This window comes from Diadema antillarum, unplaced genomic scaffold (assembly GCF_040938485.1).
Source record: "Diadema antillarum isolate AM-2024a unplaced genomic scaffold, OU_Dant_1.0 seq00000263_RagTag, whole genome shotgun sequence".
Classification (NCBI taxonomy): Eukaryota; Metazoa; Echinodermata; class Echinoidea; order Diadematoida; family Diadematidae; genus Diadema; species Diadema antillarum.
In genome coordinates, this window is record NW_027271301.1 from 954,041 (window position 1) to 1,098,219 (window position 144,179).

At 38.3% G+C, this 144,179-nt stretch overlaps 2 protein-coding genes across 2 annotated transcripts; one reads left to right on the forward strand and one right to left on the reverse strand.

The window, feature by feature from the left end:
• The first annotated feature begins 29,809 nt into the window (after positions 1-29,809).
• On the forward strand, positions 29,810-83,134 carry LOC139729774 (uncharacterized). The gene is made up of 8 exons (XM_071640708.1): positions 29,810-29,938; positions 33,757-33,795; positions 35,101-35,225; positions 74,385-74,460; positions 75,912-76,045; positions 76,557-76,655; positions 77,640-78,187; positions 79,878-83,134. The coding sequence occupies exons 1-8, from the start codon at positions 29,908-29,910 to the stop codon at positions 80,659-80,661; spliced, it is 1,836 nt and encodes a 611-aa protein (XP_071496809.1). The 5' UTR covers positions 29,810-29,907; the 3' UTR covers positions 80,662-83,134.
• Positions 83,135-98,877: 15,743 nt separating this feature from the next.
• Positions 98,878-123,306, reverse strand: LOC139729766 (uncharacterized protein KIAA0513-like). Its single transcript, XM_071640700.1, has 9 exons — positions 122,661-123,306; positions 118,396-118,444; positions 117,825-117,943; positions 115,095-115,171; positions 113,652-113,735; positions 109,719-109,788; positions 108,923-109,003; positions 106,563-106,738; positions 98,878-105,176 (listed from the first exon to the last, which is right to left on the reverse strand). The coding sequence occupies exons 1-9, from the start codon at positions 122,780-122,782 to the stop codon at positions 105,016-105,018; spliced, it is 939 nt and encodes a 312-aa protein (XP_071496801.1). The 5' UTR covers positions 122,783-123,306; the 3' UTR covers positions 98,878-105,015.
• Between the last annotated feature and the right edge of the window lie 20,873 nt (positions 123,307-144,179).

A 144,179-nucleotide genomic window follows, 5' to 3' on the forward strand; every position in this document is an offset into this window, starting at 1 on the left:
TAAAAGAGGACCTAAGAGGGAGCCCTGTGGAACACCACAACAAATCGCGTTTATATCAGATTCATGATTATTTACGGAAACAAATTGAGTTCGACCGGTAAGATAACTTCTGAACCACTCCAAGGCCTTTCCACGAATACCATAATGGTTTAGTTTATACAAAAGAATTTCGTGATCTATTGTGTCAAAGGCCTTGGAGTAGTCCAGAAACAGACCGACTGTATGCGATTTTGTGTCTATAGCTCTTACAACTTTCTCAGCCAGTAGTAATATAGCATGGGTGGTTGCATGTTTTTTCCGGAACCCGAATTGATTATCAGCTAAAATATCACATTCGTTTACAAATTTGATTAAACGATTATAAATCACCTTCTCAAGTAATTTAGAAAAGGATGACAGAAGCGATATCGGTCGATAATTTCCTAACTCATCGTCTCTGCCTCTTATAGATTGGAATAACTTTAGCAATTTTCATTTTAATGGGCACAATACCAGTTAATAAAGATAAATTCAAAATGTGAACTAATGGTGATAGTATTTCGTTTACAATACATTTCATGAGGTGATTAGAAATCCCATCATGACCTGTACTCTTCTTGGGGCTAAAAGAATTGACAATACCTGACCTCTGTTTCAAGTACTGGGAGAAAAAATAAAGACTGTGGATTGGAATTTAATAAGTAAGAATGAAAGGGTCTGTGTACAGATGAAATATTGGGCCAGATTCGGACCAATATTAAAAAAAAAAAAGGGGGGGGGGGGTTGAATGCTTCCGCAATTTCCGCATCATCTGTTAAATTCTTCCCATCACAAAGGATATTATCAATAATACCCTTATTTACACGTTTATGAATAACACTATTTATTACATGCCAGGTAGATTTTGCATCTGACTTGTGCTGTTCAAACAAAGAACAAAAATAATCTTTTTTTTGCTTTATGCAACAGGGACGTAAGAGTATTCCGATATTTAATGTACTTTGATTTATTCAAAGCTGTATAAAATTACGCGATTTATATCTGTAAAATAAAGTATTTTTTTCTGTTTATGGATCTAAGTAAAGCTTTTGTTATCCAGGGTGAGCGCGGAACTATTTTGTAGTTTCCTCTTTGATTTCTCAAAGGGAAATGCAAGTGATATAAAAGTACCAAAATATTCATAAATCTGTCGTACGCGTCATTCGGATCAGTGGAGTTTAAAACCTCATTCCAATCAATTTCAGATAAAGTTTGTTTAAACAGCTTGATATTATGATCGGAGAACACTCGTGATTGCGATAAATTTTTACACACCTTTTGTTTATGCGATTCAGGTATAGTAAAAATGGAAGAAACTATAACGGGAAAATGATCTGATATGTCCGTAACAGCGATACATTGATCATCATAATCATGGCTGTTTAAAAATATGTTATCGATCAGTGTTGCGGAGGCTCCAAATAATCTTGTAGGTTTGGTGATACAAGGAGTGAAAGAGGATGGTACCATAGTATCAAGAAAATCACGTGTTTGTGGCTTACCATAATCAAGTAAGTCTAAGTTAAAATCTCCCATTATGTACACGTGTTTGTTGCGGAGATAGGGCGAATCTAAAATAATTTCTAAGGTTGAGATGAAGTCAGAATAATTACAGTTTGGGGGCTTGTAAATTTCTCCTATCAATACTTTTTTACCACCTGGCATACTTATGCCAATGAAAATACTTTCAATTGAATCAGACATATAATTTAGCTGGGTTATCATTTCAAATTTCAAATTATTCTTCACATAAAATGCCACACCTCCACCTCGTTTACAAACTCTGTTATTTGTTACCAGTGTGTATCCATCTAATTGTACAAGGGAAGTGAAATTTTCAGTCATCCAAGTTTCATATAATCCCAAAACTGAAAGTTTTACATTCAAAGTGTCAAGAAATAATTGTAACTGGTCAAAATTTTTAATCCAGCTCCTTATATTATAATGCAAAACTGAGAAAGTATACTCCCCTCTGAAAGACTTAAGCTGTGCTACGTGTTGCGGTAGAATATAACAAGATGTTGTTAGTTTCGGATGGAATGAAGCGTCATGGCCATCATGAATGAGGTCAAGATTAGGCATATTATCATTAAGAGTTGGATACACTACCTAACATTTTTAACAGACACACATGGGTAAGGTAATAAGGTGGTAATAATGTGGAGCTATAGACCATACTAATCTTTGCAACTGATTTGACAAACTGAATTGATCAGTGTTTAGTAGTAGCCATGCTAAAGAATCATGGGCGTACATACTACAGCAGGATTCGAACCTACGACCTCCTGATGTCCGGACAGGCGTCATCTCCACTAGACCACCGAGCTTCCGCCCGACAGCAAGTGTTAGTTCTAATCCTTATAGCATGTAGCGGGTACTGCGTAATTATCCAAACTCATGAAATGCTTGTTGTCACATACTTGTTACTTCTGTTCGTAGTGTATATGTTGTATGTGTGTGTGTATGTGCGTGTGTGTGTGTGTTTTGTGTATGTGTATTATATATGTGTATTAGATTGAAAATTGGGGGTCAAGTAGGCACATTGTCTTATTTAGATTCTAAGAAAATAGTCATATGATTATTTTAGCAGACAACTTCAGGAAGATTACAATCTAAAAATACGAGATGGGTGTAATCAATATATAGGGAAGAAATTATGGAAAGAATTATTTTTGCGGAGAATAAGACGTACAATAATTTGTCGTAAGTACAGGGAATTTCAATATAAGTTACTACACGGTGCCTTATACAGTAAAGAGCACCTCTATAGAGTTGGATTTGTATCCGATGATTATGTTCTTTGTGTAAAAAAAAATGGAGGAGGAGACGTATTCACATATATTTCTGTTTTACGTCGATGTAGGGCAATTTGTCAATCAGTTGCAAAGTTCAAAAAACTTGGCATGAAATTATAGATTAGATTCGAGGGAAATAGATATCAGTGACTGGAATTTAATTCTTATGTGGATTCAAGGAAACTCAAAAGAAAAATGTGTAGTTCCATTACTTTTATTTTGAAATATATCATACATTTTTCCAGATTAAAGGAGCACTTCCTGAAATTTTAATGATGATTATAGACTATATAGATCAGGAAAAGGAATTAGCGACTAAAACTTGTAAAATAGGGTTAAATAAATGGAAATGTGAAGAGTTGAATATTTAGGGAATATAAGTGTAGTATTGTGATTTTATTGAACTTATTTTTAATTATTCTATTCGGCAGTCTGTAGGATGTAAGTGGTGGGTCTTTGTTGTTGGCTGTATGCTTTTTTTTTCTTTTTACTTTCCTACACACCCATAACTAATGCTTCTCTGACAGTATCAGCACTGTAACTTTATGATTTATTGAGTGAGTGAGAATGTGAGTGGGTTCACCGGACATGGGGTGGGGGGGGGGGGGGGGGAGGAAGATGCCTTGTTAACTTCTGTTTGATGTGTTTACCTTTTCTTTATCCCTTCTAATATACAAAATTCTTTCTTTTTCATTTCGTAATATTGACAATGTGGAATTTATGTTGTCACAATGAAATTTGTATTATTTTGCAATCAACTAATTTGTATATTATTGTTTATATGAAAAAGAAAGGAAAATAAAAGATTGACAAAAACAAAAAGTATGTGTGCGATTGTGTGTTTTTATGTGTGTGTTTGTGTAATTGAGTTTTTGCGAACTGATAGCTCAATTGCCCCAAGTAGAAACCCAAATGTACAATGTTTGCACATGACCGTTTATGATCTTTACATTAAAGAGATTTTAATTTCATTTAGGTTGAAACCTGTTTCGTTTCTCCCAGTGTATATCTACTTCCTCCTATAAGCCACCTGACAACCTGACCTTTTCCTTTATCAATGAGCCTACGAATTTGAGTTTTACAGAGTGAGCAACTAATGGATATTCAAAATAACTAACATAATACTGCACAGATATTATCCAAGTTCTTGCTCTTGCATAAAACGACTTTCTGTTAGCAAAGCAACTGTTGTTGTTTTTTTGTGTGTGTATGTTTATGTGTGTGACTTTTCAGTCAATTTTTTTATCTATTTTAATATGATCAGCAAAGTAACACCGCGAAAACGGAAAAAGAAAAAAACATGTAATACCTTCTGCACTGTGCTATCATTTCGCTTTAACATACCATTGCATTTTACCATTGCATTTAATTTTCTGCAGACGAGTGTTGGTTTCCATCAAAATCTACTCACACGACGATTAACAGTGGATATTCCGGCAAGTTGGTGATACCAACCTGTACAATGTCCTCAAGACTAACACCTTCATCTGCTGAGTAAATCCATGTGGAAATAGAGAGACGAAAAAGGCGATATCAAAAGCGAGGAATGGGTAATTTAGATGGGTGATTATAGTCAAGAGTTATTATCGTTTTGGTAACAAAACTGATAGTGTGAATTCAACATCCACAGCCTCATTTCATTTTCCTTTATGCATGTAGACACCATCTGACCTGCGGTGAGATGCTGTATGTACAGAATCCGCTGATCGAAATTGGAACCAAAGGAAGATTATATATATATATAATGTCATGAATTTTACTCATCGGTGTGGTTACTGTCCATTCATACACACCGCACATTTATGTATATTTAATGTGACCCGTCGCCACCTTTCCCTGATAAACTATATCCACTATATCATAATTTGAGTTTGAATGGGAGAGAGGGATAGAGCCTGGCGTCAAAATGCTGTCTCAAGGACGAGTGTACAGTCATCACACACCAGCACAAAGAGAGGACAGGGGAGAGTGATTCATTGCGGTTTTCTGACGCCGCGCCCCGGCACCGGTCGGGCAACCGACGGCGATATTTTCAAACGGAGCCGCGGCAACATGATGGTACGGAAGAAGTCAAGGACAGCATGCGCGTTAAGAAAGAGAGTCATTTCAATTAACGGAGCCCCCTTATTTCTCACTTCGTCTCCTCTCTCCGTCGTTCTCCCCTTTCTCCTCTTTCTTATGCCATATCTACATATTAACGCTTCGCTAGCTTTCAAAGTTTCCGGCTATCTCAAGGCAGATTCACATTCTCTACTTTCTGGTTTTGTTTTCATTTTTGTTTCTGTTTTTCAATTGAACATGGTGGATTCTTTTTTTAATTTCACATTTTTTTTCCATATTTCCCTATGAAATGAATAACCTTGCAAGACAAATACTAAGGAACATACATCTCACGCATCTTTTTTTCTTAGCATCTAAAACGTAAGACAAACGATATAAGCCCTACATGTATTTATGTGTCTGCCTATCTGATTATCCCATGTTAACTTTGTAGTCCACTGTTAAAGGGGATGGCTAGTAACTGATCAGTGGGAATGCTGGGGGATGATTGTTCCAATCCTTGTGGGATTCATTTCAGAGAACATTATATATCTATTGTTGTGTGAAAATTATTTGCTTCAGAATGGTCTCATATTCAAGTAATGTGCCAGGTTAGCATGCCTGTACAGTGACGGGGCGATCGTTCCGACACTGGAAACATTGAACTGCACATTACTTGAATATGAGACCATTCTGAAGTAAATAATTTTCACACAACAATAGATATAAAATGTACTCTGAAATGAATCCCACAAGGATTAGAACAATCATCCCCAGCATTCCCACTGATTCCCACTGATCAGTTACTAGCCATCCCCTTTAAACATGAATATGTTATGCGCAAAGCCGCCACGATTAAGTATATTTCGCTCTCATGCTCCAGTTAAAGTTTTTTTTTTTTAATTCTATTTTCCCTGTTTTGTTTTTTTCCAAATCCACTCTTTTGCACAATTGCTATGGCCAGCCGTCCCTCCCCTAAGCCATGTCGAGTAAAGTTTCGTAACGCAGCTAATCCGCTCTAAACCCTATCTTCTGATTAATGAACGTGGAATTGAGGTCGATTGGGGGTCAAGTCATTGTTCATTCAAAAGAGGCTTCATGATATGAAATTTGCTTGGGAGCCAGCTGCTAGGCAAGTAGAGATATCCCACTGGGATTACGTGAAACCACAATAAGGAACAAGTCGGGTTGGACGTTCATATCTACCGCTGACGAGCAATGCCCTGTGACGGGGGGGGGGGGGTAGACAGAGGGAAAAGAGGAGAGGAGGAAAGGGGATGATGGGATGGAGAAAAGGAAAGTGAATACCGGGAAGTTAGGGGAAGAGTGAAGAGAAGTTAGGGAATAGGAATGGGAAGAGAAAAGAGGAATGAAAAGGCGGAAAGAGGAAGAAAAAAAAGAGAGGGAAAGGGGAACAGGGAGAAGAAAAATGTGGCTGCTTATAATATATTAGATCAGTTCATCAGTCGAAATTCCACCATTACGAAAGGATGAGTATAATCTTTAAACAACCCTGGGTCTATTGTAGCATGTTTAAAGTAGCGTGTCTATTTTTCTCACTCTGTCCTCATATTATCTTTTCGTGTAAGTTAAATTTTTTCCAAAAAAAAAACTATTTTTTTTCAATAACCGATTTTTTTTTTCAAGCCCATGAATTTCTTTATTCTGACCTGGGGGAATACATTCTGATCTGGGGGAATACATATTCTTCCCACTTGCAAAAGTTGATGGTTTTACAAAAGAAGGCTATACGTATCTGCACTGGTTCTACATATCAAGCGCCCACATCTGAATTATTCAAATCATTGAAAACTCTGAAGTTAATAGATGTAAATAAGATGCAAATTGCCTCGTTGATGCAACGTTATCATTCACAAACTCTCCCTCCGTATTTTATGAATATGTTCATGATTAATGCTGATGTCCACACTCATTATACTAGATCATGTTACCAGTTTCACCGATGGTCTTTCTCAAATGATAAGTCCAAATATTCATTACGGTATACTGGACCTGTATTGTGGAATGATTTGAACGTGAACCATGTTTTTAATGTACAATTTAATAATACTTTTAAGAAACAGTATAAAAAGTTTCTTTTGAGTTTATACTGAAGTTCCATGTAAAAGTATCGGTTTTAGATTTTGGGTGATGTCCTTATGTATCTTGACCATGTCAATTTGTTTGTTTGTTTCTGTATTGTTTGCTTGTTTGTTTTCTCAGTTCAAATCTGTTTCTATACATTGTTAGGTATGCACAGTCTTACAAGCCATTTAAAGGCTTTCTCATGTGCATTCCATTTTTCATCATTACAGTTGTGTACTTTGTGCTGATTTGTATAGCATATGAATGTAACAATACCTTGTGTTAACGTTATTTTGATTTGTATGTCATTTTGTGACTTTTGTGATTTTATCCTTGTGGAATGATGGAAATAAATGAAATGAAATGAAATGAAATGAAATGACCTCATGACTGACTTTCAATGAAAAGGCATAGACATTTTCTTCCAAGATTCGTGTAATTTCCTTTTCTCTATCTCCGTTCTTTATCTGCATCTATCATAAATTCGTATGTCACTCTGTACTATACTATTCATGTTAATGCAAACTCGCTACATTTTTAATACTTTTTTATTTTTAAATATGCGCCCCCGGCATGTTTAAAATGATAAGATTGTCATTTGGTGTCGGCCGAAGGAGAAGGGGGCTACCGAAACCCCCAAAACGATGATTTGGGTCCCACTGAGCTTCCACTCCAAAACTAATTTCAGCTACATCACTAGAACTCTCGGTGAAGCGGTTTTCCTTTTTGTCATCACTAGAGGGCATCCTCGACGGAGAGATCGAATGAAGCGCCTCGGCTGAAATAAACGTGAAAAGATGACTTGCTGCTCATCTTTATATGCTGGGTTTACACCATGTTTCCGGCGGCCACGGCAGTGACGTTTCAGGTCACCGTGGACAAAACGGGATGGACGTGAGACAACGCGGTGGGACTGGAAATGCAAACGTGACAGGACGTGATTGCCGTGGATGCCGTGTCAGATTTTTAAACTGTCAAAAAATTTGCCACGGCAGTCCCGGTGCTACTGAGAAACCTTGTATGCTGTAATATAACGGGGTGAACACAACAAGACACAACAGTATGTTATAGGCCGTAACAAAACTTGGTCCGCGACGAAAAATATTGATAGTCTAGCCTGACCAGACGCAAGGTGAAGAGGGTCTGATACGTTCAACGGGGGCGAGGACTAGACCAAACAAGACTATAGAATACGAACTACGTTTCGGACAAACGTGACTGCCGTGGTTGCCTGGAATATGGTGTAAACGCAGCATACAGGAGGGAAATGAACCATAAGTGGTATACATCCACATCTATCACTACCGCAACAGGCTGTGTGAGGGATTACAGGGATCTTAGTGTGTAATTTTCTTTATTTAATAGATAGAGCCTTTTCATAGTTTTCTTCCCTTCATTTCTTGATTGTGCTGTATACGTGTATATATTAAGTGCAAACTTTGAGCAAAGAAAAATGATAGGTTTCTGTCAGGATTCGAACTCGAGACCTCCGGATTACTAGACCGGTGCTCTACCGACTGAGCTAAAGCTTATACATGTATATACAAATGTATGTATATACCAGTAGTGTATATAGTGTACATTTCAACTCTTGCACTTTTCCGAAACAATGCTGCACACCGTTTTCTCCTTCCTTTCTCATATCTCATGTATGTATATATATATATATATATATATATATATATATATATATATATATATAGAGAGAGAGAGAGAGAGAGAGAGAGAGAGAGAGAGAGGGGAGATGTATTGGAACAAGTTCACGCGGTTGACTGCAGGTTCATCCGTATTTATTGCAACTTTGAGTTTCATGCAACCTCCATGAGGCGCAATCATCAGGCAATTCATGGAGGTTACATGAAACTCAGAGTTGCAATGAATACGGATGAACCTGCAGTCAACCGTGTGAACTTGTTCCAATACTTCTGTCTAAAGCTCTTCCTTTTAGGATATCGAGCACTCTTCATAGTAGGATAGAATCACCAAGTGTATATGTCTTTCTCACGTTACTCATATTGTATAATTCTAACATAAACCGTTCCTATAGCTGCAGATACCTAAAAGAACTTTCTGGAAAAGGATTAATGTATTGTTCATCCTGTCTTCAATTATTCATGATGAAGCTGTATAAATGTCTTGCTGCAAACGTTACAATTCAATGTTGAGTGTGCAATGACGTGTGAATGAACAAGAAGCATCCCCTCTCCCATCATTCCACCCCCATTGTCCATCCCCAATCAGCAAGTACCCATTTGCAGCCTTCCAAGAGCCTAGGCACACTTCTTTTAATATCATTGCCCTTCGCCAGCTCCGGCCAGCGAGATGAAAGCAAGCCGCTGCGATCTGGAACACGGTTTGCACGAAATCTAAACAATTACTCCGATTAGTTCCGTGGCGGCTGCAGAGAGTAAAGCGAGTGGCCAAACCCTATTAACAATTTAACTCGCTCTAGATTTGCCGCGCTATACGTGACTGGCATCTGTATTCTAAGAGGTGCCAGTATAGATCCTTTCATTTCTTTGAAATCTCCTCTTGACGATACACTCTTTCAAACTGTTTTTTTTTCTCTCTCACGCGGCAGGGTAATATACTTTCCAAAGGATTTACTCGCTTACACTGAGACAGAAATTAATGAATAAAGGATAAAAAATACATAACAACTTCGGCAAAAAAGAGAGGAAAACTAAGGGGCAGTCTCTATTACTGTGGTCTCATAATCGGCGCAGACATTACAAGAACACCTTTTCTAATCGAGTCGCTCCATCACAGCGCAGTGCTTAAATGATGAATTCGTATAAATTCAGAGGAGAAAGGAGGAAAGTGCTGGTTGTAATCAGAGTGGGACATATTGGTTGTAAGGTTGTAAGAGCGGCTGAGTGTCAATGACAAAGAAGGAAGCGACTGCCAACAATTGCCCGCATAGCTGCCACATCCCTACTCAGCTATCTACGACTCAAACCAAACGCGTTTGATCTTCGTCAATAATACATCTGAGCGTGGTCATTTTGCGAGATCCTAGCGCTCATTGGATATATTTTTTTTTCCTACCGAAGCTTGTGAGAGGTTTTTTTTTTTTCTTTTTGTGTGCAGGCGGCAACATCAAAGCCACCGTATACGCTCTATGATATCATAGGCTGGAGCTGCAGATGATGCAAATTAGCAGAGATGGTGAACGATGGACAGAAATGGACTGCCAGGAAAACTAGAATTCAGCAAGGACAGTCACAGAAAAATCGACAAACCGACAGGAACGAGGGAAAAAGGAGATCACATATACATATACGTATACATACATACATACATACAGACAGACAGACAGACAGACACACATACATAGACACAAACTCTGCCCAAAAAACGAGACAGGCATCTGTGACTCAAAGAGCCGCAGAGTAACTTTAAAATATCATATACTATATAAAGATTAGATCCCTCAAAATAAATAGGTTATGAAATCAAAGTTTTATATACATGTCTCTCTTATAACGGCGTTCTCTTAATCAGATATGCCATCATAAGAAAGCTGTCTTTAAAATGACACTTCACTTGCTATGTTTTGATGTTTTTGGAATGTGTAAAACAGTCGAGTATGGAAACAGATCAAAAGTGAAATTTCGGAACAATTCTGCTATTGATAATGTACTGTTTCGATGAAAAAAAGGCCACTGCAAGAAACAATGATGAAATATGAGCACTTTCAAAAACTCACATTTCCTAAACATCAAATGATTGTTGGCTTTGCTCAACCTTTGTTTGATTCAATCTGCAGATACTACTGCTGTTTTTAATGAATGTATGAAGCCTGAAATTTAATAATTTTACTAAGCAATTTGTTTTTAAGCACATACTTTCTCTGATAGAAAATAAATGACAAAGAAATGGGGATTATACTGTTCGACGAAATACATCTGCTTCTTTTGTGAAACCTTTCACATTTTTGTTACTTCTCCTTTATATATATATATATATATATACATGTATATATGTATATACATAGGTAGCCTATACTGCTATTGTTACTACTACTACTATTACTACTACTAATACTACTACTAATAATACTACTACTAATAATGATAATAATGATAATAATAATGATAATGATAAAAAATAAAGCACATATATAATGCGCCGTATCTATCATTACTGATACTCTCGGCGAGCCTGTAAGATTCAATCATGATTATGTATGATATGTATATAATTTTATTATTATATATATATATATATACATAGTGAGTGTGAAAGGTGTGTTTTCAGTTGTTAAACCCCTGGGCCGTCGCATCTTAGTAGTGTGTAGGTGAGAGAAAGGATGAGACGACGGACGTATAGCTTGAATCCTCACAGTTTGATTTTTATTCTCAAGCTTTCGGGCCCTGCCCCTTATCAAGAGATGTGATGTACAATTCACATTTGGGCTGGTTGCAAGCCGGAAATTAGTTGGCAACCAGTTGCGGGAAACATTTAGTGATGATGGGTAGGCGTGCTGAAGTTAGGTGTGTATGTGTTTATGTGCTTAGATAGCAGCTCAGTAAGGTGCATGTATATATATATATATATATATATATATATATATATATATATATATATATAATAATAATAATACATACAATTTCTATAGCGCCGTTCTCCACTTTGATTAAATGCTCAAGGCGCTTTACAATTGTACATCAAAGCAAACAGACTGAAGATACAAGTACATCACCGTAATAGAAGAAGATGAAGAAGCAGAAAAAAAAAAGACATGAAAATCTGTCTTCAAAAGACACTGGTCTTCAAAATGCACTGCTAAACAAATAAGATTTTAAATTACTCCTGAAAGATGTTATAGAGCTTGAGTCTTTCAGCTCACGATATATATATATATATATATATATATATATATATATGTACATATGTGTACATATAATATGTACATGTACATAATATGTGCATATATGTTATGTACATATATGTGCATATACATATATATGTATATGTATTATATATATGTTTATAATATATATATATATATGTATATGTATACTAACGTGTATATGTAATATGTATGTAGAGAGAGAGGGGGGAAAGAGAGATAAACGTATGTGTGTTTTAATTACCATAATCATATGGGGGTCATCCCACAAGACCGACACCAACGAGTCATACAGCCCGCGAGTTCGACATTGAAAACAGGTCCGTGAGTCCTACAGCTTACGAGTCCTACAATCCATGAGTTCTACACTAGGCAAATAAAGCCTATGAGTTCGACACTAGGTAAAAAACGGCCTACGAGTTTGACAGATGTAACACGGGGCTTAGTGTCGGTCTCGTGGGCCTTGTTAGCTTAGTGTCGAACTCATGGGCTGTATGACTCGTGGGCTGTATAATTCGTGGGTGTCGGTCTCGTGACGAGCACCCATGATATGTAGCCCTCGTTGATATTTTCATTAAATGCCTTGTTAAACGACAGAAAAATGCTGTATCGTCGAACCGATGACGATATTACTCTTTGAATTCAATAATTTGGTCAGTAAACAGTGGTAAATGAGCAAATCACGCAACAAATAAAGATTACTGATTAGCCTGTGCAAGAATACACATGACATAGATACACTAAAAAAGGTCATGACAGATACCGCAGTTTGGCCATTCACATTTCCCAATATTTATTTTCCTCACTTTTTGAATTGAAAAACTTCCAAATATTCAACCCAAAGTGTGCTCAAGATCGTCGTATTTAACTTCGTAGAATGCAAGTGCTCCCCCGTGTAGGAGGGGAGATAAGACTGGCGTCTCACTGTCTCGAAATTGACCCAAGATGGCCATACGAGTAGGGAATTTTCAATTTCCCGCGAAGTTAGTCCCGAACTTGTTTCACAGCCGATCAATAGCCAAAGCAAGTACGATCTTTTCTGAGCAGCCTGATAAACTCCGCCTGCAGCAGTCATACGACGGCTTTAAGATGCCCTCGCAAATAACCAGATGTTAGTACGATCAGAGCCAAATCTGCATATTCCCTTTATCGTGTGTCATTCTTTGCTCAACTTCGGGACAGCGTGACGCCCGCAATTAAAAAAAAAAAAGATTAAAAAATCCTGCGTGCGGCCATGATTTCATATAAGTACTTGTCGGATTCGAATGCTTGTTCCAAATGCGAAACAAGAATTTATTACGAAATCATGGCCGCACTCAAGATTCTGTTTCTCCTTTCAAAATAATTTCCTCATTTTCCTTCACTGTGTTCTTTTTTTTTCTCTCTTTCTATTTGATAAGAGAGGTTACTTGTGTTTGTTTGTCCATCTGTTTGTTTGTTTGTTTGTTTGTTTGCTTGTTTGTCTGTATAGGTCTGTATGTGTTGTGCACTTTATATATCTATATATATCTAGCAACTTGCTTTCTTTATGTTCTTAGTCTTTTTGTCCACGAGGAGACTGCAAAATACAAGCTTAGCTTTTCAGCATGTCTCCTCCATTTCCTGCAACTTTAATCTTAATTCAATTTCATTTGCTTTTGAGATGCGTAGTATTGTTAACTTCACGTATTTTTCTTTGTTACTACATTGTATTGATATTATGTTATTTTGTGTATGAAAATGTTTTGCATTGTTGGAAATGAAATAAACGAAATGAATGAACGATTTTTTCCCTCTTAAAGATTTTTGAAGTATGAGAAGCTGGAGTCGGAGAGTGGCTGTAACCATGGAAACTGGTTCCACGCCCATTTCATTTGGTTCACCAGGTCCATCCTACCAGTTCCTCAACTACACTGTGCTTGGCTTTAGGTCTTAGAAATGTACATTACACCCTAATCTACTTTCCTTCCGGAACGAGAGATATATAAACAAGTTATTCATTCATGAACGTTACCAAGCTGAAGCTATCATACCTCCACGTATCATTTCATAAATCGGCTGGCATCAGACATGTTGCCATGGCGGTATATACTCTGTTTATTGTTATTTGTGTCTCATTATGATGTGATGTGATTTTTTCCTCTTTTTCGGGGCCTAAGACTTAGTAATACGAGCTATGCTTTTGATTAAGGCTCGTGCACCCATAGTTGCTACGACTATACTACCATTTGGGGCAAGTGATGTTATCATAGTGTTACTATTTCGATTATTTTTGTACATAAAAATGGACAAAATGTTATTGTATAGTAATTATTGTAATAATCCTTGTAAGTCGTTTATGTTTGTTTCACACTTTTGTGAACAGGCGTCACACTCTCCTGAAGGTGAACAAAGATGGACACACGATAAAGGGAATTTTCAAATTCGGCTCTGATCGTGTAAACATAGATGACAATCAAATCAAATCAGGTGAAAATCAAATGAATTTGAAGTATAGATTTATAATGAAAAGTTTAGTGAAGCATTTTCATGCAAGGAATGTTAACGAAAGCTTAGGATTGATCAGAGAGAATCATTGTGTTCTTGTGTGTTTTCTGATGAGTAAGCTTGATAATTAATTTTCTTTTAAAACAAATGAGAAAAACAAGGAGCTTCAATCATAAGTAGGTTAAATTATTGATACTACTGCAAAACCGTGAAACACCTCCAGTCGGTCATTATTTCTTTTGCCTCTTTGCGTCTTTGCCTCAAAATATGCTCGAGTAAAATACACATTTTTTTTTCTCGGTTTTCCCGCTCTAAATTAACATTATCATCGAATCCCTCTCATCCGTTCTTCAGGGTGTAATATTTCACCGGCTTCTCCGCCACGTCACAGCCATATCGGGTTGCGGTGCCCATCAGAAAAGGCGCGATCATTTCCCGCGGTTTCCTTTTACCATATCGCACTCTTGGGGAGGGCTGCGATCAAAATTTCAACGCCAGAAAAAATAATATTTGGCAAATTTGGAGCGCTTCAAGCCCTCATGCAACACCTCGGCATGCTCGCCAATAACGGTGTGCTATCACATTCCAGCCCGTATACGCGTAGAATTGACCGGGCGAGATTGAAATTAAGGTTTATTACAGCGTCATAAAAAGGACGATCGTTTTTTAGACTTGCCGCACACGAGGACTACAGCGTGCCCAAGATAACACAGGCGAGGAATTATGGAGTTATTGTGCGTCACAACAATAAAATATGCAGAGATGCCAAAGAGAGATTTGTATTATTTATAATACCATTCGGCTCTATGACCTGAAGAAATAGAATTCCCCTAAGTGATTTTCTTCCTTTTCTTTTTGATGTTAATATTAATGTTGACATGAGATACTTCTTTGTGGCGTCGTCTTGTCGCGTGGTATTTCTTTAATGTTTTTAGTAATAAAAAGTAATTAAAGTGTTTGACAGGTAATACAAGATCGAGTGCGCTCAAATTGTTATGTCGTAGTTTGTGTGCCAGTGTGTTTAAGTTGAGCTGTTAAGCTGGTTTAAATACATATCGAAAATGGGGGAATTTTCTGCCACACGCGGTATTTTTCTAAAAACACTCTGTAGTTTGTTTTATGCGGCTGGTGTTGAGTTGCTAAAGGGTATCCGACAGTCTCCTTCAACCAACGACCCTCGAATTTACTTTCAGAAACTTTATATTTCTGACGCATCGTCTTACCGTGGGGCTATAGATTACATTCCAATTTAACAGTTCATCCTGTTCATTCCAGCTAAGTTGTAAGCACGCCATTCTTTAAGCAATGTGACAACACTATCCCGAGAATATTCTGTTCATCCGATAAGAAAGTCCAGAATCTAGACTATAGGTTCTCGAAGTAGCCTAACCACGTTTGTTTTTTGTTTGTTTGTTGTTTGTTTAATTCATATAATTAAGTGAGTTTACTTTTACTATACTTTCACTTTTAAGGAGACCTGCAGTGAGTTCTGAGTGCTCGATTGTGCTGGTTTACGTCGGAAGGAGATCTTCTGCTCAGCTCACGTCACTGCTACTGCATATAATGTTGTTGTTTTTTTAGATTACACAACTTTTACACTTCACTTTCAAATTTGATGATTTTGTTTCCTTTATCGGTTTTTCTTATTTTGCTCTCTGTCAAAGTAACCGTGAACATAGTGTGAAATTAGCACTGTAACGTGAAGTGGTTTGATTTGTCTCTGACGCCACATTGACGAAGTTTGTACGTGTATATACATATTATGCTCGTGATAGAATGGAATGTTGTTTGGAATTTCAAAAAAAAAAAGTAGAGAACAGGTACATGATTAGGAATCTAGTTCGGTCTTACCGCAACCCTCGGTCTGGATCGAATGCTTACGATGATTCATCCCATGGCCGATGTGATAGGTCATAAAACAGAATGAGATAGTGCCTTCATTCCATGGCCTATATGTGATAGGTCATGAAAAAGAATGAGATAATGCCTTGGAAATAAAAGGTGTGGCATGCCAAGCAGAAAACATACTGGTGGGACTGCACAAGTCTTACCCCATTACGAAAAACTCATAACTGAGAAACATAGTATATGATTTGAGGAGTGTGCATTATTAATGTGTTATTCTTGCCGGATTTCTCTTAGTAACGATCTTTTATGAGGTTATTCTGCCATCATAATCTCTTTCCTTATCCCCCCCCCCCCTCTCTCTCTCTCTCTCTCTCCCTCTCTATCTATCTATCTCTTATTTCTTTTCCTTCACACCCTTCGTATGAAATATACGAATTACAGGTGCAAGAGTAATTTGAATCTCAAAGACACGTGCCGCCAAGGCGAAACACCACTTTGCTGGGCATCCCCCGCCAGCATGACAAACTTGCTGGAGGGCTAAATACGACTCGCCGCCGGAACTGCCGGGGATCGAGAGCTACGGTTACGCCGTCCCTGAGCATCATCAGAGGATGGAGAAATGTGGTCACGTGCATACATTTATTGGCGACAATATTGAGGGCGGTCTTGCTTCAGGATTAATGGTTGAGACTATGTAACGAGAACATTCTTATTTCTACTCCCCCCCCCCCCCCCCCCCACTATGTATCTTGCTCAAAGTGAGATGCGTCATATATGTACTTCGCTTGATTTTTAAAGAAAACTGCATTGGTACTTTATTTTTGAAATAGATTGTTATTGTAATCCTAATAGACCGAGCTGCACAAATAAAAACAGAGGTTCACTACAATGTATTCCGTAATTCCATGCTAAAAATCGTTTAAAAATTTACGAAACATCGTAATGACGAACTGTAACCGAAATGAAAAGGGGGAAGGGATGTAACCCCAAGTCCAATGTCCTCGAAGCAGTATACTTCGAGGACCTATATGCAATGTACATATATACATTTGTCTTTATTTTACTTTACATCTGTCTTCTCGGCCAAGTGAATATCTTAATGCGCGCCATATCATTCCGTAATAGTAAGATGTTTCCGTGTTATACTATATGTGATCGACAAATTAATGACGCTGCATGAAACATGCACATTATGTTCAAAGTATGAGGAAAGGTGCATTCCAATGTCTTTTGTTAATCATATTAATACTTTATCAGTGATTGACAGATGATGTTGTCCACAGAATCTTGGTTTGGAAGAGAAAAATCATTGTAACATATATGGCACATTATATTTATATATATTCATTTGGCCAAACATTTTGAATAATGCTTATTGCATTAAAAACAAAGACTAGACATCATGCATTCGTATTGCAGAGGTTGTTTGATTTACAAAACCGGATGATACCAGCGTAAGTTTGCTCTACTCAGATAAAATCTGCAAATTGTGATCCCCTCGCACCATATAATTTCACGACCATTCCATGAAGGTGCAGTCATGAAACTTTGATGATTTATTTGGTAAAAGTAATTGGAGAAGCAGGGAGGAAGAGACCATAAGAAGGAAAAGTGCCTTAAAGGAATATTCTGATAAATCATATAAGAGATATTGCGCGGTGGTTGTATACCAGTATAGAATTAGTGAAGATTTATCACGAGTTCGCTCCGTAAGAACGTGTCATAATATTATTATGTACTACAGCCATAATTCTTTTCTTGCAACACTGTTTGTTTTTTTCTCGGCCAGCTTTACGTTCTTTTGTGTAAGCATAATAAGATGTATGCATTTGCTATATCTGTGAATGTGTGCATGTTTTTGTTTCAGTATTTTGATAGACTATCATTAATACAAGTCGACTGTTAATGGAGGGAGGGGGGAGGGGGAGGGGGAAGATAAATGACAAATGATCAATGGAAATTACTCATTGTATTTTGTTCAGTTCGTTTGTGCTTTTCTTGTATGTTGTGTGTGCGTGTAGGTTTTTTTTTTTTTTGCTGTTAGTATTGATGTATTAATAAAATAATTGAATGGGATTAAATTTGACTTAATACACATGCATATTATGTAATATATTGCATAAATGAATAATTATATAGGCCCTATATACATCTGCGTGATGTGTGTGTGTGTGTGTGTGTGTGTGTGTGTGCGGGTGTATGCATTCAAAATTATTTACTTTATTCGCATGCATCATTCATAAAGATCCACGCATATGCTGACTCTAATATGGCACTGCACAGCATTTTACTAAGAATATCCTCTCAGATTTTGCAGGACCGAAACGTTGTAAATATTTCAGTAACTCCGTAGCTTCATGCATTTTCCTGGGCCTTTTTGATTTCTTTTTTTCTCTCTTCTCTCTCTTTCCAGAGCAAACTGATGTGCATTAAACATTCAACAGAAAGTCTTTTCGCTTCGCACAGCTACAATAAGGAGCTGGAAGACTGTGTTGGCAAGTACACTGGACATTATCTTCGCTTGGCAGGTTGAAAGGGATTTGGGCAGGTGGGCCTAGATTTGCTGGACCAGACTGATGCCACAGCGAAAAGTCGTTGCAGGCCAACCAGTTCAACCAAATATGTTGCCTATGCTTATGTTAATTGAAAACACGTTGTACTGGTATATGCCATGAAATCAAATTATTTGAAATCTGATCTCATTACAGCATTGTATACAAGCACACACACACACACACACACACACACACACACACACACACACATATATATATATATATATATATATATATATACATATATTATAACAAATAATGGCTAGGATGTTGCAGGAGCTTAATATGATAATTATATATATGTATACACATATACATAAAATTATAGGATTCTATGTGCAAGTTAAGGTGTTTATGCGTTTCGTAGTTATTAGCATATCTCAATCATCATAAACTTAGTTTTGTATTCACTAAACATAATGGGTTCAATGAAAATCTTCTATTAAGTTTGATATCAGATCCATATAACGATAGCACACCATGGAGGTTGTCAATGACAGAAATAATGCAGACCTATGCAAGGCTACCATTACTTAATGAATGGCGACACTTTTTTTGTGAGAGGCCTGCTATATGCACCTTTGGGCCATTGCCTCTCGGTGATTAAACTTTCAGACTCCCCAACGGGCAAACGCCTGGTCCCTCAGCGACGATTATACAGCGCGGTTCAAGCATCAATCACGAGAGTTTAACTGTGCCTTCCGCCCCTTTCTCAGGGGCCAATGACCTGTCTGCTCTTATAAGAGCACCCATCACACCCGTTGTCGTGATATAAATGTAATTTGTTATGCCAACGAGGGATCCTTAGGCTAATTGGCCATCAGCTTACTATTGATAGCGACTTACTGTTACAGGCCCCTATTCCAACAAATATAGGCTGATACGTCCTGAAACGTAAACTGAATGTTCACGATACGTAAAGTGCACACACGATACCAAAACGGTGTGGTGGGGATAAGAGGTTGCCATGAGCATGAGTGAAGCCTTTCATGACGTTGTATGTGAAGAAAATTTGAATCTACCAAAGATAATCATGTTACAATAATGTCGATTCCACGAAGACGCTTAATGAACATCATGAACCTTTTCCTTATTTTTTTTTTTTTTGGGGGGGAGGGGAAGGAATGATGTTCTGTATTTCTTAATCAAGATATGGATTGTTTTTGTTTGTTCTTGGACAATCAATTAATTTAGCTTATTTTGTTTGTTTCCCTTCATATCAATTACTTAAATGAAGTATTCTGATAAAAATTATTTGCTCTTAATGATATTATCTTGTAATCTTGGACCATTAAGCCCGTTTAAGTTCATTCATTTCCGACTGATGATTTCAGCTTTAGTCCTTATCTTTAATCTACAACATGACCCACATTTACTCAGGATTTCCCTGGATTGGAATATTTCCCACTCTGCATGAATATCATTCTCACTGTTATATTCTGTATCTGGGATCAATCAGTAAGCTACCCTCCGAACACGTCTTTGTATGTCGAATATATTTTTAGGAAAAATTTTGGAACCACATCAGGTTCAGTCAAATTATGTGCAAGTTCTGTCTTGCTATTCTCGACTAAATGATATTGACAATACGTGGAAGTTCAATTGTTTGTATCTGTGTTTATATGTTTATTCCTTCAATTAGAAATGAGCAATAAGGTAGAAATCATCAGACACTATACATCGCCAAGAGGCCGTTATCAAAGTCAAGCAAATAGCTTGTCGATAATGGTATCCTCCACATGTATACTTTAAGATACGATGAAATTTATCCGTAGGCCTATACGTATATTAAGTGCTACTTTTTTATTTCATTTCTATTAAATGATTTCATTTGCACGAAACGAAGAAATAAAACAAACAAGTCTGCTAGAGTTCTAAACTTGTTCAAAGTCCCGCTGTCTGGTGTCAGCCATGGTATGGTTTATTTGCATGGAAAAACAAAAGTCTGTCCAACTTGATATGAACAGCTGTGGCTTCAGAGCCTAAACATTAGCTTAGAAATTGTCGTACCCGTAATCTTTACCCTCATCTAGGCCTATACATCATCATAAACAGCGTCATCGTCCCATCGTGTTCATCTTTGCTATCAGTGTCACGTCATCATCACAGCAACATCAGTAACACACTGCCGTCATCGCATTCTCATCGTCGTCATCATCACAATGTAAACGTCCTCGTAACATCGTTATCACAATATATCATCGTCATTATTACGTCATCAGTGTCACATCAATCATGACAGATAAGCGCGTCATAAGAATCATCGTTATGATTACAATCATAATCATTTACATCATTTTCACGTCATCATTTCCACTTCAATGATTGTCATCGTAGTTTATTCATAATTGCCTATACCACCCAAAACGGTTTGGTGCATGCAGTCGCAGCTGTGAAACATGTTTTGTGTGTCATTATTTTCAAACTGTATAGAGACATCCTAGTTTAACCGGTTGGCCCCTGTGTCTCCCTCCTCCGGGCTCAGTAGGACCTGGGAGTATAGGACCACGTGTGTCAATCTCTCACCGCGAAGGAAAGTTGGTTCGATGGTTGTCAGCCACAATCAAAAGACACGGCCCAAAATGAAGTCAAAGAGAGAAAGAGAAAGAAAGGGATAGAAAGAGAGAAAGAGAAAGAGAGGGAGAGGGAGAGGGGGAGCGGAAAGAGAAGTACGGTGTATTCACTTTGTATCACTATTGTTTCTTTTCAATTCTAAGTCAGAGACAGATTTTTAACTAATTGCACGCATAGCATGCTTGGCGGTATTCAATATTCACTGCACAGCGGTGCAAATCCATCAACCCAATTAATTCTGGATACAGCTTAGAGAATGACCTACATTTTAATCTCAAGCGTGAGTACTACTGAGATTGGAAATTACGTGATGTGTACACTTAATAACATTTCTCTCAATCTGTGTATCATTATAATTATGTTGTCGTCAAGTCAAAGCAAACATACTATGATTATGCCGAGAGATGACTCCTTTTGACTGCACTGTACACGCACGCATTTATACACTCGCATTATTGATCATGTTGTTATACTTGAGTATGCAAAATAAGATTAAATGCGGTCCATATAATATTAACAATCTACATTTCATTTTCAAAGGTGTAGGACCACATTGAAACCACGGTCATATCAAACATAACATCATATATTATTTGGTACATTGAGTTAGATTTTCTACATTTTAGACGCATTATTGTAATACACATCTAGCCCCATTCACTCAGACTGGGATACAGAAACTAAACTGAACGGTCGTTATAATCTTCACATTACAACACTATAATGTAAACTCCTCAACATTTTCTCGACCCATCCACTGTCTTGTCATAGACGTTGTCGTCCTTAATAGTCTCCGATTGCAGAATATTATTGTATTATTGCTGGACTAAATTTTTAGTGGTAGTTAATGGAAAGTGTTAAACATAATAGAAACAAACAATAGTGCACAAAGACACTTTCCCTATATTGTATGAATTGCTGGATCTTACACATTTTCGTTGTGGGTTTTGTCAAATCGCCACTAGCCTGAAAGGATTTGTATATGAAATTAAATATTCATGATATCGTTTGTATACAATATTATCCATTCATGCCAGCTGTTCACATTCGCTCTTATCACAAGTTAGTGATAAGCTTTTCTCTTTGAAACTGGCACACACAAACACAAAGCACACACACACACACACACACACACACACACACGTACACACGCGCGTGCAGTATAATAAGGTATTATAAAATCGGCTTTAGAATCTCTGCAATCTTTGGTCAATAATTGTCATGCATTGATTTTTACTGATCCACACTGAGCCATGCGTCCAGTTAAATCCGAATGCATGGCTCAATCTTGTATAGTGTAGTAGGTGTACCGGACGCATGATGGGGAAAATGGTTGTATTTCATGAATTTATGGGTCTATTTCATAGCACAATTTTGATGATGCACAGGTCTATTTCGTGGATCAGTGAGAATTGGATCCAATTCTCACCTATCCACTCTGTCCTGTTCATTTTGTATACTATAACCACTCCCGCTGGCAGTCTCTCCCTCTATACATATATATATTTCCTCTCTTCTCTTCTCACTTGCTTTTTCATATTTTTGGGTATATTTTCCCTAATTTGCTTAAGGCCCATAAATTTTGTTTTCCCGAGGCCGCCTGAGCAGCTGCTTGTGATGGCGGTCTCTTGTGTATTTCAAATGTCATATCCCAGAGATGAATGACATGATTACATGAAAATGGTATTCATATTATTATTTGTCATGACATTGATTTCGCTTTACATTTTCTTCAGACTATATTGCATGCCTTGTATAATTATGTATCCAAATTATGTTACATTATTCAAGTAGGGACCAAACGAACCTTATGCTTAACTTTGATTTGCAGGATGCGGAAATAAATAATAAACCACATCAAATCAAATTACATTGTTCGAAGAGAGTTTTTATCTATCTATTAATCGTAAAAAGCTGGCGGATATGCTACCTTCATTACAGCTTACACTAAACTTGTGTGTCTGTTGACGGTACGAGGGAAAAAAAAGCATAAGAACGAAAACGTAAACGCGCCAGCTTGCCCGTGCGGGGCAATTATCGAGCCCTAAAGCGCGTCGTCACAATATTGTCAGTACCAGCATGTTTCACTGTACGTGCCAGCTCCCTCTGCCTTTATGTCGGCTAAGTATGTCGGTCAATGGAGTCTCCTTCTGGCGGCGGTCTCTCCTCAGATCTTCCCCTTGCCGACGGCGGGGACCGAAACGATCCCTTGAAGCACCCGCGAGAAGGGAGAAAACTCGTTGTTCATAACCTCTTTCCTCTTATCGCCCCCATTCTGTTTGTTTTGTGTGTATTTTTTCCCGCATGCACGTATCTCTTCCTCATCGTCCGCCACCGAGTGTCTAGTCAGTCTATACACGGACGAGTCCTTGGTTGTATCGGAAGTGAAGTGCATGGCGAGCAGTGTTATCAGATGATGATCTCAGTAACCGAGACGATGGTGTTGAAATTGGGTAATTTCCTGAAAGCCATTTCCCTTAAAATCCAGCCCTGTCGCTTAGCAACTGTTTATTAACGACAACAACAACAACAACAATCTGTCCGCTTGTGTGTATAACAATGTGTTTGTGTGAGACTTGGTATTATAAAAAGTGTCTTGTACAATCTTCCCTACTGCGTCATCCGAGCTACCGAGGACTTCTTCTTAATCAGCAGATTCACTTTCAAAAGAGAATCTTTTAGTCATATTTAAAGATGACTCGGGAGCAATTTCATTTCAGCAGAGAACAGCAATAAATAAAAGAAAGAACAAACAGAAGCAAACAAGACAAGACATAATGACGACATCACGTATGATACCAGCTGTATGAAACGATCTTCTAAAGTTCATAGAGGGCACACGAATGCCTTGTTCCTGTCATTACTATACGGTCATACGATTCTTGTGCCGTAACTGAGAGACCCCGATGTCTTGGGACACATTAATCGGCAGACGTCCACGTTTTCATGCGACACCAATCCCCTACTGCCCTTTTATACGAAGAACATTTTCCGCCCCGTTCATCAACGGCCGTGATATACCGTCCCTTCAGAGTCCGCGCGAAATGTCGGCCAGATTGCCTCGCGTAGCTTGATAATCTCTTGTCCAAGTGTCATGGGCTGTATATGAGCGCTTTATCCAGCAATCTAAAGGGTGAAATCACCAGATAATTGCCGCCAAGGGCCTTTTTGGCGCTTTCTCGACTCTGACACGTCACGACCTATTTAGAATGGGGGAAATCAAGACAAAGCTCAGGCATGGTGGCATTGAAGAAAAAAGGCATTGCCATGTAATACTTATTCAGCCTTAAAACTTTGTTTGGACACTTATTGTAGAAACTGTAATATCAATCTAGACAGATAATGTATAATAAGTTTGGTTTGAAACTCTGTATCGTGTTTTGATTTATTAATTGCCACTAACTTTCATCTAGCAGTTAACCAATGTATACACACAGCACTTATGACACAGGATCATCTGTATTTGTCTTGCTTTATGTTCTGTGGAAGGAAAATGGAGTGAATATAAATGGAAATAAATCTGTTCACATTGCACTAATGTCTGTGCATGAAAAAAAAAAAAAAGAAATGTTTTCACCATGACAGTCGCCTCTGAATATTGTTTTCAGGTTTATGACCGAAGGCAATACAAGTAAAGCCGGAAAGATCAATCATAGATAAGCCATTATGAGAGATTCATATACTTAAGAGGTGTTTTTAGTAAATATGTCGCCCTCACGGTATATTAGCAAAGGCGGAGGTGGCTGGGGGAGGGGGATTTCCCCGGGGATTCCGTCTCCTCCCCTTTTGAGGCCGTTTGAGGCGACCTCAGCTACCGTTAAAAAAAAAGTAAGCATTATGGCCACCCAAGAGACAGTGTCTTCCTTGGAACATAGAAATTAAACATACACAGACATAAGAAAGTTACGTCGCTGTCAGGTAAGATGAAACTTTCTGATTCAAAGACCGTTAGTATCTACAGAAGATGTGAAATCATCAAGACCATAAAGCATTAGTGGTAACTCATGACCTCAGCCACAATAATTGATATGATATTATCTTTCCCAGTTTTTATTTACTCGAAAGACTTTTTCTCATTACTGGTGATAAATGCCAGCACAGACTGCTATGAAACAAGTGTAAAACAAATAAAGCACTGTGGTATAGTTAACGAGGCTCTTGAAACTTGACAGGGAGATCTAGGATTCAAATCTCGTCACGAACTAACATCTCTATGGAGAATGTTTCAGCCCATATGTTCCCATATAAACTCACGTGTTTGAAACTGAATGGATTTCCAGACAATGCTGTGGTAATGATGGCCTAAGCATCCTCGAAAAAAAGGATCAGTGTCTTCAAGAGGTAACCCTTGAAGACAGGATTTGTAAAATGTTAATGTGTAATAGTAGTACTGTACAGCATAGTGTACGCATCTTTAAATAGTTATGATAAGATCATGTTCTTACTGTCGTCATCATGATAACATCGTTCTTGCTGTGTGTTTTATGTCTCTAATATCGCAACTATGATTCATTATCAGCTATATACTGCAATATTTCATGACACTTATGGGTACCATCGTTACCTCACGCAGGATTTACTCAGTTTTGAAGACTATAAAACACATTGAGGTGACATGATTGACGGTTTCATGTGCATTGATGATTGAGGTTAAGCTTTCCAAAAGATTTCTATTTTATTTCAACAAAGATGACACTCTTGCTTACTTACATATCTAAAATGCAATTCCACACAGTGTGCGAGTTGATTGATAAATACGTAATATGTAATGTCATGATATTCCTTTCTGTCTTTCTTCACAAATAAACAAAATCTGAATGCAGATACCAACATCATGCCAACAAGTGAAGTCAGAAAAATACGGATCATATTTTGACGAAAATAGTTTTTCTTTGAATTCTAACTCTTATTAATCAATAAATGAGCTTTTCAGACAATATCATACTGCTTTTTTTGTTCCTCTGAAGTACGCTACATTGAATACCACCAGTACAGCTATTTTCAATTGACTTTGAGTTTTGAACTGAAGTCATGATGTCACTCAAGAAATAAAATGCGTAAAGGCCATAAAATGTCACGTTTAACTCCCCTCTCAAAGACTATATGACTCTTATACCAGAAATTTTGAGTGCACGAATCTTTTGCGAATTTCGCGAGGAGCCACAATTCGCGAAAGTAAAAATAAATGCAGTCGAAAATGTTTGTCTACAAAAATAGATGCAGTACAAAGTATAATCGTGTTATTTTTTTTCATGGTCGACCATTCGCGAAGGTTTCATGTAGCAAATGTGATTGATTTTACAGTATAGGCACTGAAGACTCGCTTTAGCGAGAGGTCATATCGCTGCTGCCAACGGACTGGAACCCGGAACCTCATTAATGAGACTCCGAAGACGTATCCACTAAGCCATAGCAGCTTTAATTAGGCCATTGTTATATTTGGGACACAATCATGTATATACCTCTGGACACGTAAACTTATGAGATATACAAAACATTATCTAGATTGGACATGAGGAGAAATAGCACTTCCAAACATCGTGTCTGTTGCCAGCGTTATCTGTAAAGTATTTTCAAAGCCCCTTTGCGTTACCCCGAGTCATCAGAAATTCTTTCCTGTCACGTATAGGTAGAAATATTTTATGATTATTTTCCGTCAATGAGATCCATATGGCGAAAGCAAGCTCTTAAAATATATGAGCGCATACAATATTAAGAGCTAAGTGATCTATGCATTTGTATTCTCCGACCTCGAATATATGTGTTATTATCTGTGTTCAAAACAAGGTGAGAAAGGGGGTTGGTGACCGCAAGGCGAGACATCAGGCCACCCCAAATTATGCAAAACAGAGCGGTCTTTCACTGTTAATTGGATCCGGTGTCTTTGACACCGGCATGTGTGTCGCTTCTGTATAAAAACCCCTAATTTTTCCGTAGAAATTTCTTGCATCTTACCTAAAATATATATACATAACACACCTATTAATGTTTTCATGCATCCATTTCATTTCGTTTATTTTTCATATCGAAATAATTAAATAAATACAAAGTAAGAAACAACATTTGCACATGTAGATTTAAAGGTATATCAAGTTAAGACAATGAAGTATACAAGAAAATATACACGAAATAAACGTCAATATATAACCAGAATAATACATACATTCATATACATAATACAAATAGTGCATACCAACATTTAATGTTTATATTCGTGGAATCGAGTCGAATAAGTAGCACTGAATCATATTGAATAATGACTGTATGGAAGGAGTAATCCATATCACGTCCTCTCAATAAAATAAGGGGAAATTTTTACTTCTCTTGATTTGTAGAGCACACACAAACACACACACGCACACACAAACATTATTCAGACACATCTATCACAAACCCTGAAAGCCAACAACGCAATATGAACCCCCCCCCCAAAAAAAAAAAGAAGGGGGGGGGGTGTCATGTGACGAGGGGGAAAAAAAAACCCGAAAAACAAACGTGCAATTCAACGCGTCATTCTCATTGTTACAGAATTATATTCTATCAAAATTAAAACTACAAGATAGGTTAGCAGTTGATAACTGAACTTGAAAGAAATTTGATCGGTTGTGTTCGGTGTTTCAACACTACCGGATAGGATTTTTTTTTTTAATTCATGTGTGCCTGTTGATGGGCCTGGAATATATATGCGTGTGCGTGTGTGTGTTTGTGTGCACGTGTATGTAATATACAATTTGTGTACATAAAACGAATTGCATGCAGTTACCACAAGGACAAATGGAAAGCGTTTATTTGATTGGTTGAAGGCCTAAGATGGAAATTACAAAGGATCTCTTGCTATCGACATTGATTACTAAAAAGAAACGACAAAGCATGACAAGCATTTTTCGTGAAGGTAGAAAATGTTCTTTTTATATCATTTCATTGGTATTTTGGTATACAACCCGATCGTTTGCAAGTCAATCCTTTCCTGATTGGATATTTCTTTCTTTTACCCTCTCTGTCCAGGCATAACTATCATGATGACAAATAAAAAAGTGATTAACAGCATTAAACAAAACGTTGCATTCCGCCATACTAAGCACTGACTTGTCTAGCCCTTAGATCACTTTTCTCTAAAAAAGTAAGCGGGCAACAACAAACATGTTTCCTGTCGTCGTCACATTTTACATCAGTATGCATTTACACTTTCAATTCGTTTACTCAATGTCGTCTGCCCACCTTAGTCATTCAGCCGACACTCGATCGGTACGGCATAACTGCGTACAATGTTATGTAGCCCTATATAGTGTACGTTTTGAATCTTCCCTATAGCGGGAAAGAGGATGCCAAAGCATGCATGTATATTGAAAATAGCAAACTGCTTCACAACGCATCATTAATTCAGTCTTACAAACAAGCACACAAACAAAGAGACCGGAGGAAAATAAGAAGATTGATAGAAAATATATAGGGGAAGAGGAAAATTGAAGGCGTAGAAGACTCGCGGCGGTCAGTGTTTGCAAGATGAGCATAACGAATGTAGGAGGACTAACCCAAATCGTTTACCAAAGACATTGCGCTATTTGAAACGTTTGAGAGCTATGCATGACCAATACAAGAGTAGGGATAAATTAGTGTGTAACTCGCTATATACATGTTTTGTTTTGTTTTTTGTGTTATTGCTTTGGTCCATAATAACCATAACCCGCTATATACATGCCTTTTTTTTTTCTTTGCTTTGGTCCATGATAAACAGATAAAAAGATAATGAATGAACTGATTTGAGTGGTTTCTTTTTTTAATTGGGTTAACAAAATACAGGCAACTTTCCCATTGATAACGAATAGGAGCACTAGGCCTAGCGGAACCGATAGTGTTATATTTTATTCACCTATTCAATATGAAATGATTAAAAAAAAAAAATGCATTATAATCATTAGACACTGAATAATGGGCCGCATCCTCTGCGATATAAATAATAGTGTAAAAGACTGATTTTCCATAGTAAACTTTTCTGTGATATGCCCGATCGTACGGCAACATATCATTTTGCTCATGTAATCTAATACCATGTGATGTAATCTTATTATGTGATTTGTTTTGTAATATTCATGTCATCTTGATGCATCAAGATACAACGATAATACACTACTTTGCGATAAAGAAATCACTGCTTTCCATCAAAACGCATTCCCCCCAACCCCCCCCCCCCCAAAAAAAAAAAAAAAATAAAAAAAAAAAAAATAAATAAATAAAAGAAAAGAAAAGAAAAAAGTTCCACAACATTGCTCATCTCAGATAATAGTAGGGCGCCCGCTTATAAAACTGGGGTGTGTAGAGCGAAGACCGTGGAGCGACACAAAGTTGATCAGCGCCAACAATCGGCGTGAGAGCAGTGGCTGCGTATGCACCACATCCCTTGCTTGAATTGCCGCACGATCAAATCACGATCGAGAACCACACATCTAGATAGCACAGGTGCCTCTCAGCGGCAGTTTGCTCGGACGTACACAGCTAGCTGGAGGAAGAAAACCATACAAATTGCGGCGTCGTTTTCCTACAACAGCCAGAAACACGCAGTTAAATGCAACACTGGTCGCAAAGCACCGTAGCTTGGGAGGAAAGTTTCTGAGGAGAGACGTTTGGAATGATTTGTATGGACTAACACAAACCCTAGCCTATGTATTAAAGGATGGGCAAATCGCAAAGTAAACCAGGATCAAGTAAGTAAACTTTTGATGTTTTAATGTTGACGAGGGGCAGTGTCTTCGGGAGTATTGTGAAATATTAGTTAAACGCGTGGTAGTGGTAGTTTCTCGACTCGCGTTCGAGTAGGTGTATGGTTGGGGCACCACCTATCGACAGGGCACCTTCCCATCGACACCCTGCGTATCATGGCTGTTTGCGTAGGGTCTATAGAACAAAAAAGTACGCGCGGGATTAAGTGTCATTAGCTATAAAAACAATAAAAACGAAGAAACGAAAATCAAACTCAAACAAACCAAGCTAAAAATTACACATCCGATCAGTAACGACGCATGGCTGTGAAATTCACGTGTATTACCTATGGCCTGTGAAATTCACGTGTATACCTATGCTGTGAAATTCACGTGTATACCTATGGAGGAGAGGGGGTGTCGATCGCAAGGTTCCCTTTTTAGCTGCGCGAAGAAAACGGAACGCACGCACTAAAATTGCGCTATTTTAAAACGGAGATTCATAATCAACGAGACGGTCACGACATTCAAAACTGCAGTATTTATGGCATATTTGAGGTAAGAATTAGGCGGATTTGTATTATATTTTTAGAATAAACAAGCTACAGATCCTTAGGGTGTCGATACGTGGTACCCCCAACCCTACCTACCAGCTCGGCCTGTGTCCAGTCGCCAGAGCTCCAGCGTGTAATCTTTATCGTTGGCCCGTCCGCTTGTACACGAATCTCGCTGGCGTGCGCTAGTCGCCACTTAGTCTAGTAGTAGGGTGTCTGGTAGATTTTTGCAACTGGAGAAATACAAGTCATTTCACACTAAAACATACATATCCATAATGTCCATAGTTAACATAATACATGTGCAAAATTTCTCACCATAATCATGAATAATGGTGAAGTTATGAGCAAATAAAAACAGCGTATTTTTCATCCTCACGCTGTCAAAACCTTGGCGAAAAAGTGGGTCGCGAGCGTAATGAAATTCACTGTCAAGCGCACTCCAGTGGGCGGTGCTAGTCACTGCGTTTATCACATTCAAAGCGCGCGTGTTTCTAAGGCTAAGCGCGCATCCTTGCCAGCTAGCACACACCTACCCAGCCAGCTGTGCGAGGCCCGCTTCGATCCCGCGGCACGCACTTGTACAACTTGCACTCGCACGCGATTTGTACACACGAGACCGATGACCCATCATACGTACAAACGTATCAGAAACGTAGGTCTAACAGCGCGGCGGAGTAAAAGCGCACACAGTAGTAGTGCATGTGCGATATGTAGTACAGTGTACATGGAGACACGCACATGTACCGGTACTCACATTACGTACCGGCGGTGCGCTATAGCAGCTGTGCGGAGGCTGAACATCGTACCTATGCATGCAAAACCGACTCGACTGTATGGAGCTTCGCGTAAGTGCGCGCTGTAACCACGAGTCATGGCGTGTAACTACGTGTCTAGACTTGTAGGCCCCGCCTCGCTTAGTTCGCTGATGCTGTTACTATGCTGACAAGGGTATCTTAATCGCTATTTCGCGGGTTTATCCTGGGGAATAAGCGAAAAACCAATGCTATTTTTGGATTCAGCACCATTGAATCCTCCTACACCGGTATGGCCAGTTTCACAGTCGGACGGAACAGCCGAGTTATAGCGATGTTTAGGCTTAAATCTGGATTTAGGTAGCAATACGTCTTGATATCTAAACTCGGCGTAGGACGAGAAGAATGAGACCACCACAAGCTTTCATATGATACCAAATTTATGGAGATTTGTTCCCGGGATAAACCCGCGAAAATGCCTGAAAGGTGATTTTAAGCCAAAATTGTGGGTCCACTTTTTGACCGAACGCGCGCCCTACGTTTGCCCATTGCCCAACACGCACTGAACGCATCTGGTAGTCGTAAGTTCATTTGAAAATGCTAGCGCTTTTGCATTCAAAATGTGACTTTCGTGATATCATTTAGTATCGAAGATAATATGATAGATTTCTCTTATTGTAAAAATGTTTTGAAGTAGTTTTATGTTCTGTAGATGCATATAGACCTAGAAAATCTAGGTCAAAGATGACTTGTGAACTCGCGACTTTTGCGTGAATTTCGAAGGGGATGACAAAGCGCATCGCGCTACCGACGCCCTACTAGTAGGGCGAAAATAACGTGATGCGAAGCAATGTCGTTTCACAAGAACCGAGGAATATGGTTAAATCCGTGTTCAACAAAGTCACCCTCTTATATCTGTTTTTTTTTTCGTTATTTATGTATCACCCAAAATATGCGTCACCCAGGATTGCCCTGACAACAATCGTGTAACAGTTAGATGTTTAACATTACAATGTATCATTCGGTTCTTGATCGGTCCATGCACTCATACTTGTAATTTTACTTAGTATAAATTACTACTAGTCATAGCACTGTATTAAATAAGTAAAAGACTCTACATTATACCGTGGAGCATATTACATACTGTTGTAATACATAATCTGATAATAGTTTAATACACATTTTAGATGGAGTTGTCTTGTATACTTTTGGGCAAACAGCAAGTTATGAAAGACAGGTTAAATGGATGCTGTGCTGTAATTTGTATATTGCACAAATTGCCATTAAGGCCATGATACACCTGTAGGCCCTTATTTAGCTCTTTCGTTATGTGCCATGGTGGAGACTCCCATGTGTGCCACATTATTCTGAGATACCAATGCAGTTATGCTTTGAGAAAATATTCTGTTTTTCAAATCTATGTAACTTCTATACATTTCTGTTTGAATGTGGATTTGTTGTGAGCAAAGTTGTAGAAAATGCCAATCCTTGCTTTGACGTATATTGTATGACAAATCTATGATCGAAAGAAAGATATTATTCAGAGGGGTTAAGGTTCAAGTGCGTAAATTAACAAACATGTCGGACAAACATTTTTTGTCCGACATGTTTGTTAATTTACAGATCAGCAGTTGTGATCTTAACAAATTTAATTAGTAGAGGGAGACAAAGTGAAAAAACTCGCACCTAAATCTATGATCGTTTTTCTTTCAAATGACCAGTAGACACTACCTACATTACTGTAAATGCACGACTTTTGCATACAAAACAGTGACAGAACTTAGAATTTACACTCAAGTCGAGTAGGGAACACTCCTTGCTGGTCAGTCATTACATAAAATGCAAGCTACAAGTGTATATGAGAGAGGACCAAAATCGTGACAAATGCTTTCATTGTACTTTGGCATTTGGCGGTTTATCCATTGGTCTGGGCGGGTTTGTGCATTTGAGCAGAATATGCGAAGTTGGCACACCGTCGACTGACCTGGGCGTGCGAACATGGCACATAAAGAGTTAGGGAGCTTTAGATTTTTACGACGGGGATGTTCAGAGGAAAAAAACATGTTCTGAGCATGCGCAAAAGCACACATCAAGTCGATCTATCTTTAGCTCACATCGTCTAAGTTTTTCACTACTCGTTCTGGGCTATTTTTAAGTCCGCTTAATTCATGACATAGAAAGCTCCTTGATGCACCGACCATATGGGGGCGCCATTTTATTTTTTATACGTTGCGTCCCAGCGTAATCTAAAGCTACTTTTCAGCATGACGCATGGGAGAGGAGAACGTCCAGTTCAAGCGTTGTCTAAAGCTCCCTATTGTTTTCCATACATATGCAGAGTATTTAAGCTAGCAGATGACCATAGAGTTTTGATGTGAGCAACAACATTGTGTAATTGACAGTACTACAGCATGTGCTGCATTTTGTGGAATATGAAGAATATGAAAATGTGATGAGTGTTCATATTTAAGAGACTTTGTATTTTCATTTGCATTTTTTCCCATATGCACCATAGGTTGGTCTTGGAGTTACAAACGCAGAGAAAATCCAGAAGGTAAGAAGGCATTTTATACTGTATCTTGGTTAAAAGTTCATTTTGTCACAATCAGTTGCAAATTAGTACCTTTTCTGATGAGACTTTGGCCTACTGGATCTGTAGGCTTCTTCTTTTTAGTGATTTACACTATATCTTGTGGCAAACATTCCGTTGCACACACCATCACTCAGAATTATGTGCCCCCTCCCCCTTCAAGTAAGCTTTCATTCTACCAACCCCCATCACAAGACAGACACCAGATAATCCATATACATACACTATGGTCCATACACTATAAACCACATGTAGTCAGATTGGAAACTTTTTTCTTGCAATATCCTCTACCCTATTATTTTCAGTACATTGTACAGTGTAGGCTACATACTGTATGCATGCAAGGATTTGTATGCAAATTTTGTGATACCATTACAGAATGCCCCACCATGTCATATCATTCACACTCACAGATATCACACCGAATTGTAATGTGTACAGTATGTTATATCCATAGTGTAAGAGCTGTTTCTTTTATCTGATAATCATGTCAGTGTAGATTTTGTTTTAAATATTTAATTATTTCATACTTTGTAAGGTGTGTATGAGTGAAATAAGTGCAATTTGAAGCAGATGGGAGTTTCCTTTTGAAGCACAGTAGAGTGTATACAAGTATATACCAGCTGTGCTGTAGAAATGCACTTCATTATCACAGGGCTGCCAACTCTCACGCATTGAGCGTGAGACTCACGCAATTCAACCAATTTTGACTGTCTCACTCTGATAAACGAAATCTCACGCTAAACCCCCTAAATGGACTGTACATGACTACAAAAATAAATATATCTCTAAATTCTCTGATATTCCGAATATCGATATGCCCAAGCCCAAAATGTCGAGATTTTCCAGCGCGGGTGTAAAGCTTAACCAATAATAATCGTTTTCGGTTCGCGCGCAAAGACGAGCTATTGGATTACGATTGGCTTCTACCTATACCACGTGAGCGTAGCGTGTACTTTTGGCAAATTACAGTACATATTGTATGGCTATGACGTGTGCTTTACATCGCTTTACATACACTGACTGTGTACGTAGTACGTACGTACGTACGGCCGCACAGCAGGCCGCCAGGTGCTAGCCAGCGAGGTACACGTCGCTCCGCTCCCTCGTAGTGTCTCACGCCAAACTCTCACTCAAGGTTGGCAGCCCTGATTATCATCATCATTATTGTGCCTATCCAGCATATTAATCCTCATTGCAGTGTATTCTGCAGAATTTGTTTCAGTCAATCTCATTGCTTGCTCTGACTCCATTTTCTCCTTACTGCAGGTGACTCCTACATCTTACGTGGCTGCATCAACACGAGGTTCCGTGACTCGGAGGAGAATCTGTGGATGGCAGAGGGATCAAGTGATCCTGCACCCGCCTCCTGCAAAAATGGCCATGGCACACAGGTAAGTTGCAGCGATGCTGACAGTCATTGTGAACTTCATACTCTTCATGTTTCTTGAGCTTTTTGTCAGCCATCCACTGGCAAACTGAAATCACTTTCCCTTGGTATGACATCCTTTCAACTTTTGTGGTTCCTCACTGTCAGATTTTTGTGTTATTTCAAGCTCTATTTGTGTTGCGCTATCTCGTGTGCAAAGTAATGTTTCAAAGTAATACTGCATGTTTAATATTGTACACACACCAATACAGAGTTTTCGGTCTCTGTTCAGCAGATTTCAAAGGCTGATCAGTCCAAAGTTTGAAGTCATTGTCATGGGTGTGAGGAGGATAATCAGCACTCATTGTGTTGCTGAAATTATCAAATCATCTCATGTTCATAGGTCTGTTGTCTTTGCTGGCTGGATTTGTTGTGCTGTGTGTGTACCGGTAAATCTTTATCAAAGTAGCTGGGAATTTTAATGGATTACTATTTAACTACCTGTATGCAGCAGAAAGGGTAACAGTTAGTTATCATTAATGATGTGAAGGAGACTGGACCTTGTCATTCCAAAGTGGTAACTGAATTATGAATGTTGCTGGAAAGCTCGATATTCACAATAATACAATGTAGATATAATTAAAGCTGTTACTAGTCTTTGAAATATCTCCCTGAAGGAGATGTTCACTGACATACAATAGTGTAGGTGACTAGTTAATGTAGAATCTATTAAAGTGCTTGTGCTCTTCTGTACAGCATTATTTATTTTGCAGTTAAGGCTTGTGTAAGCTTGAAGTCTTGATTCTTTATAGCTGAGCCAATATACAAATCAGAATCACTAGAGAAGGAAGATTATGTACTGTCTAAAAAGTACAGCAAAAGTGTACATGCACATAGTATTACATGTAAAGAGATAATAACAACTACCCAGCTGTAATTGGTGGCATATCTTCAAATCCTCCAAGGTGTCTTTCCGTGAAACTACAACTTAAAAATAGGGTTACAGTAAAATGAGATTATTTGGCAGTGATACCCATAATACATGGTGCATTTACACATGTACACCTTGTTTGTTTTTAAATGAATAAGAAAAAAAAAATCACACAATGCCATTTTTCAGTTTTCTTGGTAAAAGGGATATGCAGGATGGATGACTGATAGATAAAAGGTATTGTATAAACAGAGCAAATCAATAGATTTCAATTTCTTCATCATGATGTACAGAGGAAAGGAGTATTTTCTCATTTTTAAGCACCTAAGGAAATTAAAAGTCAAAAGGCATTTTCAGGAAGTGTGGTATTGCTGGCTGGGTGCCATAAAAGAGGAATGTTTTCTATTTTCATTACCTGCCAACTCCTAGCAAATGTCTGTGATATACATTTTTTGTACTAAGGAAGGTAATTTAAATCATTTGGTGTGAAAATGCATGAGAGAGACGAAAGCTGAAGTGTGTTCATTTTTAATGTCTTCATTTTGATGGAAAAGGCAATTATAAAGTGGAAAGTTTAATTGATTTAATAGTAAGGGTCTATCAGTTTATTTTTTATTTTTTGTATTTTGTAAAATGATTCAGCATGTTAAATAAACATACATGTATACATAGATAGGCATACCCAAGAAATGTGTTATGATGGTCACCCATATCATCTTTATCTGATATACAGTGACAGTTTATCTATCTCTTCTAATATAATCATTATCTCTCCATGTCATTGCTCCAGACATTTTAGGAAGAAATGAGGACACCAACACTTTAATCTATGTACAGTACATGTATGCATTGTGACAGAAGCAGTGATCTGCATTGTTAAAGGACAAGTTCACCTTCATAAACATAGGGATTGAGAAAATGCAACAATATTAGTAGAACACATCAGTGAAAGTTTGAGGAAAATTGGACAATCGATGCAAAAGTTATGAATTTTTTAAATTTTTGTGTTGGAACCGCTGGATGAGGAGACTACTACAGCTTGTGAGTCATATGCTTTTCGCATAATAAAAGAGCACTTGACTTGCCTCTTTCTAAAGGCAGGGGGAATAATATTACCCATACTATTTGTTGGTAACGAGTCACGGGAATGTGTACTTTTTTTCAAAAGATGGAATTTTGTGAAATTCTCTTTATATTTTCCTTATATTGTTGTACGCATGTGACATCTAAGTTATTCATACACTGCAGTAGTCTTCTCATCCAGCGGGTACTGCACAAAAACTTCAAAAATTCATAACTTTTGAACGGATTGTCTGATTTGCCTCAAACTTTCAATGATGTGTTCTACTAATATTGCTGCATTCTCTCAATCCTTATGTTTATGAAGGTGAACTTGTCCTTTAAGCACAGGTCTGCCCAGTGCAGAAAGCTACCACAGTACAGTATGTGCTGATTCATACTTTCATGTGTGGTGTTGGTTTCTCTTTTGAAGTTAGAAGGAAGGAGGAATTCCTGGCTGAAAAAAAAAAAGGAAAGGAAAAGGGGAAAAAAGAATGAAGGTGTCACCTCTGCTCCTGTGCTAGCCCCCATACTGTGACATCTGATCTTGGATCAGCCATTGTTGGGGCAAGGTTTCCCCCCAGCTCTCCGGGGCGCCATGCTTCTGGTCATGATCTTGTTCCAAACAGGGCGGTGGAGAAAAGCTGCATCTTGCTCTTGAGTCTTGCATCGACTTGGGCGGTGCATGAAGGCATTAGCACCGCTGTGGAGGGGAGAAAACACTTACAGGGGAGCTCAATGCGGTAGGTCACAGATTGGTGGGATAGAGACATCATGGCAAGTACACTGATTCAGGGATTAGAAGAACCAAGGTTCTACTGAGAGAAAAATTGGAAGCTTTGATAGAAACTTCTCTATCTCTTCCCTGCCCAAAATACACACACCAACAACAATTGAAATTTATTGGTTAAAGGATTCCTTATTTTGAGAAAGCTGTGGGTATTTGCCCTTTTCTCTGCATGAAGTTACATTCTTCATTTTATTGATGTTGCTCAGGGTAAAGTGCATGCTGAAGGTTAAAGTTCTTTGAGATAAAATGTTGCACGGTAACCATTGGTAACAGACAATAGTCTTTTAGCAGACAATTCTGTTTTCATATGTGGACGTTTTTACCAAACAATATTTTCCTCAGGCTTTATAATCATGTCTATTCAGAAGATTAAAGTTCAGCAGTAATAAATGCATTCACTCAAGCTTGCATAATTTCTTCCACGAGCTCACTTCAATTCTATTTCAGCGCAGAGAAAACGAGAGCCTGCACTCTTTTTACAGTTAAACCGAGTGACAGAGAGCAAAAGGAAGGGAAGAGAGGATGAATAGAGAGTGGTGTAATAGATTCTCTACCTTCTCATCTTACTCCACCTCGCACGTTCCTCAATTGTTAGTTCTGGATGGGTCAGGTACAATGCGTCATGAAGTCTGTTCAGTCTATGTGACTGTGAGTAGAACTAGAAACTTAAAGGGAAAATGCAGCTTTCTAGGATGTAAGAGGACCCAACATCCACTAACTGGTTTATCCTTAGGATAAGTATTTCTGAAGTTGTAAATGTGCTTGGTTGTGATTTTGATACTTAGATGGCAGTGGCAAAAACAAGTAATTTGAGAATATTTTTTGTGAGTGTAATTTAAAGTTTACTACTAGGAACTCACACACTGTTGGAAAATGCCATATAAAAACTCATAAAAACTCAGGGCTGATGTTTCTGTGTAACGTTTTATTTGTGTAAGTACATAGTTATGTCTGCTGAAGATAAGTTACTGTTTGTCATTGTGCGACACTGCGTGCCGGTTGTTATGAACCCCACAAGAAATTCATCTGATAATTTCATAGTATTTTTTTCCTTTTTCTGTCCATTTGAATATCCATCTCTGGATGAAAATAGAATTACAAGTCTCGGGGCATTAAATCAAGAATGTTTGCTGTTTGTGCACCACACCGGAAGATTTGTTCCTCCTGTGTGTCTTCAAATGCACAATGTACCTTTAATTTCTGCTTGTAAAACGTGGCACACCTCTGAGATCACTCCAGGCACTTGTAGGATGTGAGTAAGAGAAGGATTTGAATGGTCTTAAAGTCCTCTAGCGATGCCCAACAATGATGTGTGAAGTGAAGTAGAAGTTATCATTTGATGCCAGCGCTCACTTTTGCCATCTCAAGTACATGCAAAAACAGATTTTATAAAGATACTAAAAGCCTCACACTTATTCGGGGAAGGGGAGTGTACTTCTGTTGTGTGTTTGGTCAAAATAGGAGAATGATTGATGTTATCGCAATTATAGACACCTTTTCTGTGTGTGTGTGTGTGTGTGTGTGTGTGTGTGTGTGTGTGTATGTGTATGTGTGTGGGTTTTTTTTTTAATCTGTAGGGAAAATTGTCCACAATTCATACATGTATTAGTATTTCAATATTTCAGTGATGCTTTTAGTTTTCACATTTACAAGTGGTGTAGGCAGCACTTTGGGGGGAGCAACCAAAACACAAAGAAAAAATCTTTTAGGCACTTCCTGATAAATGCAGTGGAAACTTGCTCCAATATTCAGTCAAGCAACTAGGGGAAAAAAGACCATATTGGTTGTGATCCATGTGTGAAAAAGACTTTCTGACAACCGATATGTTCTTTTTTTCCCTAGTTGCTTGAATGAATATACTGTAAAAAGAGGAATGTATGCGTGCATTTTAATTTTTCGAATTTCGCGAGCACCAAGATTCGCGAAATTAAAATGCATGCAAAATTTCTTGTCTACACTATATGCATTGAACACCAGTGGCAATTCACAAAAATTTCATGCCACAAAAAAGGCAGTCGGCTCCAATTCGCAAAAATTTTGTGCCACGAGTATATATTAGGTTTTACAGTATACAATGTATATGATGCAATTATAACGAAAGTCCCCTTGCCTTTAGATTATTAAGTTAGTTAGCAATTTGTAGATCAGAGTCAGAGAGGGGGTAGTTTGCAGGTGCTTGTTGAAGCAGAGTTTATACTGTCCAGTATACTAAGATGTAGAGTCAAATGGCGAATTGGTCCTATTCCCAGTTCGCAAGTATGAGATCAGCTAAATTGACAGTCAACCAGAGCCTCTTGTTCTCAATTTCAAGTCATCTCAATCCACTTTTGAAGGGGTGCTTGAAGAGGGGCAGAAAGTTTGGGAAGAGAATAATGGAACCGTCTCTGCCCTGTGTACTCTAGCACTCGCTCCATTTTCCGGACTGTGTGTGTCAACACTCTTCATGTGCAGGAACGCATTACGATGCATACTCTCTATTAAAGCCCTTGGTGGACTGGGACCCAAGGCTGGCACTTTCTTCCTCCCTGTTGTCTTTCCCTCTCCCCCTCCCCCTTCTTTCTCTCTCTCTCTCTCCCTCTCTCTCCCCTGCCTTTTTAGGAAGTCTTTTGTGAAGAGTCTCTCAATAATGACTTTGGGTTTGTGGTCTCACAGCTGAATGACAGGGAGAACAATGCAGTGGTCTATGGATTGTATTGTGAGGGGGAACCAGACTTTTACCCTGCCCTACTCAGCCCCATACATGATTTTTGCTGTACAGTAGGCCTTTTATTGTGTGTACACCAACAGAACACATTCCCTATACTTTACAGTTTGTAACTCTCATACTTCTCTCAGCATCATCTACTTTTGCTATCCCTGATCTGTTATGCCTTGATTGCCAGTTACATTCAGTGTCAGTCAGTAGGAGGAGGAATTGGTGAAGACGTGATAGAAATGAACAGTCTGTCAGCTAGTCTCCATCTCAGACTATGTACTTCACTTTGAAGAGCAGTCTCAGTGTGACATCATTAATTTCGGAGGGTGCTAATTTCTAGATAAAGTGTCAAAATGATGGTTTGTAAAGAGCACCTAAAAAGCAAAATGCTCAACAATAAACATACTGCATCACAGCAGGTCCTACGGACTTTGTAGGGGTATTCCTTTGGCTTTCAAATATAACTTGTACAATGAATAGACAGACTGCAGAGAAAATCCAGCATTGTAGAAATTAAAGGACAAGTTCACCTTTATAGACATGTGGGTTGAGTGAATGCAGCAATATTAGTAGAACACATCAGTGAGAGTTTGAGCAAAATCGGACAATCCGTTCAAAAGTTACAGATTTTTGAAGTTTCTGCTCAGTCACGGCTGGATGAAAAGACTACTATAGCATGTGATGTCACATGAGTACAACGATAAAAGAAAGAATAAAGAAAATTCAACATATTTCCATTTTTCTCGCATAACAAAAGAACACTCGACTTCTCTCTTTCAGAAGGCGGGGGAATGATATTACCCTTAACATACGTCAGTAGCAAGTCGAAGAACTGTGCACTTTATTCAAAAAGTAAAGTTTTGTGAAATTCTCTTTTTATTTTCCTCATATAGTTGTACGCATGTGACATCATACACTGTAGTAGTCTTCTCTTCCAGCTGTGACTGCGCAGATACTTAAAATATTCGTAACTTTTGAATGGATTGTCCAATTTTCCTCAAACTTTCCACTGGTGTGTTCTACTAATATTACTGCATTCTCTCAATCCTCATGTACAAGTGTATATGAAGGTGGACTTGTCCTTTAATGCACTTTTTACTATTTTAGCATACATACTGTAACTGCATATTCTACCAGAAAAGAAAATCCAGTCTCAGGTGTAACTGGTAAAGTGATCACATTGATCACTGACACTTTGGTCACTTTGTGGGTAGCATTGTATATTTGTAATTGTGACAGTGTGCTTGTGATCTTTCAGCAACCTGTGAAAAATATCACTATGTTCTTAATATCTATGATTTTTTTTATTTTTTTTTGAAGTATCATAACTCACGTTTTGCAATTACCTGCATCCTTCACTTGTTAGTAGTAAGACCACTGTTTTATTCAGATTGAAAGAGTTACAGCTGTAGTCTTGCAGTGAGGTTTGCATCATCTTCAAAACCTGAAAAATGTTGAAATAGATGAATATTACTCATATTTATTTTATATCTGCAGTTTTGTTCATACACAAAAGCATCTTTAAATATAATGCGATGAAGATGCAATACACCTTGTTTAAAGCTTAACTGAACCTAGTGACAACCTCCCATTGGTCCACAGCTGGTTCCTTGTTTCTGAAACCCAGAAATTATTTTAAGTGGTTGTGTTACTGTAAATCTTGTATAGTAATATACTATGTCATGTTTTCAAGGATATCAGCCACTGGATAAAACTTTATTTTTAGATTACAACTACTACCCTCATATTTCTTATGAGATGATATTTGTGGACTCATCCATACATGCACATTTAATATTTCATGGAGATGAGTGTGCTTTGTCTCATTCAACTAAACACCATCTGATGCTACAACATGTAGGCGAACATTTAGTCCCGGCTACAAACTATGAGTGTCGTAACTTGTTTGCGATGGTGCAGGAGCCCGGAGCCCAGTCCAGCCAGCATGAATAAGTGATGCTCTTGACGTCTCATGCCAGCTGGCACCAATATCGAATCGTCCAAATCATTGATGACACCTCCCAAGAATGCTTGGGGGTGTCTCTGTTGTCCGGGAAGCCTGTTTGGAGTAGAGCACACTGAGAGTGATGTGAAAATGCTGGGCAGGTTAAGTTTTAAAGGGAACATAAACCCAAAAAGCAATGTGGGTTGAGTGAAAGCAGTATCATTATTAGTAAAACACCTCAGAGAAAGTTTGAGGAAAATCGGACAATCGATGCAAAAGTTATGAATTCTTACAGTTGTGGTGTTGGTACTGCTGGGTAAGGAGACTACTAGAGGTTATGACGTATGAGGGGACTACAATATAAAGAAAATATAAAGGGAATTTAATAAAAATTCATTTTTCATGAAAATTACACATTCCATCAACTTGATACTGACATATATGTTAGGGGTAGTAATTATTCCCCCTGCTTTCTGAAAGTGGTTTGTCAAGTACTCTTTCATTTTGCTAGAAAAGTAAGTTTTTGTGGAATTCCTTTTATATTTTCTTTATATTGTTGTCCACTCATACGACATAACCTCTAGTAGTCTCCTCATCCAGCGATTCCAACACCAAAACTTTAAAAATTCATAACTTTTGCATTGATCGTCTGATTTTTCCTCAAACTTTCACTGATCTGTGTACTAATGTCAATGCTTTTACTCAATCCACATTGCTCTTTGGGTTTGCGTTCCCTGTAATTCCACATCATGTTTGTGTTGGCCATGAAACAGAGCAAAACGAGACAAATGAGATGGTGCAGATTTCATCAACTTGACAGACATTTGAAACAATAGAAAGTTATAAACATTTCAAATTGAATTGAATTGAATTGAATGTTTGATGTCCACAAATGCAAATTTGGAATGTGCCTTCCACCAGCATTACATGCAAGAGATACATTATACATTGTACACAATCACTCAAAAACCATCATACACCTACTAGATGCATAGCACACAACAGAGAACATCTGACAAGCAAAAATATTTTACTATGGTTGATGCAAAATATTCCACATGTTTTCACAGTATGAATATGCAAATCAGCAGAGGTGACAAACTCCTCATCTCATGACGCTCCCAATACTGGCTTTTTCATTAGAATACTAAAAACCTTGCATTTTTTTTACTGATTCAGTAATTGCAACCTCATTCCCCTTTGTAGTGGCATTATTGGTACAAAGTGTAGGCTATTACTAGACTAGAGATGTGTACAGATACAATGTACAGTTTTGTACAAGTGTATATCATATTCTTATTGACTGATACTAAAAAAATATAGTTCTAGAGATATCTGCACAGTTTACTGAGGAACCTGTGAGGTGGTGATATCATAATTCTTGCCATATTATTTGAGGATTGCGTGCACCTAATATCAATGATTTCTGAAAATATGGACAACTTTAAAATTCTGTGACGTTCTTCTTGGTCTGATTTTTATAAACCCTTACCACTCTTTTAACTAAAACCATCGTGGGCATTGTACAGGAACCGCGATGAAAGAAAGTTTTATTGATTAATTAATTCTCTTATTTTTAGTTTTTCTTTTTGGTGACATCTTATAACAACATCATTTCTCCCCCTATCAGGCAACCAGTAACTGAATATCTAATGAAAAAAAATCCACTAGTTTCACATTTCATTGGAAAATATAATTTCCTCACACAGTTTCTTCATCATCGTCAAGATATATAGCTTTGACACAGTACACATGAATCATATCTCCCCAATACCCTCCGAATGTATGGGCAAGACCTGCCGATTGCGGGGGAGCTAAATATAGTTTACGAGGCTCTGCCGCAGCTTCTTTCCTCTGCACGGCATTAGCGTCACTGCGAAGTAATCTATCAAAAAATTACAGTGAGACATTGGATGGGCGGGAGGCGCAATCAAGCGCAATGCTTTGTCGGCGACATGAAAAGCGGCACGACGAGCAAAAATGTATCTGAAGCAGACAACAGATGTTCTCCATTAGCGGCCATTACGTTTCGTCTCACTGATATACCTATTATGAAATGCCACTCACCCCCAATCTTCTTAATGCCCGCCTCTTCTCGTTCGAGGAGGAAAGTGAAGCCACTGTCTTCAGAAAGCCCTTCAGCTGTGATCAGCAACAAAGAAGGACGTACTAGAGGAATGCACAGAATTTTTCATTATTTTTCACTGTAAGTGTCTTAGGGAGATAATTTCGCTTGTAACAGTATACATTTTACTCACAGAAACATGTTTTTGGCGTAGGAGAACAGTTTCAGCTGAAAACAATTTAATTTGTCATTGATGCATGTAATACACAGAAATGACACAGTCAGAAGAATAACAAATCCTCAAGAAAAAAAATGAGGTATGCAAAGGTGAAATGTGTACATGTAATGTACATTTGTATTTTGCTTTCTCAAATAGCACCAAGTTTTATGTGAGGCTTGACAATGGTATCAGAACAGCATGAGTCCAATTTGGGCAGCATTTTGTCCTTAAAGGCAGAACTACTTCTTGATTTTTCTTCTTCTGTTACCCACTTGTCCTTGTTTATGCAGCTTGACACAATATGGGTTACCAATATAAGCAGCAATTCTAATTCTGTGTCTAAATTAGGGATAGACCATTTACAATAGGCAACAGTTAGAATTTAAAATTCCATTGTTAGAATAGTAAACATTTTCAGTTAGGAGACTCTTATGATTATTGGACAAGCTTCCACGAGATCATGCACTTGCACTTGTTATTTTATCGTAAATTTAATATGAAAAATGTGTGTCAAAGCACAAGGGAAAACTCTGTAACTTGTAAGAAGGAAATAATTTAGGGGTGTGTGTGTGTGTGTGTGTGTGTGTGTTTGTTTGTCATTAAAAAAAAAGGATTTCTGATTGGGCAGGTCACAAGCTCTGTATAGATAATGGCAGCTTGGATTTTATTGCACCAGTGATGGTCTTCATTTGCACATGGCTGTGTTTGACAGCTCCTTTCACTAAGAATACTTAGCAGATGCCAGACTTGAAGTTCGGGCGATGGGAGGCAAAGAGCGAGGGGATAATTTGCCTATTACTGGCCGTTGCCTGCATACAAATGGCTTTTTACAAATGGATTTCCTCCTGATGGATTGAAGAGTGAAATTGCCAGTGGAGATGTGGCAAATGCCGAAAATGAAAGAGTGATAGTGCTTACACGTTTTTCAAAATATATATATTTTTTGTTCGTTTGTTTGGGATTTGGGGTATCATTGGTTGTGGTCGTTTGATGTGAGCTTGAGGTTGCCACATCTGTAGGTGCTTGAAAGTAATCCAAAATGTGTTTTATTCATGAAGAGAAGTAAATTGTGGTTATCTTGAAAGAGATGCCTACAATTGTAATTGTGTGTGTGTGTGTGTGTGTGTGTGTGAGTGTGTATGTGTGTACATTGTACATGTGTATACAAATCCCAGTTTTTATTAATTTCTCATGAAAAATTATGTATGTCTACATTACACATAGGTTTCGATCACAATAGTTACAAATTCCTGAACAAAACTGTGTCATAAAGAGGGAGGAGAGGGAATTTCTCCCTTTTCAGTAATATTTTAGTTATGGTGGGATTTAGATTAACTCATTGGAAACTCACTTATCCTCTGTGTGTAGGGCCTACACACTTTCAGCAAAGACAAGCAGCTGTGCCTGTACATGTACAGTACATAGTTAGAACTGGCAAGTAGAATTTCTTTCATATTTTTTTTATTGATGTCATTTTATTTCAACTTTTTTGTTTTTCTTTGTTTAAGTGAAAAAGTGGCACTGCATAATAGGATTGACCACAAACAAGAGAAACAAAAATATGGTCACTTCTATGATAGATAGTTGGTTAAACAAGAGATGTACTCCATATGGCTCGTGCGAAGAAACTAGCCTGGACAAATTGACAATAATTTGCTGCCAAAACAATGCACCGCCCTCATTTGTATGGTGGCTTCAAAGGCATCATTGTCTTGTCGGCCGATGGGCTTTCACAGGGCTATCTGATACCAGGGCGGACACTTTTGATGCCCGACTCGGCCCCTCTGGAGACGTCTCCGTAGTGGTCTCCATCCTTGGAAGTGGACATGAATCACTTTCTTTTCATGATTTATCCACTCCTCATGAGTGGTTGCCAGAGAAATATTCAAAATTGGCCCAGTATTTCCTCTCCTTCTTCTGTTCCGCCTCTTTGCACACCTAGATAGTCTTATGCAGGCAGACTTTGACCAGTTGATGTAGTGCCGAATAGTTGTGAGTGAAAATTGGGAGATCAGTAACGGTCGGTATGCTGTACAGGCCTACATCATCCTGACATAGTTTTCTTTGTGCAGTGCAATATATGTGTAGTGTTTTGAATTCCTCTCAAACTAGAAGAGGGTGATAGTTTTCAGTAGAGACGAGTTACACATAAATTGTTTGATTGTGATTGTGATTCACCATTCATTATGTTGCAACAAAGCAGTAGGACCTGTAGAACAAATGTACGGTAGTTTCCTTCAATTCTGAGTTTTGAATACTGTGCTTTGCTGAGTGATTAGCATTCCATTTAGTCATTTGTGGAGGACAAAAGTTTAGTAACCTGGGCCCTGTTGCATGAAAAGATGAAATCAAACATAAGTCGGGTATCAGCCAATTAGAATTGAGAATTCAGAGACTTGTGTTTGATTTTCTGACTTATGTTTGATCTCAACTTTTATGCAACAGGGTCTTGAAGTCTTGTAAAACACAGAACGCTGCCCGTTGCCACCATCATTGATGCTACAATGTACTGATCTGCTGGTCATACACAAATTCCTACTCTCTTCTTAAATTTTCTCATCTGATTACATTTAAAAATTTTTCGTAAAGCATCACTATCTCTTCAGTGTGAAGGAGCAATTTGTAATTCCTCATGTAACAAGAAATGTTTGAGAGCACTGTACAAAGTACTTTGTACAATGTAGGCCTACAGTAAAGGGATAATGAGGTCATCGTGTGCAGTAAGCCTCTAGGGTTTTCTGATCCATACGTACTGTACGCCATGAGATGAAATTGCATGGTTGCTAAAATCCTTCAAGTTGGAATATCTAGTCACTGGTTATGCATTGTATATCCTGACTTCACTCAAAGCATTTGTCAAAACATGTCAAATTTTTAAGATCAAATGCCCATTTTTACCACATGAGGAAATGCTCAGTAAAAATATGTTTGCTATAGGTTAAACATCACTCACAAATCCTCTTCATAGGCCATTTGTCAATGCATTTGAAAAGCAGCAAGCCCATATGGTTAATACACAGGGCCTAAAGCCGACCGAAGCTCAGGGCGGTGCCATGAAAGTGTGATAGCAAAGACCTTTCAGAGGTTGTGTTTGTGTGGCACCAGAGTGTCTTCATTGAGACTATCATGAGGTATGGCAACCTTGCCCCGTGATCAATTTCAGGGTTGCGGAGGTCAGCTGAGGTCACCTTTCATCTCAGGGAACCCCAAGAGTCCAGCGGGAGGATGACTTTAGACTGGGCTGGGGAGGAGAGGAATATCACTAAGGGATGACGGCTTCTGGCCCTAGGCAGTGGTCTAGAGTGGCACCTAAGCATTTTTAAAGGGGGAGAAAACCTGCCCAAATCATGATCCTGGGACAGTCAGCACTGGCTGAGACCAAATTAACAAATAAACTGGGTTTTTTTTTTTTTGATCTACAGTTGTACCAGGTACATACTAACAAGAGCCCTTCCCCCCCCCCCCCCCCCCCAAAAAAAAAAAAGAAAAGAAAAGAAAAAAGAAAAAAATGATATTGTATGTATATAAATGCAAATTAAAAACAACAACAACTGCCATAAAGAAAATCCTGTGAGATTACCAGATTTTTTTTTGTATTTTTTTTTGGGGGGGGGGGGGGGTAGGGGTGTATGTTTGTTATGTTGTTGTGTTTATGTTTTTGTTGTTGTTTTGTTTTTTGCTAGTGCCCACATGAGACATGTGGCTTCTCCAAGTTGTCAAAATCTCCAAATAGGTGGAGGATTGTGAATGAAAGTTACCATTGCCTCACATCCTGCATCCGCACAACTAGAAAGTAATGTACATTTTTCTAGCAAGTGGTTGCATTGGCCTAAAACCAAAAGGGGCAATAAATCGACAGAGTTTCAAGAAAATTCAACCTCTAAGAAAGATTTTTTTATTTGCCTTTTTTTTCAAATAGAATGTACAGGTACAATGTACATGAACTTGCCAAGCAACTGGTCCCACTATCCACAAAAGTCTAGAATGTGATGAATACTTAAATATTTGTGTAACATCATAATATGATATTGAAGTGTTCATTCACAAAGGCTTATGGTATTTCTGTGGCAAGGAACAGCTGTGTGTATGTTTTCCTCAAATCAATTCCAACTTTTGCGTGATATTTACAGGCTATCCCTGCATGGAGTTGTATCTATCATTTTGTGATACAAATCATACACAGAAACACATGTTGTTTGTGACCTATATATGATATGTATGTCGGGTAATGTACACCATCCACATTTCGTAGATCTGGCACGCTGTCCTACATATCGAGTTTCCCAAAGCCATTCCGTTTTATCTGTTTTGAGTTGTGGTAACAACTGGCCCTACTAGAATTGAGTGCAGCCCTGCTAGTGTGGTTACCTCCTCAGCACAAACCTGATTTAAAGAGAGTGAGTTTATTGTCATTTACCTAATTTAAGGAACAACACTTGTACATTTCTTGCATCATTCCTGAAACAGAAAAGCTGACTTTTTTGCCCTCAGTTTGATTCTAATCCTAAGTCTTGCCCTAATCTTAAACCCTAATCCGTAATCATAGTGCAGCGCCCTGTTCATGATTTTAAACTTTATCTATCTTGTCTATGAGACTTGGAAACACGAGATAGAATTGATGCCACAAAACCTGTTAGTTTACCACTGAGCAATTGCTTCGATTCCTCCTCTTTTGCTCCCTTTTGGTAACTCAGATCCTCAAAGTGCATGAAAAGCTGGAAACGTGAAAGTTTTTGGTGAGGCTGCAAAATGGAGGAATTCATATTTCATCTCCCACTATAAAACTTTAACATTGGTGTAGGTTGTTATTCATCTTTTACTCATTGTTGTTACTGAGTGTCCAATCTTTGCTCAAGATGGTAGACCGTTTGACGTTTTCAGCCATGAGATAGGCAACAATACAGCCTTTACAAAAGAAAAAAAAAAAATTGCACACAGCATTCTGAGCATATATTATGTTATTGATTCAGTACGTTCAACTTTAATACAGTAAATGCCGGCAGTTTAATGCTAGAAGTAAAGGACATACAAACAAGTGTATGTGTCTGCAGAGTGGTAAAGCCTTCTGCCTCTCAACTTAATGTACATCATGAAGTTATATGACATGGGAAAATTAGAACAGATGCCTGCAAAGAATATAATTGTCATCTATATAGCCTCAGGGGCCCCTTTGAAACATACTAGAATGATGTTCATGGACCTCTCTTTTCTGTAACCTAGATTGGCTGATATGATGGAGGACCCCCCCCCCCCCCCCCCAACAAGTGATGGGAACATCACAGAATGTCTTTACCCCATTGCTTTCAAAACTACCCCTGAAAGAGGATTCACAGGCAGTCTCTCACTGTTAAACATGGCCAGCCCTTCACAATTTTAAGCCTCAATCTTCCGCAATTAGGCCTTATGTGTATGATTTATATGCCATCATGGAACAACTCTATCTGTTGTGAGATAGAAAGGCCAGGCCTATACATTTGTCTTATCTTGCCATATTTGTGACAGATAGCTGTACTGTACATATCACCTAAATAATGTATTTGTCTGGCGACTGAATGCAGATGACTATTTTTTCCCCTACCAGATTATTTCTTCAGTCCACTTCCATTTTGTTTTTGAATATACCTATCTTTTTGTCTGCAGATTACTGTTTATAAGTGTGTATATTGTAACTTTGTACAAGATGCCCATCTCAACAAGCTTAAAGGACAAGTTCACCTTCATAAACATAAGGATTGAGAGAATGTAGCAATATTAGTAGAACACATCATTGAAAGTTTGAGGAAAATCAGACAATCCGTTCAAAAGTTATGAATTTTTGAAGTTTTTGTGCAGTACCCGCTGGGTGAGAAGACTACTGCAGTGTATGAATAACTTAGATGTCACATGCGTACAACAATATAAGGAAAATATAAAGAGAATTTCACAAAATTCCATCTGTTGAAAAAAGTATACATTCCCCTGACTCGTTACCGACAAATGTTATGGGTAATATTATTCCCCCTGCCTTTAGAAAGAGGCAAGTCAAGTGCTCCTTTATTATGCGAAAAAAGTGAAAATATGTTGAATTTTCTTTTACATTTTCTTTATACTGTTGTACGCATATGACTCACAAGCTGTAGTAGTCTCCTCATCCAGCGGTTCCAAGACAAAAATTTAAAAAATTCATAACTTTTGCATCGATTGTCCAATTTTCCTTAAACTTTCACTGATGTGTTCTGCTAACATTGTTGCATTTTCTCAATCCTTATGTTTATGAAGGTGAACTTGTCCTTTAAGTGTGCTTGCAGTGTCTCCTCATGCTACAATTGTACCATTCTTTGTTGCTGAGTTTTAAATGCAATTAAAATGAAAATCCCCAAGTTAAAAAAAAATTAATCGCCCATATATAAAAGCAAATTGTTGTAGAAAAAAATATTTGTACTGTTGGAGGATTACCATAGTGCCATGGAGACAAAAAAAAAAAAAAAATGCATGTGGGGGAATTCTAATTAGTAGGCAAATTTTGTGGTTATTGAGGGAAAAGAATGGTATTGATTATGATCCATTGTTCATTCATGTAGAAATTAACACATACTGTAGAAGAGTAGTGTGGCAAACAGCTATCCCTTCTCCCTGTCCATTCTCTCACATCGATTCAATTTAATTGACCCAGTAAACTGTGACAGGCGGCTCCTTTTGACCTGAATTTGGCCTCCAAATGTCTGGTTGTTCGTGTAGAGAGGCTGTTTTCTACAACAAACAGAGCATCAGTGCAGTCCAAGGGCTGTATTAATTAGTGAAAATGTATTCAGGATACTCTACCTACCAAAGTTGGTGAGTGAGTGATCATACATGTATAATGACTGGTGCATATATATCATTTCTATAATTTAGCAATCATTAGCCACATCTGCCACGAGAAAAACAAAACGTACATGTACATGCCAAACACCCAGCATTCTAGAGAAATATGTTTATATGTGGGAGACTGTTTCTTGATTAGAATTTTTTTTTTCGTGAGGCTCAGTCTTGGGGGATTGGAAATATGGCAGCTTTCAGGTTTATGGCATTCCTGTGTACTACAACTGAAAAATCACAAATGTTATGGTACCAGAAAAAAACAACAAAAACAAAAAACAAAAAACACCGGCAAAATACCCAATGCAAAGTTAGGGAAACCGAAACTCCAATGTGTGATTTTCTAGTAATTGTTCAGTAAACATTTACAACTTGTAGTATTGTTACCTAGCAATTCTCAATATGATGTATAAAAGGCAATATTTTACTGTCAGTGTGACTGTCTTCCCGTCTGTAGGAAACACAAATGCTGAATGCTGAATTACTACATGATGTGATGAGAAGCAACATGGAAGTTAGCTGTACACATGTAGTAGCTGTGAATCCTTGACAAAAGAATAAATCTATGATCATATTCTGATGTATCATCCAAATGGCTGATCACTGATCAGATATGATTATGACATCACTCATTAAACATCTTCAAACTTCAAATTCCATAATTTAAACTTTCTTGATGAAATCTTTAAAGGCTTCTGTGGTGGTAGAACATTGGGTGGTAGAAGGCTTAACGCCAGTGCACCACATATTCTTTCTAGGGTATGTATGATTCGTGTGGTTTGATCTTTGTAATGTTTTGGTGTAGTAGTTGATTTGTAGTATATCAGTTATTTCATTGTTTGTACTTTTCTTTGATGTTCATGACATTTTTATCTGTACATAATGTGAGCAGGGCCCCTTGGTAGAACAGTTAACCAACTGAAAGGGCTACCCTGCTAAAAGAATATTGAAATAGATAGATGAATAAAAAAATGTCAGGATGAGAAGTATGTCATGATTTCAAACTATAACAAAGCCTTGTACTCAAAGCTTTGTTACAGGCGGTTCCCTGCACCATTAAGCCTTGCTGTGCCAGGGACTTTGGATGATGTATACAACGCTTTGGGGTTATCTGTTTCATTTAGCATTCTAAGCACACGAAGGGTTAATGAAGAATAACCTTTGCTTGAAGATCTCCATGGCAGGGACTGTGCACACATAGCACGTAGACTACATATTATACAGTTGTATAATGTGCCACAACGGCAAGAAGAAGGAAAAGTAGGAGGAGGAGGAGGAGGAGGAGGAGGAGGAAGAGGAGGAGGAAATATGGGAAGAAGTAGTTACATGTATACACAGTACTACACATAGTCTAAGAAGAAAACAAAAATGTAGGCCTACAACCAGAACTGAAGCAAACTGGAGTGAAGAGGTCTCCACTTGCGTATCACTGACGTCATGCGGAAATTGTGGGGACATTATCAGGCCAGAACATGTGCTTGCGTGACCCCCTTGATCCATCCCCCTTCAGCTGAGGACAAATTCCAAAGTCATAGGCCCTTCAGGCATTTATACACTAATCTCCAGCAGCCTGAAGGGGATCAGAAAAGGAAGAAAGTAGAAACCAGTCTAGAGAGGTAGAGATGTCTTTTCTGTTTAGAGCTTTGCTTGCACCAACTGTGTAAAGACTGAGGTCGAGGTTCAAGTGGACAAGGAACTTAAGTGTCATTTTCTCTGCATTAAGGTGCAGCTTCTGACTCCTTTTCGATAGCAATTTGTCAACATCTGAAAAGCTCTGTACAAGGGGTTGACACTGCTCTGCTCTAGAGATTGCTGCTAATGACATTTTCATTCTGTCTGTTATAGTTGCCAGTGCACCTTGTACTTTGTGCATCAAGTTTGGGCTTGTTGACTTAATGACCTGCATGAGTGATGTTTCTCTAAAACGTATCTACAAGTATACTATGTGGAATATGCGAACATTTTGACTGCACTGCAGAACTTGCGATTTCGATGATAACAAATGACAGTCTGTATATACTTTGTATGCCTGGAAAAAGTATGAAAGCATTCCACATTTTCCAAGTGTAAGTGTCAGAAACAAGAGACATATTTCTATTTTATATTCAAGTGTATTGCTCAAAAAATGGTGCGGAAGAATTCACACTCAGTTCTGGCAAATTGAGAAGAATTTACATATTAAAAATCACTTTAAGATTGCTGAGAATTAAGTCTGTAGGTGCATTTTGACTTTGATTGTCAAGTTGTTGTTTTTTTTTGTATGCTGAAATTTTCTTTGGTGATGAGTGGATTCACTTGATGAATTTCTTTCATGTCTGATCCTTTTGATAATCTTATGCTAAACTTACATATTTTGTAAGTTGCCATATAGGCTATTGCTGATTAGGCATTCTGCTTAAAAAAAGAATTAAGCCAAACAGCCCATTAGTGGTGGCTTTCCATACATGCAGATCAGTTTAGGGATATGGGAGAGGGGGGGGGGTAGCTTTTTGTTTGCATTCTCTGCTAGGGGCTGGGAAGGCAAAAAATATTCATGCAGGGATCAAGTGGGATGTGTTAAGGACAGAAGCGTGTGCCACTCGATAGCCACTTGTTCCGACCTGATGAGAGACTGATCAGTGACATCCCAAATCCCATAATCGCACTAGATGGATGCCTGTAGATAGACTGGGGAGGGGAGAGAAGGGGAGGAAGGAAGCAGTGAATGGTGGAGGAGGAGGAGGGTTGGGTTGGGTTGGTAGGAGTACCAGCCATTGGCATGCCAGGGAACCTGTGTGTAGCTTCATAGTCTCTCTTTGCTCCTAGCAAACTAAAGACGATTATGCAATGATATCATGTGTATTTGTGTTTCTGTGTGTGTGTGTGTGTTTGTGTGTGTGTGTGTGTGCAATGTGTGTGTTTTGCATAATGTTTCACTTCCCCCAATGGCGATACATCTGTACCTCAATATTACCACACAGTAACTTTAAAAACAAGGATGCTTTTTGTTTTGAAATAGTAAAGATTGTTTACACGATGTACAATGAATGTTAAAATCTGCACTTCAGTGTAGCATTTCTCAGAGGTGCCTTCACATACCCGCATTATGATGTGATTCTTTACAAGGAAAAAAAAATGCTGTATGCAAAGGTATTCATTTCGGTTCAGTAATGTCACTTCTTGTCATTATTCACAGACAGTCATATAGCTACAAATGTGCAAGGAAGAGAGAGAACAAAATTGACAAAAAATAAATGGAAACCATATAGCACATGTGTTACATCAGAGTGAATAGTATCCAATGGGTATTGTGATTGGTTAACTTTCTTTGTTTCTCCAGTACTACTGGAATACAAACTTGACCTCCATTGCTTCCTTTCCACTGAATATGAATCTTATGGGTGTGACCGCAAGCATCTCCGCCTGTTTCCAGTGGCCAAGTGTGGTTTTGGTGAAATGCCTATTCTCCTCTACAGCTGTCTCTGGACTTCACTCTGAACTTCTCATTAGTCTCAGTTTCAGAACCTGTTCGTGTTTTTTTTTTTGGTATATGTGTGTGTGTGTGTGTGTGTGTGTGTGTGTGCGTATGTGTGTGCATGTGTTTGAATTTAATTTGCAGCCTGATCACCAATGTGATTCTTTTTGCATTATCTTTGTTAAAAATGTTATTAGTAATTCACACATTGACCCATTTTTTGTCACATGGAAGTGCACCAAGAATCAATTCATGAGATTATTCCCAAATCACACATTATTTCTCTTGCTGTTTGTGACTCACAATTCTTTGTGTTTATCACAAAATGGATATAACTTTACTGTGACTTTGCTGGTCTGGTAATTCATTGTGATAACTAAAATTCTGCAGATTGATGTAAATATTTTATGTGCGAAGTGAATGAGGAGTGAGTATTAAATATTCGCAAATAATTCCTCAGTTAGGCAGGAAGATGGTTTGAAATTATCCTTTTCTGTCATTATCATCAGGATCACACTAAAATTGTGTCATTTGTTGAAGTTGATAACACCATGCAAACATTCTTCATATCGTTTGTTCTCAGTGAGTAAGTACATCATTGACATCTTTCTACATACATTTATGCATTTATTCAGTTCTTTTTTTAATTCACTCGCTCACTCGTTATAAGTCGTTCATGCATTCCTGACATCATTGAGTACATCATTGACATCTTTCTGCATACATTCATGCATTTATTCAGTTCTTTTTTTAATTCACTCGCTCACTCGTTCTAAGTCGTTCATGCATTCCTGACATCATTGAGTACATCATTGACATCTTTCTGCATACATTCATGCATTTATTCAGTTCTTTTTTTAATTCACTCGCTCACTCATTCTAAGTCGTTCATGCATTCCTGACATATCTAGGAAAAGTACATTCAAGTACAAAAGGAACACACACATTGACACATAATGCAGGAGATTGAATTTCACACAGAGATTGTGTATGCTGGCTCTTTCTGTTTGAAAATACTGTACCCTTGTGGAATGTACTGCAGTAGTGTGAGTCAAAGCCAGTGTGTGTGTGTGTGTGTTTGAAGCTCCTTGGTACCAGTCAGGCATAGAAAGGCAACCAGCTCAATGGCACCACAGAGTTTTCGTGCCCCCTCCTGGTATTGTGGAGGAAAAACTTGGAGCCATGCGTGGCAGGTCATTAGCCCTGCTATTCATCAAGGCTTGCTGTACAGTATGTGACCCCACAGCCTCTGACAATACACAGGCTTGATTTTATCCCCTTTCTTCTTCATCTTTTTTTTTCTCTGTCTCTGTCTCTCCCCCTCCCCCCCCCCCCCCCTCTTTCTCTCTCCCCTTCCCTCTCCTTCATCTTTAGCTGCTGTATCTCTCTACCTACAAATGTATCTATCTGTCTGTCTGTCTATCTATCTATCTATCTATATATCTATCTATCAATCAATCTATCTATCTATTTATCTGTCAATCGATCTAGCATTGCCTCACTGTCTCAATGTATACACTGTTTCTGTCTGTCCATCTACGTGTACATTGTATTATCAGTGTATCTACAATGTACTATATCTCCATCTAGATCTATCTCAGGTAAAACCATGCATGGCTGTGTTTATCAACTTTCCCATAATGTTCCCAACGCATTTCTATAGGACCTACCCAATATCAAAATGCGTTTGCGAGTGCCTTTCGGATCGCACGTTCCTCGCGTTGTTGCATTTGTCAACTCTGTCATGTGTCGATTGGCAGGCCTTGTCACTGCACACCTCCAATGTGCAGTTTGAACTGAAGACTCTAGAAGAGTGAAGGTGTGTAGTTGGCAGTGGGTGACTTAGGCTGGTCCTGGTGATGAATGTGATCCAAAACAACTTTGCATTTATCAACCCTACAGAAACACGTTTCTGGCTCAAAAACGGAAATTAAACCCTTGCTAAAATAACAACTTATACAGTATATATGTGAAACCGAATCCAGGGGTGCGTTTTAGTCGCTGTCCTAAAGCGAACTAAGCTGTACCGTACCCGCGCCAGAGAAGCACTCAAACGCTCCTAAAGTGTACCGTACTGTACCAATCCAAGCTAAAAGTGGACCACTTCTCTATGTGCTCCAAAAGGGTACCAAAGCGTACCAAAAGTTTGCATGTGAAGAATGTGCATAACATGCACATTCGTCATAATGCAAAGAGTTCATTCTCTTTGTTTGGGACAGCTGTAAGTAGTTAAACCGTGCCAGGTGAATGACCCTCTTGCTACAAAATGTGTAACCTCCTCTGAAAATAACTCATGAGGTATACTTTCTTAACAGAGCGCTCAAACGCTCCAAATCTGTACGGTATGGTACACTTTGGTTCAGTTTGCTGTGGTTCACTTTAGAGTGCTTGAAACACACCCCCAGTGCTATGTGAATGATGGCACATTTGCTCCTACAGCAATTGCTCAGGTCTTCTTTTCTCCAAGGACATAGGATTAAAGTTAGGGTTGTGATAGGGTTGTAGGTAAAATAGTTTGATGTGAGGATTCACATTAGAGTTACATATAGGGTTATGTTTGTGGATACAGTTTACATTTCGCTATAAAAGCGTGCAGATATTTTATGGGAGCAATTGTTGCAGGAGCAAATGTCATGGAACCATGTGAACAATAGTATGATTTTATTAGTCTTAGCATTCTGTAGCCTGAATTTGTTAATGCTGTCATCCATTACTGTCATAAACGCAATCATAAAATTATGATTGATACACTGAAAGTACCATCACGATGCACGCATTCCTGTTTGAGCTTACACTGGTGCAAAAGTGGGAGGCCGAAATAAGATTAGGCTCATTTTAGCCTTTTGAATGGTGTAGCAGATAAGTACTTAGTTAGTATTACAGATAAAAAATGATTCATGACTATGAAATTCAAAACTCGTTTGCATAGAACATGGTGCTCTGAACTATTATGAAAAACTTAGGTGAATATATGACTGTACAGATATATACATTGTACATTTGTATACCAAATAGGCCTATCTGTTGGACACAAAATAGTAAAGACTGGTATTCTATATAATTGCAACACTATACAGGAGTGTGCTCTTGCTATATATAGGAGTCTTAAAATGGGGAAACAGATATTTTTTTTTTTTAATTCTCCGTAACATTTGCAGCTGTAGTTGGGTGGATCATAAAACACAGTCATACAAAATGACTTCTCTTTTATTCTTATTGTGGCATTTTGACAGTTGACTCACATTGTACATTGTTTAGGTGGGGATTGTCATGCAGGGTACATTGGAGCTTTTGTTGTGTGTCTTTCAGCATGCACAATGGCACCTTTCTGGAGGTGTGAATTTTCTCACCCTGCTCGCTATTTTATTCTGCATTCCACAGTACAGTACAGTGGCCCCACCTTGCTGAGGAGTGAAGAGCATAGTCTTTTTAAAGGCCCTCTTGCTGTTGTGAGCACCACTGTTCTTGAGTGAAACAAGCTGCAGCTATACGTTGTCCATGTAAAGCCATTTTAAGATCTATGAATGTGGTATGATGAAGCAGAAGAGATGGATCAATGAAATGAAAGAAAACTTTGCAAATGTGAAGTAGGCTATGATCATGATGACTAGCCTTCTTAGTAAAAGAAGCATCCTTTTGGGACAGTAATCAGAACTAGTTTTATTAATAGGTCATTGATGTTATTTGCATGGATTCTCCATGTGTATGCTTCATGGTAGAAATATTTTGACATACATGTATATTTTGTTAATGAAATTTGTATTTTTGACAGAATTCTGCAAACCATAACAGTAATTATGTACATGACATGTATGTACACATATACAATTGTAGGATATCAGTTTCTTTATGCATCATCTACACTGTATAGAGCAAAGAAGTAGATTCTACTGTGAACAATACTTGTGAAAATTCAGAGGGGAATGAAATGAATATATACAATATAGGGGGCCTATATACATGTATATGTGAAATGAGTAAACATGAAAATATTATTAGAACACATCAGTGAAATTCGCGGAAAATTAGACCATCCGTTCAAAAGTTATTGCTGGATAAGAAGACAACAACAATTTATGATGTCACAGTAAGATAACGATATAAAGCATTTTTTTTTTTTAATTACACATACCTTCCACTTGTTACATATGTTTCAAGTAATACCCCTTGCTTTTGAAAAAAGGTAAGCCAAGTGCTCTTAGATCTAGAAAAATGAAAATATGTAGATGATAGTAACACATGTATGTAATATCAATGTAGTTGGTCATTGTCTCTTGTTTCTTCCTGTTTTGCTCAGATGTTCATTATCAACCTTCCTTCATCCTTATACCCTTTAAAGAATTTATTATTTATGTTTACTATAATGGGAAGGGGGCTCTTTTTTATTCGGGTAACTTTCCCTGCAAATGTGCAGGGTGTAAAGTCATGATGGGTCCTCATGCAAAGCTGCCCTACAGTAAGCACAAAGACTGTACCAGTGGCATACAGTGTACAAAGCTCACCACTGTACTATACACACAATGCTATCACTGGTGTCTATTTGTATTCCTTTGCTTGTTGTACGTATCTTCCCCCTCTGTTGGCCATTCTGGGAAATCCAAGTCAACAAACATGTCTTCCTGGTAAGATGGCTATACCGAGATGTGCGAAGGAGGAAAAAAGTGTCGTTAGCTCCCTTAAAGGTTCCGATAGATTCAGTTAATAGCATTCTTGGCAGGCCTTCACGTTTCCAGAAATGCACTCTCTATACGATGTACACAGAGTCCCACAACAGGAGGGATGTGCTCCGTCTACAAAGTTATGGAATGGTATTCAGAGTATGTTACGTTGACATACTTGTGTGGTGTGATCATTATGTGACATTGGTGTTATGTAACAGCATTGGAAATTGAGATTGTATGAACATTGTATTATCACTTTATCACATTGTGCATCTATATGTACACAACACTATATGTTCAGAAATATTAATTGAAAGTGCTTTAACTGAATTGCTGAATATCATTATTATCATTATTATCATCATTATTATTATCACCGTTCTTATATACACGTAATACCTCTGGCAAGGTCTCTATGCGCTTTAGAGGGGAAACAAAGAGATAAACAGGAAAAGGTAATTACAGAAACAATAAAATGCTGCATAAATCATCATCTACAATCACTATGTTACTTTCTGAACGGATACGTTTTTAAAAGCGTTTTGAACTTATATGATAATGATCAAAGTTGATGATAACACTTATAATTATAATGATAATGATGATGATGATGATAATACAAAATAAAAATGAATAATAATAATAATAATAATAATAATAATGACAATAGTGATGTAAGCTCGATCATGCTTTCATTGTCATGATGATAATAATCCCCATCATTGTCACCATCATCATCATCATACATTATAGTGTTCAAGCCCCCAAACCTCATACCCTTCCTTCCCCCTTCTTGCCCCCTTCACACTGTACTCACCCAAATCTGAATCAGCCACAGTCCATGGTTTTTTTTTTGCAATGGCAAAATATTGACAGAATGTTCTGTAATATTTTTAGAACTTACTATAGACGACCGTAGAATGATTACTACTGTTATTTGCTGCCTTATTCACTGAACAATGTGAGGCCAGTGTAAAAAGAAGTGCATGAATGAATGATGAATAAAGATAAAACACACATCCATATTAAAGCAGATACATTAATGAGTTAATGAATTGATAGATAAAAAGATATAATTACAGGTGGTACATCAAGCAAAGTAGTTGTCAGGCAGTGAAATATTTGAACTTTCCACTTGTGGTTGAATGAAGCAATAGCGTATGATGATAGTGGGGCCTCAAGCATGCAAGCAAAACTATCCTTTAAATGGAAGTTGTAAAAGTAATAACAAATATCTGGGATTATGTATTGTCATATCATGATCATGCAACCAAAATCTGATTTCAACCTCGGGGATCATTATCGCAGCGCTACAAAAAATCCACACATCAAAATATGTTATTATGCACAAAAGCATACTACAAATAATGAAATAAGACTGCAAAGAATACAGGATATTGTCATGAAATTGATTTAAAAAAAATAACATAGGAAATGCAGAGAAGATATATGTGCAGGACAATGGGAGACTGGTGAGGTAATAACATTATCAACTTATATAATTTGGATAATATATGTTTACTGCTTTTTGAAAACATATCAAACTTCAAAGTCACATGCTATTCTTGTTCTACAGTAAATCAGCAACATTTCCACTAGTCTTTTTAGATTGATTTTACTGTTCTCACCTTCCATATACAGTGTCTTTTCTCTGTATAAGTGGGAATATTGGCATAATGTAAGAGGAGCATTTCCAGGAAAATGACAGGTTGTACTTTATGAATGTAAATGAGGCAGTGTTGTGATGCATTGAATAATGTTGCATTTAAGAGATGATTTAATGTATTTCTCTTCTTTTTTTTTTTCTTTTCAATTTTTTTTTTCTGTCATTGTAGTTCTCAACTGGTAAAAGCTGGGTCATCACCCTCTGAAATTCTCTGCACATTAGGGCCAATGAGCACGTTTGTGGAAGGCATTCCCACGTGTAGGAACAATATGTCAGTGCACTGTGCTGTATGTGGCCATGACTTGGGACTGTTTGTTTTCTTGTAAGGCAGGGGAAATACAGTAAAGATGTTTGCCTCGAGATAAAGGCAACACTGGGGACTCAGCATTTCCTGAGCTTTCAGACCGCACAAAGGAGTTTTATGGCCAAGAGCAGGCTTAAACCTCTAAATACTGTACCAATACCCTTTACCCACATCCAGCACTGCCTTTACTTCCTTTTCTAATAAGTGGTGCATGTATGTGTTCTGGGCCCTAATGCACTAAAAGATTCAACCAAACATAAGGCAGAAAATCAAACATAAATCAGGTGTCAACCAATCAGAATTGAGTATTCAGAGACTTTTGTTTGATTTTCTGACTTATGTTTGATCTCAACTTTTATGCAACAGGGCCATTGCTGCAGTAGCAAATTCTGCTTGGAGCTGCAGGATTCAAATCATTTATGTACATGTCGTCGGCGTTTTCACGAACCGACGCTATTTCGTTTTTGAGCGAAAATGCAGTTCTGAGAAAATCGCGTTTAAAGATCTCACAAGTTTTAGACAACGTTTTCAATGACTTTTCCTGTCTTGTGTGTGAAAATTTTGACAGGGTGATGAGAGTGGAAGTTGTTCTTCCTATCCATAGTGTAATTTTAGTGTGAATTCAAAAAATTTACGATATTTCTGTCTTCAAACTCACTGCGTCGGTTCATAAATCCATCGTTTCTTGCGCGCACCATAGGTTATGTACTTAAGCGCGGGTCTCACGAACCGACGTAAGTTGTATTACGCCGGTTCGTGAGACCCGCGCTGTAGGGCCTGTACAATAGGTAACGTGCAATACGCGTGTATTTACGAACCGTCGCTATTTCATTTTCGTATGTGTTTACATACAAATACTATTAGGGCTATACATGCTTATCAACAATAACCTTATTAATTGAAATTAATTGTCATGTAATGATTGTTGTGATGATTACAATACATTTAGTGATAATTAAGATGATAATACAAGCCAGTTTCTCTTAATTGTTCTAAAAAGAGTGTTGTCATTGTTTTCATCTTCATTTAGTACACGCATGTATTGTTATTATAGCTGTGGTTGATCGTTCCAAAGATTTCTTTGCCCCCCCCCCCTTTTTTTGTGGATATACATGTATTATTATTTAACACTTTTGCATTTGGACATCTATCATTTGGTAATACATGTATTCGGTATACTGTGTTTCATATTTTTTAATTTTTACTGTTGTTTTTTTTTTTACTTAATTAACTTACTTTTTCATTTTTTCACATTATTTTTAATTCAAATTCAGTTCACTTCTTTCATAATAATGATGAATGTTTGTTCTAAGATGAAGGATACCGCTAAATCTTGGGAAAAAGACGTGCCAGTCAATAATAATTACTTGTATTTACTCATCTTTCATACTCATGCATGCACTCTGTTATTTCTTTCTCTGAAATAATATATTAATTTCTTTATTTCTTATTATTCCACATATTTGTGACATTTACTTTGTCACAATTTTTATCAGTGTCATTATTGTCATTTGGCTCGCATGCGAATTCACTCATAATTCCTCATTTTCCATCTTTCTCTTTCCTGCTCAACAGATTCTATGATAGCTGCACCTGATCATATAAAAACATAAACTCATCCTGCATGCACTCTTCGAAACTGATAAACTCCTAAAAATACATGAATATCGACACTATCAGAATTTCAAGCTTCATTTTAAATATATAATAATGGTCATGTTTTATTATGCCTTTTGCAGCAATATATTGAAGAGGTACATTATGTAATCGAAGAAACATACGTCCTCAATAGAATATCAAATTTGAATTATTCAGAGATGAGTAATGACAATGGGAAGGATAACAATTGTGGAAGAGCTCCATAAATCAATACATATCTAATGGCAAATGGAGATGGAATCAAGATTCAAGAATATGTGTAATTCAAGTTCATTATTATATCAGTTCTTGTGTGTTCACAAAAAGAGGAACACAGTTCGAACATGCACACCAAATCTTACATCGTACATTTACATCTATAGAGCGCGGACGGAACATATACAAGAGAAAGAACAACATTCTCAAATTAATATATCAAGCATAACTACATGTATGTATATGACCACACAAAGATGTTGCTGCATATGCATGAAGCTTGAGAGTGCTGCAACACCCATATGCTCAGATAAAAACTTGATGTATATCATACAAAAGAGAAGAGGTACTGCATGTACATGTAGTTACACTATTCACAGGACAGTAGAGAAAAAGCACGAGAGAGAGAGGGAAATGGGTGTCTAAAATAGGTCGATGTAAGGAGTGCCAAGCCAATTAAGTCTCTAATAGAAGTCATACATATATAAGGAAACAAATTAATCACAACATAAATGATCATGCTCATGTTAACCAATAATTAGCATCTAAAAATGTGTGTAGAAAGCCCATAATATCAGCCTTTCGCCCCGAAGGCTTGTTACATATGAGAAAAGAGAAATTTTGGCCGACCTCCCCCCTCCCTGTGAATCCTTAATCCACCAGTACTATAAACACATTCTGAGAATGTGTTTTAGTACATGTACTAGCAAATTCACAAGAGGGTTGGGGAAATTCAGCCAAAATTGTGTGTGGCTAAAATAATTAAAAAGAAAGGTCATCAGCAAAACTACGGGGTGGATGCAGACGAATTTTCATGTGATGACTAAAAAATATGCAGCTAAAGGAAAAAAAAAAAGACGGCGGAGAGGGGCCAAGGCTAATTTGACTCCCCTCCCCCCCCCCCCCCCCCCCACCAAAAAACAAACAAACAAACAAACACCACTGTTTTACAGCACCTTTAAAGGACTCTTAATTTTTTGTTTGTTAAAAACAAACGTCTCGAAGTAAAGAATTCCATATTGTAGGCGAAATGTAGACCGATACAGTGTATAAAGGGTACATCCCAAGCTATTAAAGAAAAAAAAACAGATTATGAATATCATTTAAAGTAAGAATTTCAGTGTGTTTAATCATCTTTAGTTGAGTTGCAAATGACATGTACATATTTAATAAGAGCAGTAAACTTCGAAGCGCCCCCAAGCCCTTCTATACTTAATTATTCATGTGTAAAGGTAGTGCCAGGGCACTCCGGTGGTCTAGTGGTTATGACGCTGGTCTAGTAATCCAGAGGTTGTGGTTCGAATCCTGCTTGGGCTGCCTGTGATTTTTTTTTTTTTTCACAGCAGCCTACAAACTGCACACTGCAGTTGCGTGCGTTACTACGGATGGAGACAAATTAATAATCTATTATTTTAATATATGATGTTTGACATCCTTATTGCAATCACTTTCTTTAATTGTAAATTTAGAGACATAATGAATTATTGTTAAAAGAAATCAAATTTCTGTATTTTGTTGTGAGTTTGCATGGGAACATACACGTATCATAATTTACAATTTTAGTTAGATAAAGAACATCTTATAACAGAACTGTCTAGTGATGGTTGAATAATTATGTCAATTTGTTATAAGTCCTATCATTTACATGGAGTGCATGTTCCCATGTTTATAAGAATCATACGTGACACATTCAAAGTGGGTTGAAGACAATAAAATAATAAATAAAAGAATAAAGGAGAATAGAACTTAATCTGATTACAGCATCATCTAAATATTGCCAATGTGCACTTAGAAATCTATCAAGATTTATCACAAGGTTATGATTACCACACAAAACTTTCAAGATTTATTATCATGAAATACATACCAATGAACACTTAAAAAAATCTAACATTCCATATCCACATGAAGCTTTCCTTGATATAAATGTCTCTCTGTAGTGTTATTAAAGTGTAGCAAAATTGTAATTACGACATCACAGAATGGAATGCCTTGTTTTCACCTTCAATCTTAGGATCTCCTTTCATGTTTCCACTTTACAATCACATTTCACTGTAGATATACCGTCCTTATGTTGTCGCCCTTCATCCCAATTTCTCCCTTCTATCCTATCTGTAGATTGTCTTCTTTCCTAAGCCATTGTATTCACATTCCTTGATGATCAGCACGATGCTGTACTTTTTTCTTCTTCTCTGAAACAGTCCAGCTCTTCGCTACTGCATGGCATCAGTCATCTGAAAGAAAAGACAGAAATTAAGAACTTTCAATTAAAATCAAACATCATGATACAAGATACAACTTTCATTTTGAGAAAAAGAAATCAGCCAACTAAACTGTAGTTGAAATTATTTTGCTCTATTTATATTAAACATAAAACAAAATGATATACAGGATCAAAGAATGTCAAAAAAATACTGCTGTTTTTGATGCATATTCAAATTGTCTCGCCTTTTACATATTTTAATGATGCAAGATCTTATGTCTAGCACTTAGTAAGTCTCATGTAGAATTTAAATTATTATTCACATGAATAAATCTGCATGTCCTTGTAAACAAGGCATTGCTTTGAAAAAGCTGAATATTACTAAATGCATTTGGGAAAGAGTCTACGACAATCAAACTTGTTTATTATCAGAGACTTTAACATCTTAATTAGACCTAGACTCTACATTACCATTGTATTCACATCCGTTGGTGATGTACACGACCCTGTACTTTTCCTTTTCTTTTCTGAGACAGTCCAGTTCTTCGCTACTACATGGCACCAGTCATCTGAAAGAAAAGAAAGAAATTAAGAACTTTTGATTAAAATCAAACATCATGGCACAAGATACAACTTTAATTTTGAGAAGAAAAAAAAAATCAGCCAACAAAACTGAAGTTGAGATTATTTTGCTCTATTTATATTAAACATAAAACAAAATGGTAGGCCTATGCAGGATCAAAGAATGTCAAAAAATGCTGCTGTTCGTATTTGATGCATATTCAAATTGTCTCTTCATTTACACATTTTACTGATGCAAGATATTATGTTTAGCACTTGGTATGTCTCATGTAGAAATTGAATTATCATTCACATGAATATAAATCTACATGTATTTGTAAACAAGGCATTGCATTGAAATAGCTGAATATTACTACATGTACCTGCATTTGGGAAACAGTCTATGACAATCAAACCTGTTTCTTATCAGAGACTGTAACATCTTAATTAGACCTAGACTCTACATTATCATTCAGCTTTTAAAGGTATTAACCATTCACCTATAAAACACTGGCATTGTCATGTGCATCATATTTCTTTGATACTGCACATATTTTCATGAAGTCTGCACAAGAATGCAAATGAAACACGTCTGCTGTTTGGTATTTATGAGAAAAAAAATCACTAACCCGGAAGTCCTTGGCCTTAGGAATAACACGTGGCGAGTTAGTAGGAATTGACGTTAAAATAGAATAAGAATAGATCTACTAAATAGGCCTTTGCCTCATGAATGTCTGGTCTAATTATAGACTAAGTGAAGTCTAGACCTTTCACTTTTAAGTTACCAGTGGTTCACAAAATTTATATTATAGATCTAGACTACATCTAGATCTAGACATCTAATACTATTAGATCTTGGCAACTTTTGTCTTTGTGACGCGAAATTAACACGTCACGGATGATATTGCGGCGATATCCAACAGGATGACAGTACCATTATTACTGACTCAGTAAGTTGACATAGATAACTAACATCAACTTGTTAACGTACGTTAGAGATGGCACCATATACAATAACCGGTGACACTGACACTGACAGATCTAACGACTACGTTTAGACTAACGTTAAAGAGTTAGACTCGCCATCTCAGTAAGTCGGCCAAAGACAAAGTCAATACAGGGCTAAGTCAGTGTTACTGTTATGTTAGGCCTAACAAATGTTAACGGTTACTCGGTTAGGTTAGGTTTACCAGGACTCAAGAGTCCTGGTTAAATCAGTCGAGGGACATTTCTTAGAAGTCCTTCGATTCCAAGAATAAAAAGGGTGAAAGAACAAAGGGAAAAAAGGAAAGAAGAAAGGACAAAAGATTATGTATGGATGCTGTGGAAATCGACAGCGCTACTGTATCACTATCAATCACGCGTGAATATGTAAACGCCATTTGGTTGGGCCGCATTCACAAGTTTTAGGGAAAAAAAGCCCCACCGCTGTGCTTCAAAGGTACTCCACTCGAACTAACGTTAGACATAATGTCACATATCTACACACAGTACGGTACTAGGGCTGAATTCACAAGTTATTACTATAACACTGCACTGTACAGGAAAGCCACCTAACCTGTAGAGTACTACTCGTAGTGTTTAGGTAGTATCACTAGACCACATACTGTCATAGATGACATCTACACCAACGCTGCACACTGGCACTGGTCCGACGGTCCATGACCAGGAAAAATCACTGTTGGACACTGACCAGTAACTTTTTCAGGAATGGACAAGTAAAAATTGGGGGGAAAATGGGTGGACTCCACCTACTATTACCACTAGTCTAGATGTAGATCTAGAGCTAGACTATAGACTCTGTGTTAATTTGACTTGGTCTTAGACTTCAGCTGATCTTAGTTTTAGTAACTGGCATTACAAGTAAAGTCTTAACTTAGACTTAAAGAGTTAAACTTGAAAGTTAAAGTCTAACATGTCTAACTTTATTCTTTACTCTTCCTTTGAGTTTTACTTTTAGACTTTTTACTCTTTTTTTTTAGTTTAGTAGGCCTACTTTGTCAATCTCATGATTTCATTTTCAACTCAAGTCAAGGCATAGCCATGAGTGTCTTCGAGACTTTGACATCTTGCATGTCTTGCACACAGACGTTACGACTACAGTACTCAGTAGTCTCAGAAGTAACGACATAAGTTGAAAAGAAACTATAAATAATATGATTTGGGATCTAATTTGAAATTGGATGGCGTTTACAGACTAGGCTTCATAAGCATCACGCGATTGAATACATGGGACTACACTCTACCGCAATGAATGGTTATGGTAGTCCAACTGAAACTGTTATTTTGAGCATGATTTTAATAGGATTATAGCTTACCATTCACTTCACTCGTGGACAGTGGGCTGGCTTAGGTCGTCATTCATCTTTCAGATGGTTTGGTTCTCACTCTGAGATCTGGATTAGGGCCAAAACCTAATTCTAGGCCAGTAAGTTGAACAAAGCTCAAAATAATGCAACTGCGACGGTTCGTAAAACCCGCATTGCTCTTCACCCTAGCAATTCGGGTTTCACGAACCGGCGTATCTTTACTGCGTCGGTTCGTGAAACCCCTTTTTCTCAATTTCTCGATATTTCGAGTACCGTCGTTTTTTTCTTTCTTTGATAAAATTAAGAATAATTAATTTTGTGATCTAAAATTTTGGGATTTGGTAGAGTTTTGAAAGCACTTTCATTTGGTACCAATATCTCGATTTTGAAAATTTTGACCAAAATCGAAATAGCGTCGGTTCGTGAAAACGCCGACGATGTATCAAAAAAGGCCTAGATAAACATTTTATAGGAGCCTTGTAAGCAATACCGGGGCAGGCCTATCTTCTTCACAAGTATTCACAAATACATTATCAACTTCATCCTCATCACCCAAGTTCATGCAGAGCTAGTTTGAACTTCAAAGTTTTTCTCTGTTTTTTTTTTTCTTCAAAATAGGAGAAAAACACATCAGAAAAATCAGAAAAATTGGTCGATCTGTAGAAAAGCTATGAATTCTAAGATGTTGATTGAAATCAGTTTGCCATTATAACCAGATATGAAAGCTTCAACAATTTGTGATGTCACAATAGTGACACAATATATAGAAATGTTCACTAAGATAATTCCACATACAATGTATTTTCATTATTCAGGCTCAATGAAGGAAAATTTCATAAAACTCCTTCCAAAAGTAGGGGGATGATATTACTCTTTACATGATAATAAGTGGAGGGCATGTGTACCTCATAAAAAATGATGACATTTTGTGGAATATTTTCTCTGAGACATCTCTTTAAACAAGTTAGCAATAAATATTCTTTCTAGCAGGATATCGACTGGAACCATCTTCCTCATCTTCTCTAGCGTCAGCAGCTCCTCAACATCCACAAACTGCTTCTACCTTGATTTAAAGGGAAAGAGGGCTTCACCGCCATATTATTGTTCACATTGATTGATGATAAATTTGCAACTGCTATAGCATGCAACGTTTTGTTCATATTATTGAAAGTCGAATCTGATCCTGTGTGAAATATACTTAAAGGTCCTGTTTACCTTTGAGAACAGTGATTTTAAAAATGTGCAAGATATCACATTTCATTCATATGTGTATGTGTAGGTCTGTTGTATCACAATACATCCTACCATATAAAATGTTTGCAATAAAGCCTAGAATATAAGGAGATATCAGTTTTTTCTCATTAAACCATAACTGTAGACGGTTTAGTCCGACAAAATTTTTATGATAACTATTGTTCACATTTTGTGTATTTAACAATATTTAATTGTAACATTGATTACACGGATTCAAATTTTTTACAGTGGTTGTTTCTATACCAAACTTACATTTTGGAACTATTTTAAAGCATGAATGCTGGGGTTTTGTTTCATCTACAAATGGTAAATTATGTCTTTAACTGCCAGAATGTTTTCTCTAACAGTGCTATGCTGTATCCTGCATGTACTTGTATGACACTTTTGGAGGAAGAACAGAGTGGTATTGATGCCAAAGATGTACATGTAGTATCTTGCCACATCCTTCCGCTTTTAGGCTGTTGCTAATCTAAAACTTCTTTGTACCCGGTAGTCATTCTTGTGAAATCTAAATACCCCTTAGACACAGTGTCACCAACAGATCCAATTGAAAGAGCAGCTTTTTAGGGTGTGCTCAACAGCTACGGTATATATTTCCACTGAACTTCTTTCGTTTGTAAATAAAATGTTTAAAAGGAAATGAAAAAAAAAATGTTTTGCAGAGCACAGGAAATATTTGTACTAGTCACGTACAGGTACATTGTATCTGTAAACAATTAAAGGTGCATTCACATCATGTCATGGACCTCCACAAAGCAGCTTCCTTGGGATTGTCGTACAGGAATTGAAAAGAGGGACCCTTTCCAACCAACCAGCAGTGCTGAGTCAAGCTAAGGGAGAGAGCCACAGGAAATGGTCTTGCTCTCGGCTAAGTGTCAGCGCCAGCATCCCAGCCGAGACTGACAGCGCCGCCGATGTATGCCATCATTTTAATTTGTGTTTTCCCACAGACAGAAAGAAAACTTGTCCGAGGGCCCTGCCAGCGGAAGCTGAGGGGGAGGTCCTTTTTAGTTTCTTTCTCTCTTTGCGGCTGCCATGCTGCGGCAGTGCTGTGTAAATAGGCATGATTTCTAATTGTGTATCTAAATGCAAGCCCTGGAGCCTACAAATATTGAAGCCATTGAACGAGGCTCATTTTACAACTATTTTGGGCATGTGTGTCTTCTCCGTGTTAAGATATTTATCAAAATGCGCTGCATGAACAAAATTCTTGTTTAGAGCAAAATTCTTACAGAAAAGTGTCAAGTTGAAGGCATCAGGTCCATAAAAGCATTGAGAAAATACAGGACAAATACAGAAGAGAAAAACAGCCCCATATGACTTGCCTAATTTAGCATTCATGCAAGGTGCTGTTAGTAGGCAAATGCCCTTTCATGTTACTTGTCTGACATTGAGTTTTACATGTCCCAGGCAAGTACTGGTATGGTACAACCATGTAGGTATGTTGGTATTGCAAAGTACCCGGGGTAGGATTGAATAATAGTTGGTTGTCTGATGAAAGTGGAGACCCAAAATACAGAATTCACTACTACACTGTAGTTTGAGGAATGGTATACCTTTGTAGCTGTTAGTATGGTTTCCTCGAACATTCAGTGAGTATTTTATCAAACTGTCTACAAGTATATTTACCGAATCTGTGGTTTCTTAGATAGAAAATGTCAGTGCCATGGAGTACCAGTCATTGCTATGGAAACTGGTTCTAAACAACCTGACCTGGCCCTAATGTATACTATATGCATGCACCTGGTTCCAACTTAAGCTAGAACAAAAGGATGTGACATCATCACTTTTGTACTCCATTCCAGTGATATACGTGTGTAGGAACAATTTTACATTCATGAAAAATTTCCTCTGAAGTTTCATTTCTGTCAGTTTCATCGTTACAAGAAGGCTTCAGTGGCCATTGATCTGTGTAAAATTCTCTCATGTTGCACAAGCCCATGTGGCCCGTAGCCAAGAGCAAACATTTTCCCCCAATTGCAAGCAAAATGAGACACTTACTCCAGTACTCGGTAATCATACTGAGGAAAAAACTGTTTTCACAAGAGGAAAGTACATGTATTCAGTGGACTAAGCGAAATATTGAGATAAAGAAGACACACCTTTGATGTCAGTTGTGCTGTTAGTACATTGTAGCTAACAGGGGAGATAACTCCATGCTTTGACCAGATAGGCAACTATTGGAATTGTGCAACCATTTTTTGTATTTCATTATCCAGTTTTCTTTAACATGTATCATGATATAGATGCAATATTCATGTTCCATAATTTGTTTTTTTCAACTAAGAGTCTGTACGCTGCTTTAGATTTATCACTAGCTAAAAGTCTGGTTTTCTGTCTTTGGTTTCTGGGACAAACAGTGTACTACTTGTACTAGGGCTTTCTATAGCTTACTCAGTAGAGCACGGGTCTAGCAATCTGGAGGTCTCGGGTTCGAATCATGATGGAATCCCATTTTCATTGCTCAATTTTTTTCACTCACAAATACAATGTCTGGATGATGGAGAGGCCTAGATCAGGGTTATCTCGCCCTCTCTCTTGTGATATATTTTTTATTCCTTTATCATGCAGGCAAACTTATTTTTGTGTGTATTGTGTGTGATTCTCTACTTTTTTTTTTTATGGGGGGGGGGGGGAGATGGGAACAAAGGTCCCATGAATGGGATTGGATGGGAGCTGATAGGATCTCACGTCATCTCCCCACTGAGGCCCATTCAATCATGACCCGCCTCAACCCAGCTTGTAGCGCTCATTTGGAATAATTGCATGTTCACAATTCTCTTTCTCGCCAACCTCCAACCCCCCAGCCCTCAGCCCTGTATTGTATTTTGTAAAGCACCCTCCATGCATTTTCATTCACTTCTGTGCATGTACATGGATTAGTTGTGCCTGTATAGTCCCATTTTTCCCCCCTTGTCGTTTTCCAACAAAGCCTTTTGACTAGTGACACTTCTTGTTTCTTTGGTTTGGTCGTCATTTTACGACTGTCATGATGATTCATTGACATTTTTTCAGTCAGACTGGCGATGAGCGTACACGGCCCTTGTCTCTTCATCTCCTCTCCGGCAGCCCTGCAATAATTCTCTCCTCTGTTGCATGGTTCCGCTCAGCCCTCAGCAAATATCAACAATGAGCACAGAAATTATGGACATTGACCCTAATTTGGCAGAGCGGCGTTCAGATCGTCAATCATGCCGAATTTGTTTCTCATTGCATAGGAACACTGTAATGAGACATGCTCTGGTTACGCAGCCTGTGAGGGATTCATTTTCTTTCATCATGATTTTTTCCCTTCTTTCTTTCTGCATGTGTCTGTTGTTTTGTTTGATGTCAGGGTTTGCTGGTTTTTTTTTTTCCATTTCCCATTATGCCAAAGAAGATTAATGCCATATGAGATTCATGAGATTTAATTATTCATTGAATTAAGCCTCCATCTGTATTCGAGTAATTGCAAAGTGATACCTTTGCTTTGATGAGGGTAGGCCCAGAATATTTGTACCATTTATGAGTTTGTTCCCCTCGCATAATTGTCTCAAAGAAAAGACACGCTAACAAAAGAATACCATGTCACATATGCCATGGTGTATTCTGCCAATTAGTGAGTCAGTTTTCAGTATTGGGTCAGTTGGTTGCTTGCATCAGTGTTGTGTGTACAATATCTTTTATCTTGACTTGGCTTGTGCAGTTCATTTAAAGTGGTTCTCCGCTTAAAGTGAAAGAAAAATTCATAATTGTCTTGGAACATATGTCATGTCATAAAAGTAACTTATTTCATGTATGTCATGGATAACAAAATGAAGGTATCTATTCTATTAAAAAGGGATGATATGGTTTTGGAAGAGATGGGGCTTCAGGTTTCCAACTTTTTGTGAGATAAGAATCCTCTTACGAAATTTCATCAGTGGTTTCTAATTATTTCACACGCAAAAAAGTTAAAAGCTGAATCTCCCATCTCAACCAATACTGTTCCCATCCCTCTGAGAAGATATATTTGTTTTACAGTTAGCAGTGTCAAACAATTTTAATTACCAGTTCTGTTTGTTCTCTTTTTCCACTGTCCATCTCACATCCGCTTCTCTCTGTCCTCCTCAACTACTCTGTTTTCTTTGCTCGCTCCCTCTCTCTCCTCTTTGTCTTTCATTCCTCTCTTCTCTCTGCTGTCTCTGTCATTGTTTCTCCTCCTTTATCTCTCCATATTTCTATCTCTCCATATTTCTATCTCTCCATATTTCTATCTCTCCATATTTCTATCTCTCCATATTTCTATCTCTCCATATTTCTATCTCTCCATATTTCTATCTTTCTCTCTTTCTCTCTCCGTCCATGTTTCTCCTTCTATCTCTTTCCCTTTGCCGTGCCCCTCCGTGTCCCAGCAGTGTGGCTCTCATGGATTTGATGGAAGGCAAGCTGAGAGGCCTGTCGGACTTAGGGGGGATCTGTGCTCTCTCAAAGGTAAAGATCATGGTTGAGATGTGTGTCCCAATATACTGGACCTTACTTACTGTATACACAATATACTTGTATTTAGCGAATTTAATTTTTTGTGAATCTGAACCACGGTGATTTCTTGAGTGGTCAAATTCATGATAGTGTTGTACAGTAATCAACGAATCAATGTACGTACAACTTATGCACACAACATTCATGTTGGGATCAGAATTGATATTCTTGTGTGATGTTAAATTCACAAATACATTCTGTAGCACCCGACTTGCCAAATTCATGAAAATAAAAACCCCATGAAATTTGTGGTGTATATACCATTTAATACTGAGTATTAGGGTGACTTGTCTGTGTCACAATACAGCATGATTGTGCCATGTTTAGTGTTGTAAAGATTGAAAAGATGAATATTGTTTCAAGTTACAGTCAGAGGCATAACTCTTTATCAAACTAAGAAAAAAAATAGGAAGTTATGAAATCAGTGTGAAGTTTGTTACCATTTTGTCTTCCTGAATTCATTCCCAGAAGGAAGATGTAGTATCAAACATTATAGCCCAACAGAATAACAGTCTGTTAAGGTCGAGACAACATGACTTTTTGCCATTATATGACTGAAATCACTACTGTATGAAAACATGCAGAGCTGCAAATTTGTGTTCTAAGTTTTATTTTTAAACTAACATTTCAGTGCTGTGCTTTGTTCTGTTTTATTAGTTTGATTCTCTTGATTTATGACTACACAAGTGTGGAGTGGATTTTCATATTAAGGGAGCTAGTGTACATGTTCAGGATTCATGATTCTAGGTTTTGTTTGTATGTATCACTCAGACTTCCAGATTGCTCTCATGGTCACAGACCCAGATGCAACTTGCTTTAAAATCCTTACCTTTTGCACAGAAAATAAAGAACATATATATGCTTGTGTTTTAATCTATGTAGAAAAGACACGTCTCGTGTTCCCTCCATCCCAGTAGATCATTGAGGTTGTAAACTGATAAAATATAAAGTAACCATGGAAAACTTGAAGATTGCAACAGGAATAGCTACAAATATCATCTCATACTGTAAAATCAGAAACCAGAATTTTTGCATGCATGAAACTTGGGTGAATTTCTTGAGGAGCCAACATTGGCGAGAGTAAAATACATGCAACAATTTTTGTCTGTACACAATGCATTAGATACTAGTAGCCAAAGCATGAAAGTTTCATGCTGCTGAAAAGGCCAGTGGCTTGAATTTGCAAAACTTTCATGCCACATATGTTTCTGGTTTTACAGTACCCTGAATGTGCATTGAGTAGTCCACGGAGAGAAAAATAGTAGTTGGGAAACATTTCATGCACATAATAAATGAAGAGTGCATTACTACACTGTTTGTGACCAAGGCAACCGTTTCATGGTGTCAACTTATCAAAAGCCACATCATTTGACTCTTACAAATTGTTTGTTTGCTTCTCACAGTTGCATTGCCCCCAGAAGTGACGGGATCGCGGTGCAGCCTGAAGGTGCAGGCGATGCCAGACCACTCGTCCTCACCGGGAAAGAAACCTTGCCCACCCTCACCCAGCGACATCGGCCATGGAGGGACCATTGGGGTAGGAAAGAGGGGATCTTTGATGCCCACTGAGAACTCTGATGAAATCATATAATATTTCTTGCATTTCATTTCCTTTTTCATTCAATTATCCAAGTCAAGTCCTGTTACTTTGAATGATAGAGATCATGTTTTATATTAGCAAATTGTACCATTTGTTGTCCAGAAAAAAAGGGCAATGATTCTTTTTTCACCAGTAGTGGAATTTATTCTTTGATGTCCTTGGTGTAAGGAATCTTACTGATATAATACTGAACGTTTGCCATGTGCCTTGAGAAAGACCAATCAAAGAAAGCTTCTTCCAACCAGCAGTCAAGAAGTTTATGGTAAGTTTTACAAAATGTACATTCTTAATGTGTATGAGTGTGTGTGTTGTAAGTAATACAAAATTGACTTGCAGAATGATCCTTGACACAACACCAATGTACTAACCTACGTAAGGCATACCAAGTTTTAAATATAGTGGAGAATGATACAGCTGGACCACAACTTGTCCTCTATATTCTCTCCAGGCCGTGGATTGCGATGTTTCGCTGGATGCGGAGAAAGAGACTCAGGAGTGGGCATTCACTCTCTATGACTTCGACGGTCACAGACGAATCACACGAGAGGTATGGCAGTGTACAGAAGTAGTCTCTTCCCAAGCAGGCATCCAGCCTTATCACAGTAGCCGCAGTCACACTGGCAGAACTTCCCAATGTTTTAATTTCTTGAAGTTTTGCCAGTGTGATTGCAAACTTCCTGAAAACTTCTTGTGAAACTTCTTACACACCGTCCCATTAAAACTAGAGAAATTTCCCACACCCCCAGAAATCTTCTCAAAGATTGTGCAGTTTGACACACAAAGCTGAAACTTCTTGAAATTTGTCACATGACCAGTCCAATACCTAAGGTGATTCTGAAGCACCCCCTCATTGTGAATTATGTGTGTGCATTGTTTATGTAACAATCATTAGCTGTAAGACATTGTGCACTTTCCTCTTTGCTGTGCATGTGCACCACTGACCCAAACTTCAAAAACTTATTGCAAACTGAAACTTTGAGAAGTTTTGCCACAAGTTTGAATGGACGAACAAACTTTGCAAAATGTTCTTGAACTTAAACTTTGGAAAGTTTTGCCAGTGTGATGGAGGCCTGTGTGATCCCATACCGATTGCAGCATCTCTCAGGCCCTGTGATTCATCCAGTCTGGGTGTTAGATTGACTCCATGGTTTGATGATGCGTTTTGAAGTGCATATTCACTTTCTTTGTTCTTTCTGTCGAAACTGCTTTGGTTCTGAGGATACTGTGAGGTTTCCTCTAGTGAAAGCTGAGTTATGAGATGTGTGAATATGTTATGATGACCATAAAGTGAACATGGAAATCTTTTTTTGATATAGACAGATTAGAAAATGTAGGCTGTCATATTTTGGTAGGGAATTTTATGCATATGTACATAGCTTTAACGTGATTGCTGCATTTGTCAGTCAGAGTAACATTGTATTGTTAGATTTATGTTAAGTGTGTGACAGTTGGATGAGTATTATTCTGAACTTGGAAAGCATTGCTCAGCTAATTGACACATGAAATTCCCTGTGTTCCCCTTCCCATCTAGGATCTATCTAGCATACTGAAATCCATATCCGAGGCCCTAGCATGCTCCGTCATCCTACCACCCAGTGGCAGCCGGAAGCTGAAGCTGCGGCTCTCCGTGGTCTCCGACCAGGAGTCCGACGTCAACGCCGGAGAAGGAGGCGGGTCCGGTGGTGGAAGGACAACCAACCAGCCAAGCCCTGCTAGCCAGCCCAGCAATCCAAGTCACGACAACCTCAGCCACTACCGTACCGCTAGCACCCACTCCACATCTCTGCCGTCCACGACGTCGCCACTCGCCTACACGACCGCCTCGCCCCTCTTTGTCGGCAAACAGGAGAACAAGGAGAATGCGCTGAACCGTGCACGGGACCGACCCCGGGAGAACCTTGAGGACATTCCGGCGTGCCACAGGCACAGCTTCAACGTCAACCACCAGTGCTGGCGGAAGGATGAGAAGAGGTCGCGTAGGGCGAGGAATCGCGGGCGGTCGCAGTCCATGGCTGCAGCGGACATGACAATCCCGTATGGAGAGCAGGTTATCCTGGAACGACAGCATCGTAAAGCAAGGCAAGTGTGCTCTTACGTTTCCTGTGTGAAATCGTCTGAAATTTGACTCTATATGGAGATTTCAGGTTGGGATGCAGAGTTCTTTTATTCCTTCCCTCATGGTAAATACCCTTTTTTTTTTTAACCCTAAAAAGGCCGGGGGGGGGGGGGGGGTTGAATCAACCCCCCCTCGACATTTTTCGCGACTACTCCGCCGCGCGAAATTTTTTGACCGCGCCGTTCGCTGACTTTTTACTTTCAAGTCTCGCGTATCTTTTGACACCATTTTCGCGAAAATCGCGCATACCGTTACGACGCTGCATAACGTTTTATATATGCCTGTCAGACCGAAAATGGCTCAAAAACGTGATTTTGTGTATAAAGTCTATGCAAATGGAGTTTTCTCTTCTTATTCATAAAGATATGATTATTTTCACTTTTTTAAGCTGAAACTAATTAATCTTAGCATAATTATGCTCGAAATAGGTTCTGTCATAAATTTTGCGGAAAAAATTGATAAAACAAAAGGTCGAAAAAACAAAGAAATACATAAGAAATTCATAAAACAAGAAAATACATAAGAAATTGACTTTGATACCAAATTTTTTTCTCAAGTACATTGTTAGGAATGCTACAAAGAATGTTTCCACCAAAAATTAGGATTCTAGGAGCTTTAATTTCTGATTTAGAGCAAAATGTATGATTTTATGCATATATTAGCATAATTAATTATTATGACAAAAATTTCCATTTCTTTATGAATAGCTTGGTAGATTACACCACAGATAATGCATGTGCCAAATTTCATGGCGATTGCGCGATCGACAGCCGAGATCTCGGGGGGGGGGGGGGGGGGGGTTGAATCAACCCCTCCCCGGCCACAGAACACCCAAAAAAGCCCGGCCTGGTTAGGGTTAAGGCAAACAAATTTTGGTTGTGTTTTGGTTGTTTTGGGGGTACCATCTATAATGAATTGTCATGCACAGTCTGTAAAGCTAGTATCTCACCAACAGAGACGTCTCCGCGACGTCTCCAACTTGTCAGCCGCAGCAGTCGCGAAGACGTCTCCAACATAAAAATGGCTTGCGGTCTCACCAAGGAGACGTCTCTGAGAAGATTATGGCAGGTGTCAAAAAATTTCAAATATGATGGAGCACTTGCAGGATCACCTGACTTGATCTAGGCAGAATGTCAGCAGGCAGATGGGTCACATGGTTTCTGAAGTAGGTCAAACAGCATCAAATAGAGTCGCGGAGACGTTTCCGCGACCACTCACCGGTTTTTCTGGTCTCCAGCAGGTCTCGGCGATGTCTCTGAGACATCTCGGACACATCGCAGAGACGTCTCAGCAGTCGCGAATATACTTAGTCTCTGCCACGTCTCCGCAACTGATGGAGATGTCTCGGAGGCTTCGCGAAAAATCGAACACGTTTAAATTTCTTGCGACTCCTCGGAGACTCTGTAATTTTCAGGGGATGTCGCGGAGACGTCTCTGCAACTAGCAAAATCTGGAGTCGCGAACTAGTCGCGAACTAGTTTCGAGCCCGGTGAGATACTCCCTTAACTTGATAGAATATGTGTACTGTTTTATTCAGTAACATGTCATATACCATAATTGATGCATTGTCAATGTCAATGTTTTTATTTGGTCTTTGGACAAATACCGTTTGTCTAAAACTTGGCAATTTTCATTGTTTTGTGGTCATTGCAGAAAGTCAAGTGCAACTCAAGAAACCATCAAAGATCCCAGTGGAACAGCCAAACAAACCAACAATGCGGGTACAAACAGTGGTTCCACAGAGCGTCCTCAGGAGAATGCAGAGAGACGCAGCTACTACCAGGAGCTGGCTGGGATAGATAACCAGTGCACCAGCCCAAGTGCTGAGGAGATTTCAGGGAGGCCAAATGAAGGCCCGGAGGTTGACTTACCGCTTGGTGCATCGGCAGGAAGTAGAACCTCTGGAGGTCACAGACATTCCAAGTCGAGCCCCCACCATCATAGAAGGTCAAAATCGTATGAACCTCAGCTGCATGGGGATGGGGTTAGTGGGAAGAAGCAGCCACCACCAATAAATCAGGAATCATTTGCAAAGTACGAGTACGCTCAGCGAAACCACAAAGACTATCACATGCAGCTCTTGGAGGCGTCCCGAACACGCCTCGAGGGACTGCAACCGCACTTTGAGGTGCAAGCAGCGAAACAGAGTCACTGTCGGCACAGCGTGAAGCGGCACAGCTTCCCGGCACCCGTTCAAGTGGTGACTACACAAGTCATTGCACCACAGGTGCAGCCCCAAGGGGCTGCCATCAGGGGGAAGCACCGGCGGCGGTCACGCCGGCACCACACTCTGCAACCCCTCACTGTCATGAAGCATGAGGTCATGGAGAAAACAGAAGGCGTGGTGTATTCTCCAGTCACCCACAAACACCAGCACCATCACCATCATGAACACCACCATCATCATCACTATCACCACTATCATGACATTGAATGACTCGGACATACTACTCATCCCAGTCACCTGTATATTAGAGAAAGCTATTTAATTTATATCATCCTAATTTGATACGGCACTTATGTAAGCAGAGCATTATAGGATAATTTGTTCAGAGAATGGTACAAATCTTTCAACAGTTGTATGTATTTGTCAACTTGAGGCTTGGGTTTTGTTGGATTTATTGCCCTTTAATGGGAGGCTCAGGTGAAAAATAAGCATTTTTTTTTCATAAAATACTGTTTGGAAATGTGCCTATGGAGATAACTGTGACATCATTCTGTATGTCCTGTTAAAGATGATCTAAATTGTATTTTCCTTTTTTTTTTTTCTTTACCACAAGATAGGATTCCCTCCTTCTAATTTGGGGTCAAAGTCATAAATGCTGCCAACTATGCCATTGGAACTTTTCCTAGCTCTATCTGATGCCTACTTTGATCACAGAAATGGATTTGCATAATGTATGAATTTCTTCAGCACATTTTGTTTGTTTGTCTGTGTTTTTTTCCTTTATTGGTTTGTATTTGTGTTATGTCAGATAGAAGTCTAATCTTGTGTTGTTTTCTCTATGGGAGACCATGAATGAACGGCTGTGATACAGCATGATAGTCTTGATATGTAAATTTTTATTGAAGCTATATGTAGTTTGATAAAAATGCATACCTCGATGTTGACAAGGCTTGCCACATGAGGGTCATAGCTGCTAGAAAGTCATGCTGCTGGTAGCCCATGTGACCAATCACCCCAATCACCATGGCAGCAGATTAAGTCACAGACGTCGAAGCCAAGACAACTGCCAAATATGGTGATTTGACTCAAATCAGAAATGTAACCCATTTCTTCCCAAGCTTGATATCTTGAACTACCTCCCCTGTCATACTTTCAGACTCCAAGATTGTTTTGAAATTGGAATCTTTTTAACTTTCATGAAGCAGGTAACTGTGGTGTTTGAAATGATCTCTTATCTCTATTTGATTGTCTGATTTGGTGCATGCTTGTGTTTTTCCTGAACGTCAGCACTCTTTTTATGCCTCCGCCCGAAGGGTGCCGGAGGCATTATTTTTCGGGTTGTCCGTCCGTCTGCATTTGTTTACGCGATAACTTGAGTAATATTAGGTGAAATTTTACCAAACTTGGTCCAGGTGTAAAGTATGATAAGGGCAATTACTTGATTAGATTTTGGGTGAAATCGGCTGAGGTCAAAGGTCAAAAGTCAAGGTCAAATCAAGAAATTGTATCCGTTTACGCAATAGATCAAGACTGGATGAAGCAAATTTCACCAAACTTTGTCCAAGGATGACACTTGATGGGACAATAATATTACTTGATTAGTCTTTTAGTGAAATCGGCCAGAGGTCAAAGGTCAAAAGTCAAGGTCAAATCCTAAAGTTTATCTGTTTATGCAATAATTCAAGACTGGCTGAAGCAAATTTCACCAAACCTGGTCCAAGGATGACATTTGATGGAACAATTAATTAAGTGGTTTTTGAATGAAATCGGTAAGAGGTCAAAGGTCAAAAGATCAATGTCAAATGCTCAACATTTTACTTTTTTTCCCATATCTATGCAATTCCTGAAGGTATTTTCTTGAAACTCAGTGTATACATGTACTACCAAATGAAGGTTCTCTAGAGAGAGTTTCAGGTCATGAGGTCAAAGGTCAAAGGTCAGGTGAAAACGTTAAAAATTCACTTTTTTCTCCATATCTTGCAAATGGTTCAAGGCATCTTCATGGAACTCGGTACATATACATGTACTGACTAGCAGGGATTATCGACAGACTTTAGGGATCATGGGTTAAAGGTCAAGGACAACTCCTCAAAATTTCACTATTTCCTTAGGAGAACCATGCATTATGGCGGAGGCATACCAGTCACCATAGCGACATTTCTAGTTCTTTAAACTGTTAGTAGTTGACTTTTATGTCTTGTTCTCTGTGCTCTATGTAGGGACCCTGTTTTCAGCAAGCAAATATTGGGCATGGAGTGAATCCAAACTAAATGCACTCTCAGGTCACTTCACTTGTGCTTGTTCAGCTACGCTTGATATCGCATACTGTACATTGAAAATGTTTGAGAGTCCTAAACAGAAAGCATACAAAGTAGAGGCAGCCTTCCAGTCTCATGGATAACGCTAATTCACTGGCCTTCACCCGCTTTTCCTGTCTCAGTATAAAAGTGGTGACAACTTGCTTTATTGCTGATATAATGCAGAGTATAATTCTATGGAGATATGGTGTAATAAAAGCAGCAACCTATACAAAAGAGATTAGGAGTGCTACCGCACTAGATATCACAGTTGTGTGATAACAGACGTTATATTCCACATACTAAGAATCTTGCTGCAGGATTGGTCAAGAGCTGATCACATGATAAAGTGTAGTTTTGCCCATCACATCACCTGAGAAGAAAAGTTCATTACACTCTATGATGATAGTCATTTTGTTTCGCTGATCTCTTAGTCCACGCATTCCTAAGGCGTGCTATAACTTACAATTTTGAGTACACGCGAAATGAAAGTGTGTTGCACTGTGGTCTATCATTTGACCTGGGTCAAGTGATAGACCACAGTGCAACGCACTTTTATTTCCGTGCCATGCGCAGGGCGTGGAGCAAATTCATTGTTTTGTCATTTATGCGCATACGTCTAATGGTCTAAAGTAAACTACGTAGCCTAAGCCCTGAGGACACCTAAAGACAGCTAAAACGGTTTCAGATGTGGAATAAATGGGAATATCTAGGACCCTGGATGTGGAGTATAAAGCAAATAATCAACTTTTGGTTTCAGGCAATGAGACAAACTATCCTCGGCGATCTGAATGTTACTCTTTCTTTCCTCAGCTGCGTTTTGGAAAGATAGCTATACCCAGATCGCCTTGGAAGTGATAGTTTGTCCCATCACCTTCACCAACGTTGATTATTTGCTTACTAACCAATTTGACATCAAATTGTGTGTGTGTGGGGGGGGGGGGGGGTACATGGCACATTAACCCCCTCCCTCTTTGGCCCACAGCCCCCACCCTACATAACACTCCACAGCCCCTATCCTCCATGTGCTTTAATATTTTGCCCACAAAAAGCAAGGGAGGGCTAGCAAAAGTGGGAAACTCAAATTTCATCAGACATTTTTCATGGACAAATGTGTATTCCCTCTGTGTTTCCTCCAAGTTTCCATGGGGATTCCAACTGTATCACACAAACAGTGTAGATACTTTGATGCAGACATTGCCATCATTTAAATCCATTCACTCTATTTTGTGTATCCCAATAGTCTATAAGGGACCATCGGGTATAGACTCTGGGGAAACTTTTAAAAGTGTATGAGGTCAAAAGTAAGTCTTGAATGGAATTAATTGAATTCATTTGTAGGTCACTTTTCCTTGAAATCTGGCTGGTGTGCACACTTGGCTTTCATGGATATTGAAAAAGAGAAAAAGCTGTAAATCCACTTGACTCTCACTCTCCCTCATTCCATTAAAGGGGGAGGGGGTCCTTCCCTCGTGATCTCTCCTTTCTCTGTGAGAGGTTTCTATAGAATTCCCCTTTGTGGCTGGCAGGGATTTGTAATGAGGCTGTATTGTGCCTGCTACCACCCACCCCCCATACCCAATGTATACCTCTCCCCTGTAGAGTTCTCTGAAACCTGCTAATTAGCCTGTCTACAAAAGTGAGATGAAAGACTGAAGACCCGAGGTACACGATAGACACAGAAGAAAAGAGAAGTTGACCATTGTTATGTAATCATGAGCTTCGGCCATCTCTGGGCCAATGAGGGTAAATTGTTACCTCTGTGCTTATTTGTTCCCGTTGCACACTGCCTCATGCTAGCAGTGAAAGTCTTCTCTCCTCACGTATAGGTTTGTTTGAAGTAAGAGGCACAAACTCGAAAATTGAACCGTGATGTTACAGTGTGTGAGGGAAAGTTCTCTGGTAGCTTTTGTTTTCCCTGGACCTGCTTGTGTGGATATCACACTGTAGCCATGGGCAGGGCTTTCATAACATACACAAAGTATGTACCAACAAGGATGCAAAAACCAGGCCTCATCATTCATGCTTGCGCTCTCACCAACACGGGTCTCACTAACCAACTTATGAAAATATGAGACAGAACAGAAGAGAATGGATAGTTTTGTAGCTGTAGAATGAGCCATGTAAAAGTGAAGTAGTCTTTGACTTGTTTGTTGAAGCAAAGTTAACGAGATTAAAATACTTCTACTGGAAGATTTGTGTTGTGCCAAATGCAACAAAAGTGATATACCCACTGTTGCAGTGATCAATCTGCATGAAGTAGTTTGAGTGTAAACCAGTTTTCCATATTCTATGAATCCAGTGTATGGTATCTCTGAAAGGCAAAGTTAATTTGCATGTGACCAGATTCTCTGATTTAATGGTTTTGCTTCCAGCAGGATTTCTACTAGCTCCTAGCACAATCACACTTTGTATGCTGCCAGCTGAGAAAATTATATCTTAGAATCATTTGAATTTATGATTTTCCAATTTATGCAATTCATATTGATATAGTTTTCTCTGATTTCCTTGTGTCAGTTAAAAGAAAGAATTGAGTCAGTTATGAATCATTATATACTTTTCCCCCTGTGTAATTAATAGCTTGAATAGATATCTTTTTTCTCATATTGAGTACACACTATATTTTTGGGTGTATGGTTTTAGAAAAAAAGCCCACAAATCTTCCTACTTATGTTTTTCATTGAATTGAATGGCCCCGTTTTTACTCTTAACCAAGAAAGGAATGTTCGGGAAATTTTGATCAAATAGAGAAATGTAAAGACATGACAATTATATTTGAATACATAACTACTCCAAGGAAACAAAGTTATGGTTGTTATTGACAAATGTTCAATGTATGGAATTTGGCATCCAAATTTGATGTTATCACAGAAACTTTCAAAATACAATTGTACAGGTCACACCAATGTCTACTGGACACATTTGAATGTAAATATGCAAATTACAGGATCTCAAGAGAATGGAGGGTTCAGACTTTATTGTATTTTGTCCAAATTCTTTTACTCTCACTTAACAGTTTGGTAAAAAGGAGTTCTTTGTGTAAGATACAAGAACTTGTAGAGAGAGAATCATACCTGAATTTGTCGGTTAAAAATGATAAGGGCGTTAAGTTGCCACTGAAGCCATGGTGTTCGAGGCACCTTCACACCCTTATCATTCTCACCCGACGAATTACTAGTTAAAGGGTGACTGGAAATACTCAACCTGGGGACCGTGGCCACTTTTCACAGTGAAATGTTGTTCACTAGAGACATATCACATGACCACTGACAGCCAAAATATAACACAGCTGTAAGTTAGGTCCTGACCATAATATTTCACTCCAGGGGAGTTTGTACTGACTGCATAATAAAGTAATTGGCCTCCGTGACATGTTTGATAGTATTTGCAGTAAGAATGTGATGGTCATGCTAAGGTGGAATGAACAGTGGTATTGAATTGATAAATTTTTGAATGAAAATCTCAACATTTGATGAAGGTGTAGAATATATTATGTCATTATTTAGTATTTAGAAATGTTAAAACTCTCAAGTATTCCCCCAAACTACACAGAATGTGTTGTGTATGTCAATAGTATTATGATAGCAGTATTTTTCGTAGTATACGTGATCTGACAAAAAAAAAGAAGGAAGTTCTGGTTATTGTAAAGGCACTATACTGTCTACTGCAGTGATACAGAGTAAACATGTTGTAATGTCTGTACCTGTTGTGCAGAATTACTCTTGTGGTGCCTCTAATGTTTAGCAGTGGCAATTATTTTCAGCATGTTGATATGGCCGTACGAATCGTAGTGATATTGTAGATCATCATCTGTTGATTTAATGGTCCTCCCCCATATTTTAAAACCTACATTCACAATATCAAATGGAGTATTTTTATGTAAAACTGATCTCCAAAACTGCATATAGTGGCTGAGAATGAGACATAAAAACAGACATGGTGAGGATTCTCATCAGATGTCAGATTTATGTGCTCATATAGTGTGGGGACAGCAATGCCAAAGCTTCCTTTTTTGCTATGACACAGTGGATCCCAAGAGGCACAAGTCACCTTTATGTAACTGTGAATACCAGGTATGATGACACACTGAGTTGTTTGAGACATTTAGCTTTCTCAGTATTTCCTACATCAAACATGTATTCTGACTTTCCAGGCTTTGGCTTACACATGTGTGATGATGATTATTTGTACTCTGCCTTAAGACAAACTCATTTATTGGACAACAGTAAATCCTTGTTCTACAATTTTCTTTGTTTGGGGATTTATTATTGTTATTTTTTGTAAATCCTTATTCTCACAGAGTCTTTTGCTTCTTATTCTATTTTGTGTTATGTGACATTTTTTTAAAGCAAATAAAGAACAAGTGAATGAATGTACAGTAGAATTGAATACCTTAGTTGTTATAAAAGAGCTGATTATGAGTATATTATATATAAAGCCATTAAAAGTAAACTGTGGGATTTTTTTTGGAGCACATTAATTAGTAGGAAGAGAACTATCTGTCACTTCTGACACTACAAGGAGAGATGGCTGTTATCCTTTCAGACAGCATATTTAATTTTTAAATTATTGTTATTGCCTTATATGTTTTGACACCACTACTTGTTTAAGTGCCACTTTAAGCAGCTTGAGATTCATCATACTCATACTACAGCACTTTGTCATGAGTCTTAATATAGATGACGTGTTTGGTAGGCCACATTCAGACTAAATGAAACTGTGCGTAGTTTACTTCCTGATAATTTTCAGAAGTTTGAGCATGCGATCACACTACTGACAATGCTCAGCATAGTTTGAGTGATGAGAAACAACCATAGTTTTGATCTCTAACGTGCATGCTCCACACAGACAAAAACCGTGCACCTTGAAAAATGCAAACGAGCTACAGCATGCAAAATAATGCGCTATGTGCATAAGCAACATGAAATGGACCTTCTCACATGACAAACTTGTAGAAGTTTCAGTTGTGCGTGGCCACTCTACACAAAACTAGGTGAAGTTTTGCAAGACGTGAGAAGCTTCCCAGGTGCATGCAGGAAGTTTGGCTGGTAACTTCTCAAGAAGCTTGCCGTCAGGCTGCTCAAACTACCTGAAGCAAAATACCTGGTAGTGAAACTATGATTAGTTTCATAAAGTAAGACTGCAGCTGTAGAGAGCTCAAGAAAACCATACAGATTGAAGTTGAAATATACCATACACCTCATGGCATTATTGTATGTTTTACCAGCAAATTTCTGTTTGCTTTATTTATTGTATTTGTAATCACTTGTTCTCCGTGTTGTAAGATGATCATTCATTTTTTTTGTAAATATGTATGAATAAATTAAGACATAGCTCTCTGCATATTTTATGGCATTTATGTAATTTATAGCCATGATTATTTCTTTTATTCATTCCTTATACAGGTATAACAATTGTGTGTGTGTAGATAATCTCATTTGTTATTAATGGGGAGAGGGTCAAAACGAGACAGAGGGCCTTAATTTTTCATGTTCTTGTGAAGTTTCATTCAAACCAAATTGTGCCATTGAGGCAAAAGGTCTACGCAGTAGACCTCTCGGATAATAAAAGACAAAAAACAACAGAGGTGAACTGTTGGGAGGATACATCTCACAAGTCGTAACTAAAACACACCAGGTTATAGTCTCTGTTCTACACAGCCAAGACACTTATTGCTTAGAGTAGAATACCAGGATTTTAAAAAAAAAAAAAGAGAGATAAATTCAGCTTCACATAGCAGGATTTTGAAATTGATTTTTCTTCCTTCTCCTTAGATCTATTTGTAGTGAAATTTCTTTTAGAGGGTTTTGACTCAAATGTAGTTGATGGTTGTACACAAATGCTCAATGTATTTGTGCAGCCAAACCACACAGATTTAAACAAAAAAAAAAAGTGGTGTGTGAAGTTGAAGGTGGATGCAGTTTCCATGGTTACCTCAGGTACCTGCATTATACACCATTACTTGTTTTAACATATTATGTAATCATCAACAGATATGACTGACTGTTAGTTTTAATGTGTGTATACCTGGTATCCAGTTTTGTGTCAGAACATGTAAATTCATGTTTGGGTACACAGAAGGGAGAGAATGAACCAATTTGGGAAAAAATGAATTTTATAAAAATTGCAATGTAAATATGTGTACAATGTTTTTAAAAGACATTTTACAGGCATTTTTCTCAGGGAATTATTACTGTTATGAATGTAGCTAAGGGATTATCTTAGGATCACATTATCTTAGGATCAAGAAGAATGAAAAAGGAACATGTAGTTTTATGTATGATCCTGCAGTCTATGAAAGTTTTATGTTTACAGTGCAGAACATGAAACTGGGAATCAAATCCAAAATGTTGAGTGACAGCTTCGCGATGAGCACTTTACTTTTCCAGTGAGTTTCCAACTCTGTTATCACTGCCAGATGATGTTCTTCACATTTTTTGTTTGTGTTTTTTGTTTTAACCCTGCTCGACAATATAAAATTTTGTGGTACTAGAGTCACTTTTTGTTTATAGATTGTGAAGGCCTTGTACTTGCAGTTTTTGTGCACAATCCAAATATTGCTCCAAACAGATTGTAACATTCACATATGTTATGAAAGTTTGAATGAAGCATTTGGATTGTTCTTTTAAAAGATGCCAAGGAATCCCATTTTCTTTGCTCATTGTTCCACCAACAAATTCTATTTTTAGTAGACATGGGCACACGCAAACACACACAAAGTGTAGGCAAGTATAACAAAGTGTAATAAACTTGCATCCTATTCACAACCATATTTTCTTCAAACCAAAGTGAAATTTTATAGGTGTTGTAGTCTCCAATCCATACAAATATGATTGCTGTAACTTTGTAGCAATCATTTACCTACTGTAAGGTATATAGGATTATCTTCCGCGGCTTGTCAGTAATAAAACACAACTGACAAAGTGAAGAGGAAGCAGCATGTTTTAGACTGCCAAATGTTCAACCCTCTGTGTCACAAAATGAGAGAGTGAAAGGTCATTAGCAGAACTTGTTATAAAAAATGATATCAGATTATCATGGCAGGTTTTGCCTTGTTTTCATTGTGAGACACAATGACATACTGGTATAACAATTCAATGATGAGGACTTCTTTGAGTGGATAGCTCAGCAATTTTTGTTTTTTTGTTTGCTTGTTTTTTTAATACAGCTTGAAGGCTTGTTCCATTCTTAAGATGACTTTATAATCAAAGTGATCTTCATCAAATCGCTCCTCAACAACTCATTCATTGCACATGGACATTTCTTGAATGACTGCAGCATCCCTCCCCCCCCCCCCCCCCCCCCCCATATCATAGCAGTCTTTGGTACCTACTTGTTGATGAAACACTATACATGTACCTCCTAGTTCATTGGTCAAATGGGTTACACCACAGTATACGTGTTGGTCAGATGAATGTATGTGGCTTATTTGGGGGTTACTTTGTATGACCTTTTACAACCTACTTTTGTCAATATTACATGAAAAGACTGCCATTCATGTCTGGCTAGTCAGCATCTGTTTTTTTTTTTCTTTCTTTCTTTCTTTCTGTTTTCTAATGTGAACTGAGCTTATTGCACAAGACACACGACATACAAGTTGTAGTAATGCGATTGATACAGTATACAGCCTGCAGTCTTTCTGAGACTGGTGTAAAGTGTATTAGTTGCCTTTTCCTTATTCTGTAGATATTCACATTGAGCAAAACTCAAGGACTCGGGCCACCATAGAAAAAATTCAAGTCACCAAAAGAGATGACTTTAATAGTTATTTGCATATGGAATGAAATACAGACTGGAGACTTGGAAACCATACGTTTGGCTTCTCTGAGTGGTTTGTTCTCATTGATGGTTAGAGTGGATAGCATTTGAGTACAGGTTGCATGTTGAATGTGATGAAAAAATTATCTTTAGAACTATGCAATGCAAATACATGTTGACTTTATTCATAACACTCTGATCATTGCTTATGTAGCCTAAAGAATCTGAATATGTGCCATGTATTTTTGTATCAAATTTTCTTATTTTTCTTCAGATTACATATGCCCACAAAAAACTTTCCAAACCAAGATTCTGCCAGTGACATCATCTGTCCGTCACTAATGAAGTTCTAATATGATTAACAAGAGACATGTACCTTTCCTTATAAAATGGAAACATGCAACTTATGCTCAGTCTTTAATAGGAAAGGTGCATTCCTATGTCTTTTGTTACTCGTACTAGTATTTCACTGGTGATTGACAAGATTATGTCACTGGCAGAATCTTGGTCTGGAAGGTTTTTGTTGGTGTATCCAAGTAATCCAAAGAAAAATAATAAAAAATTATTATGAAATATATGGCATATATTCAGATATTCACTTGGCCACATATTGATGTTGAGAGTATCATGAATCAATACAAGTCATGTATTTCCATTGCATAGTTTCTTTAAATGAAGTTGACTGTTAAACCATTCAGAGATAATTATTTTGTAGCACAGCACCACACATCTCATTATAAGAGCCAGGAGGAATAGTACATATATTAAAATGAACTCATTACCGAATCAACTCGTCTTGCAGTACACTGTTTGAACTCATACATACACTTTTTATTAATTATCTGACGTTCAGACGAGAACCACATGCAACTTCTTTTGAATTGTCATGTGTTGTTTCTAATATCAGAGCTTGCTTTGGTTAACCATGATGTAGTTTGAAGACTGGTCAGCAGTACAGAGAATCCACTTGGTGTGTAAAGCACATTCACAAACAAGGCATCACATCACCCATAACCTATAATGTAGACATACAAACAATTGTAGGCACATGAGAAATATACCACCAGGGACGCTGACAACAGGAATGGATAAATGAAATTAATGTACGCACACATCTGTAATAGTACATGTGTTGTTTCTAATATCAGAGCTTGCTTGGTTAACCATGATGTAGTTTGAAGACTGGTCAGCAGTACAGAGAATCCACTTGGTGTGTAAAGCACATTCACAAACAAGGCATCACATCACCCATAACCTATAATGTAGACATACAAACAATTGTAGGCACATGAGAAATATACCACCAGGGACGCTGACAACAGGAATGGATAAATGAAATTAATGTACGCACACATCTGTAATAGTACAGGATCTTGGTACATATGATGTGAGCAAACTCAACTATATAAAAATTCAAAGTCACCTAATATATGACATCTGTCCATTCAGAGAAGTCCTACTGGAATATTAGATTGTGACATTTCTTCATGAAACAGGAAAAAAAAACTCTTACACCTTGTGACAGTGAATAAAAAAAGTGTCCATAGCACATTCAGTAAGTGTCAAAGGTAGGAACACACTACAGAGAACTACCAGTAGGCACATCACATACTGCATTATTAGGACCATATACACACAAACTTTGGATAGGCTGGTGTATCGGCTGGTTACCTATAGAATACCTAGGTACAACTAGGTTTGCTTGCAATAAAAGATGGGGGGGGGGTAGATAATGAGGGGAAAATATATGGAAAGTTTGATTTTTATCACTTTCGTGATGAGAGTTTAGAATGCTAACAAAGTAAAAAGAAAATTAGAACTTGAAAGTACAGCCACTGTCACAAAACAAACAGGATTGAACACTGTAACACTCCATCAAACTAAAGCTGTGGTTCCATTGCTTAACTTCCCCAAAATATTACTCAGGTCAATGAGTTGATTTTTGTGAGATTCATGTTTTATATCATAATTGATGATGTATGATTTACTACAGTAAACATATGCAAATGTTTCTCCATGGTAGCATAAAGGTTTAGTTTATTACATACTTTACACCTTCACATAATATCGCAGATTACTGTTAATGATTACTAAGCACATTCTTTGCAAGACTTGTGAAGACTAAACAATTCACTTCTGTGTGGTGGAAGAAGAAAGAATGAAAATTAATACAAAATCTGACATTGCTCATGTTTGCTGTAGAACCTTCCTTCTTCTGCGCATAATTGTATACCTCAATGTCCCACTTTGAACACTAGGTGGCAGCAGACAAAGCTAATATCCTGAACTACATTTTGACCCATTGATGCAAAAGTCTGACAAAGTCACCAATGCTGGAGTTAGCAAATTCTCCAGACAATGACCTTATGACCTTCCCAATGACATCAGGGTTCCCGGTTGTGAGAGTATGTGCTGAAAAAGTCTGAAAAATATGACACTTATTAAAAAGACAAAAGTCTGCTTATGTGCCTTAAACTGTTAACATTTCAATGCACTTATAAACTGCAAAAGGTCTGAAAAGTGGGTTTTGTAGTGAGTAAAAAGTCTGAAATCATATTCGACTCTGACTCTTGTATCCCTGTGATATACAATTTGTCCTGAGTTTCTAAACAGATAAGATGAGAGCATTTCCTTCAGGCAAACATATTTTTGAGAAAATTGCCATTGAATAGAATACCATAAATGAATACTTACTACCAAAATGAAATATTGCAGTCCATTCACTATACTTAGAATTTGCATATATCTATCAATACATGTATTTTTACAGATGAATCATTCTTTTATGAAAGATATTCAGTTTTAAAAAAATGCATATAATCAGAAAAGATTAGATACTTCATTTAGTGGACCAGGCCAAACCATGTGTTATACATAATATTACAAAATATATAATTCTTAATCAAAACTAATTAAAATAGTGATTGTTATGCAGTCTGGAATCCATGTCCTTATTACTATTTATGATGAAATGGTGATGTGATTACAGATTTACATAAAGTCTCAACACAAACATAAATCAAATTTTGTATGCAACTTGTCTAAACTCACTACTCCTATTCATGTACAAATCAAATTCACTAACAAATAGCCACTTTTTATTCACTCAATGATATTATGAATCATTTAATATTCAGAGTGGGCATTTTTTTTTTGCGCTATATTATGGATTAGCAAAATATGAATGAAATTAATATTTAGTGCTTTATGCAAGGACATTTTGTAGTGTTAGTGATCTTAACATTAAACGAACGCTAAGACATACGTCTCATGATTTGTTTTTCTTTCTCTGTGATCACAGTACCAAACACTATAACAATAATGCCCTCCTGCTAAAGTAGTGTCATAGGCAGTGCACTCCTGTGTAGCTCAGCAGCACCACCAGTGCCACTGCACTATTAAAACACTTGTCCACAGACGACAATAAGTAATCATGGGCTGAGTTTCTGGACTATGATGATCTCCTTCTGAATTACTGTCCAATACTAGACAATTTTTGTAAAAGATTGTTGAAATTTCATAATAATTATGATAATTGTGTAAACACTTAATACACTATTCTGAAACAAGGATGAACTGGCATTGGGATAGTTATATCCAATTGCTAAAATACTGCCACTATGATAGCAATGTACTATTGTACATCGTAAGAACAGGAGATGGTGCTATACACAACAGCATAACTCCTGGTACATTTGTATAACGCTACCCCAGGTTACGTTAAACCAACTCATTTCACTGTCCTTAGGAAAGCAGCTTTGTTTAGTAGCGCTTCTACTTTTCATACTGTATCTCCTATCCAGCCAACATGATGTAATGTTTACGACATCAGCAGACCTGCTTTGGGGGATTTTTTGTTTTATTCTGCTCTACATGGAGTCATATTGTATTCTCATCTCTTTTCTATCATCAAGGTCCCACTTCAGGCAAGATATTCTGGATATGTCCCTTAATACCGACCAATTTCATCAATTATTACAATGTTTGACAGAAGTCACTTCTACAAACATTAATTTCTCAAAACAATTCAGCATATTTCAGAACATAGGAATGTTTCAGAAAAGAAAAAAGTTGTGTCCCTTGTTAGCATTTCTCAACAGTAATGTCACATTTGTACATAGAGACAGAGAGAAAGAGAGAGAGAGAGAGAGAGAGAGAGAGAGAGAGAGAGAGAAGGGAGAAAACAAACACATCACCACTGGTAAATATATTACATACAACGAATCTAGCAATGACAGGAAATTAATGTGATGGGGCATTCCATTAAACCTCAGGGTACTACAGAACAAAATGTCTTCTATTTACTTCATAGGATAGCTAAGGACAGCAGCTATAGCATATTCAACAGCATAGTGAAGATATATAGCATCAGTTTACATTGCTCATTTCTATAAATGTTTACATGAGCTCCTAAAAGACACTCTAAACCAATGCACCACACCACTCATGAGGGGAAAAAAATACAAAATGGTCATAATCATGCTTCAGCACAGAGTTCACCTCATAATATTGCACTTTCAGTTTTGAACAGGACGGGTCTACCAGCATATGCAGTACAATCTTATAAGAATATGATAATCCATTTACAGAAGCACAGAGTTTAGAAGCATTCTATTTTCATTGGAAAAGGCACAGCTTCACAATGCGGGAGGGGGGGGGGGGAAACTCTTCTATCTAAAATCCATTTTCAAATCACAGATATCCTACATAATGGAGTCTGATTGGCTGAATGTAGCATTCCCTTTATCACTTGTTGGATGTCATGTAAACATGAGATCTGTATTGCACGGTGCTTCAGTCTGTCCAGTACAGGGTTGACCATGGGGCTAGTACAGTGTGTTGGCAACCACTGGAGTCAGGTGCTCGCTTGTTAAAAGGTGACAGATATTGAGCCCATAACTCACCATGTCAATCTCAGCAGGCATCTTTAACCCATTGAGGATAAGCTGATTTTGCTATGACACATTTCCCACAGACACCTAACCGAGTGTAATTGGGACTAGCCTTCAATGGGTTAAAGAATCATCATATCCAATCTTCCTCAGCTCTTTGTTTTATTTTACCCATTTTCATCTCTGACCCTCTACCACTTGACATTCTACCTCTGACATTTTTTCAGCTCTTCCACTTGTACTTTTAACATTAACCTCTGACGGTTTTGCCCTGACATTTTTTACCTGGTACCTTCAAGCCATAGAGTAGACTGGAGAAACTATCAGGAGAAAAGATGACAAAGCATCATTTGCCTCTATAACAAGTACTACGGCAAAGTCACAATATAAAATTACTGTGCACAAAAGGGAATTAACAAGAAAAATTGTACTGGTACTGTTTCAGCAAGTCTCCACTGAAAGTAAATGCATGCCATACTTGCAAAATACTGACTCCACATATTTCTTTTTTCAAGTTTCAAGTCAGGTTGATAGGTCTACAATCATTTTTTCCCCTTTTTTTTTATGTATTCTGTAACACTGCCATTTACATCAAGCATATCAAAGAGAGTTTCTCTCATGAACTGTTTTCAGTACTAAAAATGTAGTCAGGATTCAACATCAAATGGTCTCTTGTTATATTCTTCTTTCAACATGCACAGCTAGTTACACCTAGGACTCTTAATCATGAATAAAATTCCTTATACAGATACCAACAAATGCTCCAAAACATTTATTTCGGGAATTAATTATTGAAACATGCATCACAAATTCCAAAGCTCTAAACATTGTATATGAGCATTTCTCATGAAAACAGGATAAAATAAGATATACCACTGAACAAGCTCTTAAACAAAGTGGGGTATACCAGGCATTGCCTGTAGACAACCACATCAAGGAAAACCTCCAAAAGTCATCCACCAGGTACTTGTCATCTACTTCTTGTGAGTTAAATAAACTCAGGTCTCTGCATATGACCCGTCTTGAGCATATTGTCTTCTTACATTTTGATAAGATCATATAAACATGATCCTTATATCAGCACTATAGTCATACATGTCTTCCTGCCAGCATGGAGGATGTGTTTTAACATGTACCACACATAGAGTGATGCATGTACATGAAGTAAGTCATCAAAATCCACTGTGGCGGTGTACTTACACATTGCAGCTGTACAAAAATTTCTATCTTTCAAGCACTTTCACTATCTTCTATGATGCTTGGAGTTTTATTAAGGCAAGTGTCAGATAGGACTGCTACAAAAATGCATGTGCTATACAGTTAAACATACAATGAGAATGAGTTGAATAGTCCCATCCCCATGCATTACAAAACTTCTTTGTTGTTTATCAATAACAGGAAGATATCATCACTGATGATGAGAACTTGATGTCCTTCGACCATTTAACCCTAAAAAGACTGGGGGGGGGGCCTAAAAGCCCCCCCCCCCTCGACATTTCGCGCGATTACTCTGCAACACGCAATGCTCTCGCCGCGATGCTCTATGACTTTTTTCTTTGGAGTTTCCCGCACATTTTGACACCAAATTTGTGACGCCCGGGGGTACGGTTCTGAAGTTACATAACTTTTTGTACATGCACGTGAGGCCGAAAATGGCTCAAAAATGTGATTTTGTGTACAAAGTCATTGCAAATTGAGTTTTTTCACATGGTTCATATAAATATGCTTATTTTTACTCTCAATGGCTAAAATTAATTTGTTTTAGGAGTATTATGCTTCAAAAAGTGTCTGCCACAAATTTTGTAAAAAAAACAACAAAAACAAAAGGTCGAAAAAACAAGGAAATACATAAGAAATTCATAAAACAATAAAATATATAAGAAATTGATTTTGATACCAATTTTTTTTTCAAGTGCATTTGCTAAGAATGCCACAAAGAATAATTAGACCGAAAATGAGCACTTTTGGAGCTTTATTTAGTGATTTAGGTCAAAGAGTCTGATTTCTCGCATAAATTAGCATAATTAATCAAAATAAAATAAAATTATTCACAGCTCTACCAAAATTTGACGAGGCATTCTCAAGTGGAAGATGAAAATGTACAATAAGGGCCCAATTTTTTCAAGATTCCTTAATTTGGGGGAATTGGGGCCCCCTGGGGCCCTCTGGGTGGGGCATGGTGCCCAGTTTGATAAATTGAGATCCTGACCACCTAGGGATGCTACCTGCCAAGTTTGACAAAAATCCATCATGAGGTTTTCAGGAAGAAGATGAAAATGTACAATTCAGGCCCCCATTTGGACCCTTCCAACCACCCCCCTCCCCCCTACCCCCAAGAGGGGCACCCCTGGATCTCCTATGAACAAACTTGAAACTACAGTCATTAATGTACTCACTCATAGTATTATCTCAGCTCTATAACTTCTGATTCTAGAGAAGATTTTTAAAGATTCCTTCATTTGGGGGGTTTGGGCCCCCTGGGGGCCCCCTGGGCGGGGCATGGTGCCCATTTTAACAAATTGAGATCCTAACCCCCTAGGAATGCTACCTGCCAAGTTTGGTGAAAATGGGTCATGGGGTTCTCAAGAAGAAGATAAAAATGTACAATTTAGGCCCCATTAGGACCCCTCCTCACCCCCACCCCCCCCCCCCCCCCCCCCCCCCCCGGGTCCCAAGGGGGGCACCCCTGATTCTGCCATGAACAAACTTGAAACTACAGTCATCAATGTGCTAACTCATAGTATCAACCTAGCTCTATCACTTCTGGTTCTAGAGAAGAAGGTTTTTGCGGATTCCTTAATTTTGGGGGGTTTGGGCCCCCTGGGGGCCCCCTGGGTGGGTCATGGTGCCCATTTTAACAAATGGAGTTCCTAACCCCCTAGGGATGCTACCTGCCAAGTTTGGTGAAAATGGGTCATGGAGTTCTCAAGAAGAAGATGAAAATGTACAATTTAGGCCCCATTAGAACCCTTCCCCACCCCCCTCCCCTGGGTCCCAAGGGGGGAACCCCTGATTCTGCCATGAACAAACTTGAAACTACAGTCAAAAAGACTATTTTGGAAGATTTAAATATATGATCTTGTAGATTACATCGCACACTACCATTGTGCAAATTTCCGCGGCGATCGCGCGATCCACGGCCGAGATCTTAAGGGGGGGCCCTTTAGGCCCCCCCTCCAGTCTTTCGAGCTACCAAAATAGCCCAGTCTATTTAGGGTTAAGTCCTGGAATAAGTTGCTACAGAAGCAACAAATTGGTCCTGAAATTGGCAACTCCAAAGTTTACTATCCATCCTACATGTATATTGGATAATATCAGATGGAGGTGGTTATATTCATTAGATGTACACAAAATCAGGGGGAAACAATGGCCAATTTATGAGAGAAGTATTGACTTTAATCTTCTAATATGAGTTGAAAATTTACAAATTAGCAATTTAAAGGCCTTTGATAACTCTCCAAATGAAATACTACTTTTTTATACATGCCTTTAAAAAAAAAGAGAAGAAGAAGAAGAAAAACATTTATTGTTTCCTGAGCAGTTATATAAAAACAAATTGATTCACATCAAATAGTAAAATGATACAGCACCCAATTTTAAAGATATCTATTAGGACTCATTGGCTTAAATGTGGTCTTCCTATTGAAACTTTCTAGTTAGCTCTTCCCTTTAACCCTGACTGTGCTTTACATGCTGGTAGACACAGAAAAGTATGACACTGACTGAACTGAATATGGATTAAATAATCCTCTTCATCCTTGTTGAATGAAAATGGCTGTCCAGTGGAAGGGACATTAGCACTGTTCCCCTTGCCAGAGTTGTCCACCTCAGTCAAATTTGTCTAAAATATTACTGTCAAGCTTGGGGGAAAGTGATAGAATGCTAACAAAATAGCTTGACAACACACAGCTATTAAGTGCAGTATGATCACACACAGAATTAAATCGTCCTGGATATGTTCATAATTCATTTTGGATTTTCCTTCTTGGTTGCTCTAGCATGTAGTTGACTTCAGCATGACAAGTTGAAATCATTTTATCACACAGTTCACCCTAGGAATACAAGCTCTCAGCTTTGTGGTAATATTAGTACCTGGTAAAGGTATTTCCAATAATCTACAACATGTACATGGTGTACCAGCACACATCTCCTGATAAACAATTTAATAAATATTCTGCATACTATGGCAAATATCTATGATTCACTTGGATAGCTTCTGCACAGTATGTGACAAGATCATAACACATCTAAGTCACTATGTCACTTTGCAGGAAGTGACAAGTCAGGCAAGTCATGCATTTTTCTCGTTCTTCATCTAATCTGATTTCTTTTAATGCAGCAAAGTAGAGATGAGTTCAGTTTTCCGAGTTGCGTACTGAAAGAACTTGTTTTTGATAGATTCAGTTTAAACCATGTGTAACATCTAAATTTCACTTTCTATGTTATAAAGCTGCATTGTTCTTTATTACCATGTGCTGAACATTCCATATCCAATTTGTGCATCTGGCAGCAGTCACTAGCATGTAACAAACAAAAAAATACTGCATACAGTATTACTCTATCTCTGGAAGTGTACTATGTTCAAGTTGCACGCAATATCACTTCTGGTTGAATATACAGCGAATCGCAAAGACATTAAGCGTCTTGGTGACAAAATAAGATGGCATATTTTGACTGACTAGTAACATTTCTTTCTCTCATGACGCACATTACATATATGCATTTTACCATATCAAATTACCCTTTATGGAAGAAACAATTTCCCATTATCACATTGGGCAATAACAGCAGGCCATATTTCATATTTAATCCTTTATAGACTCACAAATGGGCCACATCATTGAAGTAATCAGGTTGACAAGATGGCAACTTCTCAACTGTTGCTACTAAACTGCGCAAGTGCACGAAAGAGACGTCAGAGTTGTGCGAATGTATGTGGTCTTGTGACATGACTTTAGTCACACTACTACGGTGTATGTATGTACAGTACCAAACACACTTTGGTGAGTTTGCACTACCGGATACTATACACTGAAGAATTGGCAGAAATTTGGAAGGATGTATCATTCAATATGCCAATGATAATAACATCAATATTGGCTGGTCATTTTGGGGGAATACCAGAATTCTAGTGCCCTCATACTGACTGAACTACCCTTTTCCTCCCCTCACACAATAGTGGTCCTAGCTTGGGCTACAGTCTGGTGTTCCTCTTAAGGCCACTCAACACTGCAATGATGATAAATTTCTGCAAATTTTCTCTCATTTTTTGGCGCTCAGCCATTTCAGTGAACTTCATCTGTTTTATAATTTCATAGATGATGGTGTGTCTATGCATATTTTGATATCATCATAAAATATTCAAATGTTTACATTTCTGCGCTAGTTCAGCAGAGTGAGAAATTTAATGCTACCATACAGTCCATGTTAACAATACCTGTAAATATCGCCCATTCAGCACAAGTTTGAAGCACATTCAGGCTTATGGTGTGGTAGTGGTATTCATAATGCATTGGGCAAGTCACCCAGTTTGCTGAGAGTACTTAATGGCCAGTCAGAATTATGTAGAAACAAACAAGAGTCTCATTATGAGTTGCTTACTACTTCAGCTCCTCCAACAGTAGCACTCTTAATATTTGATCGCTTTACTTTCTGCCATATGGCTTGTCATATTGCAGCATGCTTTACATGCTGGCTGAGACAGACAACTATATAATATGCAGGGCAACTTTAACTATTACTTGGCTTTTCTGTAAATAATTCAGAGCTTTGGGTACAGAAACACAAAAGGGTATTATATCTGCCATGATTGGAACTTTCAACTTTTCAGCACTTAGTATTTTACAAAGAGCACACACAGTGATGTTTTGCATTTATGGGGAAAAAAATGCAATTACTTGATTCACACAACTAAATTTATGTCTGAATATGCAAGTCTCAAGTAGGGACATTATAAATATGTGATTGTCCTTGATTTCTCATCAGCTGGTTTGGTTCATCTTGCATAAAACTGTATGCAGCACATTCACTATTACCAGTAACAGCCTAGTTCCACAATTGGCTACACTATGCACTACACATCACCCACAGACGACCAGTAGCAACAGAATGAGATGTCTCTACAACTGCATAAGAAGCAGTGTTTTAACTTTAAGAGATGATGAAAAAGTTGTTTGAATGCCTGTGTGATATCAAAGACAGCTATAAGTCACCATGCGATATGCTAGTTCTGAAGTCTCCAAAAAAGACTACATTGTGTGACCAGCTTTGCACATACGCAGTCATATCACTTTTCTAAGCATGTGTGTTAAGAAGTAACTTCCCTATCTCAGTCAAAATATCCACTTTATATTGCATTTTCATGGTACCAGTAAGTCTTGGACCTAGTACCTAGTACCTTGGACCTAGTGGTGGAATACAATTTTCTGCAATTCTCCTGGATCGAGCTATGATCACCGTTGTGCTTTTAGCAATTGTTGCAAGCACAGTTCTTTTTCTGCCTCATTCCATAGGGCCACAAGGTGGCTACATTGTGGAGGAACCACAAAAGCTGCATCATCGGGCTAAGTCTGGCGCAGCAGGAGTCACAGTACAAGAGGAACCAAAGTGGATCTGCGACGGTTACAGTAGACAAGAAAGAAAAGCCGAGAAAAGAAAAGAAATCCATGAAACTGGAAAAGAACACTGCGGGTAAAAGACTCCAATCTGTCGTGGCACAGGGCCCAAAGATGGCCCAGAATTCCTTGAACTCAGATGTGCAGGACAGACTCAGCAAGTCGGAAAGTCTTCTCAGCAAAGTGATCCATGCAATAATTCCAGCCCCGCAACCAACAGTGCTTTGTGGTTTACAAGGAGGAGCCCTATGCTAGGCAGTCTGTTCCTATGGAAACAGATTCTAAGCAGTGATGGGAGTAACACGCACATAACACACAAATATAAGGCGAAGCCAAGAAAGAAGGCAAATTTGGAACTGACGTAGCAGACCAACAACATATTCCCGACTTTGCAGAGAAGTCTGCAAGGCCTGGTGATATTCGAAAACCAGTCAATCACGACATAGCAAACTCAACCACCTACCTCATCAGCCATCCACTAGAAGAAAAAGTGCTGGAGAAAACTGCATCAAAGTATCAAGCCCCTAGCAATTGTACCTACTTCGCCACACTGAAGGTGAACGGCCTGATTTGAGACAATTTGCTTCAACACACTCACAGCAGAGATACCAAGCTACAACGTGAGCAAAAGTCATTGACAAAAAAGGGTTTAGTGCTCTTATCCAGTCCTTCCCATCATCTCGGCTGACTGACACACAGCACAACACACTGGCATTGTTGTGCAATGCTAACTTTGAACTCAATTCGCTGAGAAAAGAACTTATCAAACCAGACATAGTCACCACTGATTTTCACCTGTACAAGCATACTACACTTGTTACAAACTTCACATTCAGGGATGAACTTGGAAAGTGGATGAAAGACCTGAAAGAGGAACAGAAAGCCATATCAGGTGTGATGAAGAATCCAACCAAAAGCATGTCGCGCAAAAAGTCTACGTACCACCCTCACAGGGGAGCAGTCCTCGATTTCCCACCAGCTGGTTGGTTCATCTTGCATAAAACTGAATGCAGCACATTGATTACTACTAGTAATTACCTAGCCCCACAGTTAACTATACTACCCACTATATATAACTTAGAGATGGCCAGCAGCAGCAACAGAATGAGATGTCTCTATAATTGCATTAAAAGTAGTGTCTTACTTTATCAAAAGAGGATGAAATAGTTGCTTGCATGAGTGAGTAATAACAGACAGCCACAAGTCACCATGATATTACATACTCTTAATAATTTTTGCTATCTTGTATACTGCACTTCCTCAGGACTGTGAAATAAACATAGATGAGAATTTACCGTGTCAGACATTCATGTTGCCTTTTTCTGCTTGCATGTTCTAATAATGCTCAGCAAGTGAAGAGCTTAGAAAAACATTAAAAGAGAGTAACTTTGGAATGTTCAGCTTAAATAGCTTCTAATCACTCTTCATTGGATTAAAACAAGCATTCAACTGAGTGATGTTTGTTTATTCACCTTCCCAATTTCAAATCTGTGTATATTCTCTCAGTTATAAACTTTTTAATGAGCTTCTATACAGCAATAGTGAAGTTGAATGTACCCTTACAGTTGAAAGATACCGTAATCTCTATTATAACCCTTGCACTGGTTCAAGGAAACTAGGAACAATAGCATCTTTTCTGCAAGAGTCACTACTGAGTATGCAGCAAAATTATATATGATTGTCCAAGTGCTGAACAAAGCCGTAGGCTCTAGAACAAAGGAGTTTTGTTCAGTCAATGTGATAGCTACAATAATACACCTTGATATCTGACAGAGATACACAACAATAAATAATGTAATACATATCTCCTTGAGTCCTTCTTTTTATATGAGACAGTACGTACAGAAAAAATTCTTTTAACCTACAGAATTATCTAGGAGAAAACCATATATGTATCCAATTTCAATGAGTAAAGAGTGAATGAAATGAGGAGTCATTAGATTAAGTGTGATACACTGTGTGGTATATGATTTTGTAGTTGCCACTTGACAGTGAAGGCAATATATATGCATTTGCAATCATTCATAAAATAATCCATTCCTCACATATTTCCCCTAATTTAAAAGAACAGAAAAAGAAATCCTCCATGCTTTAACATGTATCATTAGCTAAAGACTGTTGGATTGTTTTCCTCGTTTCTGTCTGAAGGAGGTAATAAATACAAGTATGACAGACGAATAAATATGACTAGAAGTGGTATATGACGCGTGTTTCATGTAGGGTGTCCTACATATGGGCCAATCACTCTCTTAATATATCTAAATCAGAAACTGCATTGAAAGATTACTGACCTTGACTGCACAAAGTACTTCAATGATTCTGGGTGAATTCAAACAGATTGATTTAATGATGGGAGTATAACAGTTCTCTATTTAAAAGAAACAGAAGCAGAAATGTGTACATGGCAAGCTTTTTTTTCCTTAACCCGTTGAGAACGGACTGATTTTGCTACAACACGCATTTCCTGTAGACATCTGCCCGAGTATACTCGGGACTCGTCTTCAACGGGTTAAATGGATCATTACTGTCACTATAGTGTCAATATGATGAGCTGTGTTACTTTTTCCACTATCTCATCTTGGTGAGGTTGTTTGTTTTTTTTTCTATGTTCTCAAGGATTTCCTCCTGATGCTAGTTACTGACCCACTCAGATGATGTAATTTTGATCAGCAAACTGGATACCAGCACCAATAGGAGACAGTATGTGTGTCTGTGACCCAGAGATGGGAGACACAATCGTGTTGGGGAGGACCTCGTATTCTCTGCTTCACTAGCACAGCTTTCGTCTGTTGAAAGGAGTTATGGAGTAGCAAAGTGCTGATGTCACAGTCTTTTGTTATGGCTTGGGTTGGAACCAGGTGAACACATACACACTCGGGCCAGGTGAGGTTGTTTGGAACCAGTTTCCATGGCAATGAATGGCTATGACATCACACATTGGTATTCTATAGGGGGAGGGAATAGATACACATCAGGGGCTTAACTTTGCCGATTCACCCTGCAGACTTTCCACTCTCAGCCCCTGTTCTCCAGACTCTACCTCTCCTCCGTAACACAGATCCTTCATTCTGTGTCACTGCTGCTTTTCCGTGGCTTGGGTAATTTCATGAAGTTGGTGAGCCGCTGCTTGATGGGGGTACCCAAGGAGCTCACCGACCATCGCCGCGGCTCCTTGCTTGACTTGAAGTGGGCAGTGATGTTGGCCATTAGCATTGCATGCTGGTCTGGTGGGGTTTGTATCGGAATAGAAAAAGGTGAATTTGACGTGAGATGAATGGTTACAGAATCTAAAAGTTTAGAAGAGTCATCCACAGCATTGAAACTTCTGTTTCTCAACAGTCAGGCAAGAAACGTCATCACCTTACCTTGTTAGGTCAATTTGAAAATGTATGTAGAAGCAGTCCATACAAAAACGCTCATGACAATACAACAGTCATTATTTCTTTGAAAAAACAAAATATATATGGCAGTTTAGAAAACCATTAAGCTGGATACCATGTTCACTCTGGTGTCTATCATAAAATCTTGTACAGTAATAAAAAAAAACACTTTTTTACTGTAGGGAGAAAAAAAAAAACATGCAGTAAATAGGGTATCAGCTAGCCTTGTGCCTGTGCTGGGCTCCTGTAAAATTTGCAGGCAGAGTGAGGGTAGAGAATGGAGTCTAGCGCACTTTGAACTTTATTCCATGAAGTAGATGACAAACATATGTGAAATCGACAAGCTGCCAAAGACAAACAGAAAAATGCCAGGCATATTTTCTCAGGCACATTATCATTGATGATAGGCAAATGAGCTCCCAAAATCATGTTACGTTCACACCATGCTTTTTATCAATATGTGACTCACAGGTAACGAGCTAAACTTGATAAAATCTGAAAGCGCAGTGTGCCGCATGCATTGACCCCCCATTTCATGCACATCACTCATATGCATGCAGGTTTTCATTTACCAGAAATAATTCCCAACCACATTGCACTTGCTTGGGAAGCCAAACCAAGCTAACAAAATAAATGAATCTCAGTGAAATTTGCTTGGAATCATGTAAGAAAGTAGGAATTACCAGCATTTTTGATACACACACATCATGAGTTTGTGTACTTTGACACGGACACATTTCCAAATTCATTCTATTTTCTTCTTATCTTTAATGACTGCCCCTTGTATGAATGGACAGTTACCTGCATATGTGCAATGTACATACATGGTATAATAGTAATCACTGTCAAAAAAGGCACTGGATCAATGGACTTGTTCTTTACTACAAATAGTTGTCTGAAAACTTTATCAAGTTATAGTTGCATGGAGTACTATTTCCCAAGCATGCATTCCAGCATGCCAGAGAACAAGATGAGAGTGTGTTTGGTCTGCTGTCATAAAGGTATAATACTTATAAATCAGGAAATATGCTACGCAGAAAGTCGCTGATATGTGTTGCATACTCTATCATACACAGGCAACCAGCACAGTCATGGACTCTATACCTGAAATTCCTCATACTGTGAGCAAAGGGCAGCAGCAGTGTGGGTTGGGGATTGAATGGATGGGAGTGGGGTAAATGCATGGCAGGGGGGGGGGGGGGGGGGGGTGAGGGAGGGGTAACCACCCACCTGCTGTTATGTTGCCAATGGTGCCCATCTTCTCCAGGAAGCTGGTGCAGAACTGCTGGCAGAGGCCCAGAGCCATCATGTTGTGCAGGAAAGTGGCCAGCTGGCCAAAGGTGATGTTCTCCTCCATGATCTCAGCCAGCTCCTGCTCCTCGGAACTCATGTGCCTCCAGTGACCTCTGGCAGATTGGCAACCAAAACATATGAGTGAACAAATGTGACCCTGCACCTCAAAACAAACAAAAAGTCGCCAGACATGAATTTTTAGTTAAGACCATATTCTGAAAGAGCAGACTTTAAGAATGATGTATAACTCAAATCAAATGGACTCTCCTATCCTATCTAAATATTGGAAAGAAAGCACAAACTCAGGAAAAGTGTGAACTGAGAAAAGAGGCTCTGAAGTACAGTGTGTCTATTCAAGCACTTAACTCTTAACGTGCCATGGTCGCCGAACGGCGACCTTAGTCCTGACGTGCCATGGTTGCCGATCGGCGACTAAGAACAGCGAGAAAAGCATTGATCATTTAAGTTCTTGTGGTACCGTAATGTGTTACACCAAGCAACTGCCAATGATACGTACTGGTAGCTGATTAGCATAGCCATCGTTTCCACTAAAAATATGAGCATGTTTACATTGGAAAATTTTGAGTAAATACACGATTTTTCAGCTAGATGTATTTTTTTCACATCGGGAAAATCCGCAGCGGGCGCACCCTCTGCGAGATGTGTATGGATCAAAAGTCTCATAGGTAAACCACACGTGTGTATGCTATTGACTCTGCGTGTATTGTCTATGCAGTTCCACTCGCATTGTTCCTCTTGGACGCTGTCCTGCGGGAAGCTGCTTTGATTTTGTCCCTCAAAGAGGGTCAGCTTTCGTTCGTCGGTCAAGTCTTTTATCCTTTTGTTTTGGTGAACGTCACTAATCGTCCCCACGCTAGCATAGGAATTGCACGCGGACAAAGGCCTGCCGATTTCAATAGAGTACGCCCGCCCGCGGTCCGCGTAGACAAAAGGAGGATTAGCAGGTTCTTCCTTCTCAGGTGGACAAAAGACACTATTCCAGGCCCCGGGAAAATTACTTTAGTTTCAAATACAGGATCTGGGACTAAAGGACTTAGATTTGGGAATGAATTACTGAGGCAGAAAGAGAAATTGCTAAGACAAAATAAACTGCTAGTATCTTTCGAATCATACAATTCTAGAAGGCAATTTTGTTATCATTTGAAAGAGGAGATGTTGCTCTAAAACTTTCTCAGAGAGTCAAGGGAGCGTTCCATTGAAGAAAAAACACGACTGACTCTTTTTTTTCCATACTACACAAAAACTTCTAATAATTTTTTTGATGTATCAAATATTTCTGCATTATTTCAGATTCAGATAGATATTGTGGCAAACAGACTGCATGACACGAAAGAGCAAACATTTTTTGATATATGTTGTGTAGAACTCAATTCAAAACAGTCAATAGTTTCAGAGATATGGCAGTTTTTAATTTCATTGTCAGTCCAGTTTCGAAACGTTCTGGCGTTAGGTCAAAACCTCTGGCACGTTAGGGGTTTTGGGCCTGCCACATTAAGAGTTAATCTTTACCAAACCGTGCTGGCTGTGCGATGAATGGGACAAAAATACAGGAAGTAAACCACCAGAGTAACAACAATGAAGGGATTATCAGATTAAACTGAAATTAAGCATGCCTCATTAACACATTCTGTCCATAATTAATGCCAACTTTCAAATCAGTAGCCCTATCCTTTCAAAAGTTATTAGAGTTGAAAGTGAAGAGTGTGGACAAGGTTTTTCAGAAATGAAAAAGGGATTCTAAAGACACACCTAATCACACTATTCTACCAAAAATGTTCGAGATAAAGTGCTAAAAATACACACTTTCCTGCCCATTTTATGATACCAAATTTTAGCATAATGTAAAAGAAGACCCGCTCTTTCAGAAAATATGAAAAAGTCAAGTTCGGCTAGGTTGACCCATTTCACTTATTTTCAGTCCTCACGCAAAATCAGTGTGTGCGACTTTATGTTCGTTTTGAGGTGCACGGTCACAAATACTACTGATAGTCATTATGATGGTGATACTACTACTACTAATAATAATAAAGAGAAGAACAAGCAACAAGACATGGCTTTTCGAAACTATTTCTGCTATAATGCATATAATACAGTAGTTGTCAAAAACAAATCAATCGGGTAGTGTGTGTGGGTGGGGGGGGGGGGGTGAGTTCAGAGTACAAAGAGCAATGGGTTATAATACCAATAAATTTAGCTTCACAGAAATACGTTGGCAGAAAGTATTAAAAAAAAGAGAAGAAAACTGTGCCAGGTCTCGTCAGTGATTGGAAGCTCACCTCCTCCCATCTGGTGATTGCTGCTCCCTTTCATGGTGGACAGACTCAAAGAATGATGCATTCCAGAACCGCTTGGACTTCCTTCAGAATGAGAAGCAAGACACAAGAGTCTGAATTTATGTCTACTCTTTAATACATGGACTTGAATTGTATCTATTGGCCTATAATATTGAATTCATTAATCCTCTCGATGACATGAACTATTGTCTCATCGAATTCTACTCAAGCCACACTGCTGAAGAATACTGGAGCTATGACAGCTGATAGAATTGAAAGTAATAGTGTTTTGTTTTTACAAGTTCATATGTCATTATGCAGTGAATCACAAATACTATCTTGAATCTGAAAGCGATTTGCTGTAAATTACATAATTTTGACTCAATTAAGGCATAACCCCCCTGAGAGATATTCTATTCTGCCAAGAGGCTTACCCAAGTTTATACACCATGAAGAATCCTCATGCACAGAAATATGATTTTGACAAAGAACCTATCCTGACTTATGGCTACACCCTCCATCCATTACAGCCACATGAAAATCTGGCAACAAATACCTCAACGAAAAGTACCTCCCCCCCCCCCCCAAAAAAAAAAAAAATGCATCGTACAGTTAAAGTTGGATGCAAAATAAGTAAATAAATAAATAAAAATTCTTGTAGCCTAGAGTCATAACTGAAACACAACTTTGACAAACTGCACAAAGACAGAAAAAGAAACTTGGGGCAATGTAATGACCACTGCTTTAAAGCTTCACAGGCGAGTAAAGCAAACAGCGAAATGCTTTGACATTATCTCACCAAATTGGCTGCTCCTTGAGATGAGTGTAGAGGAAGCTTTTCACCTTGATCTCATCTAGTGGCGCTGCTTCTGTCAAATCATCAAAGTGTAATAACAATACATGATGGAGGAAATGAACGTTTAATGTCTGAAGGACAGAGCAGCACATCACAATCTCACAGGGAAGGTCCCTGTTACCACACTCTGTTGATGGCAACAGAGGCCTTTCTTGCAGTGAGTGGACTGACTGATCATGCGACATAACTGGATAATAAATGTATACAGCCTCTATAAGTTTTAAGAGGGGTGTGTATCACAGATGAATCTGTGATAAATGTGCACATTTGTTGTACCTCGTTTTGTACTAGCAGCAAGACACAAATATCAGAGTTTGTCAGTACTGTAACATCCAGTGCTATGATATTCCGGGTACTGCTACAGTTATCGTTTGCTTTCATCCAATGCTATATGACCTGTCTAACATTCAGATAATTTCATCTGCTTTGAAACACTGTTGCTATGCCATATTTTTATCAAGATAAATTTGTCAGTCCTATGCACATGTTTGACCAGTTTTTGCCCTCTAAAATGAAATGGGACACAACCACCTCACACTACTGAAATAACAAGCCATCAAAACACAAAATACAAAGCTAACTCAGATTATTGTTATCTTGTTACATGCTTATATACCCCATGAAATGATAGATCAGTGACAGTGTCAGAATGGTCTGTTAGTGTACACTACCAGTTCACAATATTAGCCATGACATGATTAAGCACCTGCGCATCCCACTGTAAACATTATACAGAGTATGTGTCTATAGATATACAACATACAATATGTATCATATGATGTATATATTTAGGGGTCCATTTACTATAACAATTAGTGCATATTCTATTGATCTCCAGTACTGGACTATAGAACTCCAAATGCTAATTCATCCCTCATGCAGTTCTATTTCACCTCGGCCTGTGGCCTTTGGTGAAACGAAATGACACTCGGGATAGTTTAGAATTTGCCGTGCCATAATCCAGTGTAGTGCATGATAGAGCATGTACTATTTGTACAACACATCACATCACATCACATCACATCATATTACATTATATTGCATTACATTCATCTACTGTATACACGAGGTTTTTATTTTCCGGAATTTAAAGACATGCGAAAATGTCAAACTCTGATCATGACATGAATGTAACATGCACGCATATATTTCTCCATTCAGTACTCTACTCCACAATAACGAATTCAACCACTGGCGAAATTGTCGGGAAGTCCTGATTCGCAAAAAATTTGACTCGCTAAATATATGCTGTTGCTGTATACAGTATATCATTAACTTCATATATGTGACCATGCACCACAAACAAACAAAAAGTCGCACTCCTTGATTTTATGTGAGGACTAAAAACAGGTGAAATGGGTCAAACTATAAAAGTTAATCTTGAGTTTTTCATATTTTCTGAAAGAGCTATCTTTCTTCTACATTGTTCTTTAGTTTGGGATCATAATGCAAATGGGAAAGCGTGTTTTCAGCAGTTTTTCTACAACCCCTTTTTGGGGGAGAGTAGAATGATCAGGTATGCATTAGAGGCCCCTTTTCATTTCTTGAAATCCTTTGTACACTCTTCACTTTCAAGTCTAATAACTTTTGAGAGGATAATGTTACTGCTTTGAAAGTTGGCATTAATCATGGAGAGAATGTGTTATAGAACATGCTCATTTTCAGATTAATCTGACAATCCCTTCATTGTTGTTGCTCCGGTGGTTGACGTCCTGTGTTTTGTCCCTTTCATCGCACAGTTAGTGCGGCTTGGTGAAATATTAAGCGCTTGGATAGACACTGTACTTCAGAGCTTCCTTTCTCAGTTTACACTTTTCCAGAGTGTGTGCTTTCGTTCTAGTATTTTAGTAGGTTAGGGGAGTCCATTTGGATTGAGTTATACATCATGTTTAAGCTTAGAGTCTGCTCTTTCAGAATCTGCCCTATATAACTAAAAATCCATGCCTGGTGACTTTTTGTTGATTTTGTGATGCAGGGTCACATATATATGCCAGAGTAATAACCTTGTTCACAGTGGTGCATACACCTCATGTCATCCCAAGCCAAAGCCAGGAGTGACCATGACTCCACTCATAATTCATATTACGGGAGGTTTCTCCTTCTCATCTATCTCCTCATTCCTTTCAAAGGCATCTTCCTTGGAATCTACTTCTGGTTTTTATGCTGGTAAGCTTCTATTTCAATCTGACATGGCTAGAAACTTGTGGGGCGCTTTAAGTGTTAACAGTGCTTTCTATCTGTATGTGTATTATTCAACATTTGATCTCATATCATACCTGTTAACCATTTTGTGTAACTTTAACGACAGTAGTAAACCAAGTAACTAATGAACCGAAGACTTTTCTATGAAGCACATTTGTAGTAGACTCTGTATTTTAAAGTGTCACAATATGTACAATGTATCTTGGGTTACGAAACGCTGCCTTACATGATATACATTCAACGATACAAATACCTGAATACACTGCCAAATGAATTCCCAATATTCACGGTAAAATGCCTGTAAAAATGCCCCATCCCTCGTCAAAATTAATTTTTAAAAAAGATATAGAGGTACTTTGCTCTACTCTTTTTTTTTTTTTGGCTCAATATTTTCAAACTGGAAAATAGGCTACTAGTTACTGGTATTTCCCCGTAGTGTCGTGTAACACAGTGCACTGGTTTACACCTAAGAACTAATCACAAGTCAGTGCCATGTTTCACTTTAATAAGGAAGGAAGTCTAGAATTTCAAAATTCATAACAAAAACAAAATGCAGGCGTTACTGATACTGAAAGATCTATTCTTCAATGCTTGCTACTGCAGTGTTTCATTCATATACTGAAACAGTGACTTATTATAGACTTCACTTCCTTGATGTAAAGTGTAACTCTCCATTGGGGCATTCACACATATGGTGATATTTCAAAACTTGTGGACTCAAAAACCATGATAAAAAAGGCATGCATGGCTACAAGATTAAAAAATGAATTAAAAAAAATTGCAATTCTTTTTTTTTTCATTTAGCTGCTTTACATAAGAATTTGATAGCTAACAAATGTAAATTTGAAAGAAAGAAATTATTCAGAGGGGTGAAGGTTCAGGTGCAAGTTTCTTCACTTTGTCTCCCTCAGCAGTTGCGATCTTAACAAATTTAATTTGTAGAGGGAGACAAAGTGAAGAAACTTGCACCTGAAATGTAAATTTGGTAGCTAAGGATTTCCAGGTTTTGATAACATAACATCTGACACCTCCAGACACTTTTTGTTTCAGGGCACATATTTTAATCAGCATGACTACCTTTCTTGAAAGTTCCCACATGCCATAACTTCATGAAGCAAAGTTTGGCAGGGGTAGAGAAGACCTATGTTTGCAACTGCATAAAATATAATTGAAATACCATGGATAGGTTTGGTAAGATAATTACCATATCATTTTGATAAAGTGTGACTGCAGAGTAAATCTTTGAAAGTTTCAGACTTGCAGTATTTGTATTTTAGAATGAAGTACATTGCCTGATTGTTCCTGGGTTTGGCTGATACACAGTTACCTCGAATTGCACACAAGACTGCAATTTGTGTATGTATAGCAGTGTCATTCTACATGCAGCAGACCTCTACATCTACATTGAACTTCTCATTGCTAGTTACTGTGTTCTTTCTTTTCTATTGAATGACCACTATTACGGTTAGAAGAACATTATAAATGCAACGATGGTATGCATACAAATAAATGGGTATGAAGCAAATCTTGCCTACATGCTGTTTTTTTTTTTTTAATTCTCTCAAAAGTATTAGAGTTATTAAGGTGAAGTGATTATGACCATTATCATCAAAAGCTCACTGGGATCAGGCAGAGAGACAGTTGTGCTAGGCAACAAGTCCATTTATACCATACCCGATCCGTCATTAGCTGAACCAGTACTGGTTTCTGCCTCATCTGTAGGGCTTGGTGTTTTGTCAGCCGTCCTATCTTCTTCCTCTGTTTCAGTTTTCAGAAGGTGATGGACAATCACAAAGATGAGATGAAGTACATGAAACACAGGGATAGAAGGAAGGCAGCGTTCACAAGAGACAGATGGAGTAAATGTAAATGGAGGAATGACAGAGATGATTAAATATACCTAGGAGGAAAAAAAAATCCTTCACCAAACCCCACGACAACCAAAACATTTAGACGAAAATTATAATAAGGCATTGAGATCTTTCACATCTTTTTTTTTTTCTAATCTACTTAATCTTTTAATGTGATAAAGGTGATATATATATATATATATATATATATATATATATATATATATATATATATATATATATATATATATATATATATATATATATATATATATATTGCAAAATGCACAAAACTACTCTACTTCAAACAAGTAACTAGCTCTTATGGTCAGGTCTGCCTATTACATAATATTTTATCAGTGAATACAGAAAGCTACAAGCAAGACATCATTTCGTGCGCACAGTACAATATACACAAGAATGTATGAATATCTGAAAAGTAGTGTTCAAGTAGCTACTGCTCTTCTTTTTTTCTTTATTTTTTAACAAATCTACAAATGAAAGAAAGATTTAGCAATGCTCAAAATTGTGTCTCTCACTTCAAGGCAATTTGTCTATATCTAAAGCGGAAAGCAAATGAGCAGATTTTACAGAACTGGCTCAGACATTATAAAATTCACATTTCTCAAGAGACTGATAATATGTACCTTAAAAAGGATGATGTATCATCTATTATGCTATTTTTGTGCTTGAATATTAATAATGCTGTATATTCAAGTATTCTATTTTCCTGTCTATTTTCTGATCTTCCTGGATTCAGAGGAAAGATTACACCTTTAATGAAAAGAGAAATGAAACCGTCCGGCTTTGTAAAGCAAGTGCAGAAAGGATAATATGCAATGATGCCTGAAGCCCAGCTCTTGCAAGTACAGTACAAGCAAAAGAAAAGGAATTCAACCAATTAGTTTTTCTCTCATTCCTCATACATGTTCATCAATTACTCCTTGTAATTCAGTGGCAAAAGCACGTACACCAGAACTATGCTCAATAACTCCTCCTCATGCCACAAAACAATAGTGTCGTGCCAATGTAGACAAAGAAAAACAAAAACTGCCATGGGTGTAAAATATCTGATTTGAAGCTGTTACAAACAAAGGTCATTTTCAACCAGAATGCCCCAACATGCACAAGTGATCACATAGGCCAACAAAACCTTCCAATTTAAACCGAGATGGGAGGACAGGAAACCCCTATTGGTATCAGTACACATATGCAGGCATGATAGTAAAACCTCATTTACCACACACTACTAGTATGTCATACTCACCTTCAGAGTAGTGGTAGAAAGTGAAACACATGTTCATGAGGTGCTTGGCTGGTATGTAATCATCGGCTTCATTACATCTGACACATATGAGAGAGATAAAGGGAAGAATGTCTGAATGCTTATCTATGCTGAATCAAAGGGAATAACCAAAAATGCATAATGCGGATTCAGAGATTGCAGAAATACATGCATACTTACACATTATTGACGTTGGAGGAAAATTGGGTAATCCACTCAAAAGTTTCAAAGTGTTAAGATTTGTATCCATGTGCAACTTCATCATGGAAAAAGAAGGCTACAACAATTCATGGTGTCACAGTAGTGGAATGACATTTAAAAAAAAAAAAAAGATTGTAGGAGAATTTCATATTGATTGCCATGTTTTTCTAGCATGATCAAAAAGCACTTGAGTTACCTCCTTTCAAATGCAGAGAGAAAAATGTTACCCTAACATAATGTCCATAATAATGGAATGGGCACTTTTCATTTAAAAGAAATAATAACAAAGTGTGTGAAATTATTTTTCAACACTATTTTTCTTTGCATCATTTACACTTTGTGTCTCTAGCACCATGATAATGACAGGGATACATTTAACAAATTTGAACAATTCATAAGTTTTGAACAGATTGTCCAGTTTTCCTCAAACATCCTGGCATGTTCTTCCAAGTATTTTGCACATCATGTATCTGGCAATCAGCAATTTGTGAATGTAGCTCAATATCTCTGAAATATTCACATGAAATCACATTTTGGTAATAGACAAATTTTGTATGTTTTTCTTTTTTCATATTTCTTTTAACCCTTGAGGACAAGTCCCAAGTATACTCGGGCAAGTGTCTATGGGTAATGTGTGTTGCAGCAAAATCAGCCCATCCTCAACGGGTTTAATAAATGTGTTGACTTTTCATGGCCTCTTTTCAAAGCACCTGGGTAGACATCATGCTCAAAGACCATATGGCCACCACTGATGATCTATCTGGCTTGTAAACAAGATGACAAAACTTAAAACTAAATGCTAGGGAACCTAATCGATCATTCCCCATTGCCAGACACTCAGTCGAGAAACCTACGTGTATGTGTAAGTACTGTATACTTCTCACAAAAGCTTGTCGACTTTATACAGGTATCCTGTGTTCCTGGTTAGCTTTGGTCCAAAGGAAATACACTGTACATATCAGCAAGGACAAAAAGGCGCTACCCTTTCTTTTCATCAATGAAAAACACGTCATAAATTAAACACACTTCCTCTCGCGAAGAACTGTTTTTAGTGGCCATATACAACGGCAGGTGGCCATTAGGGCAGGTTTGAGTGTATCAAATGAAAATTATGCCAATTGTACAGCTGTATATTGAGTTCATGCGAAAAAAACACCAATATTTCAGAAGGCAATGTTGACATTTTACTGTAGGTCTGATCAGGTAATCTCCACCCAATACTGTGCTCATCTACAAATTTTCAATAAACCATTAACCATCTTTGACGTTATCACATAAAGGTCAAAACAATATACATTTACTTCTACCCACATCTTGAACTCTGTCAACTAGCACGACATTGAATACTGATAGTGAATTGCTCTCTCCTATGCATATGTACATCAATGCCATAAAATGATGAAGTATCTAATAACAGTGAATATGCCATAAAATGATGGAGTATCTAATAACAGTGAAATTTCAGCATTCAGACCTTGACATTTTAGCCGGCTCTTCTCCACATTTTGTTCCAAAATCTAAATGAGTACATCAGGAATGTGCACATCAGTCGGTATGCTGTTAATCAATCATGTTTGTCTGCTTGCTTGCTTGCTTTTTTTTAAAAACAATATCACGATCAATGTATGGTTTGAAACGGTAATGTAACACATTCCATATTCATCTTGAAATCTGTCGTCACCATCACTGCATTACCAATATTCATATCTGAGGTAATGGAATCACAAACCATGCTCTGCTGTCATTTACACAGATTTTGTACCAAAGACAGCCACTGAACAATCAAAATATTCTGGGCATATTAAAAGTCATTTTCATACTTAAAGGGATGGTACAGTATTGGTGGAGATGAAAATTGAGCTTTTAAATTTTTGCGAGATACCAAGAAAGCACTTATGATATAGTACAGAGCACACCATTTTAAGAGGAATTCAAAGTTTATTTGATGAAAATCGGGTTTGGAATGACTGAAACATCCAAAAACAAAGTAAAACAAAGCGATCGTAATAAAGTGTGGGTCCCACACTTTATTAGAATTGCTCTTTTTTGGATATCTCAGCCATTTCAAAACCAATTTTCATCAAATAGACGTTGAATTCCTCATAGAATTACATGCTCTTTCATATTTCATTAGAGGTTTCTCATTATCTCACCAAAAAATGTTAGAAACCTGAAATTAGGTCTCAACCAAAACTATATGATCCCTTTAAGTATTATACTACCCTGCAGAAGATGGCTGTGCTACCATACAATGCCCACTGCTGCTTATTGTGTCTCACATTAAGGCATCATGATAGTTAAGGATAATAAACATGACTGACATTCATTCCATAAGATTCGTTTTTTTTTTTTTGAAGATATCACCCTCTCTGGGATCATATTGCAGTTATTTGTGTTTAAAAAAAAAAATAGAGGAATAAAAAACCTCTTCTAGTGTATTTCCATCTCAGACAATGTATTTCGATATCTGATAGATGCTTGCCATAATTACATCAATATCATCATACTCACTCAAATAAACAGACAGCAAAAAACTGAACAAGTCGGTAGAACGTCTGCTCAGAGACTCGCTTTGAGTTGACACGACGAGAGTCCACCAACCTTGAAAATAGGAGCCTGCCCTCTGGTGTCTAAGGTTTTTTTTTAAAGAAGATTGAATGAGAAATATTCATAGCCACAAAACAATAGAATAATAAAGCTCATAGAAAATTATGAGAGTGTCTCATGAATATCAAACGGCTGAATATGTAATTAATAAAGCTAATTTTTACATAGCAAATGATGCATAAGGCCACCGTCAAATGAAACATTATTTTTATTAATATCATTATCATTGTTAGTTATTCAGCATTTGCAGGGGACAATACAAGTGAATACTCAAACAACAAACAAACAAACAAAATAAGCATATAATACAAAAGTATAAGAAATCAGGCAGATATGGCCAACGCAAGCAAACAGTAGACATTTTACTATAATTTCCTTTGTTAACCTGAAAATCATAATATCATGGAGTTTTGTTTCCCATTTCTTATCACCTAGAACCATATTTATAAGTTTTATCATGAACTGACTTACGTACCCTTGAGTATACACCAAATTGTGCATTGTCTTCTTGTACAATAGCTGAGCTGTATCAGAGAAAGAAGAGAGCAAAAAAAGAGGGTACAAATGGCAGAATTGTGTTTGCATATTTTTTCTTTAGATTTACTTACATTTTGATCTATCAAACACCAGCCCCACATTCTTTGTGTTATTGAACAACAATTACAAATGATGGCCCCTGAAATACATGTAGCGGGCTAGATTTCTCTGACTGCACCTTACACTGTACCTGCATCTATTCCATGACCTAAAGAACAAGGGTACCAACCCATTTAGTACCAACCAGCAAATCTGCTCATACTTGTAGGACAATCACAGAAACAATTATAACCATGTGATGTAGAAGTCCAACAATTATCATTAATCTGAATACACTACAGCGTGGATTCTCCATTGAATACTAATCTCAAATCGCTTCATTATACTATGTGCACTGCACAATGGTAACTACTTTTATAAAGACCAAATGTTACAATTACAACCATTCACTATTACAACGTTCATGTGGTTCAATATGTTAACATGATATGGTACAATATGGATATGAATCAATCATGAGAGTGACAGAAAAACTATTTCCACTACGACATTATTTCCTGTGACACATGGGACATCCCTTGAAACTGTTGGCATTTGATTGAGTGATTAATAAAACTTTATGAGATGCCAATTATCCCATTATTCGCTGGTATCAGGATGCTGCTGAAAAATAAAAATCCATCTCTTGTTTTTTAGCTTTATGTGGGTGTGTCATAGGCAGGAGAATGCCTACAGACTGTGTGTCTCTATGGTACACATGTGTATATGATGGTATATGACGCTTTGATAGGATTTCGCACCTCACTGGGCATTAAATGTCAAATCCTTGACAATAGTAGGTGATCTGGGTCTGGTGAATGCGTTTCTACGTCATTGCTTCATGCCTTCAGCACTCAGCCTTGGAGAGAGTGGGAGGGAGAGACAGCATGACCTGCCCTTCTTTCTCTTCAAGTATTTAAAAAGGGAGTGGGCGAACTTTATGGCGGTGGCCATAATGTACAAAGTAAGCAGCAAAGCATTACCAACCTTGTGCATACATGTGATACACTGTATGCATCTTTTCCTTTAGTCTAGGACTGGTTGATCTCCATCTCTCTCTCAGTCTGTGAACTTGTATAACATACACACACACTGACACACACTGACACACACATACACACACATCTTGTATTCACAGTCAGCCTTGTATTGATTCATTGTTATCTATCTTTCATAGTTTCCACCTAGTCATTTACGAGTAGCTATAAATTCATTTATCAACATACCAATCCAAATTGTACAACCTGCCAAAATATCATCCTCCAGTCACATGATTACCAAGTAACATGAGAGTGATGTCCAGTACTTGTGTGCAACACGGGCAGGCAGCAGATGCACACAGATGTCTGGCCTAAAATGTGGTCATGCATTTAAAGCCAAAACATAGTTCTGGTACGCCTGCAAAAGTTGTCAAATTTCACTCCAAAGTGTGCACATATGCCTAAGAAATGTGTGGAATAACGCTGTAATAACAAGATATTCAATGGTTAACGACAAAAATGCAAAATAATGCCCAAAAAGGTTCACCGGAGTGGCAGTCTCAGAACTTACCCGAATGGGGTCAGGCTAAACACGGACTCAGGGACAACTCAGCCTCGCTTTGACGGCGGGACGAGTTGTCCCTCTGGATTTGTACAGCATTGTACAATTGGAGATGCCTGTAGCGCTTTGCATTCTGGCTGGTCACAGTTATGGTCCGAGTTGATACCAAAGACGCTTAAACTGAAAAGACAATGTGCGCGCTAATCCTGTACTATACAATACAAATGGACAGCGCGCGGTCCTCAAGTGTATTACGCACATCATCTGAGATGCACTGTCTTTGAAGTTGTTTTGTTGTTTATCAAGCGTCTTTGATTGTCTTTTCAGTATGGCGATCACGAACTGCGTGTAAATTGTCTGAAATAGGGCCAAGTTTTCCCTGAGACCGAATTAGTGTGGATCCTTCTGGAACAAAAGTCGGTATACCGACTCTTATTTTTGATCTCGAAATACTCCAAAACAACTCCTCATCCCGGCAAATGGCGTCAGCCAGGTAAGTTTCTTTGTAGACTCTTTCAATATATACAATGTATTGCAAGCAAATATGAAATGGTGCCAGACGGGTTCTCAAACCCTTACCAAAACCATGTTTTCACTTAAGTGCATGCCATGTACAGTAACTGTATGCATTTCCAATTGGAAATTCAACCAATAGCGACATTGTCTTTCAATTTAATACGGATACATTGAAAGTCCGAATTCACAAAATAATATGGCATCTATAGTACATGATTGTACCTCTCTTTCTCGCTCCTATTTGCTGATTCTTATTTCCTGCACTCACTCAATTCACTAGGCCTAAACTATCACTTTAGAGCAGTGAACACATCATTATATTGCTACTTAAGACTGCAAACTAAACTCAGTCAACAATGGGCCAGACATCATCTAGCAAGTAACTATGCAAAAAGTGGAGTGCCCATTGCAATTTAATGATAACGGCTAGATTTATGAAATGATGTGTACCACATCCAGCATGTCATTAATATGTCCACTTAAAATGATGATAAACCTGTAATAAAAAATGTACACTGTATGTACTGTACCAGTGATACAGTCTCTAACAGCCGCAGACTGTAGAGACAGAGCAACATTTTTTTTTTTTTTTTTTAATGAATTAGCATTAATAAGGGTTGTAGTATGCAATAGACTAAGATCATAACTACGGCACAACTCTGAGTAATCCTCAGTTTTACTCCAGGAACCTGAAATGGTAGAAAAATGATTGTCATTCAGGACTACATAAAATTGTAATACTATTTTTTTTTTTCATGCTTTTGATGCATTTTCTTGCTATCCTAGAATAGATGTACAGGACAGAAAGTGACAACCTTCAACCGACTATTATGACAAACATATTGTGTGTATTAATGCACAATGTAGGTCAAGTGTGTTACAACATACAAGTTCTGAGGTACCGTCCAACAAATTGTACAAGGCTTTAATTCAAGAACAGAATTCTGTTGACCTTTGCTAATTGGAAATTATCATCATTCCCTATTTTTCATATGTGTACTTGTGCGACAAGATGATGATTATGAGTTGGAGCTCTAACGTGTTGTCCTACTTCAGACAAGACACACAACCTGCAGACTTTATGCCACACACGATTGCCAGCATTTACAACCAAGTCAGACCATGTTCAGTACATTCCATCACGCAAAGGGGTACTGTAGGCAGGACAGCACACTAACCCCTTTTTTTCTACTGGTCCGACAGACAGGTCCGACCAGTACATGTACAGCTGTAGGTACCCAGTTTTTCCATGTTTTACTGGTCCATTCCTGAAAAAGTACAGGTCCGACAGTGATTTTTACTGGTCAGGGACCATCAAACCAGTGCCAGTGTGCAGTCTTGCTGTAGGTATGCTAGGAAATTTTGTGCTGAATTGCTCACTATAGTGAAAATGCTGGTATTCTGATGTTCATGATCCTGCATTATGTATTGAGTTTGCTTAGAATAAATCAGACCCCGTTTACAGTTCAAGGCTCGGCCGCGGCCGAGCCCAGCCCCGCTTCAGTGTAAACCCGTAAAAGGCCAAATGCGAGGCCAAAATTGGCCTCGCATTTGGCCTCGCTCTGGAGGTGGTCTCGGCCGCGGCCAAGCTGTGGCCGAGCCCGGCCTCTTCTTGGTGTAAACGCAAACTGGGCCAAATGCGCGGCCAATTTTAGTCTGGCTTCCAGACCCTCTGCCCGTACTATTTCGCTATTCACGATATTAACCCCCTCAACGTGGAAAACTAGTATAGTTTAAGGTGGTTTTGTCCGGCAAAGGATTTTTCCTTCTGCAATGGCCTCTGTCCGAACGGCGACTTCGTCGCCACGGAATCCATTTGGCAAAGGGTCTGAAAACCAGACTATATCAAATTGCGCTTGTTTACAAACAGAGCGCCACTACGACAAAATATTGAAAGGTTTGAATTAAAAGCGCGGCCGAGCCCAGCAGTGTAAACGGACAAAATTGCGAGGCGAGGCTCAGCCGCGCAATTGAGGCCGGGCTGCACTGTAAACGGGGTCTTAGTTAAAGTTGCATGGGTCAAGTCCACTCTAGATGCATTTGTTTGCCATCTGAAACAGGTTTGCATTTCATCCAAGGATACAAAAACATTGAAAAAATACTCACCTATTATTGAAAATCTTTTCTACAAGGCCTTCAATAAATTCCTTACAGCCTTGGTCGATGCCCTCTGAAATTCCTTGGCCCTTATCCCCATTGAGTTGTCTTCTTTCTGCACCAGAATCCATCTTTGTCGATGCTGTCGGTGTTGTTAACTTTCACTCATGCGAGAAACAAAGTATGGCAGCATTGACTTCGCCACGCTTCACTGCTCCACCCCAGGGAGCTCTTTCTATTATGGGCAATACACTGAAAGTACCCTCTCTGCATAGGCATGTGAGCAGTCCATATATCTCCGTCCTAGTGTGACTGAGTTCTCCTTATAATGTTTGCCATAAATTCACAATGTGCCAGTCTGGTGCTTAGATATTTGCCTCTCGGAGTACAGATGAGTTGGTCAGCAAGATATGCCATTCTTAAAGTGCAGCACATGTCTGTCACATTGTTCATTACAGTACACAGTTAATCTCTGAGTCTGATGTTTCCCAGTTGTTGTCACTGTTCATCAACGAGTCACAGCCACTAAGCGAGTGAATCCTGGAGTGATGACACTATATTTCATTCCCATAAAACATGTTCCAAGACAGAAAAAATAGAGTGTCTGGAATTCAGCAGGTAGCAGCACATGTATCCCATTCCATTTCTTCTAATCTTCCAGAAAATACATCACCTGAAAAAGAAAATGAGTAAGGAAAATGTCAACATTGAAATGATAAACATGTTTGTCCATTCTATTCTTTTGTGTCTGGATAATGCATCCAAATGAAGATTTCCTGGTTCATACTGCTGATTACTTTGAGTGAAAACAATTTAGAAGATTAAAGGCTCCATTCATCTCTCAAAGTGACAGATTTTGTGAATTTCTTTTCAATTAAAGCAAAAATTGTAAACCAATTCCATAGTCTTTTTTTCTGATCAAAACAGTAAAATGGGAAGTATCAATTTAAAGGAAACCAAAACCCATTGAAGAGAAATGTAGATTGAGTGAAAGCAGCAATGTCGCAACACATCAGTGAAAGTTTGAGGAAAATGTGACAATCAAAACAAAAGTTATGAATTTTTAAAGTTTTGGTGTTGGAACCACTGGATGAGGAGACTACTAGAGGTTACTTATGATTTCATGTGCGGACAACGATATAAAAAAAATATACAGAGCGTATAAAAAAAAGGTAATCCAATATCATTTCTTAATTGTCAGCTATGAAGAGCACGATTTTGGTTGTAAGGAAAGGGGAACTCTTCCTCTTTCCATTGATACCTAATTATGCTGACAATTGTCATGCATGACTAAGCACATGGACTTTAAAGACAACAATGACAATTTGCACTTTTTCCGAGTGTGCGTGTTAATGTGAAGGTAAATGCATGTCTCACTGCATGGATGAGATCTGCCAATGAAAGTTGCCAAGTAGGCCAGCCTGTACGAATGCAGGTTTGTGTTAAAGGGAACGTAAACCCAAAGAGCAATGTGGATTGAGTGAAAGCAGCAACATTGGTAGAACACATTAGTTAAAGTTTGAAGAAAATCGGACAATCGATGCAAAAGTTATGAATTTTTAAAGTTTTGGTGTTGGAACCGATGGATGAGGAGACAACTAGAGGTTATGACGTATGAGTGGACAACAATACAAAGAAAATATAAAGGAAATTCAACAAAATTTCACTTTTCTAGCATTATGAAGGGCACTTGACTAACCGCTTTCAGAAAGCAGCGGGAATAATTGCTACCCTTAACATTATGTCAGTATCAAGTTGATGAAATTTGTAATTTTCATGAAAACTGAGTTTTTGTGGAATTTTCTTTATATTTTCTTTATATTGTTGTCCACTCATACGTCATAACCGCTAGTAGTCTCCTCATCCAGCGGTTCCAATACAAAAACTTCAAAAATTCATAACTTTTGCATCGATTGTCCGATTTTCTTCAAACTTTCACTGATGTGTTCTACTAATGTTGCCGCTTTCACTCAATCCACATTGCTCTTTGGGTTTGCGTTCCCTTTAAGGTTTTGTGTTTAGGGTTTGTGTTCAGGTTTTCTCCTGACATGTTATGGTCCATAACCTTTAATATGGCCTTTTGTCCGATAACTTGGTCGCTCCCACTGAGGCCAACCCACACAATCCATTTTTCTCTGTTCAAAATCAACCCAGTGGCAAACAATGTCTTGAATATGAAGAGAGTAAAATGGATAATGGTTTCGCCATAATGGGAAGGAAAAAATATTGACAACGTGGCCATGTTGATGGTTATGAACCATAAAACGTTAGAAGAAACCCTACAACACGAATCTGCAGTCGTGCAGGCTGGCCTGATGATTTGACCACTTTCATTGACAGATCTCATCCATGCACTCAGACATGCATTGTTCCTTCACATTAACATGCAAACTTGGAAAAAGTGCAATTTGTCATTGTTGTCTTTAAAGTCCATGTGCTCAGTCATGCATGACAATTGTCAACATAATTAGGTATCAATGGAAAGAAGAAGAGTTCCTCTTTCCCAATAAATAACATTGTGCTCTTCATAACTGACAATTAAGAAATGGCAGCCCTCCAAAGTTGGATTACCTTTTTTTTGATACGCTCTGTATAGGAAATTCCACAAAAATTTATTTTTCATGAAAATTACACATTCCATCAAATTGATACCGACATATAAAGGGTAGCAATTATTCCTGCTGTTTTCTGAAAGCGGTTAGTCAAGTGCTCTTTCTTATGCTAGAAAGATCCATCTGTCCAGAGGAGTCTCGTTTTATTTATTTATTTATTTTTATATGGCGTTATTGCTCTCCTGTGGAACAGGGATCCGTGAAGCCAGACGTACATGTAGTCTCCGCGGAACATATCCATGACAACCAGATACTGACCAATCTTTCGGTCAACATGACTGCTTAGAACTGCTTACAAACAAAACTGCTTTAATTTAGGTGCATGTTTTTAAGGCCACTAATTAATATTGGCAATTCCAATATCAGAGAGATATTTTTATCAACTGAATTACCAAAGTAAGAGCACAGCACAGGAGCAGTAGAGATTTAATTAATTAACAGCTGAAATGAGATTGAGCCATAATTATAATAGATAGGTTCCAGAAATTTACCGGTAGTGTTTGCTCCATAGACTTTCTAATAAAAAAATATATATATACATAGAACCATATATATATATATATATATATATATATATATATATATATAGACCTCTATATATATATATATATATATATATATATATGGTCTTAAACGTTAGATGTAATAGATCTTTACATAAAATTTACATGTTACTATCGTGATCATGTAAGCTGAAGGTGAAGGCATAATCATTTTTTTAGATCTAACTAAAAGCCCGGAGGGTCCTAAAAACCAAGTCGCAAGACCTAACGGTTACTGTAGCTAGGCCTAGACGACTGTGTCCCCTTGACACCTTGACTTGTAACTACACACAGCCCAGTCGCTGTACGTAGCACTGTCGTAGGTAAATTACGTCGCGACAGGTATTCGCACAGCGTACTTACAGGCAGCGTCTGGTCGGGCTAAAATTACTTGACTTGTAATAATAGTTAGACGGTTTCTATACAAATAATAATAATCATACATTTTACTAATAATGTAGTTAGATCTGTCCTCTATTTGTACAGCTCGAGTACAGTTTGACCGAAAGATCGGTCTGTATCTGTCCGTCGGGGAATGTTCCGCGGAGACTGCGTCTGGCTTCACGGATCCCCTCGGAGGACAGCGTTAATGGCAAATATGAAGAGTCCTCCGGACAGACGGATCTTTCTGTCTAGAGTACAGTATGCCGCGATATTCTGTCTCATCTTTATCCGAGGCTTTCGGACCGTGCCGCCGGTCGCCGTGGTGGCCGACTTGCTTTGTTGTTCGAAGAATATTAATGTTAAATCCCCGTCAACACGGTCAACGTTCGTTCTCGCCGTGAACAAACGTAATCCGGCATGTCTGGGACTAAGTAAAAGAAAATGATATTCGCGATGAAATTCACTAATGATTAAATACCGACCAATTCAATTGTAACCACGCAATATGCAATGCATTATATGGTAGTACACCCTGTTTTGTGCACAACCCATTTATATTTGACAAAAAAATATCGCAAAAAAAAAATTACATCAAGGAAATTGAAACTGAAAGGCTTACCGAACACATCCATCCGCACTCACTGCATGCACACGACAGAATACGAACTACACACAGAAGCTTTGCACGGCGTCTACGTCTATCGGGCAGGCTGCTGCGCTAGTGATCTGCGTACTACGGTGTATGTCACCTCCACTGAAGAGAAGCGAAGCAAAGTCGCAGGTTCTGGGTGGGTTGGGGGGGGGGGGGGGAGGGGGAGCTTCACAATACAATGTATACTTGGGTGACCGCACGCGATTTTTTTTTCCGTAACCCTAACGCGTCGAAATTGCCCATTGTGTCACTTGAGCAAAGACTATCAGTGTGAAAGTTGGTTTTTGTACGCATGTGCGTGGACTGCATGACTTGGGCAGTTAGGCGTTGAGTTTGTACTGTTACACACAGTACCATTGGCATGGTCGTCTGCTAACTACAGAATCAGATTACAATGTGAGAATGAGACGCCGTCCTTCAAACAGAAGCATAACGGGTTTGTGTGTATGGGTATGTGTGTGTGTGTGAGTGTGTGTGTGTGTGTGTGTGTGTCTGTGTGTGTGTGCGTGTGTGTATGTGTGTGTTTCCACTTCACATGTCATCAGCATCGCGTTCGCCTTTGTAGATATTTCTGTGGTTTTGATCGCCGTCTACTGACATTTTTCCTGTGTCTACTGGTTCTGTAAAACAGCTGGAAGAAATGAGATGTTTCATCTTCACTAACCTGGATAAGTGAGATATACCCTGTCATCCATCAAATTTCCCAGGTGGGTTCTTCGGCTTAAATTCTGTCCAAGGGTCTGCAAAGCCAAACTACGAGTTCTCTTCACTCAAAAAATCTTTTCTGTACATGCAGCCAATGAAATAAAGTCTCCTCAAATTCAATCAGAAAAGCTTTCATCTTCCAACCAAAATGCAGTTTTGTAGAAGAATTCATACTCAATATTTACAGCTATTCAGTTTTTGCCAAACTATATCATTGATTTTAAATTAATTCTTCTTCATTTATTTTGGTATCTTTGGTAGGGCCTACGAATTTGTGAAGGGGTCTGGGACATTCCATTTTATTTGTACAGGTGTGAGCCCAATTAGGATGCATGCAAACTCGACGTCGTCATCAATATCTTGCAAAAAAAAGTAAATTGGAAATCCAATTGAAGCTTGGAATAAATTATAATCAAAGTATTATATATCTAGGTCTACAGCTGCAGCGATTGCTATTGTTATCAATATTAATCATGTCTATTAACCCCCACAAAATCAGATTTGAAGTAGTTTGCAGGCACAAACCCTTGTTGGTCGTAAAGGACTCTGCGCCAAGACTACTATATGCACCACTTCGGCACTGTCCTATAGGCCCTGTTAGTCTGGGTGCCAAAGGCTGAACCTTGTTTTACCGTCCACCCAATGTTTTTTGAAAGTTTCACCCTATTTTGGGGGTGCTGAATCCGAATCTGCATGATGCAGCTCTTACATCCTTGAGGGTTTTGAGATATTCAAGATGGCCGCCAAAATGGCCGCCCAAACCGGAAATTCCCACATATTTCCTTCTAAATGGTGAGAAATTGAAAACAATTCATGGTTTTACCCTATTTCGAGGGTGCTGAATCCAAATCTGGATGATGCAACTACTGCATTCTTAAGGATTTTGAGATATTCAAGATGGCCGCCAAAATGGCCGCCAAAATTGGAAATTCCTATGTATTTCCTTCTAAATGGTGAGAAATTGAAAACAATTGATGGTTCTAAGCTATTTCGAGGGTGCTGAATCCGAATCTGGCTGATGCGACTCTTGCATCCTTGAGGATATTGAGATATTCAAGATGGCCGCCAAAATGGCAGCCAAATTACCCGGAAATTCCTATGTATTTCCTTCTAAATGGTGAGAAGTTCAGAACAATTTATGGTTCTAAGCTATTTCGAGGATGCTGAATCCGAATCTGGCTGATGCGACTCTTGTATCATTGAGGATTTTGAGATATTCAACATGGCCGCCAAATTGGCCGCCAAAATGGCCGCCCAAACCGGAAATTCCTATGTATTTCCTTCTTAGTGGTGAGCAATTGAAAACAATTGATAGTTCGAAGCTATTTCGACGGTGCTGAATCCAAATCAGGATGATGCAACTCTTGCATCGTTAAGGGTTCTGAGATATTCAAGATGGCCGCCAAAATGGCCGCCAAAATGGCCGCCAAAACCGGAAATTCCCCTGTATTTCCTTCTAAATGGTGAGAAATTGAAAAACTATTGATGGTTTTACCCTAGTTCGAGAGTGCTGAATCATAATCTTCATAAAACTCTTGTATCCTTAAGGGTTTTGAGATAATAAAGATGGCCAACAAAATGACCGCCAAAAATGGAAACTCACATGTAGAGTAGAGACCCCCTTTTTCCTTGTAAATGGTGTAAAATTGAAAACAAACTGATGGTTTTACCCTATTTTGAGTTTGCTGAATTTGAAGCTGCAGGATCCAGCTCTTGCATCCTTAATGGTTTTGAGATGATAAAGATGGCCGCCAAAATGGCCCCCAAATGGCCGTCAAAAACGGAAATTCCCATGTACGCCCCCTAATTCGGTCTAAATGGTGTAAAATTGAAAACAATTGGTGGTTTTACCCTATTTTGAGGGTGCTGAATCCGAACCTGGTTGATTCAACTCTTGTGTTTTGGGGTTTTTTTGAGAATTCCAAGATGACCGCCAAAATAACTGTCAATTATGGAAATTTTTGAGACCCTATTCAGCACCCTCGACATTTTGTTGTTGCCACTTTTGCGTTCCTTAGGGTTTTGAGATGTCCAAGATGACCGCCAAAATAATTGGCAGAAATTGAAATTCCAATGTTAATATTTTTTACTTCATGGTGAAAATTTGACAATAAATTGATGATCCCTCCCCATTTCGAGGGTGCTGAATGTTTTGAGATATTTGCAAATGTCCTGTATAAACGGAAATTCCTTGATATTTTCTTATAAATTATGGAATATTGTGCTATCACGTGAAACGAGTGATTAAAAGCAATAATCCGTATTCTTGAATTCAACTCGGTTGAGCAAATTTGTCAAATCAGCCAATAATTAATGGCATCCAAAATGGCTGTCACAATGGTATTGTAATATACTGAGATATTCCGATATGTCTCAAACGGAACTTTAACACGTAATGGAAAGAAAAATGATATTGACATCATACTGAAACGTACAAACACAAAGATAATAATAACAATTGTTATAAAGTAATGCCTGTGGTAGCCAATAAGGGCTCCACAGACTGATGTGAAGTTAATCCTTTTTGGTTATAAGAGTAATATTAAATTATGGCCTGCTGGTATTTGGTGTTCAAATTTGTCTTGTATTCGTATGAGTCTCGCCGCGTACTCTTATGAAACTTGTGGCATATTCTGATTACGTCACTAGAAATGGTTGCATCCATGACCACTATAGTAGATATCAATATAAAGGTAATTTCAAAAGCACTCTGCGTGATTATGATATTCGTAAGTACTGGACTATCAACTATTACCTTACATGTTGTTGTTTGTTTGTTTGTTTGTTTGTTTGTTTGTTTGTTTGTTTTACTGCGCGTTACCTGTGATTTTTCCATCCCCTCGTGTGTATATATGATATCGTCGCTTGGGCGACAAGACCCTGTATCTGAAATTTTTAGTGAAAATGACATTTTTGAATAAACAGATAATCAGTTAATGATGTCCTGTCCAAACCTTTGCTGTCTTACCCCCAAAATGAAGCTACCATGGCATGTCAAAGGAAAGGTTCTCTCATTTGTTATAGTGCTTTGGCTACCATGTTTGTTTACTTTTTGTTTTTGTTTTTGTTTTCCTCTCCTGAACATGTGACATTTTGTAGATACGAGGTTTGTCGCCCCATATACATATAATATTACATCATATTGAAGAAAAATTTGAAGCAGAACTATAAAAATGTCCAACTCTTGTCTTCGACAATGTCATCAAGACCACCAGTGAGTGTTCATGGATGAAACGATTAAAACTGTTCGTGGATTAAAACAGGTAATATTGGGAATCTCAGTAAACTTCTCTACATCACTATCACAATATGATCGAGATGGGTATGTCTTGTCCACTGATTGTTAGTGTTCAAAACATATCCATGATATGTAGATGAAACAGTATAATCTTTCAAATATTCAACCTCATCTGTAGTCTTGCAGGATTCATTCCTGGCACAGCTGTATCTTACAAACTCCAAGATATCCGGTAAAATTGGTTTCACTGTACAGCAAGTTCAAACTGGGATGTACAATATGCATTCGTTTATCAGCAGAGTATGGTTGGGTTTAGATTTTGCCATTGATGAAAACCTGAAATAGGGTAAAACCATCAATTATCAATTTCTCACCATTCTGGCGAGCATTTTGGCGGCTATCTTGAATATCTCCAAACTCTCAATGATGCAAGGGTGGTTTCGTCCAGATTCGCATTCAGCACAGTGATCAAAATAGGGTAGAATCATCAATAAAATTGTTCTCAATTGCGAAACATTAAAATTGAAATACGTGGAAATTTCCGGTTTGGGCGGCCATTTTGGAATCGGAATAGGATAGGACCATATTGTTCTCAATTTTGAACCATTGAGAATGAAATACGTGAGAATTTCCGGTTTTGGCGGCCATTTTGGCGGCCATCTTGAATATCTCAAAATCCTCAAGGATGCAGGAGTTGTATCATCAAGATTCGGATTCAGCACCCTCCAAACAGGGTAAAACCATCAATTGTTTTCAATTTCTCAACATTTAGAAGGAAATACATTGGAATTTCTGGTTTTAATTGGCGGTTATTTCGGCGACCACTTTGGCGGCCATCTTGAATATCTCAAAACCCTCAAGGATGCAAGAGTTGCATCATCCAGATTCGGATTCAGCACCATCGAAATAGGGTGAAACCATCACTTGTTTTCAATTTCTCACCATTTAAAAGGAAATACATGGGAATTTCCGGTTTGGGAGGCCATTTTGGCGGCCATCTTGAATATCTCAAAATCCTCAAGGACGCAAGAGTTGCATCATCCAGACTCGGATTCAGCACCCTCGAAATAGGGTAAAACCATCAAGGTGGTTGGTGTTTCCAATTTCTCACCATTGAGAATGAAATACGTGAGAATTTCCGGTTTTGGCGGCCATTTTGGCGGCCATCTTGAATATCTCAATATCCTCGAGGATGCAGGAGTTGCATCATCCAGATTCGAATTCAGCACCCTCCAAACAGGGTAAAACCATCAATTGTTTTCAATTTCTCACCATATAGAAGGAAATACATCGAAATTTCTTGTTTTAATTGGCTGTTATTTCGGCGGCCACTTTGGCGGCCATCTTGAATATCTCAAAACCCTCAAGGATGCAAGAGTTGCATCATCCAGATTCGGATTCAGCACCATCGAAATAGGGTGAAACCATCAATTGTTTTCAATTTCTCACCATTTAAAAGGAAATACATGGGAATTTCCGGTTTTGGTGGCCATTTTGGCGGCCATCTTGAATATCTCAAAATCCTCAAGGATGCAAGAGTTGCATCATCCAGATTCGGATTCAGCACCCTCGATATAGGGTAAAACCGTCAAGTGTTTTCAATTTCTCACCATTGAGAATGAAATACGTGAGAATTTCCGGTTTTGGCGGCCATTTTGGCGGCCATCTTGAATATCTCAAAACCCTCAAGGATGCAAGAGTTGCATCATCCAGATTCGGATTCAGCACCCTCGAAATAGGGTCAAACCATCAAACAACATTGGGTGGACGGTAAAACAAGGTTAGGCCCAAAAAGTGGCTTTGGCACCCAGACTAAGTGTTGTAGCTTCTCCCTTGTTGGGAGTAGCCTTTAAACAAGGCGACTCGCTCTGCGTGCCCCCGTATAGCGCGTTTACCCCACAAACCTGTTGGCCGGCGAGTGGAGCGAGCCGCCTTTATCCACTCGTTCAGGGATGTGTACTTTTGTCGTTGTTGTTGCTTTATATTCTTTGACAAATTTGCGTACAAATTTGACGCAGAAAATACACACGGCACCAAGGCAAGCCTCGTTAATATTAAGTAACTATGTAGAATAAGAATAGTTACTTAATATTAACGAGGCTTGCCTTGGTGCCGTGTGTATTTTCTGCGTCAAATTTGTACGCAAATTTGTCAAAGAATATAAAGCAACAACAACGACAAAAGTACACATCCCTGAACGAGTGGATAAAGGCGGCTCGCTCCACTCACCGGCCAACAGGTTTGTGGGGTAAACGCGCTATACGGGGGCACGCAGAGCGAGTCGCCTTGTTTAAAGGCTATGTTGGGAGAGGCTGCAGTGCAGTGGTGCGTGTATTAGTCTTGGCACATGCAGACTCCTAATACGACCAACAAGGGTTTGTGCCTGCAAACTAGATTTGAAGTGGGCATTGGGTCTTGGGTAACATGGATGAACTACTGGGTTAATTTGGGTTTATCCTCCAACTTCACGATGATTCAGAAAGGCGTAGTATGGCTCCTTAGGCCTATTGTTCAGGTTCATGTAATCAAGATATGTGATTACATTCTCGTGAAATAACATCCAATATGAAGATGGGGGAGGGAAGAGAAACTGGGGTAGAGCTAGTAATCATCGATTTTGATCGATAAAATCTCTCTATAAATTTAATCAGCTTTACAAAGGCATTTTGAATCGGCATTTTAAAAAAAAAAAGAAGTCCTATGTCCAACAAAATCAATTTATTTTCCCAGTCCATACATGTACAAAATTGCTCTAGTATCACGATTTGAATTGCTCTATCAATAATTTTTTTGATGTTCACTTGCATTGCCAACCCTATCGAGTCCTTCTCATCACGTACCATCGTCACCTCTACCACCACGACCATCATTGAAGGAAACCAAAACCCAAAAAGAAATATGGATTGAGTGATAGCAGCCACATTAGTAGAACACATTACTGAAAGTATAAGGAATATCGGGCAATCGATGCAAAAGTTATGAATATTTAACGTTTTGATGTTTGAACCACTGGCTGCATATAACATCATGTGTGGGCAACAACATAAAGAAAAAAGAAAACAAGCATGTTTTCACTTTTCTTGAGTAATGGAAGAGCATTTGATTAACCACTTTCAGAAAGTAGGGGGAATGATTACTACCCTTAACAAAAATTTTGTCAGTATCAATTAAGTTGAGGGAATGTGTAATTTTATTGATTTTTTTGTGTGTGGAATTCTCTTTATATTTCCTTTACATTGTTGTCCACTAAAGACGTCACGGTCTCTATAGTAATCTCTTTTTTCAGTGATTACAATACCAAAAATATAAAAACGAATAACGATTGTCCGATTTTTCCTCAAACTTTCACTGATGTGTAACGCTAATATTGTTGCGTTCACTCAATCCATATTGTTCTTTGGGTTTTGGTTTCTTAACAACTGCACTCATCACTTATACCATAATTGCTTTTATTAGATTACCATGCACGACCATAAACATCATTTCTATCATTTCACAACTGGATATCATCTTATCATCATCACCACGATTATCACTCGTATTACCATCGTATACATATCACCACAAGCAATATATCTTCCACCACTATCAATACTTTTTTTTCATGTCATCAATCCATCAACAACAGCTTCACGAAATCTCTTTCAGAGTTTTCTGCATCATCACCATTATCCTCAGTCTAAATAAGCATTGCAACTGGCAATATATTCCTACTCGATCCCTTCCTCCAATGCCCACATGGCCTAGCACCCTTAATTGAATTGATGAAGAGAAACGATTGAATATTAAAACACTGATTTTTGTTTGTTTGTGTGTTTGCTTGTTTGTTTGTAAGAACACTAGCCGCATTCACACGTACACAATAGCTGGTTACCGAGCGCGCTCCAAAACTCGAGTTCTTGTTATACTCGCAACTTTTTATAAAATTCATGATCGATATATCATAGAAACAAACACCTGGCTTTAACTGGTATCAGATTCCCAGGTGGGTTCATGACTTTAAAAATGTGTATAAACCATTTGTTGTCGACCGACACCCGAAAAGGGAAGCCATGCGTGATTTGTTGTCTCAAAGTCGTGCAGTATCGTACACATAAAGAGTGATGAGATATTAGAGCTGTGATAGAAGTTTACCAGTATGAAGTTTATCAATATCAGCATAACCATATTATGTGAGAGAGAGAGAGAAAAAAAATCCAACCCACCAGCTCCGATTCTCAAGTAAAACACATTTGTAGACGAGATTTGAAACGATCGTTTTATAATGTGTTATTTGGCACAAAATAATTTCCCTTATTTTCAAAAATGGTAATCGATAACCAAATGAAAATCACTTTGCCAGATATTAGCCAAATTTAAGATCTTTTCATTAAGTTGGCGCAACGAGCATCAGTTCAGAGTCACAGGGGCTACTTTCGAGTTTTTATGAAATACATTCATAGGAAACTGATAACTACAAGTTTGAACAATGATAGCACCCATTATTATGGTTACAGTTCGTTATCTACAAGGTTCGTTATTCAGAAGATTCTTTTTTCCGAAGGTTCGTTATTCATAAGATTCGTTATTCAGAAGGTTCTTCATTCCGAAGGTTCGCTATTCCGAAGTTTCGTTTTTCAAAGGTTCGTTAATCCGAAAATGAGTTGAGTTGAGTTGAGTTTATTTTTTGTTTTTCAGCAAGGCCGTGTTTCACATAGAATAACAAAGTATACAAACACACGGCGAAAATGCAAACATATGCAATGATATACAACAAATAACAAACACAGAACAAGTTGCAAAGAGAGTACAAAATGAAACAAAGCTCGTTATTCCGAAGGTTTGTTACGGACCCTATTTCCTTGTCGGATCAACAAACCTTCGGAATAACGAACCCTGTTTTATTTTCGGGTTAGCGAACCTTCGGAACAACGAACCGTATTTTATTTTCGAATGAACGAGCCTTCGGAAAGCGAACCCTAGTTTTTTTTTTTCGGATAAACGAACCTTCGGAATAACTAACCTGCGGAATAACGTCACAAATATTCGGATTAACATACCCTTTTTGATTTTCGGATTAACGAACCTTTGGAATAACGAATATCCGAAACACACAAATCCCCTATACCTAGAGATTTGTTAACCCGAAAATCAAGAAAGGTTCGTTAATCCGGACATTTTGTGACGTTATTCTGGAGGTTCGTTAGTCCGAAAATAAAATAGGGTTCGCTACTCCGAAGGCTCGTTTATTCAAAAAAGAAATAGGGTTCGTTATTCCGAAGGTTCGTTAATCCGAAAATCAAACAGGGTTCTGGAACGGGTCACGAGACTTTTTGAACGTTGTTAAAACTTTTTTAAACGTTGTAGAGGGTTTTCAAAAGTTATCTGGATGTCTATAACGTCCAAACGTTTTTCTGTCGGTCCTAAAAATTTAGAAAGGTTTTTTTAGTGTTATTTTAATGTTTAAAAGAAGTGTTCATAGCGTCCAATTGAAACGTTTTAAATACGTCGAAAACCTTCCGAAAGAAGACGTTCTAAAAGAGTTTTGACAAAACGTCCAAATAACGAACTTGGAATGTTTCAAGAACGTTTAGAAAACGTCTTTTTGTTAGCTGGGTAAAGACGTAAATTTCAAGTCAGTTTTGTGACGTATTATCCACTTTATATTTACGACGTATTAGTGAAATAAAATTTACGCTGCCTTGCAACCTATTTACCACGTCATATTAATGACGTGACGTTAAATTTACGTCAGTTTTGCGATGTCTTTGTGACTTCATATAATTAAGGCTTACGAATTATAGTTTTACAGAGTTTTATCAGTATGATTATACTGTCGTCACAACGACGACAATTCCACGTCAGTCAACTGTCAAAAATAAGATTTTTTTTTTTTTTGCTCAAATGGAAGACATCGAGAGAATTCATTATCTAGACTTCAGAAAGGCGTAATAATTGTCGTTTGTTTGACGTATTACTAAATAAGCAAAGAAAACAGACGCTACTTAGACGTCTCAACCTAAGGCCAAAAAGTCGTATTATTGTTTGAAGACATCTAAAAGACGTTATATTTGTGACGTCTTTCTGACGCCTGGTTGGTTGTACAAAGATATCGTAAAGACGTGTAAATTACTAATTGAATGTCTCATAAACGAAAATAACAGGCAGATACAATTGCATCATATAAACATTTCAAACTGACGTGAATATGTCGTATTTTTGCTCAAATGGAAGTTGTCCCAAAGATGTCATTGGTGGTCATTAGAGTCGTCTTAATGATGTGTAAAACACAATTCTAAAGACAAGATGTACTTCAGAATAATGTCATGAGCACGTCATCTCACGTCAATTCATGCCTTTTTGATGTATATTGGTAAAGAAAACAAGAAAGATGTCTGAAAGACGCCTTTTTCAGGAAAAATAAACAAGGAAAATGGACGTGATTTTGATGTCATTTTTAGATCGTGGCCGGTTAAGGTCTAATAAAGTGCATGTGAGCACCTTAAGACAACCATGATACAAATCTGGTTCCTAGCTAACATTTGGACGTTTTCTAAACGTTCTTGAAACGTTCCAAGTTCGTTATTTGGACGTTTTGTCAAAACGTTGTCAGAACGTCATTTTTCTGGAAGGTTTTTCGACGTATTTATAACGTTTCAATTGGACGTTATAAAAACGTTTCATAAACGTAAAAAATAACAATTAAAAACCTTACTATACATGATTTTTAAGGACGACAGAAAAACGTTTGGACGTTATAGACATTCAGATAACTTTTGAAAGCCCTCTAGATCGTTTAAAAACGTTTTAAGAACGTTCAAAAAGTCTTGTGACCCGTTCCAGAACCTTGTTTGATTTTTGGCTAACGAACCTTCGGAATAACGAACCCTATTTCATTTTCGAATAAACGAGCCTTTGGAATAGCAAACCCTATTTTATTTTCGGACTAACCAACCTTCGGAATAACGTCACAAATGTCCGGATTAACGAACCTTTCTTGATTTTCGGGTTAACAAACCTCTAGGTATAGGGGATTTGTGTGTTTCGGATATTCGTTATTCCTAACATAAAAAAAACGGTAGGCCTATGTTAATCCGAACATATTTGGCGCTATTCCGCAGGTTCGTTATTCTGAAGGTTCGTTCATCCGAAAAAAAAAATATAGGGTTCGCTTTCCGAAGGCTTGTTTTTTCGAAACTGAAATAGGGTTCGTTATTCTGAAGGTTCGCTAATCCGGAAATAAAATATAGGGTTCGTTATTCCGAAGGTTCGTTGATCCGACAATGAAATAGGGTCCGTAACGAACCTTCGGAATAACGAGCTTTGTTTTATTTTCGGATTAACGAACCTTCGGAATAACGAATCTTCGTAATAACGAACCTTCGGAATAACGAACCTTCGGAATAAAGAACCTTTGGAATAACGAATCTTCGGAATAACGAACCTTCGGAATACTCACCTCAATAACGAACTGTAACCATCATAATGGGTGATATCATCGTTCAAACTTGTAGTTATCAGTTTCCTATGAATGCATTTTATAAAAGCTCGTAAGTAGCCTCTGTGACTCTGAACTGATGCTCGTTACTCCAACTAAATGAAAAGATCTTATATTGGCTAATATCTGGCAAATTGATTTTCATTTGGTTATCGATTACCATTATTAAAAATGAGTGCAATTATTTTGTGCCACATAACACATTACAAAACGATCGTTTCAAATCTCTTCTACAAATGTGTTTAATTGAGAATCGGAGCTGGTGGGTTGGATTTTTTTTTCTCTCTCTCACATAGTAGACATAATGGTTATGCTGATATTGATAAACTTCATACTGGTAAACTTCTTTCACAGCTCTAATATCTCATCACTTTTTATGTGTACGATACTGCACGACTTCGAGACGACAAATCACTCATGGCTTCCTTTTTCGGGTGTCGGTCGACAACAAATGGTTTATACACATTTAAAGTCATGAACCCACCTGGGAATCTGATACCAGTTAAAGCCAGGTGTTTGTTTCTATAATATATCGATCATCATGAAGTTCATAAAAAGTTGCGAGTATAACAAGAACTCGAGTTTTGAAGCGCGCTCGGTAACCACCTATTTTGTATGTGTGAATGCGGCTAGTTTATTTATTTATTTTATCTATCTATTTATCTACTTATTTATTTATTTCTAATCTTTTGTCAGGGTAGCCCATTCACCAATAAATATTGGTCTTCCATGGAGCCCTGAATGATGAACATATGTACATTAAATAGCAAAAGGTATATACAGAAGATGACTTAATTATACAGTGTAGATACATACCAGCATATTGTACGTTGCAAAGTAACATAAAAAAGTACATGCCACAGCAAGAGTTCACCAGAATGCCGAAATAACAATTAAAACGCTATTATACAGGAATGTTAAGCTAGCCCAGAATAAATTTCGTGTGTTACTTACAAATAACAACTTTGCTTAAACAATATGAATATATGGAAGAAGCTGATCTAATTGAATGATCTAGCCTGTTCCATTCAAGGAGGATACGATTGGGCTGCACTTGTGACAATCAGAGCGAAATCTTGGCACATGTAGATTTCCACTGTCTATTAGCCTTGTATATGATGTTCATGTACATCACTAGGCTTAACTAAGTGCACCTGAAGGTACGAAGGTGCTAAGTTATGGACGCACTGGCGACTGAACTCAAAACGTCGTGTCATCCATTTAAGACTTTTGAATAAATCAGCTAGTAATCATACAAAAACAAACAAACAAACAAACAAAAAATCAGTGTTTTGATATTCAATCGTTTCTCTTCATCAATTCAATAAAGGGTGCTAGGCCATATACTGTGGGCATTGGAGGGAGGGATCGAGTATAGGAATGTATTGCCAGTCGCAATGCTTATTTAGACTGAGGATAATGATGAAGATGCTGAAAACTTTGAAAGAGATTTCGTGAAGTTGTTGTTGATGGATTGATGACATGAAAAAAAATATTGATAGTGGTGGAAGATTCATTGCTTGTGGTGATATGTATACGATGGTAATACGAGTGATAATCGTGGTGATGATGATAAGATGAAATGATAGTAATGATGTTTATGGTCGTGCATGGTAATCCAATAAAAGCAATGATGGTATAGTGATGATTGGTTAATATATCAAGTGGTACCGTTGTACACATTAAGACTTGAACTGGTATCAACTGGGAACTTCAACTCGTATTAACTTATAATAGACCAGTAGCCTTCATTTGGTATCAACTGGTACAAAATGACACTTGAACTGGGGGGTGTTTCATGAAACGTTTTTCCGACAACTGTTAAAAGCTACTGAAATCCTTGCGTCTGATTGGCTGATAGCAAATTTGTCGGTGAAAACCTCCGACGAACTCGTTGATGAAACGCCCCCCCCCCCCCTGGTATCAACTAGTATACCATGCAGTAAAACTTTAACCGACAGAAACTGTTACCAACTGGTACAGTGAGGCTTGAACTGGTATTACAACTGGCCATCAGTAGACTTTTACTGGTTTCAACTGGTATAAACTCGTACCAGTATGTTTAAACTGGTATCAACTGGTACCAGTACGTCTTCAACTGGTTTCAATTAGAATTGCTCATTTTGTTACTGGAAAGTTAGAGTTACCTTGCTGGTTTCAACTGGAACCAGTTGAAACCAGTTAAGACCAGTTAAAACCAGTAACGACCAGTTAAAAATGCTGACTAGTTTCTACTGGTTTCTACTGGTTTTTTGACCTGGGAAAGGAAACCAAACCCAAAGAACAATATGGATTGAGTGAACGCAGCAACATTAGCAGTACACATCAGTGAAAGTTTGAGGAAAAATCGGACAATCAAAAGTTATTCGTTTTTATATTTTGGTGTTGTAATCACTTAATAAAGAGACTACTAGAGACCATGACGTCTTTAGTGGACAACAATGTAAAGAAAATATGAAGAGAATTCCACACCAAAAAAAAAAAAAAAATCAATAAAATTACACATTCCCTCACTTAATTGATACTGACATAATTTATGTTGAGGGTAGTAATCATTCCCCCTACTTTCTGAAAGTGGTTAATCAAATGCTCTTCCATTACTCAAGAAAAGTGAAAACATGTTTGTTTTCTTTATATTTTCTTTATGTTGTTGCCCACCCCTGATGTCATGCAGCCAGTGGTTCCAACATCAAAACGTTAAAAATTTATAACTTTTGCATTGATTGCCCGCTTTTCCTTAAACTTTCAGTGATGTGTTCTACTAATGTTGCTGCTTTCACTCAATCCACATTTCTTTTTGGGTTTTGGTTTCCTTCAATGGTGGTAGAGGTGACGATGGTACGTGATGAGAAGGACTATAGGGTTGGCAATGATAAAGTGAAAATCAAAAAAAAAAATATTGATAGAGCAATTCAAACCGTGATACTAGAACAATTTTGTACATGTATGGACTGGGAAAATGAATAGAATTTGTTGGAAATAGCACATCTTTTGATTTTTGGCCGATCCAAAATGCCCTTTTAAAGCTGATTAAATTAAACTATTTATAGAGAGATTATCGATCAAAATCGATGATTACTATAGCTCCCCCCCCCCCCACAGTTTCTCTTCCCTCCCCCATCTTCATCTTGGATGTTATATTATTGAGAATGTAATCATATATCTTGATATACATGAACCTGAACTAAAAAGGAGCCTATACTACGGCTTTCTGAATCATCGTGAAGTCGGAGGATAAACCCAAATTAACCCAGTAGTTCATCCAAGTTACCCAAGACCCAATGCCCACTTTGAATCTGATTTTGTGGGGCTTAATAAACATGATCAATGTTGATAACAATAGCAATGCTGCAGCTGTTGGCCTAAATATGATACTCTGATTATAATTTATTCCAAGCTTCAATACGATTTCCAATTTACTTTTTGCAAGATATTGATTTTAATCTATTCCAAGCTTCAATTAGATTTCAAATTTACTTTTTGCAAGATATTGATGACAACGTCGAGTTTGCATGCATCCTAGAAACGCAAGTCTTGCGAGATACAGGAAAAGTGTCAGCAGACGGCGAACAAAACCACAGAAATACCACGTAAGCTAAGGCAAAGGCGAACGCGATGCCGATGACATGTGAAGTGGAAACCACGCACACACACACACACACACACACACACACACACACACAAACACACAAACACACGCATCACATACCCATATACCCATAAACCCGTTGTTATGTTTCTGTTTGAAGGACGGCGTCCCATTCTCACATTGTAATTTGATTCTGTAGTTAGCAGACGACCCTGCCAGTGGTACTGTAGATATACAGTACAAACTCAACGCCTAGTACCTCCTTGGCCTTACCATGGAGCTACGAAACTGCCCAAGTCATGCCGAAGTCCACGCACATGCGTACAAAAACCAACTTGTTCACCGATAGTCTTTGCTCAAGTGACACAATTGGCAATTTCGACGCGTTAGGGTTACGGAAAAAAAAAATCGCGACCCGCACCTCGTCATAGTTAATGTTTGCCCATAATTGAATCACATTTGGCCACTGAAATTCTTTGAAATCCAACTCACATACAGGAAAAATGCTGAAAATTCCAATGGAATCACAAGTTCACTGATCGATATTGAAAATTTGCAGCTATCGTCGTCAAAGGCGAACGATGCGAAAAAGTTGCGCGCTAAGGAAGGGGCCCGCAACTCGTCACCCGCTCTCCCATAGACTTAGCACGTAAAAGACGTGTGCGATGACCGTGATGTTCCCATAGACATACACGTAAAAGATGCGTGCGGGTGACATATAACACGTATTCCTATAGCCCTATTAAAATTTCAGATTTTCGCGAAAAACTGTTCGGTTTTCACCACAATTTGCTTGGTTGTGGTAGTCCTGCCAAGTTTCAAGCGTACAGAACACAGTCTCGGGCATACATTTTTGTTCAGTGCGCTCAAAACGATTTTAAGCGGGGTGACGGTATTCGGGCCCCTGACGAGGTGCGGGCACCTGGCTATACTTCTTGACACAAGAATTCCTAGTACGTGTATACTTCAGCTTGTAATCAATAGCCGGGTTCACACGTACAAATTAGCGGGATGACGATCGCGATGCTCATCCCGAGTTTTTTGGCGAGCGTCCACACGTACCAAATTAGCGGGATAGCGATCGCGATCGGTATCCCGCTAATTTGGCGAGCGTCCACACGTACCGAATTATCCCGCTAATTGCCGATAGATCGACAACAACAAAGCCTGCAAACTGGGTCACACAGCGCCCTTCTCTATCACTGCTTGCGCGCACTTACCTTTGTCTATTGTCTTTTACGCGTCAGTAGCCGGGTTCACACGTACAAATTAGCGGGATGACGATCGCGATGCTCATCCCGAGTTTTTTGGCGAGCGTCCACACGTACCAAATTAGCGGGATGGCGATCGCGATCGGTATCCCGCTAATTTGGCGAGCGTCCACACGTACCGAATTATCCCGCTAATTGCCGATAGATCGACAACAACAAAGCCTGCAAACTGGGTCACACAGCGCCCTTCTCTATCACTGCTTGCGCGCACTTACCTTTGTCTATTGTCTTTTACGCGTCAGTAGCCGGGTTCACACGTACAAATTAGCGGGATGACGATCGCGATGCTCATCCCGAGTTTTTTTGCGAGCGTCCACACGTACCAAATTAGCGGGATAGCGATCGCGATCGGTATCCCGCTAATTTGGCGAGCGTCCACACGTACCGAATTATCCCGCTAATTGCCGATAGAGCTAGCAGCAAAGCCTGCAAACTGGGTCACACAGCGCCCTTCTCTATCACTGCCTGCGCGCACTTACCTTTGTCCATTGTCTTTTACGCGTCAGTGGTGTGGTTCGCGCGCTGTTGTTGTTGTGCTCCAAAGAGGTGAAGGACCTCTTCACAGAGGCCTCGCCGTTGTGATGTGCGCATTGCATGATGGGATGTAAAAACTCGAGATTCTAATCCCGACCGTTCACACATACCAGCGCGGGGCCAATTATCCCGCTAATTGATGAACCAGCGCAAGATTTCTTGGGATTAGCATCGCGATGCTTATCCCGCTAATTTTCGGGTTTTTTCTGTCCACACGTGCAAAAAACTCGGGATGACGATCGCGATGCAAATCTCGAGATTTGTATCCCGCTAATTGGTGTACGTGTGAACCCGGCTATTGGTGTGGTTCGCGCGCTGTTGTTGTTGTGCTCCAAAGAGGTGAAGGACCTCTTCGCAGAGGCCTCACTGTTGTGATGTGCGCATTGCATGATGGGATGTAAAAACTCGAGATTGTAATCCCGACCGTTCACACGTACCAGCGCGCGGCCAATTATCCCGCTAATTGGCGAACCAGCGCAAGATTTCTTGGGATTAGCATCGCGATGCTTATCCTGCTAATTTTC

Coding starts and splice junctions, on each gene's coding strand:
- LOC139729766 (XM_071640700.1), bottom strand. CDS start 122,782: ATGGATTCTGGTGCAGAAAGAAGACAACTCAATGGGGATAAGGGCCAA. Junction 118,445..122,660: donor GAAAAGATTTTCAATAATAG/GTGAGTATTTTT, acceptor TCTCTGATACAG/CTCAGCTATTGTACAAGAAG. Junction 117,944..118,395: donor AATTTGGTGTATACTCAAGG/GTACGTAAGTCA, acceptor AAAAAACCTTAG/ACACCAGAGGGCAGGCTCCT.
- LOC139729774 (XM_071640708.1), top strand. CDS start 29,908: ATGGGCAAATCGCAAAGTAAACCAGGATCAA. Junction 35,226..74,384: donor AAAATGGCCATGGCACACAG/GTAAGTTGCAGC, acceptor GTGTCCCAGCAG/TGTGGCTCTCATGGATTTGA. Junction 76,046..76,556: donor GCCATGGAGGGACCATTGGG/GTAGGAAAGAGG, acceptor TATTCTCTCCAG/GCCGTGGATTGCGATGTTTC.